Below are 144,179 nucleotides of genomic sequence, written 5' to 3' on the forward strand. Positions count from 1 at the left end.
TCAGGAGGTAGACCTTCCTTCAAAAACACATGAATTTTGGTGTGGTCCTTGTTTTTATGTTACTGATTTCTAGGCTAGCTTACACAGCTGTTTATAACAGTTCTGTTCATCAATGTTTTGTTTACTTATTGCATATAAGCTTTTTATATATGTGTTCCTAAAAGGATTTTAGTGAGGTGCTAAGTTAGAGACATGCTATATCTAGACTTCTACCTTCAGCTTATCTGACTTGCCAGTAGAGTTGAGAAACTTATCTAATATTTAATGGGTGCCAGGTTTAAAATGGAAGGCGGATTTGAGAAAAGGCTGAAAAAATATTTATAGTGCAGCCAAAGCAATTAGAGAAGCCAGCAGAGACTGTATTTCTCCTCTTATTCAGGAAGAATTTACTGCTTCTCCTTTGTCTATCACTTTCGAAGAACTATCGGAAGAATAATATACTAAAATAGTCACCTCTCAGTAAAAATGCAGGAGGCAAAGGAACTAAAATGGGTGGGGATTGGCCAAATAACTGTTATTGTCACAATTCTACTGTGCGCTTCTAAAAAATGCGTTTAAAGAACATGGCCTGTGAAAGAATTGGAATGGAGTGAATAATGGAAAAATATTCAGAAATATGCTATTCAGAACATTTAGTGTATTCATAAATTATTCACCCCCACAGAAGTGCAGGTGCCTCAGGATTTTTGTGTGTAATGTGACATCCTCAGCTGGCGTACGCTGGCACTGCTGCATTTGTTTTCATGGAGGGATGCCAGTTTACAAAAATCTGCCCCACGTTATTCCTTTGTTTTGTACTCTTCTTATTTTCCCAAACATTCAAATACATGTAACTCTACACAGGAAACTATGCTGAGACTGGAGATGAACCTTGGGGCTCTATGATAGTACAATCTCTTTAAGCTTTACTTTCACAGTTTCCACGATAACATCGGTTCTTTTTGGTATATGCTGATAGCATTGCTGCTCACAGCTACCTGCATGTTCTTTCTCTCACTCTCCTGTAGCTGTTCGGTGTGTGTATGTTAAATGCTCAAGTTCCATTACCCACCTATCTCCAGTTGTTATCAAGTTAATTTATGGATGAATGTATTTAGTTTTGTATGTATTTTCAAAACCAAGAGTAAACAGAATTGTTTTTCCTTATTTAAAATCCCATTATAGCAGCTGCACTATAAAGTGTATTTTTTCTACTGTTTAATATTTTATCTTGACCACAGTTTGCATATCAGCAAACTTGTAGCAGTATGTTGACTGTTATCTTCTGTGTACCAAAGCACAAGATAGTTTGGAATTATTAAATAACATTGCTTCTCCGTTATCCTTTGAGGGCTGATACTCTTTTATTCTAAGTAGATAAAAGATAAACATAAATTATAGCAAATCAAACTGCAGGATGATAAATATTGGTGGAAGCCTGGATAATAATATAACAAAAATAAGATGAAATCCACCCTTTCCCACTTGCATCCATCTTCTATATTTGTTTTTGCAGATCCAGCTATTGTAAAGGAAGACAATGGCTGTGGCAGTGCTTTTGCAAGGCCATTATACATTTCTGAATGACACAGTCATCATTACTCTGAGTCTTATTTGCTCAAGGTTTTATAAATATAGATTGGTGTATGGTTTACGTGGGAAAAGTATCAAATCTATGACACATATGTAACTCAAGTCAGCACTATTTCAAACCTTTTTTGAGATTCAGTAGCCTTTTCTTTATAAGATTTCCAGGATGGTTTCTGTGGCAAACAGTTGTGACCATGTGTTATCTATGTATTCCCCACGTTTTCATTAGCATGACTGACAGTTATAGTGTCTGTAATTCTTCAAGTGAAAAGAAGGCATTCCCAGGCACTACTGAAACTGAGATTTCATAGGATCAGAGAAGAAAAAAAATGATGGATTTGTATCTAGTATTATACCATGGCATAGATTTTTATCCAAGAACAAGTTTTCATTGACTTGTGATCATTACTCAAATGAACTACTCAGATGAAAACCATTTTTAATTTGGAAAATAGTGTATATCTATTTAATAGAATAGTAGGTACAGATACAAATAGGAAATAGTTTTAGATCTAAAGGCTGAAGTAGTTATAACAGATGGGAAGTCTTGAGGGAGTTAGGACTAGGATAGAAAAGTCCTTATGGCACAGAATCAGGGAAAAAATAGAATAAATTGAGCATAAGAAAAGGGTGTGATGAGGATCAGGAGGTATCAGAGGATGAAATTATAATTCAATCTGCTAATCTTTGCTACAGAACTTCATGACAATAATAATAAGGCATTGCTACAGCTTAATGTACCAAAGAGAGAGAGAGAGGTGTTGAAATTCTTTCAACTATTTTAATATAAAATTCTTGAAAATTCCTGTTGGCCAGCTGTCATGCCATTCATGACAATATGTATTTAAATATTATATTTCCTTATTTACACTCCCCCCCCCCCCCCCCCATCCCCTCTTTCTATGTTGATTTGGAGAGGCTGAATTAAAAGGACTCTTCAGTAACCAACAGTTTGTTTTCTGTTTACTGTCCATTGGTAAAACTGGCACTGGCACAAAACCTTCCACTCTGCTGCTACTATTCACTAGCGATAAACTCCATTTAAAATGGACAGATTATTTTCATAATTTTCAGTTAAAAAAAAAAAAAAGTTACATTACCTAAAGATGAGCTAAATATCGTAACTACTCAAAGTTTTCTATAGAGCATGAAGTCCTCGAAAAAATAAGTTGCCATGAATTACTTTGTTTACTGCCTTTTGTAGTTATTATTGTCATTCTGCTGTTCTCTAAAGGTGCCTTAACCCATTTTTGTTTACATAAAACTATTATTAGAGTTTGTACTAGGAAGTATATAATTTACATAATCATAAAATAAAGAATGCACATGAAGATGTGAAATAAAACAGTGCACATTTTTATCCATGAAATGTTATTGCCTGACCTGAAGTAAATTAAGACCAACTGCCACTTGAATAGCAATTATTTGTTGCTTTGAGATGATGATACTGATAACAAATGAGGATTTTTTTTGACATAACTATGTGTTAAAATAGTAATCTTTTGTTCAATTTAGCTTAAGTCTTTCGCTTTTACAGAACTATATCTGTCATTTAATTGTGGCAGAGATGAACAATAGATACTTATATTCATTTTGGCAGCTACAAACATGTAAACAGAGTGGCCAGCACATATTTTCATGTGCTACAGTCATAGGGAAAACTTTATGAAACATTTAGTTGTTCAACAGAGTAGCAATGCTTAGAGGTTGACCTTGAAGTCTTTGAAATGCGAATTGATCCACTGGAACAAGTACAAAGCCAGCTTTGGTGCTAAATGTAAATTGTTAAAAATGGTGCTGCATAACATCTGCCTTGTAGTATGCCTTAATCAGCACTGTGAAAAATGAAAGTTTAACGATCTACTATAGTGGCTTCGAAGTGAAGGATAAACAAAGGATGAAAGAGTTTCCTTGCACGGTTTGTAACTGATGGCATGAAAAATGTCAAGAACCATCTGCCTCAAACTTATCCAAACTGTCATCAAGTATTCTAATCCAGTCAAAGGAGATACAACTAGAACAACCTATGTAACTTGCTGAAGGCTTATCAAAAGAGTTGTAAATAATAAGAAGAAAACATGCGCGCACACACACACACACACAAACCCCATCAACTGCATAACCACAGATTTCTGCCAGCTTGCCTGTGGCTTTGAAATTCAATCCCATTTCTCTAGTCTGACAAACTGTACTAAATGGTAAAATGGATTTTTATTGCTTTCAGCCATTTTCATTCCAGCTGCTATCACAAGGTAAGTACTCAGTTTTCTAATATGAGAATTATATTTCTTCTATTTCGCTTTTCTCTTTTGTGAGTGTATATTGACTGCAATATGCACAAAAATCCATTTTTGCAGAGCTAGGGTGTAAGTGGGGATATTTACACATCTGAGCTTAAAAAGCTGTACTCCTTCTAACCTAGCACACAAAAGAACCCCAAACGTAGCAGCTATGTCACTGCAGAAAGCCACATTCTAGTGAACAGACATCTTCCCCCCCCCCCCCCCCCCCCCCCCCGCCCGGCTTTCACAGAAGATAGGAAAACACATCTTTTTCCCCAAAAAAAGAAGCAAACACATTTAAAGGTGATGTTACACTAAGAAATAATCAAATGGCTGTATATTTTCTAGTTTGATTTTTATGAAGTTTTTCAACTTTCAGCAAATTAGGCCACTCTGTATTCTGGGCTTAGATTTAATTTTTTATTTTTTAATTATTTATTTTATTATTATTTTGTTTTGTTTTAAGAAATGTCCCTTAGTACCTAAGTAGTACAAATCTCATTGAAAGGCAGTGAAAATTTGGCTGTTAAGTCAATGACTAGACATACTGAAGTGCATACTCCTTGTGCTTTAATGATTCCAAGGGCTGGGAGAGAAATGCCAAGTCTACTCTTGCACATAAATTTCTGTACTCCCTTGGGGTCCCCTTGGTTTTAACTGGTTTCCAAAATGGGTGAGTTGGGGTCTTTTGGTTTGTAGTAGTGTTGTGAAATACGGGCCTAATCTAGGCTGAGGTATCTAGACTTTTGACTCCTTTGTCAAAAATGTCTCCTATGGCATTTGTTGAGATTTGTTGAGGTATTGGATAATGACTTAGGTAAGCAAAACGAAAATATAAAAATATAAGCAAGGAACACAGAAGGCAAATTGAAAGGATGATGAATTCCAAATTTACTTTGTAGTGCCACCTGTATTTAAGTACATTTTTTCTTTCTTCTTCTCCCAAATATGAAGCATAACTCCAGCTATCTTAGAGCTGGAAACTATGCTTTTGGGCATAGAAAGGGAGACGTAGTTTCATAAGGTTCCAGTTTAGCTTCTATATTGGCAGTCTATATTGATGTACTTAATTTTTACTTAAAATTCAGAACTCTTAGCATGCATAGAAACATACGTATATTCTGTTGTTTAAAGTTATATTTTTATTATTTGCTTCCAAGCTATGATATCCTCTAATAGCTGTGTAGCACTTATGGGGGAAAAAATATATTTCTATTAAATGTATCTGTAATTTTCATTGGCTCTTGAGTGAATTTATACAATTGATGTTGATACATTTGTCATGGAATATTCTAGTGTACAGGTGGAAACAGATGATACAGTATTACTTTTTTTTTTTTTGGTGACAAAATGGTATGCAATGCATTGGAAGATTATTTATCCATAGCAGTTATATGAAATGCAAATGTCATAACACAGATTACATTTCCATAAAACCAAAATAACACTTCAATGTATGTGATTTAGTTTTACTGTGCACATTTTTATTTAGCAGAACTGACACATTGCTTCATATTTGAATCATTTTTTTTGCCTTTCACATTGAACAAAAAGGTGAAGAACTATTTCAGGGTACAGTAACTATTTCAGTGCTGGCAGTCTCTCAACAGTCTTTCCCAGCTTAATAAAAATATTTTCTCACTGTTTTATTTCTAATGCTAAAAGAAAAAAAGGGGTACATAGGCCAAACAGTTAACCTTCTCCCTGCAGTTCTACTGTGAAAATCTTGCCTGTCAGAAACCTTATTTTGAGCTAATTCTTAGAGGAAAAAAAAAACTAGGGAGACAGAAAACAGAAGTGGTAAAGAGACTATGTTTTTGACATTATTCTATTATTTATTATCCACCCAAATCAATTAATTAAGATGATTAAGCACTTGAAGACAAACCGTTTCTTGTCCAGTTCCTGGGACTGGCCTGCTTAACTGGAACAATTCTCAGCCCATCTAAGTTTTGAGAATACAGGAAAGAAATGGGAAGAGCATGAGCATGTTTCATAGGTGGATAATCATCCAGTGGAGTACAAGTCTCTTCTCTGAATTATTTAGCCAGTTGATTACTGATTTAAAAGAAGGAAAACAAAACAAAACAAAAAAACTTAAATGGGACCATTCATCCTCCCCAAACCTCTGGTAGTTTACTTATTTGATTTTGCATTTTTTGTTCATTTATTATTATCATGTGCTCACATATGTGGATAATGAACTCATTTAGTTAGGATGTCAACAGGGTACAAAAAGACAGCCCTTTTCACCAAGAATTACAACAAACTAAGTGGAAGATGAGAGGCAGCAGTTAAACACAGAAGTCATTCCAGGAAAGACAAAATTCCTAGTTTGGTTAGCAGAGATCTCAGCATACTGCAGATCTCGTTGTACTGGCTGTAGGATGTCTTGGCCTGTAAGGCACCATGTACAGCTGTGGGGATCACTAATATGCCATTGCTATATTCTTGTCTAACTGTCAGATAAGAAACTAACATGAATTATTATTTAATTTCTCTCTACAATCAGTGCTGAGGTATAAATACCTCTGGGTTGTTATCATCTATCTTCAGACACCCCTGGAGGGAGATATATTTCCACTGATGAGAGGGGTGAGGAACTAGCTTTAGCCAGCTAAAATGTGAAGAAACAAGTTCCATCTTCTGTGTGCTGTCACAGAGCTGGCAGTCTTTTTTTTTTCTTTTTTTAAATTATTATTATTATTTCTACACCTGCATAACTTCATCCTGTTAGTATTCATATCCAGAACACTTGGCATGCACTGGCATTTAAAACTAAATTACTGTTAATAGTCTGTAACACATCAATAGTAGCATAAAGTGCTACTTTGTGGGTTAACAATGGCTGCTGTAAATGGAACTTGATTTTTCACTATATCTGACTATGGCATGAGAAAAGTGGATTCGAAATGGTCGTGATACAATAAAGTGTCTGTGGACTAGCTGAGACTGTAAATTAGCATTTCTTTGGTAAATGATTGTGTAGTAGCCTGTAAACCATGCTAATAGCTGTATCTTTATAATTCAATAAAGCATATACAGCACATGCAGGTGGTTCTTATTTTTGTATGGGCAGGATTGTTTTAGTATTGTACCTAGGTATGTATCCCATGAACTCCTGGCTTTCTCATCAACCAGATTACTTGTTTACTGTTACTTTTTAATTGCTTTCACTGATTGATCATATCTGTTATGTTTTGCTACAAACAGCATGTGATATAATTGATGTCTATTATCATTGTTATTATTTTGTACAACAAAAATCGCATGTTACTATTCACTTTTTCAAGGCGATTTCATTTCCATTAGTCAAGGATATGTCAGAGATGGCAAAACATGTGATTGCACTACAATAAACCACTAGATATGTATCTGTGTTTTTGTTGTGGGTTAAGCAGTCAAGAGTGACTGCAAAAACTAAAACTTTCCAAATAGTAATGTTAGATGACTAGACCATATGAAGAAGGTAATTTCAACAAGTTATAAATGTCAGGAGAAAAAACACCACCTCGGTGCTGTGTAGTTTGCTGAAAGGGATCTGCAAAGGTGTGCTGGTTGTGCAGTCATTTCCATTGAGATACATGTGAATTTTAATAAAAACAGACAAGCCTCTCAACTGGGGTTTGCAGGCAAACTACATAAAAGCATTGGATGGAAATCAGAAAAAGAGCTGGATACTTGTGCTTAGCATGCCTGGAAATATGTTAATGTACTCCTATGTAAATTGACTTAATGGAGAGAATGGAAAGTGTCCAGCTACAATAGCTAACTTGATAAATCTCAGCACACTGTTCAGCCTGGCTGACCTAAAAGAAGATAAATTCAGTGAATAACGAGGATGAACAACATTACATGGTTTTCCAGAGTAAGACTCCAGCAAACTGGTGCTTGGACTGTATGTGCCAGGCCACGCGCACACTACCATGAGACAAAATGGTGATTTTTTTAAAGATAGTTTTTGGGCCTGCTCTGATTCTATGTTATTCTCTGGTGTTTTCTAGTGGGTGGACTTGGAGGCTGCTGGCCTGGGAATGCCAGTGGGTGAGAGCGTGGCTACAGCACCGTGAAATGGAGCACCTGCCCCCAGTCCTCGCAGCGTGTGCAGGCCTGGGCCTGTGTGGGGGAACCTGTGGCCCTGTCCTCTCTGCTGAGGCAATCAAAGGTGGTGTCTGGGAGCACACCTGTCCCCTGGCACCTGCCAGGTGTCTGTCAGACCTCAGCCATTACTGGGCTGCCTCAGCCCTGCACTCCCCCACTGCTGGATGTGTGGCAGATGAAGCACTTCACTTCAGTCTGTGTCTTGAGGCGGTGCCCAGGCCTTCCTGCTGCACCAAGGGGTGAGTGTGAGGATGGAGGCGTGTCCTGTCTTGTCATGGAAGGAGTGGGGATGGTTTGCAAGAGGCACGTTTTGGGTGAGCAGTGGATGCAACCCATGAGTACAAGCCCCTCAGCTTTCCTGCCACCTAGGGCTTGCCCTGCTTAAAGATTTCAGGGCAGGATGTGTCCCAGAACCCAAGCTGGAGAGTGAGTTCTCTTCACCAGATGAGGCCTCCGTCATTGTGCCAGTGAGTCAGGGTGGCAAAACCAGGCTCTGAACACACAGCCAAATACACAGCCTGTGCCTTCAGTAGGCCGCTGTTCACGAGTAATATTTCTTCCTTTGCTTTTGTGTTTTCTGTATCAGTGCAAAGAAGTTGCAAGGGATGTAAAAAAGAGAATCTAAGAGCTGGAATTTGTGCCATATGCAAGGATGTTTTGTGTGCTTCCCTCTTCGGAGGACAAAGGTTTACAGGTTTAGACTAAAAGAGGATAGGTTTAGATTATATATAAGGAAGAAATTCTTCACAATGAGGGTGGTGATGCACTGAAACAGGTTGTCCAGAGAAGTTGAGGATGCCCCATCCCTGGAGATGTTTAAACCTTCCCTCAGCCAACCTGTTTATTTGGGGGAAGGTGGGAAGAAAGAGTGGATGGGGAAAGGTTCCTCTGAGAAGAGCAGGCACCTGAGGGAAGCAGGAGAGCTGGCTGTGACTGTGGCAGGTCACTTTAGCTACCTGTATTTAGTTTTCTGTCAGAAAAAAAAAAAGAAAAAAAAAAACCACAAAACTATAAATATTTACTTTGGCTTAGGTGAGCCATTGAACTAGCATGGAGGGAGGAGTCACTACAAACAAGAAATAAAGTTCATGAAACATAGGTTTCTAAGTAAATGTCTGCTGCTGTTCTTTGGTTTTATGTAAGATAGATTTCTGGTAGTAGTTGCAGAGGGCAGGGAAGAAAACCATGAATATTGATTACTCTTTTAGGAGAAGAGGGTCATTTGTTAAATGTAACCTAAAATTTCATTGTGGGGGAATAGGTTAATTTCAAGGAGCAATTTACCACATTTTGTATATTGAATGTATGTAAAAAGAAGAAAATGAGTGACCATCTTTCATTAAATCTTTGTTTGAGCCCTCAATACCAGTGCTTAATTGACAAGGACTCAGATAAAAACAAGCACTAAAAGGTTAAAAAGCATTTAATTTTGTCTTAGGCACTACTGCTTTAATGCAGCACTAAACTTTCAGCTTAGTGTGAGTTTGAAAACCTGGCTTATTTTACACAGGAGCAGAGAAAAAGTTATTGTTACTGTGAGGAATATCTATCATAGTCTAATATATATATTTTTTTGTTTCCCAACTAATTAGGGTTTGATGGTAATATTTAGTCATATCATAGAAGGAAATTAGAAATATGGTTCTATATTCATTGCTAGTGACTTTGCCGTTGACTCATCTTGCAGTGCACATTTTATCTTGGATAGGCTCATTGTCTCCACAGTGAGCGCTGAGGTGCTCATGGCAGCCGTATGTCTTTATGCTACAGGTAGAGTTAATTCACCACAAAGTTAGAACAGTGTGGACATCTGATCCTGGAAGTACGATCTATTGGTGTAAGGCTTTGGGAAAAAAATTGACTGACTGAGAAATCTTAAACAACTTCAGGAGTTTGAATCATTTGGCATTTGTGATCAAACACTAGGTGCCCTAAAACTGAGTTGATTACTGCCTAGAACCAGCTGAAGATCTGATCGCAGCTGCTTCAGATCTTCTTTGTTCCCTGCTCTCCTTCCCTCTTGCAGATGTGTGTTACATGGGCAGAATTTGTAATGATGTCTCTGTCAGTCAGGCAGTTTATGCTCATTGCTGCAGTCTTCCAGGTGATGGGACACATGGGCAGATAATTTTTTTATTTTTTGCCAGCTGATCAAAGGAGGAGTGATTTCCCTTTATACTGCAGTTTCCTGTAGAAGCTGTGGTGTGTTTTACCTGGCAGAGCCTCATCGAGACATTGCAAGTTTAGCGTCAGTGCAGTTATACTTGTTGAAGAGTTGGCTTATGTACAAGTGTCTGCTGTGTAAGTTACTCTAGTATTAGAGTACTTCGTCATGAGTGAATTTTTTGCTCTTCTAGCTCTTCAGTGTTTATGAAATAGACATGTGGAATAAAGATACAGGTATCTTTTAGCTACATTTGAGTTTCTCCATGTTGTAAGTCTCTATATAAAATATTGAAATTATCTATTAATTATGAGTTGTTTTAGGTATTAAAATCAATTTTAAAACTTTGAATTTCTTTTTAGTTTTCATTTTCTCTTTATACACAATGAGTTCTGCATTCTGATATTCTATGCTGATACCTAAAAATAACACTGACTACAAATGGAATAGTGTGTGGGCTTGTTGCATGTTTTGCTCAGGGTGTTGCACTTCTACATATAAAAGATATTTTTGGAATAGCTCATTGAAGGACAAAAATGATGTAATAGCTTAATTTATAAAGCGTAATAAAAACTAATTGAAGTCTTGATATTTCTGTCCTCTGGAGAATATGTGGATGGCTTTACCGTTTCCTGGGAAGTTTCTGGCAAATATGTTCTAGACTGTGATGATGTAGGCTGCATCTTGAGGATAAATTAGCAACTACTGTTATTTTCTTAGCCATATGACTGCTAATGTGATCTTTGGTTTAAAGTTTGTTTTTCATTTTTTCTTCAGACACAGGGATAGGGGAAGGGTGGTGATCGTTCTTGCTCATTTTTCCAAAAATAATGTTTCAAGGGGTTAGTTTTTATGGTCTTGAAGTTGTCAATACGATTTCTAACAGTTAAGGTGAGGGTAATATCCATTGTCATCTTCTGAAGCCTTTGATACAGGAAATAGGCAACTTTATCAAATTTATTTTAAATTGCAAAGCATATATTTAATGGTTCTGAAGACTTCTGTTTTAGAAGTTAGTAACAAACTAACATTTAACTTTCATATTCTCTGTCCTTACTTGCTTGGCATTTATTTGATGTGGACTGTTGGGATTTCACAAAATGCAATGACTATTTGTTCTCGTGTGTTTGTTGTTGCTATTTTCTTTTAAAAGACGTTTTTTGAGGGGGTAAAAAATAAAATCCCTGCCTTCAAATTTTGTGTGATACTTGAGACTTACTGACTAGCAACAGTCCCTGCTTAGTGGGACATAACACCTGGCCAGAAATAATTTGTGAGATAATACTGCTGATGAGCTCCTGGGTGCTGTGATGTATGACTTCCTTAGTTTTGTAGTTCACTTGATGGGCTCCGTACAGAGTTCTTCCTTTAGCAGAACTGCTTTCTCATTAAAAACTTTGTCAGCCCTGTTCTTTGTGCAAATAATGATGACATTTGGAAAAGAATCCTTAGTGACCCAAGATTATCCAAAACTTTGTAGCCGTGGGGACAGCAGTGATCCTGTGACTTGGGAGGGGAAAAAAAAAAAAAAAAGAGCCTGTACTACTTGTGGTGCTAGAGAACTTGTAGGCGAGTGTAAATGTGCAACATATATTGTACACAGCTGAACTCCTCTTCTTCTGTTCAGTTGGATAATGTATTTTTTAGCTTCTGTCTTTAGTAATTATTATTTTGAGGAGTGATATGCTTAATTTCTAAACTTCTGTACCATATTTCTGAATTCTTTTAGAGTTTAGTTTTCAGTTTCTTGCTGTTACATGGTTAAATGTCGACACTGTTGACTGGTGTGACAAAGACAATTAATGCTTCTAATCAGTAATACTGTATTTCTCAAACTTTCAGGTTTGTCTGTTTGTTCATGAGTTTAGATATATAATTGTTTAATTGCTTGACAATTTGGCAGAAATTCCAGCAGCAAAGCGTGAATCGAGTGTTTTTAGGATGTGTGACAAAGTTGGCATGTGATGAATCTGTCCTCTGGTATTTCATTATCAAGCTAACATAATGCTCTTTGTAGTTCAGAAGACACTTATGATAAGTATTTCTGTGGCACGTGGTATTTCAAACAAAACCTTTCAATGGTTCAGAACAATATTTTAGAAAATATTTTTTTTTTTTTGGGAAAATTTAAGAATACTTCAGCTGATTAGTTGCTGAGGACCTGATTCAACACAGGTAAAAGAAACCTTTTGTCAATGTAGATTATTTGATTCGGACCATAGCAAGGGAGGATGACAGGCTCTAAAGTGGCAGAAGTTTTAGTACACTGCATATCAAAATATGTCAAATAAGAATTGCTGTGTTGGGAATACTGGAATGCTAAGCAGTTTCCAGATGTATGCTAACTAGATTGTGAACAAGATGGCAGCATAATCTGTGTGTTTTTTTTGACAGGCAACAGAAGAGATACTTAACTTGTAATCTATAAAAGTACATAATTTGGACCTTAAAATAAAATAAGTGACCTCTTTGTTTTCATTTAGTGAAGTAGAGAAAGTAATTTCTTCAACATGTATTCGCTTATGTTGTCTTAATACAAGTTAACGTCTGGAATTTTTGTACCTACTGACGGCTAATGCAGAAAAGGCTTTTCTCACTCATGCAATGTTTGGCGTTGCTCTATTGCTCTGCTACTTTGCTATAATTTACTTAATTCACACTAGTCAGAAAATCAACCATAATGTATTATGGTTCATAAAACTCAAACCAAATCAGTCCAGAGTAGTCTACAATCTTCATCACAAACTATTTCTCATCTTCATACTTCTCTTCTTTGAATTGGTTGAAGAGAGGATTCTTCTCAGATGAGTTTATCCACTCAGCCTGCTAAAGAACCACTTAGTAAGGGGTGACAGGGGAACAGAATTCATTTGTAGAATCTTGAAAAGTCTATTTGTGTCTCTGAAGATGAATAAAAGCCTGGAGGAATTAAATTCTTAAATTCTTCTTTTCCATTTAGGGTTTTATTTTTAGTTTGAAAAGTATAGGAATGAAGTTCTTTTTTCTTCTGGGATAGATAGGAATATCAGGCTTCTGTCTGAGTCCTGCTGTCCTGGAGGAACATAAATCCTGACCACTTCTAAGGAAATAAGAATTTGTCCTAAACAAAGAAAATTTCTCATTTGTAAGCACAAACTTTAGTGTTTTTGTTTGTTTGTTTGTTTGTTTTTATTATGAGAGTGTGACAACTAGGTCACAAGCATGAATTGCCCTTTATTTATGACTTGTATTATGTTCTTGCACTAATGCAAATCAGATATTAATTACTTTGAAGCTAAAAACGATAGCACTTTGCATACAGTCTTTTCACATTAAGACTGATTACAAAAGTCACCTGAAAAAGTAAGACAAACTAAAGTTGCTATTTAAGCTATTTTAATTGGTACTAGCTATCTCTAGGAAAAGAGTAAGAAGAAAGGGCCTGGGATGAGCAGAATACTCAGGCTCAGTTCACATACAGGTAAGAATCCGTTCTCAGAAAACTTGAGGGAAAAGAAGACATGCCAAAACAGCTGGGGTTGTTAAAGGACAAATTACTTCTCCCTGGCCTCTACTTTCATGCTACTCCACAACCTGGAGTGCTATGATGTTCTACGACAAAGAAACAGTTGCATTTTCTTGCACTGTTAAATATCTTAGTACTGCAATCCAATGGATGGCAAACCAAGGGGCATCACTGTAGTGGCTTTTTTGGTTCTGTAGATATGCGTATCTTATGAGAGTAGCAATTAACAGTCTAGAGATACAGGAAGAAATAAACTTTGGTTTTCAGGTTTTTATATTGTTTTCTTTCTTTCCACTCACCTAAATTTACAAAATATTGAAGTGCTTTCTTTCACAGGGAACTAGACAGACGGGGTTATTAAGCACATTTGGGGGTGGATGTCATTTGATCGTGCTTCTGAAAATGTCACGTTTCAATGTGAACACAAGTCTTTCTCTATAAAATTATGTTAGTCCCAATAATGCTTTTCTTTCTCTGATAGATTATGTTGATTTTCAATAAGCATAGGAAAAAAATCTTATCAGATTTTCTGTCTGCTTTGGGGAGCTTTGTATATGTAACGCTTAATCTGTTGGATCCTGGTATCTTGTTTCAAACTACTTTCTCTTTCTGAATTAGAAAGAAATGGTCTTACTAGTTTACAAGCATTACTTCGTCATGAGTCTGTGATCATAATGATTTCCCATGCAGAATTAAGTCTTTGAATTTTGAGAATTATATCGCTTGCAAAACCACATGTACTCTTATTAGTACCTGGTGGATTTTTCTCAGTCACCATTCCATTTTTTATTTTTGTTTGTTCTTATCCAAGCTGTAGCTATGCTTTATCCCTTGCTTTTTTTCCTTTCATTAAAGTCTTACAGGCATTGTCACTTCCAGGAGTCTGTGCTTGTCTTCTGTTGTCAATCCAGTCCTCTGAAGGAGCATGATGCATCTCAAAGTTGTTTAAAGTAGGCTTAGATGAACTGGTTCAAATAGATAGGGAAGACGAAAGGTATGGCTACAGCTGCTTTATTATTATTATTTTTTTTACTAGATTTTTAAATTCTCTCTTTTTTTGGGGGGGGGGGGGAGCATATTCTATTGTTCAACTTAGCATAAAAGCAAAAAAAAAAAAAATAGTGACAAGAAGGCTATGTATCATAGTAACAACTAGAAGCTGGTACTAGAAATATCTAACCAACTAGAATTTCTCTATTAATTCTCTAGGAATTGAGAATTGCTAACCAGAAATTATCTGCATGGAGCTGTAGCTACAGTTCTTTTATGGTTCACCCTTCATTGCTTTTAAAGGCACTCTAATTGCTGAGGTTCAAGAAGCCTATTATATAAAGAAACTGAACTTAATTTTAAGACATTGAAATGCATCTAAAGGAGATTAGAATTCTACTTGGTGTATTCCGTGATCTGTTTAACATATTGCTGGTTGGTAAAAATATGAGTAACTTGCCTATTTTTCACAAAGACTTTTTCCTTTGTCAAAAAAATTTGACTGTGGAAATGATGCTTTGAATAATGTGTGTGCTTCATACAATTCTCCCAAGGAAAACAGAGGGGAGGGAGCTTCAGAGATCTTAAAATATTTCTATATCAAACTACAAATTTTAAAGAGAAATCTCGTCAATTTATACTCCTTATTACTCTTCAGGTGAGTGAGTGAGAGTGGGTTTTAATTCTGTGAATAAAGCACCCAGGACTCCTGAGCTGTTTGTGTGCTTTGTAGTGTCAATATATCTAAACAGTATTTATAACAATAGAGTCTTATCGCTGGAAGAATGAGGACAAATGAATAGACGATACAAGGCCTTATTCCCATTTTGTGTGGTTTCTGAAGTCAGTGAGTATGTTTGGAAAGCTGTCCTTAAGTAATGTTTTTTAAGACTATGACTTAAAATCAAAAATCAGTTTGCACAATATTGAATTTTTACTTTTTAAGAATAGGTATAACAGTTTTTTCTTGCTTACGTCTAATAGACTCAAATAGAACCCTTGTGTTCCAACTGTTCAGAATTTTTAGGGTATTCATAATAGGTAGGATAATGTATATGTATAAACAAGTTAATAAGACTTGCAAAACATGATAACTTCAGGGAAACTTTAAAAAAAAAAAAGGCAAGTTTGTTTCAGAAAGTCTAGGGTTTTCTACTTATTTGTGCAGTCCTTGGAACATTCATCATGTTAGCTTATCAGATAGTGGATTTTCTTTCAGCCGAAATAGAAAAGTCTGGATGATGTGCCCTTGGCACAGTACTTTAAGCTAGCTTACACAATATCTATTGGCAAAGGTGAGATGTTCTGTTGTGGTTTTGTGAAGTCATTTTTGACTCAGAGCTTCTGAAGTTTCTATCAGCTGGAGTGCAATAGGTATCCTGGAATCTCAGTATCCATTTAGATAAGTGCCATGTCAATCTCCTGCTGTCTGTATTAACTGTTCTGCATTACATATATATCTGGTATGCTTGTCTTGGGGTAAGGAAGGTTGAAAGAGAAAGCAAAATTGGAATGCATCTTCATCTACTCAAGTGTTGTTCCCCATTTCTTTTTAACACTTTGGGCTGTGTGTTGAACTTGTCTACAAAGGCCTGTGTTGCTGCATAGCATGAAAAATGCATATGCTGCTTGTGTGTACTGTCACTTGTGTGACAGCAGTTTTCTAGGAGCTGCAGTGATGTTTGAGCAGATCTTCTACTGATTCTGGGAATATTCTGTGAATTTAATGGGGATCCAAGCTATTGGCACAACAGAGGTTTGGATTGTTTTGGTTGTTTTAAAAATAAAAATCTGTGGCATAAATTCTGTAACATCCCAACTAAAATGAACTATGTTGCTTTGTATTTTGATCTCCATTTGACCCAGTAGAATAAGATAGTCTTTGTTTTCCCTAGTGAATTGCTGCTGAGTGAACAATTTTATTTCTTCCAGAAAAACAGTTAGGTAACAAGTCAATAGCCGCACTAAATTCACCTAGTACCACTGTTTGTGAACTTTGCTTTGTTCCAGCATAAATGACTGGAAAATGAGGCTGACAGATACTTTAGTTGTGACCTTGTTACTCTCAAAAGTTATGTTGAGTTCTCTAAAGGTATGTGGATTTTGACAAGTCTTCCTCTCAACTTCCATGCCCAAATGATGCAGAGGTCATGCGAGGAATTGTAGAAGTCCATCAGAAAGCACTGCAAAATTCAAAATAACATCTATGGCTTGGCCTAGCAGTTTGCTTTTAAAAACAAAGTATTTGGAACTGAATACTGGAAAAGGGCCAGAATAGCCAAATAGGATGGTGTTATTCAAACTAAGGCATATGGTGCTCCTTGTGAAAATCCTGTGGGGTCTTAGGGGCAATAGTATAAAACAATTAGAGCAAGACAGGGCACTGAGAGGAAGGATGCTTTCTGCTTGAGAACCAGCCACTTCAGACAGTCTAGTTCTGAGTTCCCATTTCTATAATCAGTTTCTGTGGTATAGAGTGCAGATCCTGTGTACATGTGAGCTGGTAAGGGCTATTTTTAGAACTTAGTACTTATATTTCTTTATTATGGGGCAAATGTGCTCCTTGTTGTAAGATGCTCACAGTGTTAAAGGGTATGTGCGTATGTGAACCTGTCCTCATTTTGAATTCCTGCGGAGTTGAGAGGGCTTTAGTCTTCATTCTTAGGAAACTAGTAGTTCATTTTGTAGACTGGAAGTCAAAAAGGTGGGTGGGGGGGAAAAAACCACCAAAGATGACAAAAAAAAATTCCTGCAAAGGACTGTAGAAATAACAAACTACATTTGTCTGCTGAACCATGTTTGTATGGTGAATTAGGAAAATGCCTTGTGGGATTATTTGAAGACGTCTTAACATCTCCTGAAATGGGAGGGGGCTGCTTCTTTAGTGTCTCTGTAATGATGTCCTGTAGAGCTTACATCATCCCAAGAGCTACTCTTCTCCTTTCATTTAGGAGCTAGAGAAATATCTGCTTGTGGTGTGGTCTGTGTGTGTGTGATCTTTTCCACTAAGATGAGGACTTAGAGGAAAGGTTTTGTGAACTAATAGGACATTATAACACTTTAACACGGCATTCACAGATCTTGGAGTTGTTAATATTAAGTACGACACTTTCCTGATACATAGCTAAATGTCACTGGTCCCACTTCATGAATGGGGAAATTGGGTGAAGGTTAAGGACTTGTCAAATGCTATCCAGAAAGTTGGTATCCAAGCCATGTACTCCCGACTCTGCATTCAAGCTAGCAAACGTTGCTTTATTTCTCTAATATCTGATTAAAAATCTTAATAAAATGTGCTTAGTGGATAATGATCTGCTATTACCTGTTTTTTGTATGTTTTCATAATGCTTCCAGGTGACAGAAACTGTTCTTCTAATATTTTCAGATGACTAAAGACTACGAAGTCTTTTTTAATAACCTGTCCAAGCCTACTTTTTTTCTGGTGGCAGGTGAACGTAGAGGTCAGTGTATGTTTCTGAATCATTTTGTCTCATTCTGAGCATGTCATTGTTGCTTCTCTGTGCCCCTCACCTCCCTTCAGTTCTCACAGCTGCTGTTTTTTTTTTTTGTGTTGTTTTTTAACACCTAAGTGGAGACTCAATCTACAATGAGACATTGAGATTTCAGATGTTATACTGGCCAATATGTTCATAGTTAAAATGTCTTTGTAAAGAGTATTATTATTATTATTATTATTTTTTAATCACCGGTGAAAGTGGTTTCAGGCTTGTTATGAGGAGCTGTGGTAAAATCCAGTTAGATAGTTCGATTTATCATAGGCATATTCCCTATAGACATCTAAAATGATACAGTATCCTAGAACTTATTTTCTGTTTTGAAACAATTCTTAATACTTGTAGAGCATGCAGAATGAAAATAACAGAGTTAAACCTACCACACCTCTAACTTTACATCAGTGTGATTTTTTTTTTTTTTTAAATCATTGTATTTTTACAAGGAATTGTGGTCAGCTTACTTCTCTGAAAGATGTTCTAAATGATTTCTAGTGGGGCTTCTTTAAAACAGGCCAGATTAGATCAGAAGGATCATTTCTGTTGCTGTTAGCTAATTCTGTTACTAGCAGACTCCAGAAAAACTCTATTACACTGAAATATTGTAAAATAATTAAATATGAAATATCAATACTATGAATGTCAAATATAATTGTAGAACTTGAGGATGTTTGTGCACAGAAAATGTGGAAAGGCACATAATAATTTAAGTAATTCAGTTCAAATCATATGTCTAGGGTCCCAAGGTTAAGAGTTTATGAAGAGCTACCTCAAAAAAAAAATAAAAAAAATCTGCATTAGTTTCTTATTTGTGGACTGTAAGAAATAAGATTTCTTTCCTGGTATGCTTGTCACCATGCACTCTTTGGGGTGCTGATTCCTTTGTTCTGCTGTATATAGTCCAGTAGATCTGGACCAGTTCTACTGGTCCAGTAGATTTGACCTTATTTGTGGCCTTCCTTCTGACAAAAGTACCAATATATTAATTCAGGTGTTAGGTGACCACATGGATCAAGACGCATCATTCCCACATTCCTTTGAGAAACTGGAAGTCTTATTTTCCTCTTGCATGGAACAGTGTGACTCAGTCCAAAACCCATTTGAATCAGAGAGTTTAACCTGTATCATTTGAAATCGGGTCTCAAAAGCCAACCCGTCATCAGACCTGAAAACTTGAAGTCATCTTAATCATGTGCTTCTTACTTAATCATTCCTCCCTTGATAAAGAGAAGGGGCTTATGACACCTGGTGTGATAAATTTGTTCTGAACTTCTGTGAAAACTTTGTTTAGGTTGAAGCTGTATGTCAGAAATTAAGGTAGGCAAAAAGCACGTAGATTTCTTTCTGTGGAAAATGTCATTAATGCTTGTAACGTATTTGACTGTTGCAGTTATATCTGTTTATTAATTTCAATTTGATATCTAATTGCTGTAGTAATGGGGTGTTAAATCACAAGCATAAACAAGCATTACAACTGTGTGTTTGTGTTTTTTTTTTTTTTTTTTGGCGGGGGGGTGGAACTAGGGAAAGGAAAAAAAAAAAAACGCAGAGGTTCAGTGAATCGTGCTAAACTGAGTAAATGTATCTTTCCCTGGAGATCTTAAGGTTTAGTGTTTTGCTTGCATTGCTGCCGGAGAGTGTAGCTTTGGTAGAAACGCCTCCAGACGGAGCTTTGCACCATAGACAGGAAGAGGCCTTTACTTCTGGAGCAGCAATGAGCAAATGTTTGTGTGCATCTGTTTGTTACAAAGACTTAGATCTCTCTGATACCTGGTTCTCGGGTTGCTAGGACACATGAAAAGGCTCACCAATGATTTAATTTGTCCCCAGGAAAGAAAAGAAAGGTAGGAAAAGTGCAGATGCTTTAGAAGACAGACTAGTAGTGCCTCGATCCACTCCCAAGCTGTGCCTGTGCCCTGGGGCTAGCTCCAGGTGCAGGCCTAAGGAGAAAGTACCCAGATGACATGTATAGAAAATGGTCATTATGGGGATTTGTTAGAGAAACCTGGCTGGAGCCTCTGATCCAGATGCAGACAGAAAGCAACATCACAGTATGCTGAGGGAGCAGCGGTGCTCTGTAGAAGGTCTTGTCAAGAGGTGGTGAAAGGGCTGTTGCCTTTGCTTTTACATTGTTCATGTGGCAAGTAGCTGCTATGTTATCCTGGGCAAGTCAGGGAGTTAATATTCACTCAAATTAATCTGACAGATAGCAGGAAAGTAATCAGATGATGGAAACCAGCCTTAATATAAAGGAAATGGAGTATCATCGGCCAAATATCTTGTATTCCCTGCTGGATTAAACATGTGGAAAGTCAGAAACCTGTCTAGTTACCACATTGGAAGGAGTCCTTAGCTAAGAAAATCAAGACTAGAGTTACCTTCTGTGATAATGCTGAGGAAGTCAAATTTTCCTGCTAGATCTTGGAGTTGGAATTTCAGCACTGTTGGTGTAAAAGTCTCTTGGAAGGTGAAATGTTTTAGTAACATTAGCAGCCAACTCAAGATTTCAGCAACATAGTTTTTGGAAGTGGCTAAAAACCAATTAAATCAGAATGGATGTTTTATGGCTTCATGTTTGTTTTTCATACATATCAATATACATTCACTTTAGTATTGGATTCCAGATGACTTCACAGATTCCCTGTATCTAAGTGTTTACAGTTTGATATTGACATTCTCCCATTAGAAAGGAAATATGAGGGCTTTAAAAGAAATTAAACACATGCTTCTTGGGGAGCTAGTCAAGACTTCAGAAGTGCAGACATGAGATATAAACTGCTTCTGCCCTCGTAGAAAGCTGCCTCTGTGTCTCGGTTATGCAAAGTAGGAACTGCAGCTCATCCCTACTTCCTAGTGACAAAAGTAGAAAAATAACTACCAAGCAGTGAAAAGCAATATTTTGGCAATGGAAGCTTTGATGGGATCCCTTTGATGGGATGGCAATAACTGACACATCTCAGGAAAGGCTAACAAATGCTTATTTAGATGGGGCTGACAGGTTACTACTGGAATGTACCTTCCACTGTTTTAGAAAACTTGTCCTAGGCTTTACTCATTGTGCTTCTGTTACTGTTGGGTGCTGCTACTCTTAAAAAAAAATCTTTGTTGAATCTTTCTTCTCTACTAAAGATAGAAAAGGAAAACATCTACTGATTTGTCTTCCCTTCATTCTGTGACTGATGTTTTTCTTAAAGAAAGGCAAGATCTGTTGTCTCACAGCCTTTTAGTGCCCTTGTAAAATACTGATAGGAAATGAGACCTGGCCAATGCAGTCTGCAGGACTAAAACATCCGGTCTCTTCCTGTCTTGTGAGACTGATTCTGTTGAGTAGTTCCTAATTTGGGGGTTTTTGGCTTGCTGCAAGAAGGATACAGATTAATGGTTCCAGTCTTGCAGCTCTTGCCAACAGTTCAGGACTCTGTTCTGGTCTCAGACTTGTGATGTGATAAATATTTCTCTCTAGAAATAGAATATAGAGGCTTCTTATTAATTGTCCTAGCCCAAAGAATAGTTAGGGATAGTTTTAGGGGGGCTGTAATGTTAGAACTATGGCATTGCTGATTTATGAGGTGAAGGAAGGGAGAGAGATTACAAGATCTGGCGAGAACTAAGGTGGACAACTTCTTTTCTATTGGGATTTTTTTTTTTTTTAAAGTCAGTTAAATATCCAGGTGTCAGTACCATCCCATTGCATGAGTGGTCTCCTGAAAATCCCCATTTGGTGACTTCTGACCAAAGTGTTAGCATGGTGCTGTCACATCACATTTCTTTATGATTAGCAACTGTTGCATATATATATATATATATTGCATATATGCAGAAGTGTGCATAAAATAAAATATTAAAGTACTTAAATGCTTAAATCATAATCCCTTCTTCAGTAGAACACTTTTTTTTCCCCTGACCCTACTTGTTTTGCACTTCCCATGGGAAGTTCTGCATATCTTTTTTAGCTAGTAATCTACCTCATATGGAGTTAGAGCATATTGAAGATCTGATTCTGTGGAGTCTGGAGTGTTTCCATGTGGTTTAAATAAGGAATAAATTTGAGAAAATACAGTCTGCTTGTGGACATGCTGGAAGCAGAAAAAGAGGCTAATTTTGCTTAGTTAATTATTCACTGATAATCATTTACTCAGCTCTACAAATTGATGGAAACTTGTAATCATGTTGCTATGGCACCTGATGTCACTTACAAATGCTGAGTGAAGCAGCTCTGTTTAATTGGGGAGCTGGACACAACTACTGCACAAATGAAATCTGTCAAACTGAATTTTGTGTGGGAAATCTTACCAACACTGTTTGCAAGTTAAGCATCTAGTCATAAATAAATTCTTCCCTGTGAACCTGAGAAACAGTTGCAGTTTTCTGACTCAAGCCTGCATATTATTATCTTGTTAGAGTAAGCAGCATCTGAATAACAAATTCTGCTGTCTGAAACTGCTGAAGGCCTTTCTGAACTCTTCCTTCACTGTGAAACTATTGCTATTTTCTGTAAATCTGTCTTGCAAAACAGCCTTCCAGAGAAGACCACTCTAAAAAGCTTTTGATGTAAAGTCTTTCTAAATCTAATTTCCCGAGCAATTTAGAAAACAGTTGATGATCCTCCAAGCATTAAAATGCAAATATTATCAGGCCTACAACATCTAAATGTTTAATCCATGAGCTGCGACTAAAGCTTTAATTTCCAAAATGTAAGTGGACCTTCATTATTAATTCATTTGCTATATATTTGCGATGAATGAATATGGTACTATATTCATTTATGTATTTCCATATGCTTTTCTTTGTAATCTAAGCATGTATAATGCATCATTATTTTAACAGCACTGCCAGCAAATTATTCTGCATGTACTTCTTTTCTAAGTTCTTTAAACACTTTTTGTATATTGTGTGATTTCAATTGTTTCTGCTCCTTTCTTGGTAAATAGTTGAGGAGTAAGCACATTTTCAAGAGCTGTAGGGAGGCTAAGATGCCAGTTGCATTTTAACGATATGGTGCATTATCATTCTTACTGTAGCCAATTCTCTTTTAAATCATTGCAGTTTCTGCTTTAGCCTCCAGCTATAGAATTCTTTTCAAACCGACAGTGAACTTGGCAGATTGCCAAGAGAAAAATAAAGGTGTTTTGGTCCACCAAAGTATTTTGAGTGGTTCTTAGTGATACAGTTTTCTTCTCTACATCTGCAAAACATTTTTTTTCTGAAGTGAATTTTCATGTGAAAAGCCTCCTTAATAATCACCAGTATTGTTTGTTTCAATGCAGTTATTTAACTGCACCCCTGGGTGCTTACAAAATAAACAAGAGAGTCTTCTAAAGAGTTCTAAAAGTGGCAGGTGCTTAGTCTGTGCCCTATTCACTTAGTTTGCAATGACATTTTTGTGCTAATCTATAGACAAACAAGAGACAGGTGACACACAGCATCAAGTACAATGTGCTAAGTCGACAAACTTTGGTCTAGATAAGATGTTTGTGCTGCATATGCCCACAGTGGCAACATGGATTTATACTGCTTATATTGAAGTTCCCAGAGTTGAGGAGCACAATATTACATATTTAATGCCTATAAGTTGACTGAGAATAAAGTATTTTGGGGGCTAGAGATTTTAAAGTATCCCACACAAATAAAAATCTTTGGCAATTCCTGTAAGCATGCTTTTCATTGTTTAGCATTGTTGAAATATGAACATTAACTATACCAGATTGTTAAATGTAAATGAAATAGAAAAATTGTATCTCTGAGTCTGGCTATGAATACAGTTCATTCATTATAAAATACTATGTCCATGGCACTCCTAGGCGAACAGTATCATACGCTTTAAAGTGGTATAGATAGTACTAAATGCTATAATATAAAATATGGTCAGAAACTGAAGTGCTAACTGAATTTAGCAACAAATGGAAGTAGGATATTCATCATCCTTCTCCTGTTTTACAGTCTAATTCATCAGCATACAAACTGAGCAACTGGCTCAAAGCATTTTAATGAGTTTGTTTATAAGAAGGAGAGAGGAAGAGATTGGAGGACAGGGAAGATTGAGACAGGTGGATGGAAGATTGGCCACTTTTTTTTTTTTTTTAATAATATAGGTATTAACTATCTCTCCAAGGGGAAAAGGTTAGGAAGAGCAGTGTACATATGTGTAGAAATATCAGAGTGGCTATTTAAAAATGCCATTAATCCAGATGAATCACGTACTTTAGTTGCAGGAGAGACAGGCCTTTGTAGTTGTAGCAGAACAAGTATATTTACTTCCATTTATATCCTACTTGTCCTTGATATTAGAAGATACAGAATAACCTATTGCACTATCAGTGTCACTGCTTTTGCATGTGAGGCCATGTATCAAATTTGCTTTCCCCAACAAAGCAAGAGGAGAGCTGCAGTGTGCACACACAGCTGTGTAGCTTTTGTCGTGCCTCACATTCCTCCTTATCATTCTCAGTGGGAGGTGTAGCTGATGGCAGAAAGGAATGGGCAGGGGGTTGTTGCTGTGATAGAACAGAATGGCAGGGCTTTTTCCCACTGATTCATACAGGCCCAACAAATGGGGCTGCTTTGGGGAATCAGAAGCTGGTTCCGTGTAGCTATAACATAAATAGCTTGTGTAACTTGGTGCACAGTGTGAGCAAAACGTGCCACTGGACATATCTGTTTACATCAGAATATTGTACTTGTCCCAAGGACATTTGTGTAATCTCAACTGTCATTTGCACATCTTACCAACTAAAAATCCATCCAGTTTTGAGAAAAGTTCAAAGATTCACCAAAAAAGGAAAATAAGATAGGAACAAAAATAGTTTTATTAATTGAATCAATTGTTGTGGGGTGTGCTTCCCCTGGCCCCTGGGACTGAAATTTACCCTGGATTTCAGGATATGTAGCATAAAATTTTACTGTTTTTAACTAAAACCCAGCCCAGGCTCTGATGTGGTTGTTGATTGAATTGCTTATCAGCAGATACTTAATTGTCACCAACATGTTTTGAAGTACGTTGTTTTTCATTATGGAAGGGGATAACATAGATGTAAAGCCCTGCTTTCCTTATGAGCACCGATAAAATCACATTCCCTAAAGGAATGTGAGAGAGGCTGCTCTTGAAGATAAGTGATAATCTAGACAATAGAGAGCAGTAGATCTAATTTTCTGGACTTCGCCCAGCATTTGATAAGCTACCACTTGGGAAATGATTAGTTAACCTGTAGAAGATTGGGATTAGTAGAGGAAATAGATGGTGAGTAGGGAAGAGACAACAGCATGGAGCTTTTATGTAAGGAAGTCACTAGTGGAGTACGCCAAGGTGTCTGCTGGTTAAAAACTAATCTATTTAGTATTTTTGTTAGTGATTTTTGGGTGGGTGGGGGGAAATGACAGCATGATGATGATGCTTGTTGAGGCATAGCTGGAAAAGCATTATTAAGGCCAAAAGTGATCATAATTTTAAGCAGGTAGAATAAGATGACTTAAACCCTTATATGTAAGGTGCTCCTGTTGCACAGTAGTGGAGAAAGACCACATACATTAAGTGATGAAAAGGCGATTCCAAAATACAGAACTGATGCAATGAAATATTAGGTTGGACTGAGCAAAATGTTAATTGTACAAGGTATTATACTGGCTGTTGCACTTACTCACTGACCAGCCATTTGAGCAGGAAAGTGATAGGAGCAGCAGTGAAATCAAGAAAGGAGATATATACTTTATTAAGGCTTAAAGCTCACCCACATAGTGTAGCAGCATTGTACAGGCAGAGGTGCCCACGCTGGCTGTGAACTCAAGCACATTGACAGGGCAATTGGCTTTCTTAGGCCTAGTAGGAGTGCAGAGGAAAGAATGTTATTAAGTTCTTAGCTGAGAACCAAGTAGAAGCAAAGCAGATTAATGACAGAACCTGGGAGCTAGAGTATAAATCTCCTGCAAATCTAAGTCAGCTGTTTTAGATTTATTTCTCCACCCCCCCGCCTCCCGTTGTGTCTCCCCTTCTGTTTATGACAGGGAGGCTACTGATGTTACTTCTGTGCAAAAGCAATTAAAATAATTTTTGCAGTTCTGACAATTATGACTTTAGTGCCTGTTTGCTTTGCTTTACAAACAAATGATCTGCATTTTCTATGGTACTGACCATCCTTCCAAATATCCCATTGTATAAGTAATTTGTATAAATAATTAAAAGCTGGGATTCACAATGGTATCTGCAACAATGGGCTTGTTTTCTGCAACTTGATAGGAAAGATTTGATTTACATCTGCTCTGGGTATTTTATTCCCTATCTTATTAAAGCTTACAACTTAGATATACCATAGTTTTTTTATGGGGAACCTTGCCAAACATTTTCAGATGAAGAGAAATTTTCTCCAATTAAGAGATAGTATCAGTGGAATAGAGCGTTGTCACAGGATAATGGTCTCCTGCTGCTTTGTTAAATGCCAAGGTAAACCTGAGGCATTTATCAGAAATTAATGTCAAAGCAAAGTCGAGAGGTTTATCTTGAAAGGTGGAAACACTGAGCCTGTGAAAATGTTCTGTTAGAAACTAGTCTGTATCTCCCTGTGTGTGTTGTGTTTCCTCCACTCTCATTTATACTTGGAATTAAGCAAATATCCTGTCTGCCTCCCAAAACAGATATCAGCTTTTTCTTAGAGATACAGCAGCACGTTATACTAACTTTAAGCTGAAGATGAGTAGTTCTATCATTTTGCAAGTATAGATGAAATTTAACACTGCACCCCATTGCAATGAGCCTAACTAGGGCTTTAATTCTTTCTGGCTTCACACAGCCGTGATTCAAAATACTGAATCCAAAAGTCAACTGAAGGAAAAGGGAAGTTTGAACTTAAACATGAGGATCCCCCAAAGCAGATATGTAAATCTACTGGGCTTGCTCTGTTATCAGGATAGGGGCTGAGGGAAAAAGAAGGAATGAAAGAGAAGAGTATAGCGCCATAACCAGGAAGAATGCAACAAAATGTCTTATGGGACAGAAATAAGCTTTAGTGCTCTGCTCCCATATATGCTTCTCACAGACACTGAATCATGTTTGTCAGCTTGCTGCCTATGAAGAACCAACAATTTTGCTAGTGTCACACGGTGGCCTCTGCTTTTTAAGCCCTACATTAACAACGTCAAATCAACCTTAATAGGTACTCATTAGCGATTGTGTTAATATAGTCCAGAAATATGCATGAATTTTGATAATTGTCTTCAAATTTTCTTTGTCAGTAAAACCCAAAATAAAAATATCTGGAGTTCTTCCTCTCCCTCTTCTTTTTCTTCTTCTTTTTTTTTTTCTTTTTAGTAGTAGTTGCTCTCTCACCCCTTCCGTTCATTTACAGTAATGTATGAAAAAGGGCAATGTTGAGTTATTTTTCTTTGTCATTTAATGTTAACTCAATTATATTGTTTAAAAATAATGCAAAACCCTCATGAAATGAATGCTGCCAAATTTAGACATAGTCTAGAGATTAGTAGAAAGGTATTAATCTCATGATCAACAGAATTATTTCCTTGATATTTAAAAATAGAAACTCCTTTTAGCAAGGAGTAGGTTACTTTGTATTATTTGCAGACCATATATTACTTTACTAAGAATCTAAAGGTGAAAATCACTGTAGAGAGAGAAGTGAAGCAGAGTTGATTGCTTTCTATTGTCCTACTCTTGGAGACTAGAAAAATATACACATGCTGACAAGTCTAAGAAGAAATCAATTCAATCTTTAAAACTGCTTTTTCTTTGCCTGACTTATTCAGGGTAAATATTTTTCATCTGGGAATGTTCTGTGTCCCTTTAAAAATTAAGGTGACCCTAGGCCTCACCCTAAATCTGAATGGTCTCAAAACATGAGGCACAGCCCTTGTACTGCAGGTTTGTCCGGACTCCAAAACAAAAACAAAACCAAACCAACCAAACAAAAAATCACCTTGTCTGTATTGTCAGCATATTCTTCCTCATATTCGTTTTAGATAACTGTTCACCGTTTTGGGGCCCTGATAGTTATTATTCCAATTTACAAAGAACCTGAAAAGAAATCCAAGTGTATGGTGTGATTTTTTTTTTTTTCTTTTCTTATTTTCCCCTCCTTTCAGACTAGAGAGTCTCAGACTCTCTCAGTTTTCCCTGAGTTTCAGACTAGAGAGTCTCAGAAGACTAGATTGTAGGTTGTATGGCAGCATACCGTTTCATCAGTCATGCTGGATTATATCACGTTAGCTGTTTCTATAAATTCATTTTATTTTCTGAGGTTTACTGAAGTATGAGTCACGAATCTGTTCCATGAACATCTAGAAAGTTCCAGCAGCAGACCGTCCTATGTCACCAAAAAGGGTGGATCCTTTTCTTTTAAGACTGAGTGGGGTTGCGAGAAAAAGCAGTGATAAAATAAGTGGTCATAACAAATTAGCATATAATAGTAAATCCTTGTCAGAAAAGATGTACGTGATCCTGCAGCATTCCTAGATATGGCAGGTATCCCAGCCTAGCAGTCAGTTCAGCTCCCCAGTGTACTCCCCAACATCACCGATCTAATGGGTACAGGGTGAGATAGGAATGGGATTTGTGTGGTGTAGTAGCGTAGCGTGGTGCAGGAGCACAGGTAGTATCAGGTGACAGCCTAACGTGAACTAGCAGCCCTCCCTGGAAAGGAGGAGGAGAATATGTATCTGTGCAGTTATATTTATAAATAATCCATTCTTGATCCATTTTTCTCAAAAAACGATCTGCAGGAACAGAAGTGTGTTAGTAAAAGGTGCATTAGGGTTCATCAAAACACTCTTCTTTAACCTACTTTGCTCATAAATGCCCCTGACTTGTGTCAGAGAGTCAGTGAGGTGTCTCCAGAACTTCAGAATATTGTGCAAAAGAGAAACAGTTTGGCCAGGTGGAACCACATTATACGAGAACATGGAACAGTCTTCTGAGGCTTTTTTCTTTTCTTTTCCAGATTTCCCTTGTTTCTCACTGACAAAATGTTGCTGTTCTGGAAGATGCACTGGAGATTGGCTAACAAGTTAGATGCAACTGTTTTTTTTTAAGGTGAAATTAAAAACACTTAAGCATGGGAAATGGGAAAATGAGAAAGTGATTCGCCTCTTTCCCTGTTTTTAGTCCTAGAAACAGGGTGGAGTAAATGGTGGCAACTTAAATCTCTGTGGAAAGTTATGAAAAAAATATTGAGATGAAAAAAACAGCTTCTTGTCACTTTATTCCCCTTTTGGTGTGTACTCAAATTATATATTCAGATAGAAGCTTAACCAACCTATGAGCTGAGCCAAGGAAGTATTTTGCTGGGCAAAAGCCAGAAATATTAGCTGTTGCCAAATCAGTCTCAACAAGTAATAAACTGGATCTAGCTCTGTTTTTCAGTGTAGGATGCTTTTTGATAAAATTAATTCCAGTATCATTGAGAGGAATTACTAGGCAATGTGAAACCATAATCTTGTAAGCAAAAGCAGATGAAAACAATGCCATTCTTCAGTAATGGCTCTGCAGTATTTTACATTTTTGAAAATATTCTTTCAGGGTCTTGACAGAAATGGGATATATGCTTTGTGAAAATGACTCAATACAAACTTCTGGAAAGAGGTGGTAGTGGTGAAACAGGAGAAAACCAAGATCCACTGCAAATTTTTGTGAAGAAAGGAACAGGGCTGGATGGGAAGACACACTACCATTAATGGATGCACTTATACATGTTTATTTTTAGGGGCAGCTTTTGCAAGCTTTGAAAGGATGTTCCAAGGTTCACCTGCAATGTCCAGACAAAGCAACAGGCAGAGCAGCACCTCGCTGTAGGGTAGCTATCATCTGGCTTTATGTCACTGGCAGCTTGTGCTTCAAAACAGAAATCTAAGTGGGGAAAAGCAGGAATTGAAAACTAAGTCTTCTGTATCTCAGTGAAGGCTCCTTCAGGTTATAAAAATGAATCTAGAATTTCTGATGTTGAACATTATTTAGCCTTCTTAGGGCAAAGTGGAGTTGTTAGGATGAACAGGAAATTGTGTGGATGGGAAAAGCATTTCGTAGCTCTGGGATCTTTTTGCTAGCTTATCATAGCAACAGTGCACTGAAATAGATGCATTTCTGGAAAAGAATCACTGAAGCAGTATCAAGGATCTAGGGAATAATACTTTACCTCTGAGAATTGGTTCTAGTTGCAATACGGTTCATGTCTTCTACCTATGAGAGTTTTGCTATTGATTTCTTTTAGGCCATGTTCTGTGCTGTTAGGTCTAGAAGTTTGGTGGACTTGAGCTTGAACTTGTAATCAAATGAGTTTCAAGGTAAAATTTAGAATATACATATATATATATATAGACATAATAATTCTAGATTACTTGCCTAAATCAGGAACAACTGTGTAACCACTGTGTCTGAGCTGAAGTTGGTATGGACATAATAGTGTGATCAGTATGTCATTCACAAACTACTAGAAGTAAGAATAGTATGGCAGTAAAAATATACTATGAAGTAGTTACACTGTCAAATCTCCAATTATAAAGACGTATCAGAGGGAAGAGAGTTGTAACCCATTACACTACTGCACATCCCCAAGGGTGATATCACAGTGAGGCTGAATACTGACTACTTACAGCAATTTCTAGTGGCTTCAATGGTTCATGGCAAAGAGATGAATATCAGAAGCCCCAATAATAGACTTTTTTGCCTAGGTTTCTATTTATAATGAAATTCTGTTCAGATTAGTGGAAAGAAAGTACATTCAAAGAAGAAAGAGTAAAAAACTAAATAGAATTGCCACAGGATTTATTTTTTGCTTTAACCAGTAGATTATTATTGAAAATGTGTATTGATTTGCAATTTGCCCCAATACTTGAAACTGATAAAAGTGTAAACTACTGCTTTGATTTAATAGCTTTATTAGAGCTGAGGCTGGGTAGAGTTATGTGGGGTCACTTTTTGCCTGGGGTTGCCTATTGGTTTTCAGCAGAAGAAAAGAATAAGAATGAAGCACTGACAGATCCCATCTGGGCTGCCTGAGACAGCTGGTTTCAATACAGTCTGTCTAAAGCTAGAATTGTGTCTTCAGTTGCTTTTGTTGGCATATCACAATAGTTTAATGTTTTGAGATAACACCTACAGAATGGGCTGAGTCGATACTGTGTTAGTAGCAACATTTCTCATGAACTAGAGAAATATTAGGTATTTGTATGCCAGTTAAGCTGTGTGGAGTTAGGGTGCGTGTGTGTACAAATATAAGTACATAGCCTTACTAAGTGTTATGAATTCACAAATTAAGGCAAAACTAGGAGTAATTAGAAGGTTTCCTTTGGGCTCAGCTATGTTTTCCTAGTAGGAGGCTGAATGGGCAGTATATGGTCTTAATTTGGGCATTTAAGTGTCGTATATAGTAATGTTTATTTTAGCATGGTTTATAAACATACTGCATGGGTTGCATTTTTATTTAAATACTGGATTCTGGTATCATGTGTCAGAAGGGCAGCAGAAACATCTGAAAAAAGATATAGGGATCTGAGACTTTTTTGCTGTGGCTCTTTTCCTAGAAATCACATCTTTGCATTTAACTTGCCTTTTGGCGTTGTGTGAAGTGGTATTGATCATATCTAATGTTGTCCTTAGTCCTTCCCTAATTGTTATAGCTGTTCTTGAAGAATTTTAAATTTATCCTGCCTGAAAGCTGCAGTAAGTAGTGTGTCCAATGTATAGGGTGCAGAATGAAAATAAAATATAGCAAGCAACTGCAACTGCACAGGGGTTAGGACTCATTTTGGGAGAACTGAAATTGAAGTCTAATGTGGGGAGAAAATAGCAGACTGGGAAAATGTCCATATTCCCTAAGGAACTTCAGTGCAGCAATTGAGAAAAAAATACTATGAGATTTCTAATGTACATGCAAATGCACACATCAGTATTGGTCCCTGAATCCTCTTCAGCTGAAATCTTATTTTGCAAAAATTAAGTTGCCTTCTGCCAGGAAAAATTACTGTTTGTCATTTATTCCAAGAGACTGCCTTATCTTCTGTGATCAGTTCACTACATTTGCAATATGGAAACAACATATTCCCATTAATGCAGGCATTCACTTCCATCTCCATAAGACTCATGAAGCACACTACTCTAAATTTAGAAGTGCTTGCCTTTCCCTCCTGCCCCCCTTCTTCAATTTCTTTTTTAAATGATGTAGTTAGATAGCTAAGATTGATTCTATAACCAAACCCAGCCTGTAAGATGACATTCACTTTGTGAATAGATAGCTTATCCACCTCCTCCCCTAATGTTCAGATGTACAGCAGAGAACAGTAATTCTTTCAGTCTCTTCTTTGCTCCCCTCTGTTTTTTTTTTAAAGGTGGTTACCCTCAATGTTATACAGAGAGCACAAATTACTTGCAGGAGAGCACGTGTGTCTGCCTGGTTTTGCTTAAAATTAGCTTTTGCATCCTGCAGAGTGGAAATAAAATTACAACTGCATTGTAATGGTCACTTATGGGAAGACCCAAGTCTAGGGCTTGTAACAAATGCGGGATACTCCACACATTTGTTTTCCAGGAGATTGGACAATGCCAAAATTCCTCTGCCCCCTCCTCCTCCCCCCCCCATCTGTCTCATCAGAAGATTTTCCTTTTGTTCCTGACATGCTTATAGGCCATGAACTTGCACCCTTGTTCTTTAATTGCAACACATTTTGGGGAAATGGAGGTTGAAAGATGGTAATGTGTGTATATAGTGAACATGTAGGAATGCCATCGTCCTTTAGTAGGAACTCTGGAAACAATGGGAGATGTCCTAAAATCAGTATTGAAAGGAATGGTAGGACCAGGAAAGGTTAGAAAACTTCTGTCTGGAGAGAGATTTCACCGAAGAGTTAACTGAAGCTTGACTTGAACAACTTCTGCAATTGTGCCTTTATGCTGTATATATAATTATTATTATAATTTAAATAGTATTAAAATGAACCATTTGAGCTGATAGTAGGCAGTCTAAAAAGGAGACTTTCAGATAAAATGTGCGCCATACGTTCTCTTATATTTGTGACATAGTGTTTTGTTCTGGGCATTTTATGGTATGTTCCAGAGCCTGTTGGAGTGGAAAATGATGCCCCTTGTAACTAACTCCCATGTCTTTGTGTTAAATCACCCTTCCTTTCCCAGGTCTCCAAGCAACAGTATCTTAAAGATGAAATATTCATTTCTGAAACCTAATTTGATTTCAGAGTTGCCTGAGCTGCAGAGCTTATCAGTTCATAGAATCCACAAAATTCAATGAATTAACAACTCTTTTCCATAGATGGAAGGTTATTTTTAATTTTTTTCAGGATGTTGTTAAACTGTGTCTTTTGAATTTAACCTTGGTTTGGCTGGCTGATTTACTCATTTGTGATATAGGGACTAATAAGAAAAACTAGAAGCAATAATCTGCACATCAATAAATGCATGGCATTGTTGCTTTATAATGGCTATTAACAGCCCTGAACAGTACTGAGCCATAAATAAATGGAGGTTAAAGCATTTTAAAGCTATTCTTTAGTTCCTTTTTTTTTTTTTAATTCAGATTTTTAGAAAATATATATTGTTCAGAGCCTTAAGATTATCTAAGATTATTTATCTGCCTATAAAACAATAATAATGAATTTCCAGGAGCTCAGAAAGGTTGATCTTTGGAACTTCTATCACAAAATGAGCTAAGGTGAGTTTTCTGGAACATCTGAGGATGCTTCCTTTATTCATATGAACTTTCAGCCTGGCAGTTGGATGCCCATTCTTCGGATGTTTACACAGGTTTGCCAGTGAGAGTCTTTTGACAATTCTCAAATTAAGGTATGGACATCATTGTCTCATTTCCCGCCTCACACTAAATAAGCAATGGTTGGAGATGGACTACTTTGATACATCTTGGGGGTTCTTACCCAAAGCTAGGATTTATCCATTAGCATATGCAAGTGATAAATTAAGAACTGCAGTTGTACATTGCAACTATTGTGTCTTCCTGAAAACACAGAATAGAAGCTCCCTCTTGCACACCTGAGCTCATCCCTTGTTCTCCTGCTGGTCTGGCCCTGTGCTGCCTGTGCAGGCAATGTGTTGGAGCCTGTCTTGGAGTCACCACGGGTGGAACAGCAGTTGTCCTCCATGGATGTCTACTGATGTCTCATGAAGCAGATACAGTAAACTCTGCTACTGGTAGTCTTCTTGAGAAAAGATGAAAATGAGATGCTGGACACCAAGCAATGTGTACCATAGTCTTTCCATTGCTCTGCTCTATACAGCTTCCACTGAGGATATTTGGATTTCCACTAACTATCCAGCTAAAAATACTTTCTCCAAGGAGAGAATACCCTGGAGAATTGCTTTATTCTGTTATAGGCAAATTGCAGAGGACGTGTACATGGAACTTGTACATCTCTAATGTCAGCCCAAATATAAATAACTGCTGCTGATGAATTGATGGTCAGAATTGTTGGCTAAAACCTGAATCTTTTGCCAGGTGAAGAAAAATTACTTCTTAGCCACAGCTGAGTACTCTCATGTTCCAAAGAACTTGAATGTTTACTAAAAATTTCTACATTTCTGTACTTAAAAAAAAAAAAGTTTTATGCTTTTTTTTTTTTTTCCCCCCTAATGTAAAAACATCGTATACATGAGACTTTGTAGATATTTCAAAATATTTTCCCAGGAATGGTAGTGGGAGTTCTTAGAATGAATTTGCATTTCAGGGCAAATTTTCAGTGTTTACTATGGTTCTTAAATGTCAGTGACACAATCATGTTTTTCAGCAAGAGAAATTACAAGCCCTAATTCAAGCATGCCTCATCATTTAGTGGCTATGCTGCTTCCTGCAAACAACTAGGCAGAACAAACTGGCATGTGTAAGAAAGCAAGCAGAAAGTGCTATGAAGATGTTATTTTCTGCATGGTTTATATAAAACTATGATGGTGTCTACATTTTTTCTATTTATAATAAAAAGATGCTTGGGTTGTTGATGAATATTTTAAAAACCAGAAAATGAACACACTTTCCAAGACTGGTGATTTACAACTAAATCAACCTAAATATAAATCATATTGCAAAATAATAACCTATTTTTACAAGCTAAACTACTTTTCTTGACTCGCATGATTAAGAAAAGGCAGAAAATAGATGAGTAACAATTCTCTGTGAAGGGTAGAAAACTGCTTCTCCTTTGGGAAGTGGGGAGCTTCAGCACTTGGCAATGTAGTGTCAAATTATCATCCCCTTTATTTCATTATTTTGTTAATTTTGGAATTGTAGGTAGTTTTAACTTTCCTAACTTTCCTTTCTATTACTTGTGCTGTGATTTAACAAAGTTGCAGCCCTAAAACTTTAAGGTTAAACAGCTCTAAGAAAGTACGCTTAAAATCTAACAAAAATCTATCTGTAATAGACTTCCTCACTGTTGTGTAAGACATCTCTTTACGGTAGTCTTCTCTCTAAAGTAACAAAGAAATTTAACTGTGATAAAGTATGATCCCAAAAGAAAAGGTCATTCCTGGAGGGCATGAGTGATTTTGGATTATGTAAGGTACAGTTGTTGAAGAAGAATCCCAAGTTCTATTCTTTAATCCACACCAAAAAACCTGTCTTATCTTGGTTCTTTTTGAACTTTGTGCATTTCTTTCCAACACCAGGAAGGTAGTAGAGAAGACCTCAATGAAGAATGAACTTTCCATAGGTGTCTGTGTGAACTTTTCTGAAATCTAAAATTGATATATTTTTTTTCCCTAAAATCTCAAATGTTGGTGAGGTGGCTGGAGAGAAGGGTGCATGTGAGAGGGCGCAGAAGGAGAGCGGAGTGCTAGCATACATCTTCCTGTTCTGCGTGATCTACCCACTGCAGGATTTTTCTCTCAACTTGTTCAATTCTAATAAAATTGATTCTGAAATAAACATGTTTTTCAGTCTTTTCAGTCTTGGGGACCCTGCTACAAGGGAAAGGTCTAGGCTTGTCTGTTCCATCACTGTAGTGGTAGCAGGGTGGTGTGGACCTGCAGGTAGCTCTGTGCTGGAAGTTGGAACCTGCTGGAAGTGAGCAAATATCTTTCAGATACTTGCAATTTTCGTTTAAATTGCATGGGGAGGGGAAGCAGGAGACTTTGTCTGAATTAAGACAAGGTTCAGTTCCAGAGGGTGACTGTGGACCTGTTGTGGAGAGTAGTGATTGCTGTTCTTTCAGGAACGACAAAATCAATCTCAGTTGGTGCAGTTGCTGATCAGCATACAGATATTGATGGTGCTCAGAAGGAGAAAATACAACACAGTAAAAATAACCAGAGTGAGTTCATGACAAACACTAATAATAAAACTGAAATAATTCCTTGATTATTTTTCACAGCTACATGTGTGAATTATTCTGGTGTGTTGCAATCTTTTTGAATATGCTGTAAAAGAGACCTCTGGATCAGAAAAACTTTTAACTATTCAGTAATTTATATATTTCAGAAGATAGGTTGGCCAATGGGTGTTTCCCCTCCCTTGAAATCTTATAATTAGGGGAAGAAAATGGCTTGGAACAAATTGTTGTTTCCGGTACGCTCCTGCCCATCAACGAGGTGTGCTAGTCCAGTGCAGACAGAATTCTGGAGCTCTCCCACTGCTACAGCCTGTCTTCTAGCCAGGGGACAGCTCCAGAAGCAGCCCGGTCTAGGTCTGTATGCTCTCTGATAACAGGTAGTGAAGACTATAAGGAAGCTTAGACTGTGCATACTGTGCTTTATGGCAATAATACGCAGCACATAAAAAGTAAATGCCCTACAGAATCATTTTTGCTGATGAGTGAGACCTGACTAAAGCAGGAATCTAATAACAAATCATAGAGAAACCAAAAGTAATTAGCATGGTAGCCACTCCCTTTCTTATTGGCTCACCTTCAATTTATCAATGCATTTGCTGATCATATTTCTCGTTCCTAGCAAAGGTCTGTTTATATATATTTGGAAACATTTTCTCATTCACATTAATAATGAAAAGTAACATTTGATTCCCTGGGCACTTTTTCAGCTCAGGCTCTGAAACTGAACCTAATTACCAAGGCTGCATTACAAAGTGGAGCTTTTTCTGCTTAGGGAATGGTACAGACATTAATGAGAGCTGCTTTTTTTATTTTCTTTCAGTTTTTCTACACATTATGTTTAGACTGTTCAACATGCCACTCCTTGTCTTAAAGTAGCAGTCCAAAACAAATAGCAAAATGTCTTTGCCCTTCAGTTTTTTAGTTGACTTTTTTTTTTTCTAGAGAAAATAAAACGTTTTAATTTGACTTCACTGTCATATGGCTAGTTAGCAACCTGAGATTTCAGTGAAATGTCCTTTGTTGAAGATTTAGAAAAACAATCAGTGTGCAGCAAATATTGATATGACTCTTAATGGTAATTTAGCTGATTAATATCCTTTCATGCTGTTTTGCATGAAAGGATATTTTGCAGCATGAAACAGTGTTTTAATGAACGCCAACAAAAAAGAATGTACCAGGTGTGTTACCAAGAAACAATCTCTAGTGTAATTTAATTAATCAAAGCATTGCATGGAGCAATTATGAGCAACCTTGTGTAAGTGGCAGTGGTACATGATCTTTGATTTAAAATTGGTCTTAAAGAAAGACATCATGGCTTAATAACTATGATTTACCAGTCAGAGAAAAGACCTTTGTGTTTCTTCAGGAGGGTTTTTTTTTTTTTTTTAAAATAATTTAGGGAGAAAGGAAGAAAGGAATTACTAATGATTTTGAGTGCTGCTAATTGAATGGATTAAAAAATCAGTAGTCTATTGAGTGTGTTACAGAATCATATTTCTTCAGTGCTTTTAGAGTGTATTGTGTGTGTTATGAGAGTGGAGTATGCTTCTTAGAGCTTCAGTTTTGCATACTTTTTTTGGTGGGCTAAAGCTGCTCCTGCTGATGAGAGGACATTTCTGATCAGCCTCATGTAACAACTTACCACACATATGCAATGCTAAAGCCAAACTTAGCCTGAGCTGCTTTGTGGGAGCATTTTGGTGGAGGAGTATTCCCTTCAGTCACCTGACATAGAAACAAGAATGAAGCACTGGGGAAGAAGGAAGGGACTTGGTTTGGTGCTGTAATTGGGAAAGGTTGGGCAAGGCTTACCTGAAGAGACAGAAACAGATACACTGCTGGACTAATATTGCAAACAATGAGAGAATCAAATCTGGGCAACGTAGGTGTGCTTGGACTAGACCCCACCATGGTCTGGGTTGACTTGGAGAAGTTACTTCATATATTTGCATTTACATATATATATATTTCATAGAATGTATATAAGACTTATTAAAATTAACTGGTAGAGTAACTCTTTTTAATTTTTGTCAAAGTCTTTTTAGCTGTAAGGCTGCATTTATCACTGGCTTTTGTTTTAATGTTACATTGCTGCCTGCATCTTTTTTAAAGAGCCATGGCATTACAGGTTGTGCTCAAGGTTTTATATGTCCACAACATATAGTTAAACATTAGGTTTATGCATTGCTTTTGGACATCATGTTTCTCTTCGTATACTCTGTGCCCTGAGGAAAAATAACAGCAGAAAATGTTCTGGGCTATGTTTTATGTGGTTCTTTCTTAAGCCTCCTGAAAGAAATTGAGCTTGAAGTTTTGTCTGGAAGTCCACCTATTATACCTTGTTATTTTAGTATATAAAACTTGTGGTTTTTAACATCAATCATGTAGAAGCCCAGAGGAATAGAGTAGCAATAAAATATTTCCCATGGCTCTTAATTTCCTTCTTAAAGCAGGCCTTTATGCAAGTTGCAAATCAGACCACTGTAATACCTGTGGAGAAAGTGGAACTTCATCATGTGTTGAAATTTAATATTAAGAACAAGTTTAAATCCTCCCTTTTCTACCAGTGTCCTTAAAGAGGTTCTGAAACTTTGGATAAGATTTGCTTGCCTCCAAGAGCTGGATCTTTAATACAAAAGGATCAAAGAACTTGCAAATAGCATGAAAATGTTCTAAGTTCCTCAGTGAAGAGAAAGCTCAAAGATTGTTTCATTTGCCCTGGCACCTCCACAGTTCACAGCCTTTAGGAGAAAGAGTTTTTACTTCCTTCCATAGGTGGTCTTTAAACCTCCTACACCTAGAGGCAGCAGTTACTTATTCTGCTCTTTCTCTACTGACAGTAGATCGTCCCTCAGCATTTACATTGAGGTATAGCTATACCTTTCCCTTTTTAAAGATCATAGATTTCCATCCTTTACTTATAAGGTAGGAACATACATTTGCATACAACTTGGGGTTGAAGTGGACTATAACAGCTATAACTACAACATAAACTACCAGTATTTCAAGCATATAAAAGCATATTTCTGACTCAGATTGCAGGAGCATTGATTATAGATTAAGGCTTCCAGACTGTCAGTCACTACTGAATTTCCACATAGAAGTATTCAATACATACTTGCACACAGTATGTTGTTCTCACCCAGTCTTTCCCCCCATCCTGTTCCGTGCCCTGATAACATGTGATGGGGTGGTGTCTGTAGAACTTGTAAGACTGCAACTCTTTGCTATTGCTCTTCAGGGATTGCAGCAGTTGTGGAGGGGGGGGGGGGGGGGGTGTTGGTTAGTGAAAGAGGTAAAAGAGAGTGGGTAGAAACTTCAGACTTTTTGATTGGCTCTGGTAGTTGCTTTTGCTGGAACAGACTGCATCTGAGAATAGTAAATCAGATTGAGCAGTGAGAATTTGACCAGTGGAGGGTGCTCTCCTGATAACATCCATGGCTTGGGTGAGAGACTGGGTTTGGTCACGGTACTATGTAGCCAAGGAGACTGCCACTGATCTGTTTCCGCTGGGAGGAGAACAAGTAATGGCTTTCAAGTAGAGCTAGGTAGGTTTTGGTGTTAGGCACTACATGACAGAGCTGACTCAAGACATCTCACTTGTGAGGCATTATCACTGGATAAAATAATTGTGTATTAACACATGGCCCGATAAGTTTATGAAAAGTAAGAAAACTTTCCATACCCATACCTCAGGGTTAAACAACCATCTGTCAGGAAAACATGACTACTACAGCTGACACATTACAGTTCTTTATGGTTTTTAAAAACAGCCTATTGAGAAACCTAGGACTGCTACTGCTTATGTCATGAGCTATACTTTCTCTTCCTACCTGTCCCAAGCTTTTTTTGGTGATGTTTCTTTTAGAGGGGGAGCAATATTTCTCTGTGTATATGTAGAATATTAAAATGGAATAAAACCTCCTCTATTCAAAAGAGAAATAATTAAAATCACAGATTGCAAGCTATTGCTAAGACTAGAGGCAGATGTCAGGGATTGACTATGCTTTTACAATGCACTTTCATGTTTGAAGGAGTGCGCTATTTCATTTTCTAGCTATAGGACATCTCTCTCCAGGGCCAAAGTCAGAATTGCTGTTCACCTCCCAGTAAGTGCCTCTAGAATGAACCTAGAGAAGGTTTTGGATTAAGTGCTTAATCCAAAGTAAAACAAAACTGTAGGGGTTTTCTTCACGTAAAAACACATGATTTCTGTACAAGGAGAAGGGCCAAGTCCTTCCTGGAATTTGGGACAGGAGGAAATGCCCAAGTTATGAACAAACCCTTTCAAACTGTGGATACCCATCTAGCTCTGGATTACAGATCTGCTCCGGTGTTACCCCCCCCCCCCCCCAGCCTGGCGAAAGGCAGGGAGCACAGGGTTGCTTCCGGTTTCCTTTTGCAAAAAAAGAGTAGACAAAGAACATACTGGGTTACAGATATGCCCCATGATTTGGAAATAATTCAGGTATTCAAAAAATGCATAAGTTACTATAGCTCTTATCCTCTTAGAATTATTATGGTTACTGTAGCTGAGAATGCTGCAGTTATGCTTACTGTAATGGGAATATGTATTTTTTTCAAGAAGTAATAAACTATTTTACTTGCTTAAAACTTTTTTTTTTTTTCTAATAAGAAATTATCATTGAGGGTGGTGAGGCACTGGACTGGGTTTCCCAGAGAAGCTGTGGTTGTCCCATCCCCAAACAGGTTCAAGGGATGGATGGAGCTTTGGGCAGCCTGATTTAGTGGGAGGTGTCCTGCCCATGGCAGGGGCCTGGAACTAGGTGATCTTTAAGGTCTCTCCCAGCCCAAACTATTCTATGAATGAACATTTTGTTTCCAGCCATGAAAGGCCACTGTTGCATCACCAGCACAGCACTACTACTTTGCCCACCATGTTGATCAAGGGACCCTAACTTTCTCCAATAAGCACGTGAAAAATAAAAACCTGCAGGAGAACCTTTTATCTCCTTTCTTTTTGTTTGGTATATTGCAGAGGATCAAGGCTTTTTTTTGAATAGGGTTGTTTGTTGGTATGCCATATGAGTGAATTTGTTTCATCAAACATTCCTAAAAAATCTGAAAATGAAAAATCAATACTACTCAGAGGGCTGAGAAAATTGTTTAAAGCAATACCCATTCGGGATATTCACTTAGGGTGAGAATGTTTCAGAGAATGTGGGCCCAAAACAGCTCAAGGGCAAAAATCAGCATAGTGTTGTAGAAATAACTTTAGTGCATGTGCGCCTTACTGACCACTATCAAAACACGAAAAAATTGAACTACTAAACCTGACTATGCTCCTGGTCTCATGTCTTGAAGCTTCTGGAACACTTGCCATTTAATTAATTAATTTATTTATTAGTTTCCTGAAAGGCCAGACCTTGCTTCAGATACTTAAATTACAAAGAGCTAAAGATCACAAGCTCTTGGAGGTTCAAGGCAGAGCCAGGAATGGGATCAGGGTTTACTTCTGTGTGTGGTGGTGTGGTTTGGTTTGGTTTTGATCTTATTAGTGTTTAAAAATGCTTCCTTCCTAATTCCCTGTTATACGTCAAGAGGAGAGCCTGAAAGATGGGGGAGAAGCCAAAGGCTGCACTTAAGACACATGTGACAAGAGTCTGCAATGAACATTTTTTTTCTGTTAGATGGTTGTTGCACACGAGTATTGGGCCTGCCATTGCATTAGCCTACTGCAGTTTCACTTGTGTTCATCTGTAAAAATCAAAGCATACATAGGAGGTGGTGCTTATGTAATTAATGCATTTGTCCCTAAGTTTAAAAAAACAAGCATGTATTTTATATCCTTCTGTACTGGCCATCTCTTCAAGTGTATATAGCGTCATAATGATTCTATGAGTGTGCTGAAGTACAGTACATAAAACTTATTTTGTACTAAACATAGAAGCTGAAGAATTACACATATTTGGGATACAGTAGCACATTTCTCTATGGTTCTGAAGGCTTATGTTTGATAATTTGATAAGCATGTGAAACCTAATAAAGTCTAATTAACATTGTGTAATAAAAGGTACAGTAAATACTGTTTGTATATCTCACTGACAAACAGGACATTTTATGTCGTGATGTGTGAACAGTTAGCTACATGCATGCTAAATGTTGCTTTTAATTAAACAATAAAGACTGTAACAACCTTTATTGTATTGTTGTAAATTTTGATGTGGTACAACAATTTTATTCCTTAAGAATTAATTGCCTAGGAGTGTGTTTAAGTAATATTGATTATGCTGGTGCCTCATGTTGATCTGTGATACTTAACCCAGCATTTAAAATATCTTTTTTCCATTATACATTTGTGATGCAAGAATAAAAGCAAAGTACAAAACAAATAGGCACTTGAATTCTAATAGCAATAAGCAATAAATGTCAGGCATCTGGAAATTATGGTTGCAATTTCATCAGAGTACACTTTGTTCTTCTATTATGCCTGCATGAATTTTGCTACAGGCAAAATCTATTACAGATAACAGTTAAGAACCTTTCTAATCTACACAGATAGTCATGGAAAAATGCTAGAAAACTAAATGTTAGAAAATGTAATATTGCCAAGTAACACTGACACTCAGAAAATAACGTGACCATGTTTAGAGCTGCAGAGAATTTTTTAGATCATTTTGAAATAGAAATTTCTGAGGTATTTGGTCCTGTTGAAGGGCATATAACTAATAATATGCAGTATATAGTTTTGTGTTTGTGTACTGTGTATAGATAGATATTTATCTCTATACTATGGGCTGGTTATTTTGCTTGTTTAATGATTGCTACCTGAAATAGCAATTACCAAGTCAGATTACACATTAGAAGCCAGTACTTTTCCATTGCTGATGCTTGTATTTGAGTAGTGGCTGTTTCTGCTCCAGGTCATCTCTATTGCCTATGAAAATGTTATATACTTTTATCGTATATTATGATGGTTTACAACTGTTTAACTGTCTTTGTGAAGACTTATGATGTGTTGATCAATTAATTCTGTCAAGTTCTAAAAATAGATTATCTTACATAGCATTTCATGCTGAAATACCATGTTCTAGACAGCCTAAATTCATCCTGGGTCTCTCTCAACTCAAGATATTCCATGATTCTGTGACATAGCTTCTGTCCTGAGTCTAACGGTCTTTAGGGCAAGTCTTATCAAAATGTTTAGTAAAAATAGGGGTGGAAGAGTTTTAAGGAATATGTTTGGAACAAGAATTGTTTTCACCTTTTAAAGCATGACTCAATGTCAATGAAATTGGAGAAATCTGCATCTCTAAAATTTTAGTCCTATTCATTTTATTTAGAGGGAAGAAAGCTTCAAAATAGGAGGTGTAAAATCACCGTTTCACTAGTAAAGCAAAAAACTTATTTCAAAATGAAAATTGAGATGTTTCTTTCACTGGTGTTGTAGCATGTAGCATCTGAATACTTTATTTATTCATTTCCTTCTAGAAACCAAAATAAATCAAAATGAATTGATCAATATAAAATAGTTTATGACCGGAATCTGGTTCTGCTTTTGCATGTTTCAGGGATGGGAGAATCTTTGTAGCATTTTTTCCATATTTTTTGAGAAGAGTATTGTTCTCTTCTGCTGTGAGAGTGTTTTCTAGTTCTCTTTATCAATAACTAGAATGTATTCTCTTTTTTTTTTTTTTTTTTTTTTTTTTTTTTACATCTTTGTCTTTAACTGATATGTCTGAAGCCACTAAAGTGTGCTTTTTATATTTAGAAATTTTTTCTTTGAACAGGGACACAGAATTTGGCTTTGGGAAGGGGAAACAGCTGCAAGTGACATGATTGACTGGGGATAAATTGAAGTTCTCTTGTTGATTCCAGCAATGATCTGTAGATTTATTGAGTCATGAAGAAGAAGAATCTGTCCTAGTTGTCCATGTAACTTGACTAAAGCTGAGAATTTCTTCTCCCTTGAGTGGCTGGACTACGTATAGAAGCTAATGTACTTCTGTTCAGAGTGACACTAGTTTTCATTGAGATTTACATATAAACAGAGAACCATGTTCAGTCTTTGAAATCTATGGATTGTAGGTCTATAAATCCAGGAATTAAGCTGGCTATGGTAGAGTAAGATTCTTCTTGGTTTCTTTAGTATTTCTTTGCACCACTCTTGCTGATGGACATGTCGATACCATGATACACCTGATGAAGATGTCAGCTGCGCTTACAAAGATTTCAACAGGTCATGTCTGTCCTCCCAAATGGTGTGAGCTAAACGGAAACTAAACAATCCTGAAGGTGAAAATGCACCTTTATATAAAATGTAATCTCTTACAATACCTGTGATGTCTTCTCATGAGTGTTCTTGTTCTGAAATGTATGATCAATCCGACTGAAGATATAGAAAAACACTTTCATATTTAATATTAGATGAACAAAGCATGCTAATGCCTTTGATGCCACTAGGGTTGCAAACCCCAGGGCTAGAATTTGTCATGATTGTGTGTATCTATGAATTTTTAAAGAAAAGAGGATGGATTCTGACTTACATGTGTAAGGCGGTTTCATATTTCTTTTTTTTTTTTTTTGTTTTGAGATCACAATCAGACCTTAGTCTTTGGCAGTATTTTAAAAAGAAGATAGTATATACATTATTAGGAACAAACAGAACCCTTTTTAAAGGCATGTGCTGTATTAAGCACTAAGTTAATATTCAGTTTGCAGCTGGTTATACATAGTAACTTTTATATTCAGATCAAATACTTATTTGAATAGAATTTATTCAGAATGGCATGCAAAGATCATCTCTCTGTATACTTAGTGGAATGTCATTTTGAATGAAAATGGTTTATCTGAATAAATTTGCTCATAATTTTGCTGATTATGGGCAGAAGTCTTGTATTTTCATGTAAATTTGGGGTACTGTAAGCCTTCTATCTCTGTTGAAGTTTTATATTTGGATTATTTAAAAATGCTAGATACTATAGTAAAATTCCCGCTCTACTCTGCGTTGGTGCGGCCTCACCTCGAGTACTGTGTGCAGTTCTGAGCACCACAGTATAAAAAGGACATGAAACTGTTGGAGAGTGTCCAGAGGAGGGCGATGAAGATGGTGAGGGGCCTAGAGGGGAAGACATATGAGGAGCGGCTGAGGGCACTGGGCCTGTTCAGCCTGGAAAAGAGGAGGCTGAGGGGGGACCACATCGCAGTCTACAACTTCCTCACAAGGGGGAGTGGAGGGGCAAGTGACCTATTCTCCATTATCACCAGTGATAGGACCTGCGGGAACGGTGTTAAGCTGAGGCAGAGGAAGTTTAGGCTGGACATCAGGAAGAGGTTCTTCACCGAGAGGGTGGTTGCACACTGGAACAGGCTCCCCAGTGAAGTAGTCACTGCACCAAGCCTGTCTGAATTTAAGAAGAGATTGGACTGTGCACTTAGTCACATGGTCTAAACTTTTGGGTGGACCTGTGCGGTGCCAGGAGTTGGACTTGATGATCCTCATGGGTCCCTTCCAACTCAGGATATTCTATGATTCTATGAATCTATGAAAATGTACAAAACACTTAAGACAACATTTTTCATCAGACAGATTTTTCTCTCAATTCTCTGGTATGTGTCAAGAGCATTTTAAGTATTAGTAGTTTATTTATTTAAAAAAAAATAAAACCTTTAGTTCTAATAGTGTTCAGCATAGCCTTAGTTCAGTATTGCAAAATTTCCTACGGATCTATTCTTTGTATCATTATGACTTACTTGCCCTGTTCTGAACCCAGTGACCCTTATTAGTGTCCTGCAGTTTCCTTTAGATACTCGTAATTCCTTGATGTTTCCTCAGGTTTGCTCTTTAGCTGTGCTTGAGCAGGTTGCAGATATTCATTCCTCTTCTCCCACAAAATTCCTTCCAGCCCAGGGTACATTTCTTGCATTTTGTGCAGTGCAAGAATTATCCAAGAACCCACAATGTTCTCCTTGTGGTTTACTCACTGTTTTTCTTTCTTTCTCTGATATATTCTGAGGCTCAGGTGAATATATGCCCACACTATTTGCAGTCACTGAGACAATTTTTTTGTTGCTTCATGCCATACTGCTTTGGGTTTCCATTGATTCAGCCTTCTCCATCGCAAATATAAGTGTCACCTTCCTGAAGGTACTCTTCAAACCTGTTTCTTTAAAGTCCTTTGCTAAAATCTGTTTTCCCCTATCTGCCTGTGTCCCGATTCTTCCATTTTGCCAAAAAATATCAAACTTTTGTCTGCTTCTCCCATGTTGTTATTTCACACCGTCCATTCTTATCCTCCCTAAAATGAATCATGAGACTACAGCTACGTACTACTTAAGACCTCACCTGCCAAGTTGTTTGTGAGGAATTAACATTCTCATGTTGGCACCCTGTTATGTTAAAGGATGGATGAAATGGAAGTTGTGTCCGTCTGGATTACCTCTACCTTTCAGTCCTTCTGGCTTTCAGTCCTTTGGACATTGGTTCTTTTCTATGGTCCCAGAGAAAACAGGTCCCACGAACTGAGCCTGGCATCAGGACTGACTTGGTGAGGACTTCCCCTGGAACGCTCTGGATGTGAGAGGGTAATTGTAGCAAAGGCCTCATACTTTCTTATTGCTGATGTAAATTTCACATGTTGTATAAAGAAAATCAAAGCACTTATATGTCCTAACTTGTCTAAAATTGCCATTGTGCTAAGCTACTTCTGGCTCTCAGATTTTTGCCCCACAAGATCTTGGACTTAAGTTCTAGTACTAGTTTTGGAGGGGAATTGACAAGAAGTAGTGTGAAACTTACGGCTTGCGGCATGCAAACAAAAAGTATTGGGGGGGGGGGGGAGGGGCACAAAAATGTACTTTATTTTGTATCTTAAAAAAAGCAATATCTTTTGTCCTCTTTGGAAAACCCTTCATAAATGTTTTGATATTTCGAGGTTATTTAGATGAAACTTTCTGGCTAGGGGTTTAAAGTCTGGACTTAAACATTTTAATTTTCTTTGTTACATAAATCTTACCTGCAAAATGTGTCTGTTCTATGAAAAAAATCTGAAAATATAACATGAGCTGTGGATGTTTATGATTACCTTAAAACACTGATTTGAGCATAAGCATAAGTCCTTGGTTTTTATAGGGTACAGACCGTCTGGGATATGTGCTGTCTGGTATATTCACCTATGTCTTATATTGACTACATCAAGAGAAGTGCTGTAATCTAATGTGGTCTTGACATGAGTTGAAAATCTCACAGCCTGTATGATACAAGTGAGAAAGACCAGATGCAAGAAACATGCAGAGTGGGAATTCTATGAGTGCAGACATAACACGGGGCAACATAGACCCCGCTCCATTTTGAAACTTGCAGTGCTCATACAGTTGTGTTCTGGGCTTCCTAATGAAAAAGCACTATGCAAGACTAAGGAAATGTTATAAATCATTATTTAAGAAAGCTCTGCCACTCTGACAGCATAGATATCAAGCAAGAGCAGACTGTCCTCCATTCAAATCACTATGTAATGCAAACTTATTAACGAAGAGAAGTATCCTGTTTCTAGATCAGTTTTTATGCATCCTTTCTGATCAGACTTTTATTCCTGGTCATTTTGGAGGGGAAAAAAATCATGGACTAACTGGGACTAACATGGAGTGTCAACACATTGATTTTTTTCATTTGCAGCCATGGGAGGGAAAAAAAAGACGACTAAGATTCAGTATTCATTTACTACCTGATCTATCCTTTTTACTTAAGTTTTATGTGTAGCAACAAGAATTTGGTGTGTTTAGAAAGGTTTGCAATCTGTCCATGTACCACATGTAGAAAAACATCATTTTAGGTGGGGAATGTGCCAATGATATATTTTCTCTTTTTTTGCTATGGATTCCTGGCTCTCTGCAGTGGAAGCTGTGACCTACTTAACACAAAAGAGATTGCTTAATGGCTACTGATTGGTTGTCAGAGTTTTCTTTAAATATACATATCCATCATCAGCTGCTTTGTAATGATAAATATCTCCTGTTTTTCCCCATTTGTCTGTTTAATATCACAAAGTGATGTATCATACTATAAAATGTGAAGTGTTTGAGATAAGTTTGCTTTATCCTGATATTGAGTAGCTGACATAAAAGTATGTGACATACAAGGCATCAAATAATTAGGTATTAACTAATTTGTTATGTAATTGAGTTACAGAAAACATGTCTTTAACATAGTCTTCTATAGTTCTAGGAACAGCTGCTAAAAATGCCAGTGCACAAGAAGTGCTGCACAGAGATTCTGTGCAATAGTGTTCAGAGACATAACATGACCAAGGCAGTGCACAGATAACATGTCTGAGGGATAACTGATGTCTTGCTTTCATTGTGTCATCTTTATTCCTCTCCTGGTTATGTGCTTTGTTCATCAAATCTAATTGCAGAGCTTTGCATTAGTAGAAGAGGGAGCTATTTCTAATACACTTAAACTCTGAATAAATATAATCTGAAAATTTTATATTTTTGTCCATCATTATGTCAAATCATTATGAAACAGATGGTTATTTATGTGTGATATCCAGTCTTGTTATTATAAATTGCACATTTACAACTGGAGTTAGAAACATTGATCTGATACTTTTAAAAATGACTTTACAGAATTAATGTATTTTGGTTATGCACTGTTAAAGGAAACCTGGGGGGAAAAAAGAACCAAAATATGAAGCAATTATATGCAAAATAAATCCTTTAAAGCTGTTATTTATTTTTTCAAAAGAGGTCATTTTTGGAATCCAAAAAGAGTAAAAGTAGTCTGCTTTGGTTGAATAGAGCCAGGAGCAAAGCAAGGTCAACATAAGATATCTTGAAAGTATGATGTTAGCTAGCTGCTGTCCATGAATACTGAATAGATCATCTGCAAGTTTAGAATTAGGGTTCATTTTAAAGAAGTATCTAGCCCTTGAATAGATTTCCAAGAGTCCTTCTAAACTAATAAAATGTGGTGTTTGTTTAAAACCCTTCTGGCCTTCTTTAGCAGCCTCACTACAGTGACAAAGTCTGGACACATGCTCCTCCCAGCTCTGTCTGACTTGGGCTCTCATCACAATCTATCGGTCTTTATACACCACACTCAAAAATTTGCAGTTAGGATATTTGTGCTATCCTGTGAATGCACTAACTGCCTCCCCAGACTGCAGACTTGTGGACAGAGGCAAAAAAAATAGTTTTCTTGTGCTGACTGGGTTCTTGCATGGCCATCTAATCACTTGTATTTTCCCTGAATCATGCAGATGTGTTTGCTGGGGAAGAGATGGAAACAATACGGATTGTTTTACCCCTGTTACAAATAGACTCCTCTACACCCACACAAGCTGAGCCCAACTGGCTAATCATTTCTGTCTACATTTCACTTCATGGAATGTTTGCATTTTTAGTATGAATTAATTCCCAAATTCATTGCACTGAAAAGTCCTCTGTTTGAAAGGCAGCAAATGCCAATTATGAAGATATGCCTCCCTAGCCAATTAAAATGTGCAGGTGCAATAACTTTGCTATCAACAGCTTTGGTGTTTATCTAGGAAGTTTTATATCAAGAAATATTTTAAAATGGTATTGAGAAATGAGCCCATTAGAAAAATGTTCTGACTACTTGGTGCTGAAAAGGTAAATTAGGAATACTGGATGCAGTATTGACTGTGTCTGGGTTAGTATCAAGTAACCCTCGCTATTCCAGAGTCACTCTGGATGAGGAGCAGAAAAAGGGAAAAGGAGGAAAACAATATATATGTACAGTTAGTTAAAGAGGTTAAGAAGACTCAGATTACAAAAGAGAACTGTCCTCGCAGATAACTAGATTTGTGTAGTTATTGCACGGGGACGATTCTGCTTTAGTGGCCTGGCTATCCTTTTCAGTCGTTCTTTACCCCGAAGCCAGTGGGAATACAATGAAGCACTACGATGACAGTGACAATAAAGCAGGTAGTTTTATTTAGAAAATGGAACATAATAAACCATGCAAAGTATCTGGAGTGAAATATGTAGTGCTGCCTGCGTTCTGATAAACCTTTTCCTATGAACACACAGGGACTGCCTCTTTTAAAAGTGAGGCGACACCCAGAGTCCAGAGGGCTCCAGGAATCTGTATGGGTGAAGTTGACAGTATGTGTCATTAGTGATAATAACTGTTTAGGGTTATGTATCAGGTTGCTGCAGTGGTGCTACACAGCACTTGACAAATAACTGCTGCACAGTTTTGTCTGTTTCCAGCAGGAACTATGATGAGAGCTTTGGCATCTCTTCTATTTACCTTGCTCATTTCTTTTCATTCTTCGGGATTCAGGAAAATCTTTAGAGGCTTGTCTTACAGGTGCAGTTTCTCCAGAGTAAACCATGTTTCATCCTTGCACTAAATTGTGAGATAAGATGCGGTATCCTAAATGAAGGTCTTACATTACTCTTCAAACCCTGGGAAACCTAAAAACATAATCTTTTGAAAGTAGTTTCATGTGTGAATGCGTTTTGCCAAAACTCCTGTTTACTCATTCCTACAGAAACAAACAAACAAACAAACAAAATAATCAAGTGTGCTGGGAATAGTTTGTTGAGGTAAGAGGTCTAAAGGACTTCTTTCTCTTCTTCCTGGCAATGGTCTTGCAGATTCCTCTGAGACTATGGTCTGGTTCTGTGTTTTACCACAGATTGTGCTTTCCCTGACTCTGTGATCTCACTCTTAAAAGTTTTCACTCTGAAATTTTGGCTTATGCAACATCCAGCTGGAGTCATGCCCTGCTTTTTGACAGTGGTATGACTGTTTCTCGTGGGCCAGATGTATTTATTTTCATCTTTCTACTGTTCCTCCCAACAGTAACTTCATAGTCAGATGGATCACTGGCATCTTGCTATTGTCACCAGCAACCTTCATATTTCTAAAAAAAAAAAAAAAAAAAAAAAAAAAGCAGGTCACAAGGAAGAAACTAATCCACATTCCCTTTTCCTGATGTACTTACCTGTGCAGATCTAGTATTTACATGACATAACTCTGTCCTGAATGACCTTGGGAGTTATGTATGCCAGTATCTTATGAGGTGTAGATCCATGTGGGTGTTTACTGGTAACCTCAGGCAAGCCACACTGGGACCTGGCTAGCAGAATGCACCTACATGTGTGGTCACAGCATCTTAAAAACCCATACAAAAACTAAAAACACGCATGTAAGTTGACTTTAGGAAGATATCATGTAGCTGCTTAGCTACTGAAAAAGAGAAACAAGAATTAGGTTGTCTTCTTTTTTTCTATGCACATTAACTTGGTCAGGTTAAGCTTATAACTTTGGGCAACCCTTTGTTCTGGGTGCAGGGGGAAGATGTTTGGTCTAATAAAACTTTACTGCCCACTTCTGACTTGCTAGTTGGCCTATACAGCTGCACAAGACAACTGCTCCACATGATGGTGTGGGACTTCTTCACTGGGATGGAAAAGGTGACTTAACTTGCCCTTGTTAGTGTAATTTACACACTAACATTTGCTTGGGATACACCAGGAACACAAACTAGCCCTCTTCCTTATTGCATAAAGGTGTCTATAAAACCGAAGCTGAAAGGCAGCTCTCAAAATGTTCTTCCAGGGGAGGGAAGGGGGGAATATTGCAATCAATGCAATATGTAAATGACATATAAGGGAGGGGAAAACTGCACAGCCCATTGTGTTAAATTCATACCTTTACCTCAGTTGGCACTTAGTGAATATTGGAATAACTGCAGCATTATAGCTAATAATTTAATGTTACCAATTGTAGTGGTATTTGTAGTATCTCCAGTTGCTTTCGCTGAACTATTACTAAAAAAATCAGTGGACAGCAAAGTGATTGGTTAATGGCAGACGTGGAGAATAATTGACAGCCCAGCCAAAACATCTGGGGATGAAATACATTTTTGTCAAAGAGCTAAAACCCTTGTGTTGAGAAAATGCATTTTTTCACTCTGATCCACTCTGTCAACAAAATACTTTTCATCAGAAACATCAAAGCCATTCCATCTGCAAATTTCATTTTTTTGAATCCCTTAATCTATTCTGTTGACAAAAATTTCTGTCAACTGCCTCAAACCATTGTATTAACAAATTTCACTTTGTCAATCATGATTTATTCTTTTGGCAAATGCATTCTATAATACTCTGCTTCATTCTGTAGAGAGAATACATAAGTCAGTCTTCATCTTAATTTTTTAGGAAGTGAAAGGTGAAAGTAAAAGTAGTGTCACAGCTGCTAATCTACTGAATCTGTCCATTGGCTTTTTTTTTTTTTTTTTAATATATCCAGTTGAATTAAACTTACTGCTGAATAATGCAAAAGTTGAAGTAAGGAAATAAAATCACATTTTTCACTTAGTATTTACTTTTTGATATCTGTCTATTAATCATAGCTTTCAGGGTCACAGCACAAAGCTGATCTCTGATGAGCTTTAACTGGTTTATAGGTGTTGGTGTACTGGGGCTTATTGTAACTGCTTATAATGAACTACTGAAACTGAACAAAATATTGCATCTACCTGTAATGTATTCCATGCTGATTTGTAATTAATCTATATAGTATAAAATTAATTACTAGCAAATTCATTCCTTAAAGAATGTGGCTGCTTAAAAGCAGAATCACATGACAATAGGAAAAGGATAAGGAAGAGCTTTGAGTTTACAGTGTCAATAATCTACATACATATGTTATTGGTTTTATAACTGCTGCTTCTTGTACAAATGGAAAAATAAAAAGAGTCACTATAGTTTATGATTCAAGTATAAGACAAGATAATGAATGGTCAGTGAATTATATACTCTGAATCTTTGGTTTATTTTGGATATACCTTTGCCTTTTCTGATTTTGATCATACTGATGTATTTCTTTTTCAGACATTCCTTTCATTTCCACATCAGATGTAATAAAAATATCATAGATTATAAGCAAAGTTATAGACAGCCTAACTACTATTTTTTTTTTTTATGTGGTGTATAATTCCATATGGTGAACTAGATTGAAATATAACATTGTACTATTAGTATCTTGTTGAATGTCTCTGCATGTGGTGCCAGGGAAACCCTCCAGAAATTTCAGTGGCATTTCCTTCCAATAGAATAGGAATAACCAGGTGTCATAGCAGTCCTGTAAGTTCTTGCTGTAATGGTTAATTTTTCTGAGTTACAAGAAGAATTAAGCAGTAACCTTGAGTCAGTGGCAGTGTACCATAACAGGCTTGAGTTTTAGTTTCAGCGTAGCCTCTCCTGGCTTGAAGAGAACAGTATGCTATTTCCTCACACCTGGCCAATTCCTTTCATCCAAAAAATCTGGATTGTGCCCCTGTGTTACTTGGTGTGCTAATATATGCCAAGAATTGGTTAGCACTTGGCATGTGCCTGAAAAATATGTGCACTGTGAATATGTGACTAAGGAGATATATATATATATATATTTATATATAAAATTTTTACCAGCGATAGTTAGAGCAGTGGAAATTCAAACTGTAAGAGAAAGAAATCACTGCAAGAAATGCCAGAATAGTACCAGCCATTTCTGCTTGTCTTCTCCTTTTATATGTAGGGAGAAATGCTATAGCTCTGATTTCTCCAGCAGGTTGGGCTTGAAAAATCAGGCCCACCTAAAGAAGGGACAACCACAGAACTACAAAATTATGAACAGGAAATTACTACAAAAGTTAAAATAGAATGGAGATCACAGAATAAAAGAATGGTTTGGGTTGGAAGGGACCTTAAGGATCACACCCTGCCATGGACAGGGATACCTCCCTCCAGACCAGGTTACTCAAAGCCCCATCCAACCTGTCTTTGAACACTTTCAGGGATGGGGCATCCACTGTTTCCCTGGGCAATAGTCTAGATAACCTAGGCTGGGATAAGCTATTACACTTGCATCCAGGTGTTACTTGAACAACAGTGCCTGTAAAGTGTTTTGTTACTGGTGGCCACAATGCCTCTACCTGTGCTTTTTGAGTTTTTCCATGTAAGTCCATGGAGATACTATTATTTAGCTGTGGATTTTAGTAAGGCACAGATTGATTCTCTTCTCTGCCAGCCCAACATTCAAAAAACATGAACTGATTTCAAGCTGCCTTTTGGACAAATATTAGGGAATTTCTGGCGTCCTGCAATATTTCAGGGGTCCTGCAGCAAAGTTTTCTAGAATGGTTCGTGAATGATGGATGCAGACTGGTACTGTCCATGATATCTGAAGCAGACTTCTTGTGATAAGATCAATCACTGCAGGATGCATATGCTAGCTGACCAGCTCAAAATCTAATATGCCCTGAAAATAGGCATTACATTGATATCTATCATTTAATTTGCACAAATGTAATTTTAAAAAAGCTTAAAAATGGATCAGTCTCCATGTTCTTTGAAATCAAATATTACTATAGGGGGACTTTTTCTAGTCTCAACTCTGCCTGGTTTTTTTTCGTCATGAGTAGCTTGTCTTCAGTATTATTTCTGCTGACTCAGATATTCTTTACAATCATGCATTTTCAGAGGGACTTTAAGTCTTGTTGTAATGTTTTTGTTGTTGCTTTTTCTTCTCTTGCTGTGCTTTCTTCATTCTGGGTCTTCTTTTCGTAGCTTTAATTTCACACTTTAATGTCAATTTCATCTCTGAAGCTTTTGCCCTTTATCTTCAGAGGGCCTACAGTGCAGTATAAAGCTTTGTATAAAGGCTGCAGTATGCAATTGAGTTGACGGGTTATCATTTCTTAGCATCTTCCATTAGAAAGTTAGGAATTTTACATGGAATTCTATTGAAAATAATGTATAATTGATGAAAATTTGTTTCTTCATCCACTGTCATGCCAAATACTGAGAATAATGAATTGTATGTGGTATCCCAAATCCCTAGAATAATATGGAATAGCCAGTCAAAGGAGTATTTAGCTCAACATTATTTCTACCACTTTAAAAAAGATGTTCCTAAATTCTACAAGAATAAGATTTGATAAGGTTGACTTCCAAAAATGTTTGTACTTCTTGGAAACAATAGTTAAAAATGAGAAAGCAATAAAAAGGTAAAATATGTATGTATCATCATAGCGTGAATTTAGGTCCATTATAGGTAATTTTTTTATCCTTTTTTTTTTCATATTGATATTGCTGAAGTTAATTCTTTTTTCAGTCCTCAGTACTTTTTTGAGAATCGTGTAGTAGACTCCATCATATTGTTCTACCATGCCAGTACTGCCCTTTGAATGGGAACGGCACTCCCACAAACAGTTTTCCAAATCTTCTGAGAATTTGTATGTTGCCTTCTGTCTCGGCCACTACTTCTGAGCCAGTTCTGATCATTTGTACATTTGCTTCTTTCACAACTTTTGTGCTGATCTGGTCATTAAGCTATTGTACTCCTTGTGACCTATTTTTACTTTAAAGCATGTTGTAAGGTACCAACTGAGAGATGGGGACCAGAGATTATTGACATTTTTCTAATCTACTTGTTAATTGTGAGCTATGAGGCCACAGCTGTCTGTTGCCATCCTCCTGGCCCATTTCTGTCCCCCTTATTTTAGAACCTTGCTTCTTTCAGCCTTAATACCTTGAAAGTGTAGGTAAACATGTATGTCACTGTTCTCACTATAAATGGACATCAGTTCTGCCACAACAATGGCATCCATCATTGTTTTGTTTAATAGTCAGTACATCTTTGTAGAAAAGAGAATTATTTCTATCTGTCTAATGGGTCAGAGAAACCCAGTAAAGCAAGGTTATAAAAAATATTATTATTTGAATAATAATGTAAAAATAAGGGAATATTTCTCTTATATAGCCACTTATTTGTGTAGGCCTGATTAAAATAGAAAGTGGTTCTGCTTTAGACTTTGATCCTTAGGGCAACTATATATCTGATAATATAGCTTTAAGACAAATATATTTTTGAGCAATGTATAAACAATACATGTATCCTTGACTTGTTTAGCACTAAAGGATTTTTTTTCTCTTCTTTTTGTTCTTTAACTTAGAAAACCTGTATTGATCACAGCTGCACTAATAACAGAGGAAGTCATTCAGAAAAACAAGTGGCCAACAGGGGAAAGTTGTGGTTCCCTAAACAGAAGACTTCATTCTGGAAAAACAGCCTTTACTCCAAGGAATGCAGTCATCTTACCTCATTGGAGTTGTTATAGAAAAGCTCATCCTCATCACCAGGTTTGTGTGCATATAGGGAAGGGAAGCAGGAGCAATTAGGGCTGTTCAGCTCACTGTATAGACACTAGCCCAACTTTAAGCATGCATGTAACCTCAGAAGTCAAGGGAACTACAGAGCAATGTTTACTTTTTCTATGCTGCAGGGCCAAGTTAATAAAGAGGAACAAAAAGAATAAATCTGTTCTATGGATTTTTCCAGTGGTTGTTCAATGGAGACTAGATATACTGGGAGCCGATTACAATTTAATGTGTTACTACAAAGAAAGGACAATGTTGTGTAGAAAAGATTTTTTCACAGAAAGTAAAAGAGCACAGTCTGACATTTTACTGCTTTGTCCAAAGGTCAACAATATTTTACTGTTTTGCTTAACAGAGGCAAATGATTTCTTGCACTGACGTCAAATAAGAGGCAAATATGAAGAGGGTGCAGGAGAGAGGCTATGCTGTGGCAAACCTTACTACTTTACCGAGGTCCGAGCCTCTCACTGAGGCTGGTGGAATTCACTCAGTGCTCCTATGTGTCTTGAAGGTAGAATGTGCTCCAGGAGTGTTTTCCCGTGATTCCTTTCCTGTCACTTTGGAGACATAATTTGAAGATAATTTTTATTACTGGTTTCTCCCATTCTCATGCTTTTAAACCAATAACATTGGTGGATGGAACTGGTATTCCTCCATTTCAGTTTACTTAGGTAGGAAGAATGAAATAAATACTGCAGCTTCTTAATGATATAGAAGCGTGCACTGTAGAAAAGATTTGGTGCAGAGCTGAAAATATCTGAGAAAAGAGCCGTGCATTCTCTGATGCAGCTGTATCAGCTGGGGTGCAATTATAAAATCTTACTCTTTGCCAAAAGACGCATTTTCAGCGGAACACAAATTTTGATCATGGCATAGAGGGACACAAAGGAGAGGATTAGGCACTGGAGACCTGAATTCTATTTCCAGCTTTTCTGTTTTCCTTGGGAAAGTACCTGCTCTGACTTTGTTTCCTTATCTGTAGAATAGAGATACTTGTTCTTCCTTGTGAAGCACTGGAATATCTACAGATTAAAAAGGGCTGTGTGCCTGGATAATACATTGTTACAGAAATCACTAATCATACAACTTAAATCATAATGCAGTTTTTATTATATTTATTTTCTTTTATATTTCTTTTGGTTTCTTTATATGTACTTCTTTTACCAAAAAAATAAAAATAAAAAATAAAAAAGGAAAGAAACAGAACTGTAGACAGGGTGAACTTCAATGTTATAGAACATATAGAAACATGTCACTTTCCTTTGTTCTGATTCAGTTTGGTCACCTTACAGTTGCAGAAGAAGGGCCTGAATCTTTTTTTCTTACTGTACTTTGTAAATGATGTTTTTTTCTGAGGCTCTTTGCTTTTTGCTACAGCACTAACAGTAGGATAAAGGAGTATTAGAATATGTTTGTAACATTTCTGTCCTGTGGATGTCCGATTTCACATAAGCATTCAGAAATCTTCTGAGAGCATAACTCTATCTACAACAATTCTAGTGATTCCCTTAAATCTATCTGCTGTTTAGCTAGATAGAAAATACAGCATGCAATACCTGTGAATACGTGCATCATTTTGTCCTTCGTGCTATAGTGGCAGTGTCAAGTGCTGATGAAATCATAGTTGATAATAGTTGATGATATAGGATGAGTGGGTGGTGAGTTAAAGCATTTTTAAATCCATCTGTTCCAGAATTCTCTCAAGGGGACCTGACTCCTGTCTTATCACTTATGTAAAATCAAGATCTTTTCTACTGAAGGTGAGTCAGTTATGCTGTGTAGAAGAGGTGAAGGTAAGAAAAAATGATTGGTTATTCTACTCTTGTTTGATCGTGGCACATGATGTTGTGGGAGACAGTGGAGTTATAATTGTTTCTGATCTGGTTTTAGATGGATATTTGTCAACCAATTAAGAACAAATACTTGATGTTCTGTACTAACTTAAGAAATTGTATAATCCTTTCTGAAACATCTACTTCTCTTCCTCCTTGATAATATCACCTTCTAATGTGAGTAAAAGCAGTATTTACTTCCATTCTTTAGTTCTGTTGATTTGTTTGTCAACAATCCAGCAATATGTTGCATTTTCTACATATGTATACCCTAATAGATGTGTCTCTAACCAAGCTGAATGTAACTAGTTGACATAAGTAATTTTTTCTTCATTATAGCAAATACTAAACTCTGAAATCAGGTAGCTATGCATGGAGTGCTGCCAGACTTTCATTACTGGATACATTGTTTTCTCATCTTTTATGCACATTTGTATAGTCTATTTGGTTGAGTTGTGGAGTTGAACTGAGGAACTTGGTCTGTTTCCTTTCATTGTGATGAAGGGATGAAACAACATTAGTGGAAATGAGCTGAATATTTGAAAATCATTCTATATCTGTCTGTATTAACTAATCTGTCTTAGTTTGCATTGCCCCATTACCTTTTGCACTGTAACTTTTATTCTTGTTTTGGTGCTTGAATTCTATCTATTTGTATTTGATCAACAGCAGGTTACAATGTGGCTTTCTGCTTGTTGTAACGGTCTGTACTCTGTCTCCCCAAATACACAGCACATGGACACACATACTCATAAGTAGAAAACATCATCATTCATCCTTCTCCTTAGCATGCATATTGTTTAATTATACCCAGTTAGTCAGAGATGGCATTCTGGGGATTCTCAGTTGGGTTTGGGATGAAAACTGATGTCTGTACCATTGGAGCCAATTGAATAAGTAAGGGCAGTATTAGGACTTAAACTGTCTCAAATTGTATCTTTCTGACCAAAAGAGCAGGATCTGCTGGTTGATATCAATGTGAAATGTGGTGTAAACTGATTTAGTTAAACAACACTTATGTCTCTACATTTGTTATATTGGGCACTCTACTAGCGAGGTTAGCAACTTGCTGTCTGTATTCCAGGCAATCATGGAGGATTCATACAAAAAAAAATAAAAATGAATGAATATAACTGAGGAAATAATGTTTTGCATTCTACAAGTCAGAAATACTGTGTTTCCTGTTACTTTATTTGCATAGTTATGAAACCTGTATACCTTTATTTCTCAACATTGTTAATATCTAGCACTCCAGAACTATTAAGACTATTTTCCTGTGAATGAATAATGGTTTAGTAAGACCTCTCCTTCGTCTACAGTGGTCTTCACATCTAAAGGAAGGAACAGTTTCTTTTGAAATCACAACTGAATCAAAATTTGTTTTTATAGTGCAAGAACTATGAAAGGCATAAATTCCATTCTCTGCCTTGCTAATACTACCAGTCTGTCCCAGATTGCTTAAGACATAGAATGAGTAACAGGCATTTTGGGGACCACAAAGTTATATTAGTCACTGCATCATAACAACTTCTTTATTGTGTGCAGATTTTTTTGATACACTGAGTATCTTTTGCCTTGGTCTTTATGCATGTTTCCAAATTCTGCTGCTTTTCTTCCTCTCTCCTCAGCTATCTGTTTTTTATGCTTGCTTTCTATTGCACATGTTTAGAGCAGATTTGAGCATTTCAGTGAGGCTGACTGTTTCACTTCTGTGAACTTATTTCTGTTCTATTATATCAGTGTCCTGGTTTTGCTGAGGAAAGCAGCATGGCAGGTCCAGCGGCTGCCAGTGACAGAGACCATGCCAGACCAAACCAAGAACATCTGTTTTTATTTGTCCTAGGTTTGAAATGGGTTTGGTGTTAATATTTGTTGTCTTTCCCAATATTTTTTCTTTCCTAACCAAGAAAATCTTTACTAGATAATACATATATGAGGCTTGAGTGCAACACCTCTCTGTAGACAATCAGATTTTCCTGAATCTGTAGAAAGGATTACATTGAGTTGGGCCAAGCTCACTACTGAAATAGGTGATTGCAGTTTTTTTTCAGCAGATGTAATACTCTACCTAAACTAAACTAAGGAGGTGACCAGATCTAAACTAACTTGGACAAAGCAGTACCTTCCCTTTATTCCTCTCATCTATTTGGTGGTTGTGAAATTCTGTGTTTCTGCAACATCTGTCAACAAGTAAATGTGCTGGAATTCCAGTGTGATTTAGACCTTTGTGCTGTATGTACTCAAAGCGAAATAGAAAGGTACCTCAAACTTTACAGATTCTTCTGGCTTTCAGCATGAAGTTTATGCGCTCCTTTTATATATTTAAACAGATGCTGATGACCTTTCTACTGGTGTATTCATGTTGGTTTAAATGAATCCATAATTAAGTGTCTGATTTTACTATTCAGTGTCTTAAATTCCTTTCACAAATGCTTCTATAAAATACATATTGACTTCCAACAAATACTGACCTTCCTGTGCTTGATTCATCAACCATTTAAAAGTGTCTTCTAAAGTTGGGCAGGGAACATGTCCATTGACATAGGGACATAATGTGTAGACAGCTGAAGTCAACGATAGTCTTTCCATTGAGTTTGAGAAGAACTAGATCAGGATCCCAAGAATCTGGGGGAGTGAGGATATCCCACAGAAGGGAATCAAGAAGTGATGAGATAATAGTGGCATTGCTAAACAGCAATTTTTATTTTAATTATTATTAATTTTTTTTTTTTTTTTAGCTTATGCCACCTCTAACCTGTTATTAGCAAAGAGAATGAGGCACTTTTGTATTGAGTAGGGATGCTCATAAATGAGTTCCATTGAGGTTCCAGCGTAGCTGGAGAAGTTGCACGTGGGCATGCTTTAAAAATAACAGACTTCAAATGCTTTCTTAAAATAAACAGAAACAAGCAAACAACCCTCTCACACACATACGCCTTTTTCCCCTCTCACAACAGATTTTGTAAGCCCATTCTCTCCTAGGAGTTAGGTGGCTGTCCGCTTATACTTTTACTTTTAAAGTTAAAGCTAAACAAAATCTTTTTGGTAGTTTACATTTAGATATGTATGTAATTAAGAAGTTTGCTAGCAATACAAGACAACAGAATAAAGCAAACTTGCATCATAAATGGAGCACGCTACTGTAAGTGGATATTACCATATATGATTATAGTTGTACATATAGCAATAATGAAATAATAAATATATTTAATAGTAGGATTTCAGAAAAATCTGCAGTAGGTCAATGAAGCAAAAATGCCCCCACACTCATTCATTTTTGTGGGTTAGAGATGAGGAAAAGTAAACACTTCTAAAAATCCCTGTGTCTATCTAAAGGATGCATACATCTGATTGGTGTCCTCTGCAGGAAGTAGAACTTAGGCTTTTCATGATAATTAGGTGCTCCAATATTCTAGAAAGATTTATTCACTTCTGAATTCCATCATGCTCTCAGGTTGTCAATATTCCCTTGCAATGATGTATAAAAATGTGTACAAAGTATACTTTCTTTAACCAGACACGTAGTTACCTCGTAATTTAATTACATGAGACTCTACTGGGAATTAATCTATTTCAGACTCTTCTGATTTTTAGGATTTTCTAAATGGTATTTTAACTCTAAGAAGCTACATAAAAGTGCTGTTTTCCATGTGTGTTTTTTTTTTTTTAATTTATTTTAATTATGTGAAAGTAGCAGAACTTCACGTAAAATATTTTAATCCGCTTTATGATCATTGTCCTCTTGCAATTGTATGTACAGGCAATACACGGATGAAACTGTAAATGATTATCAGCTTTTAATGCATCTGTTAAGATATGTCAAAAATACAATTTTCTTATCTCTGATTTCACTTTGAGCAGACTAGATATTGAAGTTTCATTCCTATGAACTTTTCCTGCTTCGGCTAACTGAAGAACAGTAAATCCTTTTCAGAAGTGTTAATTGTATGTCATCACTTTCCGTTTATACGTTTGATCCTAGCATCTCAGATACAATCCAAAATAAACATTTATGAGACTGGATGGAAGTACAGTTCACCATAAATCTGGCAAAACTAATCCTCCCACTTTCTTCAAGATCCATCATGATTTATTTTTGTTCCATGGTTCATTCCAATTTCATATGGATCTTGAAATATGTATAGCTCTTCACACTCTCTGTTCCTTAGAGGATTCTTGTTGAAGATGTTCATAAAATAAGCATAGTATAAGACCCATTAATGTAAATGGAAACAGACTTACTCAGTTCATTAGTTGCAGTAGGCCCTGGATCAAGGCAACAAATCTGATTCTGTGGTTAGGCACCACATAATGGTGGTCAGTGGGATGTTCAGAGTATACAGCAACATAAAACAATACAGCTGTGTGTGCATAGAGTAACATCCTCCAGTTCACTTTTTGTACTTCCAAAGAAGTCACACTGTTTCCAAGAAACACAATACAGTTGACTGTATTTGTACGAAATGACACACAGATCTAGTCCTCCTCCTTCTTTACACTTTATCATGCTTTCCTAAGAATGCAGTGGCAATAAAAGTACCTCTTAAAATTTACCTCCATATCTACTTATAGCAATAGCTTCCTATATGGCTCCCTGGTCATGGAAGGAGATGGGAATTCTCTACCCATTTAGGATCCAAAGGAAACAGAGCAGATACATATGCAAAATATTCCTGTCTGGCCAATTACTTTATTACTTGTTATTCTTTAGTAAAACATGAGTTCACACTTCCCACCCTCTGCTCCCTGCATTTTGAAAGGCCTGATTCAAGTTCATAAAGTGTATTTTTAAGCTGCCATATTTTAAAATCATTTAGTTGTCTATTTCAGTAAAGCACTGCATTTCCATTGAATTTGATTTGTGAGATCACTTCTTCCTGACTGTTGCTAGGACAACAAAAGCAGTTTTTGTACTCCAGTACATCGAAGCTAGTACACACTGTATCCATTAGCCTTCAGAAATACTGCTAAAATAATCAATATCAAATGTACTGAATATGTTAGGTTTTGAAATTGCAGTTACAGTGAAAAACAATTTTATTCTCTGTGTACTTTAGGATCTGTATGGCTCAGTATTGATTTTTATTTCAACTATCACGTTCTGGTATCTAGCTTGGCCATTATATTGGTATTCCCTCTGGAAATCTAGCATTTTTGTATAAGAAGAGTCATGCTAAATGAAAATGACTAATGACTAAGGAGAATGGTTACTTTTTCTTATCTGATTTTAGAAATTTGAGGGACTTTGGTGAAGGCTTTCTTCTGCATCTATTTAAACCTCCTCTGAGTTGTCTGTGCTTTGGATGAAATCATTCTAGTACTGCAAAAATGGCTAGAAGTGAATCTGAAAAGGTCCAAGAGCTTTCAATGATGTGCCTTGCAAGCACAGATTTTGCTGGTCTCACTGGGAGTTTGAGGTCACCCGGCATCCAGCTGGATAGAAGAAAATCAGAGGGTTTCATCTGTGAGCTTGAACTAGTTTAGGTACAGCAAGTAATTAAGAAAGTTCTTTAAAACATACTGGCAGTATCTATACCCTGTTGCTTCAAAAACTCTTTAAATTCGGGTGCTGCTTATGCTGCAGACAGCCCAGCAGTAATATTGTTTTTGTAGGGTTGTTGTATTACAACCATAATGTTGTCATGGTTGAGCTAACAACAACTAGACTGAAAAGCAGGTGGTAGTTTTATGTCCCTTAATTGTATCTCATTTTTAGAATTTAAAAGAATTTGACAGTCACATAGCAGAGAATTCTAATCCATGTGAAAATTATGTAAATATATACCATTGTTACTTTGGACGATAAATAAACATGCTACTTTTGCATAGTTTAGGCACAGAATTCTACTGTACCATAGACAAGGTTATTATCCTACCGCTCTCATGCTCAGATATAATATAGAGATTATTGGCCCTGATGCAGAGAAAACTTTAAACACATGCTTAACACTATACCATATGCTTAGCACTGAGAGGAATGTGCAAAAAGTATAAAATCAAGTATCTCCTCGTTGCTAGAGGCCCAACCAACTCCAAGAGAGTTTCCAGCCCCAAAGTTTTCCATTTGAATGACAGATCATTATCGATTCATCTATGAAAAGATACATAGTTAGAGGAATCAAAATACGGTCAAATTTTTCATTGTAGATACTTAAATTCACGTGCTTCTCAGCATCAATAAATTGAATAGCATGTTACAGTACTTTTTTGAAAGCCTTCCACATATTAGATGAACACTTAATGATGATATGTTAATTTTTGACTTGTGTATTATTTGATAATGCCACAATATACAATTGTAGATGTCAAAACATATTTACTAAATGATTTGTGAGGGGAAGGGTAGTTTTTGTAGAAAGAGATTTCTTACTGTACAGACGATTCTCTCATTTCAGTCTCAGTGTGGGTATCCTAATCGGATAGCTATTTCTACTGAGGATTGCCTGGGGAAGGTTCATTCCTGTTAGCTGATACTCAGAAAGTTCACCTAAGGAAATATTTCCATTGATTTTCTTTAGCCTGGTTGCATAATTAGTTCTATTGCCCTTTATTTATTTATTTATTTATTTATTTATTTATTTATTTATTATTTTTTTTATTTTTTTGAACCAGAAGGCAAGTAACCAAGAAGTTCTACAAGTTGGGTTTTCTGTCAGGTGCTGAAAAATGCTGATTACCCAAAAGTTTCACTAAACACACTGGGAATTGTGTGTATCAGGATCAAGCCATGAAATTATTATGCAAAGCAGTTCAATTGAAAGTGTTGGCTTAGCTTCTCAAAGAAACCTAAATGCTATTAAAATTCAGGGGGACCTGGGCATCTATCTGCTTTTCATTCGGTTGAAAATCTCAGCCAATATTCTCTAAATAAATTAGAATTTTACTTGTTTCTGACCAAAATAATAATTTTTCCATTTCTTGATGGTTATATAATAGTAATTTCTCTGCTTTTATGTCCTAGTGGGCCCAGGCCAACAATAGATTCTTTGATGCAGCTGTCTTGAATTGCATTTTCTATGTTTTTGGCAGTGGTTTCGGCTCTTTGCAGGAACAGTGTAGAGAACCTATTTTAACTTTTTATTCATGTGATCTACAGTATTTTTGCAGAGAAGAAACATCTTTTTGTTTCCAGATATTTTGGCTTTTGTTTTGCTCCTTAATTTCCTAGTAAGCCTGAAGCAGGCAAGGAAACATAATTTCTTCCAATTGTTTTGCTGGTGTTCTATCATCACCTACCAGAAGAGGTACTTAGAACATTCTGTTCTCTTGTTTAATTAAAAACAAACAGAGAAAAAAGTCCCCAGCCTCTCAGTTTCATAGAGGCACATAATGACTCATAAGAAACCTTGTGGAAAACAACTAGGTAGCTTTCATATCCAATGGGATTTTATGTTTCTGGAGGCTTCAGGTCTTGAGTGTGTGTGTGTGAAAAGGGTTTAAAAATAGACTCCTATGTTTGCTTCACCATTGAGGAAACTTAGATATTTTTCATGATGCATTTGCACGGGTTGAAATAAAGACTCTGTATGAGTAAATGAAATTTTGTATTACAGTGCTGGTTAATTTAAATATAAATCTAAACATGTATTGTTCTGTCTTTTGTGTTGAATGGAATTTATTCCCCTACACTTCTGTGATTTACTGTTATTGTGATTCTTATTGAACCTTTTGAGCTATTCTCTTGAGTTCTGAAACCAGGTGAAATTCATGAACCCTTTTTCTTTGCATAGTTACTATTTTGCTACGTTTTACTTGTACAATCAGTTCACTGTTTTCTCTGTTGTTCTGGTAAAAGAAAGACATGTAAGTATCTTCTCAGTATAAAAGCCAGATTGACACAAGGGAGAAGAAATTAGATTCTGCCATTAATATATTTTTCACATATTCTCCCTGTTTTCCATCTTACTTGCTCTAATGCATTTTGTTTGTTACCTCATTTCAGTTTATTTTTCTCGCTTTCTTTTTTTTTTTTTTTTTGTTTTGTTTTGTTTTTCACGAAACATGAATCTATGGTTTGAGCAGGTTTGAAATTGCACATCTATAGTGCATTGTATGGGAATGCAGGAACACTGCAAAACACAGGAATTGTTTGTACAGCTTCTAAATACATAAACCACTGACAGTGGTTTCTGGTGACAGCAAGAGAAACTCAGACACAAACAGTGGTCCTCGTTCATTTCATTCCTGTGGTCTCAATGGTGTGATGAAGTGAAACAGTTCCAAATACTTTGGGAGCTATGAGATCAGGCATTAAAAATGCAGTATTGTCCTAAATTAAACTTCTGTGCTGTTTTTAAAGACACTACAGAAGAGCTGGGTGTAATGTTTGATTCTGCATTGTATTGGATGCAGAGAGTTAAGTCTTCAACTGGCATAAAAAAAGCTTGCTCTTGAGCTTTTTGACCAGTCTCAGGAAAGGAATAAAAAATCAGAGATTATTATTAACATTCCTATTATGAAGGAGATGGTGTAAAACAGTATGGCTATTATACTGCATTATAGCATATTGGAAACTGCCTTATCTAGCCCCGTAAAGATCTAATTATAAATCTTTATAAAAATTAAGATCTAATCTAAAATTATGGATCTTGAGAAAGAAAGGATGGCTTTCTGGCTAAGTATAACATTATTTAGCATTACATATATGAGCTGGGTTTTGTTTGTGTGTGTGTTTGTTTATTCCCCAAAGGGTTTGGCCAGGTCTTTAAGGCTTGGGTTAAAAAAAAAATGGAAAAAGAAAAAAAAGGCCAGGAACTGGAATACGGAATCTGCTTATTTCCTGGGAGTTTGATAATGTCTTTTTATGTTTGAATTAGGAATTTTCACAGCTACTAAAGAGGGTTATAAGAAGACTGAGGTGAGACAGGAACCCCAATGTTTTCAGTTCCCATCATGTTCTCTGTGTATGTGTGAGTGGTGGAGGACACCAGCTTCCTGCACTTACTTTCAGTTGCCAGATAACTGGTCAGGTTGTAAAGTTTGCAGTCAGGAATCTTGGCTTTATTCATAACTGTGTCTTTCTGTGGAGGCTTTATCAAACTATTTTCTGCTTCTTTTTGACCATATGTAAAATGGAGACGAGTATTCTGAAATTTACTAGTGACATTCTTTATGATATCTAACTCTTATTAGGCCCAGTATCTGTTTGAACTCTTGAATTCAGTTCCATCCTCCTAGTTTGAGTTGATATGAGTTCTTTACCAACAGGATATCTGAGAATTAGCTTATTTCTGGTCAGCCATTTACATGCTAAGACTTTGGTCCTAAGATCACAATCAGTCTACTATCCCCAATAACAATAAAATTAAACTGCAACAGTTTGTGAAGAGTTAAGCAACCACAACACCATGAGGCTTATAATTCAGCCAGAAAGGCTGAGACAAAGGAAAAAAACAACAACAATAACAACAACAACAAAAAAAGCCCTCTTGATAACACATTATAACTATAGGACTTACTGTGCTTTTGTGGAGATCTATGGCCTTGAAAGCCTGAGTTACAAAATGGCTGAAATGTAAGGAAAGGTATGTGCTTAGTAACTGTACACTCTAAAATATTTACAATAGTCCATGGTAGCTATACCTTGATTTTTAGAGTCAAAACATCTCTTCTTGCTCTGCATTATGGAGCATAAAAAGATTTGTAACAATGACTTGTGTTATTTGGGCATTTCTTAAGAAATCATTTGAGCTGGTCTTCCATTGATAGAGTCAAATCTGGCATGAAATTAAATCCAATTCAGGAACCTCATGAATAGCAAGAGAAGGTCTAGCCACGAAAGTCCTGGCAATTACTTTGTGGTCTTTACAGGATGGGTGTCCTGAAAACCAAAGTGACAAATCTGTCTGTGTTTGAGTGGTCATCTATGCCTCAGTAAGCAGACTTTAAAGACAGGTTCTTAAAGCCAGAGGCACTCAGATACACTCCATTAGAAAACCATTCCATTTCCCTTCATGGTCTGAAGATTTAGTATCTTAGGGGCTTTTGCTCCCCAGTCAATAGTGGTGTTTGATAAGGGGGGAGGGGAGGGGAAGGACTTGGTTTCATAGTGCAAAGATTCCATATGTAATTTATTTAACTGTCAAGTACCTTTTCTTGTGAGTAATGTGCAAGCTCTCAGATATGGGAACTGAAGATGTAGAAAAGTCTCATGGTGAATGTTGCAAGAGATGCACAGGAGGTATTGGCGGGGTCCCCAAAATATGTTTCCTTTAAATATCTGTGAGCATTGGATTATCTATATTTAATTTGTTTGCTGCTTTTCATTTTTTATTATGGATTTCTGAAATGCAAGAACAAAAAACCCATGCCCAGATCTGGAGGAAAACGTAGCGTTTCTTTGTTTTCTTCCTTAGCATTCTTTATAATCACATCTCTTTCCAGAAAAGTGTGTGTATAATTGTAAGCTTGAAGGCTGCTTCTTAGGACTATCCTCTTTGGTAATTCATGAATATAAATGCTTCTAATACTTGAGATAAATGTATCACTTAAAATGTAAATATCTCAAAAAGAGCCTTGTATTCTGGATGCTTGCTGGTGAACTTTGACTTTTGGTCTTGCATTCTGCTTTGTGAATAATAATAATCTCCAGGTGCTTTGCCTGGCCATTGCCCAGATTTAGTCTATGGAACCATGTTTCTGTCTTGATGCAAACTGCATTATAAACATGCTTTGCTTCTGCTGACAGCAAAGAAACCACTCTGGGATAAACACTGGTATTAGCTCAAAATGTCTCTAAAGAATTGCAAGTATTTCATCAAAAGATTTATCTTTTGGTTTCTGTGGTTGTTTAAGGCTGTGCAATGACCCATAGGCAGAAACTGTGTGATGGATAGTCCATCAGTATTTCATATCACCCCAGCAGCCACCCTCTAGAAAAAGAGGCCGGAATTAAAAGGTTAATATCTGTTAAAACCTGACATTTTTGTAGTCTCAAGGTTCCAGTTCCTGAGGGAGAAGGCAAAATTTAATTTTCAGGATATATTTCAGAGCTGTGACTAGAAAAGCATATTTTGTTTACTTTGTTTGCTTTCTGAAAAATCTTGGTCTAGGAGAGAGTCAGTGTAACTCTAAAGCAACTGAGTTTTATTGAAGTCGGAACTGTTTTAGCTTTGCAACTGACAGTCTGTCCCTTCCATTCTTACCAAGTTAACCATTAGCAGGAAGGGGCTGGTAGACAATTTCAAGGGAGATGGAAACAAAGTTCACATTTGCTTTTCAGTCAATGTCTGTATTAATATGTTAAGTTGGTAATTGCTGTTGGCCATGTAGTAACACCTGCGTATGGCCTAGTGTAAACACAAAATTAAGTTGCCTGAGAGAAACTGAAACCAGAAGTGACCCACAACCAGGCACTAACTCCAGTTTTGCATTTGAAGTTCTTGCGAGGATCTGAGCCGTCACAGTTCCCAACCAAATAAACAGGGTCCTTCTGCAGTAGAGAAGAACAAGTTCCCTGCTGGCTAAATTCTCTTGAAGCAATAGAATAGTAACCAATAGAATAATTTGTTCTATTTTAATATTATATCTAGTATTGCAGACCCCTTTTTCATTTGATGTGGTAGGAAGGACAAGTTAATTCCTTCAGCTGACTTGCATATGAGTCTACTATTTCTTCTCACAGTTAATTCCCTGGCAGCTTTTGTTCAGTCTAATCCAATTCATTTTTTCACTTCATTGATATTTTATATTTAAAATTGCATTTTAAAATATGGACATGAATCTTGATCCTATTTGTAAATCAAAAACCATTAAAGACATATAATTATAGAAGTATCAAGATTGGAATCACTGTATGTGTATGTCAGTAATGTTTCATTAGTGACCAGAGGATTGTCAAATAATATTTTTCACTATTAACTGGAGAATCCTAACAGGTTTACATTTTCTGGGTTCCTTATCATGGGCATCAGATGGAATGATGCCCATATTAATATGTTTTATTATTATATTTTATAAAGGTGGATATTTTTTTTGAATTCCTAAATATACATTTTGAGGTTACAATATTGGCAAATTTATTGCAATACTACTCCATTTTTTTCTGACATGTAAAGCATAAAAATTTAATCATGCTTTACTAATTAAATATCAGTGTTGCAAATAGTTATGAGATTGCTATTTAAAAGTATAAACAATAATGAACTATGGTTAGTTTTATGAAAATATACCTAATGGGTGAAAGAAAAGAAGGAAAAATACAGATTACTGATGTTAAATCGAAGGATTTACCACCATTGGGCTGGATTTGGTTTTGCAGATCTTTCTCAAAATTTTTTTATTATTATTATTATTTTACTTCTTGAGTAGCCCCACTGATTTCAATCAAGATCACTCAGAAGTTAAGTATGACAGTGTGAAAGAGGGTACCAGAATCTTTCTCAGTGGGAGGTGGCAGCTACTCTTGAAGGAAGTAGTTAGAATCATAGAATCATAGAATATCCCGAGTTGGAAGGGACCCATAAGGATCATCAAGTCCAACTCCTGGCACCGCACAGGTCTGCCCAAATGTTTAGACCATGTGACTAAGTGCACAGTCCAGTCTCTTCTTAAATTCAGACAGGCTTGGTGCAGTGACTACTTCACTGGGGAGCCTGTTCAGGTGTGCAACCACCCTCTCGGTGAAGAACCCCTTCCTGATGTCTAGCCTAAACTTCCTCTGCCTCAGCTTGACACAGTTCCCACGGGTCCTGTCACTGGTGATAATGGAGAATAGGTCACCTGCCTCTCCACTCCCCCTTGTGAGGAAGTTGTAGACTGCAATGAGGTCCCCCCTCAGCCTCCTCTTCTCCAGGCTGAACAGGCCAAGTGACCTCAGCTGCTCCTCATATATCTTACCTTCTAGGCCCTTCAACATCTTTGTCGCCCCCCTCTGGACACTCTCTAACAGTTTCATGTCCTTTTTATACTGTGGTGCCCGGAACTGCACACAGTACTCGAGGTGAGGCCGCACCAGCGCAGAGCAGAGTGGGACAATCACTTCCCTCGACCGACTAGCAATGCCGTGCTTGATGCATCCCAGGATACGGTTGGCCCTCCTGGCTGCCAGGGCACACTGCTGGCTCATATTCAACTTGCTGTCAACCACAACCCCCAGATCCCTCTCTGCGGAGCTGCTCCCCAGTGTCTCGTCGCCCAGTCTGTACATATAGCCAGGGTTGCCCCGTCCCAGGTGCAGGACCCGGCACTTGCTTTTGTTAAACTTCATGTGGCTGGTGATCGCCCAGCTCTCCAATCTGTCCAGATCTCTCTGCAAGGCCTTTCCACCCTCATCCGAGTCCACAACTCCTCCAAGTTTGGTGTCGTTGGCAAATTTGCTCAAAACACCTTCTAGTCCTACATCCAAATCATTTATAAAAACATTGAAGAGGACTTGCCCTGAAATGGAGCCTTGAGGGACCCCACTAGTGACCATCCGCCAGCCAGATGTGGCCCCATTTACCACAACCCTTTGAGCCCTGCCTGTCAGCCAATTGCTCACCCATTGTATGATGTTTTTGTTTAGCTGTATGCTAGACATTTTGTCCAGTAGGATCCTATGGGAAACCGTGTCAAAAGCTTTGCTGAAGTCCAAAAAGATCCCATCAGCTGGTTTCCCTTGATCGACTAGATGGGTGATCTTATCATAAAAAGAAATCAAATTTGTTAGGCAGGACCTACCCCTCATGAACCCATGTTGGCTGGGACCAATGACTGCATTGTCTCCCAGGTGTGCTTCAATAACTTCAAGGATCATCCTCTCCATAATTTTACCAGGCATTGACGTGAGACTGACAGGCCTGTAATTGCTAGGGTCTTCTTTCTTACCCTTCTTGAAAATTAGCACAACATATGCCAGCTTCCAGTCTACTGGGACCTCACCAGATTCCCAAGATCGTTGAAAAATAATTGAGAGAGGTCCCGCGATGACGTCAGCCAGCTCTTTAAAAACCCTGGGATGAATCCCATCCAGACCCATGGACTTGTATGGATCCAGGTGGAGCAGCAATTCCCGCACATGTTCAGGGTCGGTTGGGAGTTTGTCATTCCCACCGTCATGGTCCTCCAGCTCAGGGTACCCTGGGTCCCGAAGCCCATCATCAGCGTTGAAGACAGAGGCAAAGAAGGCATTAAACGTCTCTGCTTTGCCTTTGTCATTGTCTGTGAGGAGACCCTCCCCATCTAGTAGCGGACCTATGTTTTCTTTGGTTCTCCTTTTTCCGTTCACATATCTAAAAAACCCTTTTTTATTGTCTCCCACAGACATGGCCAGCTTCAACTCTAGTTGGGCTTTGGCCACACGAATTTTCTCCCTACAAACACGAACAGCATCCCTGTATTCCTTCCTCGTCGCCCGACCCTCCTTCCAGCAGCCGTACACTTTCTTTTTTTGCCTAAGCTCCAGTAGAAGTTCCCTGGTCAGCCAGGCAGGCCTTCTACCCCGCCTGCCTGACTTCCGATATTTTGGAATCGCCTGATCTTGTGCTTTTAGGAGGCAGTGCTTAAAGATGGACCAGCACTGATGGACACCAATGCCTTCAAAAGCCGTTTCCCAGGGGACCTTGCTGACTAGTTCCCTGAGCAGCCTGAAGTCTGCTTTCCCCATATCCAGGGCTGAAGTTTTGGTGACAGTTTTCCTTCTGTCACCATAAATTCTAAACTCAACCACTTCATGGTCACTATGACCGAGACGGCCGCCAATTGCCACATCTCCCAAAAGACCCCCTCTATTCTCCAGCAACAGATCTAGGAGGGCACCTTTCCTAGTTGGTTCTCTTAGCACCTGCACCAAGAAGTTATCATCTAGGTGCTTTATGAACCTCCTGGACTTGCTCTTGTCAGCCGTGTGGTGATCCCAGTTGACGTCTGGCAAGTTGAAATCTCCCATTAGGACGAGGGGAGTCGATCTCGAGGCATCTCTTAGTTCTGCAAAGAATAATTCATCAGCGTTGTTGTCCTGGCCAGGTGGTCTGTAATAGACTCCCCCAACGACATCCCCTTTATTTGTTCGTCCCTTAATCCTTACCCAGAGGCTCTCAACTTTGCCATCGCCAACCTGAAGTTCCACACAGTCCAGCCCATGCTTCACATACATAGCCACCCCGCCACCTCGCCTACCCTGCCTGTCCCTCTTGAAGAGCCTGTAACCATCTATTGCAACACACCAGCCACAGGAATCATAGGAACAGGAATCATCCCACCAGGGATGATTCCATAGTTCTATGTTTCAGGGACAAAATTAGAAAGGCCAAAGCTCAGCTGGAGCTCAATCTGGCTACTGCCGTTAAAGATAAGAAAAAAAGTTTTTACAAATACATCAACACAAAAAGGAGGACTACGGAGAATCTCCATCCTTTACTGGATGTGGGGGGAAACTTAGTTAGAAAAGATGAGGAAAAGGCTGAGGTGCTCAATGCCTTCTTTGCCTCAGTCTTTAGCAGCAAGACTGGTTGCTCTTTGGATACCTGGTACCCTGAGCTGGTGGAAGGGGATGGGGAGCAGGATGTGGCCCTCGCTATCCATGAGGAAATGGTTGGCGACCTGCTACAGCACTTGGATGTACGCAAGTCGATGGGGCCGGATGGGATCCACCCGAGGATACTGAGCGAACTGGCGGAGGAGCTGGCCAAGCCGCTTTCCATCATTTATCGGCAGTCCTGGCTATCAGGGGAGGTCCCAGTCAACTGGCGGCTAGCAAATGTGACGCCCATCTACAAGAAGGGTTGGAGGGTAGGCCCGGGGAACTATAGGCCTGTTAGTTTGACCTCAGTGCCAGGGAAGCTCATGGAGCAGATTATCTTGAGTGTCATCACGCGGCACTTGCAGGGCAACCAGGCGATCAGTCCCAGTCAGCATGGGTTTATGAAAGGTAGGTCCTGCTTGATGAACCTGATCTCCTTCTATGACCAAGTGACGCGCTTGGTGGATGAGGGGAAGGCTGTGGATGTGATCTACTTTGACTTCAGTAAGGCTTTTGACACCGTTTCCCACAACATTCTCCTCAAGAAACTGGCTGCTCATGGCTTGGACTGGCGTACGCTTTGTTGGGTTAAAAACTGGCTGGATAGCCGGGCCCAAAGAGTTGTGGTGAATGGAGCCAAATCCAGTTGGAGGCCGGTTACTAGTGGAGTCCCCCAGGGCTCAGTGCTGGGGCCAGTCCTCTTTAATATCTTTATCGATGACCTGGATGAGGGGATCGAGTGCACCCTCAGTAAGTTTGCAGATGACACCAAGTTAGGTGCGTGTGTCGATCTGCTCGAGGGAAGGAAGGCTCTGCAGGAGGATCTGGATAGGCTGGACCGATGGGCTGAGGGCAACTGTATGAAGTTCAACAAGGCCAAGTGCCGGGTCCTGCATCTGGGGCGTAACAACCCCAGGCAGCACTACAGGCTGGGAGATGAGTGGTTAGAAAGCTGCCTGGCAGAGAAGGACCTGGGAGTACTGGTTGATAGGCAGCTGAATATGAGCCAGCAGTGTGCTCAGGTGGCCAAGAAGGCCAACAGCATCCTGGCCTGTATAAGAAGCAGTGTGGCCAGCAGGTCTAGGGAAGTGATTGTCCCCCTGTACTCGGCTCTGGTGAGGCCGCACCTCGAGTACTGTGTTCAGTTTTGGGCCCCTCACTACAAGAAGGACATGGAGGTGCTTGAGAGAGTCCAGAGAAGGGCAACGAAGCTGGTGAGGGGTCTGGAGAACAAGTCTTACGAGGAGCGGCTGAGGGAGCTGGGGTTGTTTAGCCTGGAGAAGAGGAGGCTCAGGGGAGACCTCATCGCTCTCTACAGGTACCTTAAAGGAGGCTGTAGAGAGGTGGGGGTTGGTCTATTCTCCCACGTGCCTGGTGACAGGACGAGGGGGAATGGGCTAAAGTTGCGCCAGGGGAGGTTTAGGTTGGATGTTAGGAAGAACTTCTTTACTGAAAGGGTTGTTAGGCATTGGAATGGACTGCCCAGGGAAGTGGTTGAGTCACCATCCCTGGAGGTCTTTAAAAGACGTTTAGATGTAGCCCTTAGTGATATGGTTTAGTGGAGGACTTGTTAGTGTTAGGACAGAGGTTGGACTAGATGATCTTGGAGGTCTCTTCCAACCTAGACGATTCTGTGATTCTGTGATTCTGTGTTTTATGAGAGTTCTATGTTTTATGAGAGTTACTACGTATTACTCTCCTTCTCCCTATTAATACTCTCTTTTTCCCCAACGGAAAGGTCGCTGCCTCTCATTTTGATTTGATCCCAGAGTGGCTGGGAGGATGGGCAGTCATATGTTATAGCCAGGAAATGTAACATTTCTAGGGTGCTTTTCGAGTGTATCAAAACAAAATACAGAATCACATCCATCACACAAGCTGCAGGTGTCATCATGAAACACCAGCATTATCATCACAGTACAACTGATAGCGGCTAAAGCACACCTTAAAATCATAACTGCTTTTCATCTCAGCTGGGTTCTTACTCTCTTAAAATGTATTTTTCTCTTAGAATACTTCTTTGTCAGAGGGAAAATAAATGGAGAAAGAAAATTGAAAGAATTTGGCAAAAATATTGGAACTAAACAGTTACTGAATCTTGACCGTAAGGTGTCATAGTTTTTCAGCATGAGGCTTTCTGGAGGCACAAGGGTTCAGAGCCTAGTGCTGGTCTCTCCAAAGCAGACAGGTCCCCATGTATGTAAAGCTTTGTGTTAAGCCTGCTCTGTAGAGGCTGTGTCCAAGCTGACAAAATGGAAAATTCACAGTAGACTGTCTCAGTCCTTTTAGTTTGGGATATTTTTTGGATGAGCAATTTGTTGCTCTACTGTTCTCAATAGTGGAAGTAGGGTGCAGGGAAGGAGGCAACATATCTTAAAGGTTTGGTGCCACCTTTGTCCTTCCTTTCCTAGAACAAATAATTACAGAAACAAAAAGTAGTTCCAAAGATGTTTACAAGCATTTTCTTTTCCCATCACTCCAGCCTCAAACATGCCTCACCTTGCTACAGTAAATTTCTATTCAAAATGAGCCCCTCACAAATGGCTTCAGATTTTTCAGCATCTAAATTTCTACAGTCACAATGAAGTTCAGATTTTTATTTCTTTAAGACCATTTCCATAATCCCCTTCTGTCTACTCTGTAAAATAAGAACATAATCTTTCAGCTGAGAGTCAGGAACCCGAATGAAAAGAAGATCCAACAGTCCATAACAATTGGTCTGAAACCCATGGATCTTACAGTAAAACCACCCAGGGGAAAGGTTAAGGGCTGCCTGTTTGTCACCTGATAATGATTTTAAAAGGGCAATATATCCTCTCTCTCTTCTTTGGCCAAGAAAAGCAGAGGAAAAGATGAAGGGATGGGAATAGATAAGACTCTTTCTGGAGGGGATTGATTTGTACCAGTGTTACTGAGTTTTCTATGTCACTTATGATTTATTTGCTAAGAGAAGAGCATGAAGAGGATTGGGACAGGACTTGGGCTGCTTTCTGGGCAGATCAGAGAGCCACAGCATGTACCTACTTCACCCAGACTTCACTAAAATCTAGGTAGAACCAATATGGTTATGGATAACACCAGAGTGTAAACCACATTGGAGGTGATATAGCAGTAATAATAAGATGGTCCCAAGAAAATACCATAAAGAAAGAAAATCTTTGGAAGTCTTAAGATTAAAGAGGCTGCTGAGGGTTGAAGGTTGTCCCTACGAGAGAAAAGAGAGATGCAAATTTCACTTCATAATACTCTCTGAACTTAAATGCAGCCACAGAGCCCCGTGAGGTCCAGTGGGAATAATTTGATTCTTTGCACTTTGCATATTTTTCTTTCTTTTTTTTTTTTTTTTAATACCATTCTGAGACATTGCAGAACTGACTCATGTCTCTGTACAACCGTGTGACACTGATTTGCTTCCTTAATGAATTACATGGGATTTCTAGCTGATTTGTTCCTGTACTACTATTGTCCCTAGGTTTCATTTTGAAATTTTGCAGTGGAAAGCCACAAACCACAGCTTGATTACAACTGGGGTTAGTGCTAGAGATGTGTCATGCGTATTTTAATTAGGAGCAAACACAAATTAAATTCCAGGATAAAATACTGTCATATTTTAACATAGGTCTTTAGGGGGTCAATACTTTCATGCTTTGGCATGGATGAGTGTTGTTAATGTTAACACTGATTAAAGCACTGAAAGTAATACTTTTCAGATTATAGTATATTGTAGTCATAGAATGATTTGGGTTGGAAGGGACCTTAGAGATCATCTAGTTCCAACCCCGCTGCCATAGGGGGTTGCTGTATGTCATAGTTTTTCTTCTGGCACTTCGTTGCTGGCTGGAGAATGTGGTGAGATAATTATCTTATTGGCCATTATGGAGAAATACTGAATTCTACCATAGGGATATCTATCTGTATATACAGAGCACTATATATCTGCTTATCAGTACAGAGAATGAAGTAACAGGGATAATTGTGTGTGCACCCATATATATATGTGAAAAGAGAGAGAGGTTGATTGATTCTTGCATGCAAAAACAGTTATTGACAGAAAGTGTTGCTCTTTCACCAGCTGACCTACATGACAGAAGCCAATGCCTAAGGGTGTAAAACGAAAGAGCATGAAGTTGAAAATGAAGATGTCTAATTGTGGAGATGTGCAGCAGAGAATATTGTGCCAAGTAAAAGCTGAGAGTTATATTAAGAAGTCTGCTGGTCTTGAGACAAAATCTGACAGCTTACAAAAATAGTGTGATATTTCCTTGAAACGATTATGGTATGAGAATATTTGTTTTAACATGTGGCAAGCCTGGATATCATTTTAAATCTTTGAAAGAACTTTTTCATTCAAATCTGTGTTTGACTTAGGTTAAACTAAGCTATTGATTTTAATGTTGTTTTTAGCTTGAAATTTGTCCTTTTTTTGGGGGGGTGGGGTTGGGGGGAGGGGCTAATCCAGTTAAGAGACTGTTTGCCCAAATGTTTGCTCACTTTTTTTCAACTATATCAAATCTAAGATATTGTCTCTCCCTATGTCTTTTGTTTGGTTCTCTTAAAATACCATTTCTGTCAGAGAAAAAGAAACTACAGCAAGATGTATATGATGATAGGTTCCAGGCAAGAGAAAACTTTCTGGTCCTTCCTCGAGCATGCTTTATCTTTCCTATTCTTAGCCCAAAATCAACTCCCATGACAGAGAGGTGCTGTTGCATATGTACTCCAGTGATCTCTTTGCATCCATTGGCGTAACACCTGAGCTCCAATATGATTCCTGTGATGTGGCCAGGTGAAAGGGGTAGAAAGAGTGACCTTGTTCTAAAAACAGACCAAGCCTTGCCTGGGCATGGGAACAAATGGTAGCACTGCTTGAAGGGCAGAGATCTTTAAAACACACTATATATGAAGATGGCTAGGGGATAAAGTGATGATTCCTCCTGGTAATTCCATGCTAGGTTATTACAGGGTGAAGTCTGTGTATTTAGCACTTATTTAGAGAGTTTAGAGAATTGGTAGATAACTACATACCTTCAGTGTCATAGAACCTCCAAAGCAATTATCACAAATCACAGCTGTCTCAATTATCTCCTGAGATCATGTGTTATCGCATGGACATATGGGAGAGAAATATTATTTTTTTTTTCAGAGTTGCTATTAAATGTAAGCAGTATTTAATAAAGGACATTCATTTGACTTGAGGAAATTCATCTGCAGGTGATGTGAAAGAGTATGCTCTCAGGTATTGCTTGCAACATGGCAATTACAGATGCTGAGGAGGCAGTTTATTGAAACTAGTGGGAAAGGGGGTCACAGCATTAATCTCATGAAAAATCTTCCAGGGAAGAACTGGTGAGTAAGTATGCAGTCATATTTGAATACTTTACTTAGGGGAAAAAAAAAAAACCACACATATTTAAGACTTTCAGGGTGCTACAATGGAACAGGAACTGGGAGTAATCCTTTGAGCCAGCACAACCTGCCATGTTGACCCCAGTGAAGGAGCAGGCCAGGCCAGAGGGGCAGCCCCTAGCACAGGCATCAGACACCTTCATAAGGATGGGATGAAGCCAGGCAGGGATGCCTGCTCATGAATGGGGGCTCAGGATCAGGCCTGGTGAAGGTAAGCAGGGTCAGACAGCCCCAGGTGAGGCTCATGAGGGGCAGGTAAACTACAAAAATATTGCACGTGTTGTGCTTGCAATGATTTGTAAATGTTTTTAGCCTTTATAAAGCTTACTCAAGGAGCTTAATAATATCCTATCAAACCTATATGGTGTGCTTCTTTCTTTTGCTTCAACTTTTTCTTGCTAGTATTCTGTGTGTTTGGTAATGTCTTATTTATGCTACTGATAAATATATTTCATCTACTGCTCTTCTATTTTCTTTTTGTTACTCAAATTTTAATTGCTTACCATCTCTCTTCTGTTCACACATAAGAGGGGTAAATGAAGGTTCATTATAATTCTGTAAGTTTATGGAGGTGAGAGACAGCACAGTATAAAGGGTGCTCGTGGTTTTAGACATTGTCTCAGTGATCAGTACTGAAACAGGTTATGTAGAGGCAGAAATTGCTGTGCATTTAAACCAAACACACTTGGCTAGGCTTACTGATATCCAGTAAAAGTCTAGAAAGAGATCTGCATTAGAATTATTGCTTAAATGTTCACAACGATACAAAATAAAAAATGACAATATCAGGGCAAACATCAGTTGTCAGAGACATTTTTCAAATAGAGATAAAAGGGTCAGGAGGAATTCAGGTTTCAGGGATATGCTTAGTTTAATATCAATATATTCTCAGAGATTTTTTGTTAATAGCTCTTTGTGTGAAAGAATTTGAAGGCAAATTTCCATTTCTTTAGGCAGGATTTGTTGTTAAATGCTCATATCAAATATTTTGATCCATTAAGAGTAACACTTTATCACAGACACACATGCAGAAGACTTTGAACCAACCACTGTACAGTGGTTGTGAAAACTGTTGCTTCCTGGGAAGAAAGGAGAGAAAAATCATATTCCAAAGTCTATCTGTTACCCTGAGTAATTCATCTATTTATTATCAGACTGCTAGAGACAGTGTTCTATTAAAGCCAGTGTCTTATCGTAGTATTTACAACAGCCCTTTGCTCCGAGATTCTTTCATGGTAGATCATAGTATCCTCCTTAAGTAGAAATAATGATAGGAGATAAGATCCCTTTTGTTTAGCAGTTGTTACATTCAATAGCTGTGGTACAGGGTGGTAGTGTTTAGTAATCAAATGAAGTGTAGCAGTATGCCTTTATTCTGCTCCCATAGAGATATTTATAACCTTTCTGCAAACAGCTGGACTATGGATGAGAGCAAAGACTAACCTTAGCATCACAATCCAAAGAATTAAACTCTAAGACAGCATAATATTTTTTTTTACAAGGAGTGATTAATATCTTCTGCCTCCACCACTTGCTATTCAGATCAAGTCTTTTCTGTTTCTATTGTTCATTCCACAGTGAGTACAAATACTGATTCACGTGCCTCAAGCACATCTTGATATCTTCCTGAGCTTTCACTTTCCTTGAGAGCATAGCAATTTATAATTAGGCTTGATTTATGTATGGTAATGTGTCACATGTATCAGACAACCAAGAGAGCTTCAGTAAAATCAGATACAAAATAAGTAAGCCATAAACCTTACCTGTTGATGGTTGTTTTGTTTGTTTTTTGTTGTCGGTTTAGTTTTTGTATTCCACTTAATGTGATGTTCTTCTCTCATGCTGATTTGTAGATTGCTATTAGACTTTTAGTCTTTTCTTGCTTAGATCAAGATTCTTGCCCAACATGTAGATTCCTTCAGGCTATAATTGCCAGTGGGAAATTTCTTGCAGGTGTGTGATTATTCAACTTATCTGAAGCACTCTATAAAACTCAATGTCTGTTGCAAATTAAAAGTGGGGAATTTACATTTGTTCCAAACACTAGAATAAAAATCTGATTCTCTTTATGAAATCACATAGAAGAATTTATTGGGAGTGGCTACTTTTGAGATTCTAGAAGACGGTAGTTAAATTTTGGAAATGAAATGAAAAATGTAGACCATTAATGTTATCCACTGAGAGTAGGATTTTTTTTTTGATAGTCTGAAAATATCTTTGTGTTAATACATTTAATTTATTTCTTTCAAAGGTGGCCTGTGCGTGAATTTGCTCCATAAAAGAGCAGCAGATCAGAATTAGTTAGAGATCAACTGATAAAATATTTTGATGAGAAATGAAAAGTATCTGGAAAATTTTTCATTTGCAAAAGTCATGTCACACTGGAAATCACTGAAACGTATATGTGGCAGGGAAAAATAGCTAAAATCACAATAGTATAGGTATCCAGTTAGGGTCACTGTCACCAAAACTTGCAGTTGCAAGGGAATTGCTTTCTAGATAGATGATTTAATTTAATTTGTTGTTATTATTATTTTTTTTTTAATGAAACAAGCATCAGAACTGGTAATGCTGGAAATAACAGTGGTTAAAGTTGCTGTTGTACATGAGGTTCAGGAAATACAACTACCTGAATTGAATCCAATACAGTTAATGGAGCTACTAGATAGCACATGAGAGCATGACAAACTCCATGATTAAAGCAAGTCACATAAAAACATCTAAAAAAAAGGGAGGAAAACTACTGAAAAGCTACCGATTTCTGAAAACTTGTCCATGAAAGAGAGTTGAGGATAAATAGTAATTCCCTGTCATCTTCTAATAACAAATCTTTTCGTATAGTTGCTACTGAAGTTTATTTTACAAATGTGTACATGACTCACCCAAATTACTGCCTTACTACAGTAGATAGTGTATTAGGATTTTACTGTGTCAAAGTCTTCTACTTGAGAACCAGCCTGACTTTAAAAATGTCTTTACAAGAGTAAATTTCTTATGCAATCTTCATACTATGCTTTCTCTTTCTCCTTCTTCAATGTATGTCTATATTCCCCACAACTATTTTTTATTATTATTATTATTTGGGCCATTTAGATATATTTATGTTGTTCTCACTTCTCAGTAAAGCTCTACCTTTATGTCAGCCAGATGAAGATAAGCCAGAGTATAGGCTGTGGTATAACACAGTTAGCTGATTCCATTGATTAGTACAGGCTCATGTTTCATGTTTGTCTCATTTCTTATGTATCTTGAGAGACTATTAAGTGGCTTATGTATGAACCCACCAAAACGAGCATGTTTTGAGGGTCTCGCCAAACACATATTTATAAGTCCTATTTATTGTAGGATGGCTGGTATTGCTGTAGAACTGATGAGCACAGTTGTTCACAGACTAACTATCAAATGAGTTGGTGTTTGTGAAATTTCACTGAATGACTGCATTAAGTGGCTTACCTTAAAATTTATGGGGTGACAGCACTGATTTTAATTCTATATTCAATTAACAAATTATAACGTAGCTGCAGGTGGTGTTTTCTTTTATTACTGAGACTATTTAAATTTTGGAATTAAATTATTCTTTAGGTAACTTGGTACACTTAATTTATACATAACTACTAAACATCCCTAAATAATCCTGAATCCATAATCCAAAGTATATTACAGTAGGGGATTGTTAGCCTTCAACTGCTGTCTTGATTACATAGTATTTTGACAAATAGATGTTATTAGGGAGATATTAGCATGTAAGGTGTTTTTTATAAACTTTATTTGTGGGTAAATATTCTTTTCTTACTTTGCTTCTAAAAAAAACCACCACCAACAACAACAAAAATGCAAACTTAAAGATTTGAATTATTTTTTCCCTTATGTTCCCATTATCTGTTTTTGTACAAAAGTGGGTTGTGTTTATGCAAGATTTGAAGCAAATCTCCACATGGTGGTAATACATTCTTCTTTGATCAGATAAATTCTTTTTAGGCTTTATCACAACATTTCCATAGTGAAGTCAGGTTCTCTTGCAAATTAAAATAGTATGAAAAGGATTTGACAGTTATAGAAGTGAATGCTATCTACACTTAGTAACTAGGACACACAAACCTTTTGCTGTCCAGATAATGTTACAGTATCACTTCATTACAAAATGTCACATCAAAAATAGCATTTTAGTTTTTTTGCATGCTTATTAGTCTCTTTATAGGGTAGAAATCTTTGTATTTTTCCAACTTTCTTCATAATGAGAGATTTGGCATAAAGAACACATTGTATTTGTTCTGTGGTCTGATTCTATTATCAAGCACTTGCTATGTTCCAGATAATTTTAACAAATGTGCTAGTGTGTAGCAGTTAGAGCTATGGCTGCACAAATCCTTCAATCCATTTGCTGAGGTCCCACCGATAATATAAGATCTATGTGTGGAACGAAAGCTGTGTTGCAATTTACACCTGCTGTTAGGGTCTCTGCTAATTCACAGTTTCCTAAGATGAATCAGAAAGAGAAGTGCACTTTTAGTGGCTCTCTCCTTGCTTTGCTACAGAGATTATGTTTGTGCAAGTTTATTATCCATTTTAGAATCTTAATAAGCTACATCTTAATTTTATTCTTCAATTTTTATGACATTCTCAATAAAGTTATTACTTTAGTCTAAACTCTCAAAATATATTTAAGACTACTTGAAATCTATGAACTTGATTTCATAATGAATGTTTATTTTTTCTTAGTGGTTTTATATAGTCTGCTTAGACACTCATGTTCTATGCTAAAGTTAAAAACAGATTCCTGAAATTCAGCCTATGGGTTTACTGTCAAGTATCTCCATATCCAGAGGTTTCTGAAAGTTGTAGTAGTCAAATGCATGTTTTAACAGAGGGGGCTAGAAACTGAAAGAGATTGTTTACATGAACTTTGAAATAAATTGTATAGCTAATGGGGAAAAGAAGATGCTCTCTAGATTGGGAAAGAAAGGAGAAGGTGTACTTAGGTATTTACATTCATGGGCACGATTGCAACCACTTGTGTCTATAAATGCAGATTAATCTTTGTAGGCATAGCTGTGGAAGCAGTAGAAGGTAGAAGAGGACAGCCATTCACGTGGAACTGCAGAGCCATGCTCTGACTTTGGGGCAATGAAGCTGACACTGATCATAGTGAGAAGAATGAAATGGGGCCCTTTCTCTCCTAGTAGCTGCCTAATCTTGTCTTTTCTTTCCAGTTTCATTGCGTGATACTTTGACCCATCATTTCTGGCTCAGTGAGGTGTTCCAGTTTGGTGGCCACTCAGTGGCCCCACCTGTGATGTGGAAATGACAGAGTTGCTATTGCTTATAAATAGATATAATTCTAAATCCATAATCCTCATCCTACCTGCTAGTGTGATCAGACCCAAGCTGTGAAACGCCACCTATGTCATTTTTACTTTTAGGCAGCGTTACCACATTCTGGGGTCTAGGGTTTGACACCATGATCTGTTGCCGCTGACGTATTTGTGCTTGTCTACCTATAATTAGGTGACATTTCAAGGAGTCTTGTTTAGCTTTCAGTGATGGTGGCTTTTTTTGAGACACACTGATCCACTGTCAGAGACTGTAAACTAAAAGGATGCAAAAGGTTGTTTTATTGATCTTCTTACGGTGTTTCCTAAATTGTGTGTATATGCCCTAATTTTGCTATTCTTTTAACTTCCAATGTTTCAAAAAGCAAGGTTAGAATATTTGATTACACTGGATGACTGGGGCATGTCCATTCGGGGAAAGTGACCTCTGAGTTACTTCACCTGGAATGTGTACTTAGCTCAATTTGTGTTTTTTGTTTGTTTGTTTTTGTTTTCTTCAAAAGTCACAGTGGAAAGATGAGATTTCAACAAATTCCAGAACGGGCTAGGCTTCCTATTACAAAACGTTGTTTGTAAATACAGAGGGGCTCTCTTTGCCCTGGTGTTAGCATAACCAAACTTAGACCTTGGCTTGAAATCAGGGTTCTCTGTGCTCACGATACTTTGAGAGGTGCACTGTGCCTGACCACATTTGCCAGAATGCAGTAGTAGTTGAAAGGATAGTTCTACCTTAAAACATTATCAGACCTGGAATCCATTTTTTTTCTTTTTCTTGAGCCTTTTCACTTAATGCCAGTCTTCTAACAAAAGCTATGTTCTCAAATCTATTGTAAAGAATAATGTCAAACCAAAGTAATTATTGTTCATACATTTCCATATTCCATACTGTATGATCTTTTTTCATATTCATATGATGTTTCTGTTTTCATTGGACCAGGTACAATGAATTTAATACTTTTTTATTACATTCAATTTCTAATAACTAGAAAGAATTCCATTCTTCTGCTCTCTACAGTACATGCTTTAGCATACTGCTCACCATTTTTTAGTTTGCAGAAGAAATGCAGAGTGAATAGTTACTGTTCAAATGAACAGGAAATAAAAAGTCCTTTTTCAAATTTGATATATGACATGGTGTCATGAATGAGGAGAGTCTGAAGAGGTGAATGGCATCCTGGGTCATCTTACAGCTGCAAGTAAGTCATCTGTAAGACTTTATCACAATGGCTTACAATGGAAAGCCTGAGATATAGTGGCCTGTATTAATTGGAAAGGGGTCTGTAGCAAATATAGGCTTTTGGAGGATAGTTACTGCATTTTGGATTCTAAAATATGAGGGTAAATGAGATTCTGTCTTGAATTGTGGTCATTCCTAAACTTGTTCTGAGGAATTTTGCATGTCTACATAATCCCTATACATTTATTATAGTGCTCAGCATAGTGGCTGCAAACACTTGTATAAGTTGTAATGACCTGAAAACCATCTCACATTAGTGAAGCTCACTGATTTCAAAGCAGTGAAAAACATGTTTTTGCACAATAGAGCATGAGTCCAAATATGGATAGTGTCCCTAAATCCCTTGTTATGTATGAGTCCTGGTAATAAGCAGGAAAACAATTGTGTTAGGATTAACATAGATGTAAGAGATCATGAATTAGAAGATATTACCTGCAGAGAAGATGAGTATTTGTGTTTTTAATGCCTTTTACCAATGTATCAAGTTATTTCAAGTACCTATTCAAGAAGTCAGCTGGGAAAGATGTTAGCCTAAAGGATCTTTCTTATTTCAGAGGAAAGTACACTTTTTTTTTTTTTTTTTTAAAGTGATCTCTGTTGATGGGTGGCTTGGCCTCCATGGGAAACAGGCATGCAGTTACAAGTGATGGAGTGCAAAAACCAGTTGATTTGAACATCTAACTGATTTGTAAATTGTTAATTATTAACATTTAAGAAATGTATCATTTCCTTATAGACCCTAGAGCTGATGCAGCAAATAACTGGTTTAGACGGGTATCTCTTGGAATATTATTGTAAGCATGTTAGATTAGTCTTCTCTTACCTGTGTGTTGTGATCTTAAAAGTGGTCTTGAGGAAAATTTCTCAACTATATTGAAGTTTTGAAGTTCCTTTTTCAAAGTCATCATTCTTTGAATGTTTCTGCTTCCTAGCAGCCACCTCTTATACAACATGAAGGTGTTGTGTGGACATAGACAGAGACACCATCTATAGCCCCAAAGTACTTACACAGCTAATGGGCAAATCATTGCTATGCGCCCCCCCCCCCCCCCCCCAGCTACATTGTTCAAATCTCAAAGCTTTTTCTTATAATGAAGATTCTTTTTAAATTCTCAGATACACCTTGTAGATCTATCATAATTTCAAATTTGTTTTGAGAGAGCTTTTAGTAGCAGTAGTTTAAAAGAAAAAAATGATATTGGAGATGGCAGGGGTTGTTGCACTTTTGCAGAGACTTTTCTTTTTTGCCAGTGTATCTTTTTTGAAGCAAAACCATGCCTCAAACATCTAGTCCAGGGGAAATAATATTATATTGAAACAGTAATTGCACAGCCTTGGATGAAATCTGGCTCAGTTAAAGTCGATGGAAAAGCTCTCACAGATGTCACTGAGACCTAAATTCCACTCACTGGTTTCATTGCCATTGGAAAATCCATGCTGAAGCACACCACAGCTCTCCTGCATGCTGACTAGCTTCTCTAGCAGCAGTAGAAGAGCTTCAAAATCAGAATGCATGGGCTTCATCTATATTCCTAGAGTTGATTTCCCAGTGAGTTGGGTCAGAATTGTAAATATGTTCCTAATTTATAAGCGAAAATCCAAAGAAAGGATTTTCAATTAATTGCTCATGAATTTATGCTGCTTTATTTACAGAATTTTATATAGCTCAGGTGGCCTAAGAAACTGCCTAGTCAGCAGTTATGCCTATTATGATATTCTTTTTAGATAGAGTTCTTTCAAAAAATATATATTTTTTAACTTTGAATACCTAAATTGTGTTGAAATCAACCCACGTCCAATATTTCTTATTAGATCTGTTAAGCAAATTTGAGTTTTGTCATTGACTTAAACACGATATATCTCCTAGAAGCAGTAATGACCTGACACAGGCTTTCATGAATGTCCTGTTTAATGAGGTTTTGTGTACAGTACTATGTCTTAAACGCTAACTTTACCCAAAAGATGACTATTCATGACCAGATACGAAACACAAAACTGTTCAGAGCTCTTCAGATCAGTTACAGGTAATTCCTTCTTCCATCTGTGTTTGACAAATGATGTTAGCTGGTGTGGACTGAAATAATTAGTAATAATTGCATAATTTGGAGACAGAAAAAAATCCACAAAATACCACCTTTGAATTTAACAGTGCAATTTCAGATTATTGAAAAATGGCATCTTTTCATCTTCATTTGTAAATATAATTTACACAGTGATGAAGTAAGATCATTGTGCTCTTCAAGTTGCTGTAGTCTCATTGACATCAAAAGGCAAATTTAGACAAGATGCAAATACAGCTTGTAAACTTTAAAAGTCTGAAATAAGTTATTGCCAGACCAAATCATTTCAAAAGTGAAAAAAGGACTGCTCAAAGTAATGTCAACCATCTGGAAGAACAACTGTGTAGAAAGAAAAAACTGTCCAAATTATCAACTTTTCCAAAGCTTGTAACTAAAACATGAACCAGTTATTTTGGCAGTAGTTCAAACAACAAAGCTGTGAAATGAACTGATAACCAGTCAAGGCCACACACACCACGACAATGGAATACAGTAAGATACTGCTACTGGTGATGAATGGAAAAAAGAGTTGTAGGCAGATGGTCAAGACATCTTGCTGTTTGGAACGGCTGTGAGTTCAGGTAGGATGGATTAAAAGTACTGGTAAGGAGCCTGGAAGTTACCAGGTTGTAGCTATGCTTAAGTGCTTGGCTGTGTGACATAAAGGGAATAATGTATCCTTGGAGCAGATCATTGAAGGGGATGTCACTAAACATAATTTTAATCATACCAGGCATTTAAATGCAGGTCCAGGTAAATACAGAAATATTTAAAATGTAGATGGATTAATGGCTGTTGCACTGTCATACAACACAGCTTGATTTTAATGCTCGTTCTCTTCCCTTTCCCCTTATGTGGGGACAGAGGTGAAGAAAGTTTTGCTTTCATTTCCTTGTACATTTGGAGTCCACAGGACTTCATGTTCTTACAAGGTGCAGGTATCTGGGCATTGCTCTATACCCTCTTTCCCAGCTTTTGCACTTCATCCTGTTACTAAAGGAGACAACTTTAAAGCATATCTTAACTTTTGTGTCAGCATGTGTTTGTGGAATTGCTATTCATATTTATATGCTCCATTTTGAAAGAAACATGGCAACAGCGTGTGCTTTAATAGTTTGCATTTTTCTAGTAGAACTTCTTATACCATGGCCTAGAGAAAATCATTTCTGCCTGCAATCCTATAGTGATTTTGTTGAAATGTAGACATAAGACATTGCATTGCTTCTGGTATACTCATTGTATGACAATACTTCTGTTAATTGAAAAAAAAAAATAAATACTTGTCTTAGCGGTGTGGTGTCTTTCACAGCATATTAGCAATGTTTCTTCTTCAAGAGATATTTCTGAAACTGGAAGAAACTCAACATTGACAGAAAAATGCAATGAGTCAGTCATGACAGTTACTCATAAATGATGTGACCTGCATCTAAAGTAAAATTCTGTATAAATTTTTCTCCAAAATAATAACTCTAAAAGTGACATTTGCCCTTTAGATATATAGATATAAATAAAGGGTAAATTAATCATAGTGAATGAGTCATTTCAAAGATTACAAGCTTCCATGGTATTGTTATTATGAAAGTTTTGTTCCCTGAAGATGCTCTACACCTGATAAGGTTTTAGAAATTTAATTGGAAAACTTTAATAAAGAATTAAAATTATCATGTGCCCTTTTGCTGAAATACAAATGAACTAAGAGATTCTTTGTAAAAGAAGCTAAGGTGAATAGCATGTTAGTGTTCCTTTGAATACCATATCAAGTTCTTGCTATTGTTAATAAAATTATGGTTGGTTTGCTGGGCGAAATGATTTTTAAATAAATAGCTTCTGTGCAGATATTACAAAGATTTCAGTATCACTATTTCACAGTGTTGAGATAATGGGGAAGAAGATACACTTAAAGGTCATTGCTTATGCTGTAGTTATATGTCTTACAATGCCTGAATGATGTTTTTAAAGGGTAACTGAATACTTATAACTCACAGGATTGATATACTTTCAGATGCTGACAAACATACATCTATCTAGATAATGGAAATGATTCTTTTTTTTATATGTGTTTGTTCATATAAATACAACATATAGTGCATTCAGCTGTGACTCATGAATAAATCTTGAAGACGCATAAGGAATCAGAGCATTCAAATCTGATTTTCAGCTGAACGGAAAAAAAAATTTGAATTTAATTTCTTTAGTCCATTGGGAAGAGGTGATTTCATTTAACCCCTTCTCTGTTAAAAACACTTGTCAAGCTAGAAGTCTAAAGAATTTTGGTAGAGATTTTTGAAGGCACCCAAGAGAATTAGCATTTAACTTGCACTGAAATAAGGCAATAAAGCCTATTGAATTGCTAACAGAGCTATGCACCGAACTCCTTTGGCCTTAAAAGTACAGAACAGTTGTGTTCAACATCCTTTACTCATCTTTTTTTCATTTATTTATTCCTTTTTTATTGAAAAATGTTGAGAGATTTGTATCCATATTATAAGTCAACACCATGACATTTTCATAACTTACTTTAAAATTTAATTTATTTTTACCTACCTCTTCTGATCACCATTCCTGTTTGTTTCTCCTTGATAAGTTGTCTCCCTTTATTGGAGAAGAACTTAGGTTGTTTCGAATGTGTGATTTATTTTTATTTTTATTTAGCAAATTCTTATGATCTACAATGTTCTTCTATGTCTCAAAGAAACAGTGTGCCAAAGAAGGTTTTAACCTGTTTACAGCTCTGTGTGTGGTAGGTCTGCAAGAGGTTGTATCTTTTCCTATAGTGTGATGTATATTTAAAAGATCCATTAAAACTGTGTAAAATTTTCTTCTTTTCTGAGACCAGGAACAGTTCATCATTTTCCCCAGAATCCATATGTCAGCTTTCTCTTTCAGAGGACAGACCATAATCTTCCAAAATTAACACTTCACAACAAGTTCATAACTTCAAACATAAACTTTCATTTTTTGGTCATTTTCCTACGGTCTTATTCATTCCTTTTATCACGTTATGATATTTTAAAATTTCTTTGTAATACAAAGAGTACTTCTATTGTTTCCAATACAAGTGTTTTTTACTCTTCCCTGGATATGGAAACTGAATTCTTGTGCTGTTGTGAAATAACAGCAAGTTGATATGACTTCAGACTAGTAAACTTATAGATTTACAGATTCAGGCCAAACTCTGCATCTTTTTATATCTTAAGTCAACATAGGTGATGGTATAGCATTAGCAATCTATGTTGTCTGTCTGTTCTTTTCTTGCAGTGAAAATTGCTGACAAGTAAAATACTTCAAAACAACAAATCATTTAAAATACATATTAAACAACATTTTTGGAGAACATATATTTAATTTCTATGAAATGTTAACGGTAAGCATTTTCATTCATGTCATTAAGAAACTAACCACAAAGTGCCTCATGAAGGAATGGGATGAAAAAAGAGGCTATTAATAACATCTGTAATCTGTAGCCTCAGAAAAAATAAAAGATATTTCATGAATGTGTCTTGTTCAAAACCTGTTCCTTCTAAATCCTGTTCCGTCTTAGAGGTTTTGCCCTGGATTCATAGAACTAAGAGGACTAAGTGAACTGTGTGCTTGAGATTTAGGCTGTAGCTCATGTGTGTGTTTGTTCATTCCAGGAGAGCCAGAAATTAAGGACTGGACTCAAGCTTTAAGTACTTATGCATGGATGGAAGTTGAATTAAGGTACTTTGGGAGTTTGAGAGTGAATCTATGTGAAAGTATAGTTTTGCAAGTGATTAATTGGGACAAACAGATTAAAAATTAAAGGAAAGAAGGAAATATTTACAGGGTGAAATTTCACTAACTCAACACTGGGAAGGCACTAATACCTTCACTTTCCAACCCTGACGTTTAGCCAGCATGCAGTGTTCGAGCTAACAGTCACCTCCAAAAAATCAGCAGTTTGTAACAGGTATCATCAGGGTTCTGCAAACTTCTGTTTCCACACAACCTACAATGTACAAGGCAAAATGTTGAAATGAAGAGATTTCATAAAAATTCTCTTAAGCTTCAACAGTTCCGGACATCTGCCAGTAGCCTCTAATCATTTTAACCCTCTCTAGGCTTTGCAGTCTTTCAAAACAAGGGGAAAAAAAATCCTACAACACTAGTGGATTGTACCAATTGTGGTTAATAATAATAATTCTCTCATGACCCGAAAAGTAAAATCAGGCATATTCAGATTCATAAACAGACCTACACCTTCCCCAAGTACATTAATTTTGGGGTGCAAGAGAATGAGCTTAGACATTTCTCTCAGATTTTTCATCTCCCATTTCTTTCTCCTATTCTTTATCACTGCTGAAATACTGAGTTTTGAAAGATTTAATAGCTACACTTAGTCAATAAAATGTATATTTTTAGTTTACATTACATCTTTATACTTATCCTTCTGAGGTGCACAGTACTGATATATGTTGAAAGCTTCTGCCTTTATATAGGCTGATTGCTGACTTGGATATCATAAGTTCTACTCTAATAATATTTCTAATTCTGCTAAGTATTTATCTTAATTGTTTTTTAACCTATAGGATACAAAGATACATCTTTTTTTTCTAGCCTTATTTGGAATCTTAAGGTGTTCACGAAGGACAGTATATGAATCATTATCACTTATGTCAGTATGTACTTTCACTAGTCTGAGACAGGGAATAGCAAATTTTATTTTTCTTGTCATTGATCGGATTTATCAGAGTAGTTGAAAGGTGTTTAACTATGCCTGCCTAATAACAATATGACGGCTTTATTTTGAAAGGGTGTAACCATTTTATTCTCATGCTAGAATGCCTGTCTGGATGACCTTTGTCCTCTGTTAGTTTACAAAAGTTATGATTGAAGTGTGCAGTGAAATTTATTTCTCAGTAAGACTTTGTTAAGGTGTAGGAAAGGGGTGAGGGGACGACTTTATTGACTTGTAATGGGAGAATTTATTAACATATTTTCTAATGGAGGAAATCAAAAGAAACCAGCAAATGTGATCCTCTAAGTTTCCAAACTGAAAATAGTTACTAATTTTCATTAAAGTACTGCTTTCAAGCATTTAGTATGCTTAGCTGCTAAACATTACAGCAAAATCATCAAAGGGATATGTGTGAACAATATATGTATAAATTACAGTAGTGTACATCTACTACAGTGCCATTTATATGCCCAGATATGGCTCAGAAGTCTGTGCATACTCCTTTACAATGAATACATGTTCAGGCAATAAAGATTAAAAACTAATTATATGCACATTGTCAGTACTAATATTTGTACTTAATTTGATTTACAGTACACCAAATAATAAACCTGACTAAAATTATAAAAAGTTATATGAACAGCCATTAATATGTTCTTTTTATAGTGCCTTATTCATTTTTTAAAAGCATACTAAATGAGTTTTAATGTTTGTAAAGCAGATGAAAGTCATGTAAAGCTAAGATAAAAACCAGTGAATATGATTATTTAGCAGCAATACAGATTGCCTGTACAGTGTTCTGTTTGAGTCCATTGTGATATTATGTATTTCAAGAGATGAAAAGAAATCTAGCTACAATTAATTACTATGAATTGAAAGCACCAATTAGGAAGTATCCAGTCCCTGGTAATGGGAAACAGTGATAGAAAAGGAGTGGAAAGAGGCTTGAATATTATTTATCCTTTGATTGCTGTCTCTTCATCCTGGGTGTGGAGGAATATATGCTGTAAGGTGTTGCAGGTAGTCTGCAGTTTGGTGTCTGCAGTTTGACTGATGGCTTGAGGTCAGCATGGTGCTGAGGGAACCTACTTGGAGTGGAGTCTATACACAGCCCCACGTAACATCGTGCTTCCATCAGGATAGATGTGCTTGGGCTGAGACAGTGCTGTCATGGCTAGTCTTCTGACAGCACTGGTAGTAAGATGTCCAGTTCAGGTACTCTTGTTTTTTGTGACGTACACTATTTTGCCTATCTTCTTCAAAATGTGGCAATTGCACTGCTAAAATCAATGGATGTTGGGCAAGCCACCAAGTAGAAAGGGAGGGTGACAGTTTGGAGGAAGGGGAGCATGACGTCCCAAACCAAATGAATTATTACATGTGAAAAGCCAAATGGGCATTATCCTCATCTCATGGGAATGCAGAACAGCAGCTGTCTGCACCCCTCCTACCTGAGATGCAACAGGGAGGGAATCATCCCTGTGAACCAACGTTTTCCTCTATCAAAAGAACAGTATCTCACAATGCTGCCCACTCCCTAGGAATTTAAAGTCCCTGCAGAAGAGATGCTGACAGAAGCAGAGCTCCCAGTACAATAGTAAATTTGCTAGAGGGTGGAATGCTCAACAAAGAGAATGAGAAAACAAATTTATCATTTCATATCCATTAGTGGCTATCTATGGTGCTATACACACATTAATAATAAAAAACGTTACTTTTATAAAATAAGGCATCTATGCATTTCTGAAATGTATTCTTTCTGTTATCAGTATGCAAACTTTATGATAGACCATCATGTAATTTCCTGAGTATGCTGTTCCTTAGCTGGAGCACATATAATACATCTGCCATTAACAGGAAATAAATATGTGCCATTTTGACATTAAGTTTCACGTCTCAACGTGATATCAGATCTTTTAATTTTTTAACCAATACCTTCAGTAAACCAGAATGCCTAAGGACTTGGATGATCAGATAATGTTAGAAGCACATGGAACGAAAATGCTTTTCCTTTCAGTGTCTTACCACCATCTGCTACATTCTTTAGAGTGGTATTATTTTTACAGACTATTAATAGGAGCTACATGGCAGCTTGAGCTGTTTCTAAATAATTAACACAAAAAGTCATATTCTTGGCCATATATTTGATACTTTTTTTTTTTTTTTAACCTCCTCAGACTGAAACTGTTCTATCTTTATTTTTTTCTGATCTTTCCTTATCTATATGGTGGTACTTCAAGCTGCTTTGTTGAACATTGTTTTTTGTTTGTTGTTTAAAAAACAACATAAACAATAAACAAATAAAAAACCCTCACTGTATTGTAATATAATATATATTTTAAATTATGATGATTTATCCTGTTTCCTATTCAGATTGTGGTTGTGTATGATTACTGTACACCCATGTTTTTGTTTGGATTTTGTTATGAATCCCTAACAGTGTTCACTCAAAATTTCAACTTTACATACATATACAGATTTTGTAATGCCTTGCAAAAAACATTGTTCTTCAGTACCTTGAATAAGAATTCCACATTTTTAATGTACGTATACCATTCTGTATATGGTATCATATATGTATGTAAAAGTCTGTGGTACTCTTATTCAAGGTACTGAACAATGTCTTTTTATTCTTAATGTTTTGTGCCCTTGTCCTGAATTATTTAGATGCTTAGTCATGTGGTGTGGGGTTGGTTTGTTTTATTGCAGAGGAGTCAGTTTCCCTTGAGACAGATTAAAATAAATGATTTTTATTTACTTTTTAGAACCATGTATCTGTGTCAATTGAAAAGTATATGCCCCAAACTCTAAACACTTATCTATTTTCCTAAGTTTCCAATTCTTCAAAAATTTATTTTATTCAGCTAGACAATAGTCTTATGGCTCTTAAACACTTTATAAATGTTTATACAGTGTCCTGACATAAAATACGGGTAGATTTAAAGGTGCACTATCATGACCTTTGTAAAATAAGTCCTAAACTTGTATGTCTTTTTTAGACGTTAGTATGCACACAATCCAAGTACTATCATGCATATTTGAAGTGATTCTGATTACTGTTAAGGTTTAATAATTTTGTCATTTTTTTTACTAACTGTCTAGTAAATACAATATTGTTACTATTATTAAAATATATCTATATATGCATTCAAAATTCACAACAGTATCAAAACAGACATATGATAACCAATAAAAACCACATCATCTTCTTACAGGAGTATTATTTTTAATCTGCTTTTTGTATTACAGTCAGTGCTCCCATTGACGTCAATTATTACATTCCATAGTAATGATCTGAGTCCTCCATTACTCATAACAACAACAACAAAAATAATAAAAAAATCAGTGTCCAAGCTGTTGAAACAATTATCCCACTACAGAAGCTTCCTATGTTTCCAGAGAATCTTTTAAGAGATGGTTGTTAGGAAAGCAAACAAAGACAGTTTCACAGGCTCGTGGAAAGCCATAGAACTGGCAGGGATATTAACAGCTCAGCATGATTCATTCGTCCTTCTCGAGTGCTCCAAATCCATCACTCCACATGACAGAATTCACATTTCTATTGGATTTCTATTTCTTGGAGTAAAGCTGCATTTCCATTTTTAATAGATTTCCAGCTTCCAGAATAATACTTAAATTTTTTGTTATTGCCAATCTCCTAGCAATTCTGCATAGACAATGTAAAGCTTATTAGTTTATTTTTGTAAAAGGCTGTATATGCACATGAATGCAGGTTGCTGAGCAAAGGGAAAGAGGTCTAATTATCCAGACAGTTAATTACTAGGACAACACCAATCTTTTGTTTTGAGCAATAACATTTACATAATACAGCAGTTCCAATTTTCAGTCTGAAAGGAGTAGTGTAGGCTCAATCTATTAAGTGGTGGAGCTGGAGGAGCTCATCCTAAACTCATCTTCATCAAGGTGGATAGGTATTATGTGAATGTGGAGTAAACTCTGATTCAATAGAAGCAGTTCTGGTTATTATTGGAATGTATTTTACAAGGCAGATGGAGTACTATTGCCAAACTTGTCAAAAGCAGTCAATACTAATAAATACGCAGTTTTGCCACTGTAATTCAATTTTCTGTTTTTTTAACAAATGTTTGGAAAGAGTCAGTCTTTAAATCCATGGCCTGCACATTTAAGACTGCAAAAAAACTTAAACATGTTCTAGTCTGGTAGAACTCAAACATAAAGGTTAATACATACCTATACCACCCAAGAAGAACTTGCCTCAGCAAATTATTGACTGTATTTGGCTTTTGTGTGTCTGGAAGGGGACAAAGGAAAGAAACATATTCACTCCTCCAAAATGAGGTGTCTTGCCTTGGGTCCATAATCAGTGAAGAGTGGGGGCTACAAGGCTAGAGCAAACGTGCCACTATGAGGAAGAAGTGAATGAGAACTGCAGTAACAGATGGCTACAAATTGTGTTTTTGATTTACTTCTGTCAGTACACACCATTAAAAGAGCATGGAAAACTAATCAAGATTAGTTACCTAGATTACCAGTCCTTAGAGTGAACTAATTTATGTAATTTTTTGAAGCAATCGGTTGTTATAACCACCCAATTGCCTAGGCAATTGAGTTTGGTGGAAGAGCAATAGCTCCTCCAGTTGTCTGCCCCCCTTACTCCACGCTGGTCATGACAGGATTATAGAGAAGGCACCCTTCCTTTCTCTTTGTCTGGTACTTGAGAAGTCCACAATGGCTTTATTTTCTCTATCCAGCCAAGGATGGGAAGGACTTTGCATTTAGGAACATGACTATTAACTTGGTGTGGTACCCATGCTCCTGAGGAATGTATTACCTTTTGTTTTCAATTTCAAAGAAAGTATTACCCTTTTCTTTCTTTCTCCTGCTGTATCTGGCCAAGTGCTGGTATCCCTTACAGGTTCACTTGGTGAAGTTTGTATTCTTCAGCCCCTGTTTTTTGTGTTTTTGGCTTTCTCCATGTTAACAAAAGCCTGAACCTGACAATTATGATTCTGATCTCAGATTCCATGGCCTCCAAAAGAGGTTGTTTCAGGTATTCTGGTTTGCGTCTTTCTGTAGTAGAAGTTATATTACAATTCCACTGAAGTATGATTTCTATTCACGTGTTGCTTCTCAAAAAGTTGGTAGTCTTTATGCAAATTCTAGCGGGCATACCCTGCAGCTGAAGCTGCTCATGCTAAACAGGCTGTTGTCCCTGTTTTACAAGACACTCCTGACTTTAAGCAGGTTTGATTCCATATATTGCTAACCTCATTTACATCTCAATAGGATCACACCCCATGTGTTTGCACATTTCTTTTGTTGAGGCTTGTCATCTGAATACTACCTTTTATCCCACCTCTAGCTTTTACATAGGAATACTTGTTGTCATCTTGTGATCTAGCGGGCATTAATATTCTGCAAGGCACTATGGGGGCTGTGCTTCACTGAGCACGTTTTCACCTGAAAGCAGTTTTTTAATATAAACATTTGCTTAATACTCTGTACATTTAGAGTATTTTATCCACATCAGTACTTTACTGCAAGTAATTTAAATTCAGTGGGGACTGATTATGCATAAGGAATCAACCTTTTTCACTGTAGTTTTAATAATATACATGTAGATTTTAAAGCACATGCCTGATTGGAAGAACACTTTGTGGACAAATCCACATCTAAGCATTTCATCTGTTTCTACATGGACACTGGATCATATATTTAAAAGAGACTCTTCTGGACAGCATTGTGTTGTCCATCTTTAAAAAGTTTAATTATGAGGCTTCCTTTGCATAATCATTCTTTTTATTATAATAGTGAGCTATTAAAATAAGCAATGTTTCACAAAGGAACTATTTTAGCTCATTGCAGCTGGAATAAACAAGTAGTTTGGAAAGAGATGCATAACCCTTACATAGCCTTTGAATTGTTTCGTTCTGATGGCAGCCTTTTCTTTCATAACATACTATCCCTTACTGGTTTTGAATTGATGCTGTGTGCAAGGGAGTTGTTGTGAAAGGTTTACTCGTTTGGGTTGCATTTGTCTCATGCATCTTATAGATGGCTACACTAAACTGTCTATTTTTTTCCTCTATCCCACTAGATCAGATGCAGATAGTAAGATAGAATGACCTAATCTCTGAAGACATCTTTCAGTTCCTGGTGACTGTAGATATATCCTAGATAGATCAACTGGATACCTTAGTGTTCGTAGGGCTAAAATTAACTGAGGTGAATCCTGTCCCTTGAACAATGTTATGGAGTAATTCATTCACAGACCAGTACTTGTCCTAACTTGTGAGGCCTTGGGCTGCTGTCTTAAAGGCAGACTATGATCTGGGATTCATAAATAAACAGCCTGATCTTCAGGCATGGTGAGACCTCCAGAACCTCTTAATTTCAAGTCACGCTTTTGGTTCTCAGGGCTTTTGAATATGTGATAGAAGAAATAGAGGTTTTGGTGCCTAAATTTAAGCATTTGAAGTTTGAAACTTGAGATTCTCTTTGTCTTAGTTTCCACGCATGTGAAGTAGAGTTAATAAATAATTAAATACTTTAGACAGAGGTGTATTATTAATGTTCATTTATAATTAATGTTCACACAGTTTTTGAAGATTGAAAGTGACACACAACTGTTAAATATTACAACCATGGTAGCTCTTCTAATGAAAAGAGGTTATTTGAACAATAGCTCTCCTATTTGCAGAGTATCCTTATCCTTGGTTTAATTTGATAAATTAGTGGTTGATTTCATAACATTTTGAATAAGTTATTTATTTATTTATTTTTCTTTTTTGAAATAGACTCATGTCTTATATCATAGAATCATAGAATCATAGAATATCTCGAGTTGGAAGGGACCCATAAGGATCATCAAGTCCAACTCCTAGCACCGCACAGGTCTGCCCAAAAGTTTAGAACATGTGACTAAGTGCATAGTCCAATCTCTTCTTAAATTCAGACAGGCTTGGTGCAGTGACTACATCACTGGGGAGCCTGTTCCAGTGTATGACTACCCTCTCGGTGAAGAACCCCTTCCTGATGTCCAGCCTAAACTTCCCCTGCCTCAGCTTCACACCGTTCCCACGGGTCCTGTCACTGGTGATAACAGAGAATAGGTCACCTGCCTCTCCACTCCCCCTTGTGAGGAAGTTGTAGACTGCAATGAGGTCCCCCCTCAGCCTCCTCTTCTCCAGGCTGAACAGGCCAAGTGACCTCAGCTGCTCCTCATATATCTTACCTTCTAGGCCCTTCAACATCTTTGTCGCCCCCCTCTGGACACTCTCTAACAGTTTCATGTCCTTTTTCTACTGTGGTGCTCAGAACTGCACACAGTACTCGAGGTGAGGCTGCACCAGCGCAGAGTAGAGTGGAACAATCACTTCCCTTGACCGACTAGCAATGCCGTGCTTGATGCACCCCAGGATACGGTTGGCCCTCCTGGCTGCCAGGGCACACTGCTGGCTCATATTCAACTTGCTGTCAACCACAACCCCCAGATCCCTCTCTGCGGGGCTGCTCTCCAGCGTCTCGTCGCCCAGTCTGTACGTATAGCCAGGGTTGCCCCGTCCCAGGTGCAGGACCCGGCACTTGCTTTTGTTAAACTTCATGTGGTTGGTGATCGCCCAGCTCTCCAATCTGTCCAGATCTCTCTGCAAGGCCTTTCCACCCTCATCCGAGTCCACAACTCCTCCAAGTTTGGTGTCATCGGCAAATTTGCTCAAAACACCTTCTAGTCCTACATCCAAATCATTTATAAAAACATTGAAGAGGACTTGCCCTAAAATGGAGCCTTGAGGGACCCCACTAGTGACCATCCGCCAGCCAGATGTGGCCCCATTTACCACAACCCTTTGAGCCCTGCCTGTCAGCCAATTGCTCACCCATTGTGTGATGTTTTTGTTTAGCTGTATGCTAGACATTTTGTCCAGTAGGATCCTATGGGAAACCGTGTCAAAAGCTTTGCTGAAGTCCAAAAAGATCCCATCAGCTGGTTTCCCTTGATCGACTAGATGGGTGATCTTATCATAAAAAGAAATCAAATTTGTTAGGCAGGACCTACCCCTCATCAACCCATGTTGGCTGGGACCAATGACTGCATTGTCTCCCAGGTGTGCTTCAATAACTTCAAGGATCATCCTCTCCATAATTTTACCAGGCACTGACGTGAGACTGACAGGCCTGTAATTGCTAGGGTCTTCTTTCTTACCTTTCTTGAAAATTAGCACAACATATGCCAGCTTCCAGTCCAATGGGACCTCACCAGATTCCCAAGATCGTTGAAAAATAATTGAGAGAGGTCCCGCGATGACGTCAGCCAGCTCTTTAAAAACCCTGGGATGAATCCCATCCAGACCCATGGACTTGTATGGATCCAGGTGGAGCAGCAATTCCCGCACACGTTCAGGGTCGGTTGGGAGTTTGTCATTCCCACCGTCATGGTCCTCCAGCTCAGGGTACCCTGGGTCCCGAAGCCCATCATCAGTGTTGAAGGCAGAGGCGAAGAAGGCATTAAACGTCTCTGCTTTGCTTATGTCATTGTCTGTGAGGAGACCCTCCCCATCTAGTAGCGGACCTATGTTTTCTTTGGTTCTCCTTTTTCCGTTCACATATCTAAAAAAACCCTTTTTTATTGTCTCCCACAGACATGGCCAGCTTCAACTCTAGTTGGGCTTTGGCCACACGAATTTTCTCCCTACAAACACGAACAGCATCCCTGTATTCCTTCCTCGTCGCCCGACCCTCCTTCCAGCAGCCGTACACTTTCTTTTTTTTGCCTAAGCTCCAGTAGAAGTTCCCTGGTCAGCCAGGCAGGCCTTCTGCCCCACCTGCCTGACTTCCGATATTTTGGAATCGCCTGATCTTGTGCTTTTAGGAGGCAGTGCTTAAAGATTGACCAGCACTGATGGACACCAATGCCTTCAAAAGCAGTTTCCCAGGGGACCTTGCTGACTGGTTCCCTGAGCAGCCTGAAGTCTGCTTTCCCCATATCCAGGGCTGAAGTTTTGGTGACAGTTTTCCTTCTGTCACCATAAATTCTAAACTCAACCACTTTCATGGTCACTATGACCGAGACGGCCGCCAATTGCCACATCTCCCACAAGACCCTCTCTGTTCTCCAGCAACACATCTAGGAGGGCACCTTTCCTAGTTGGCTCTCTCAGCACCTGCACCAAGAAGTTATCATCTAGGTGCTTTATGAACCTCCTGGACTTGCTCTTGTCAGCCGTGTGGTGATCCCAGTTGACGTCTGGCAAGTTGAAATCCCCCATTAGGACGAGGGGAGTCGATCTCGAGGCATCTCTTAGTTCTGCAAAGAATAATTCATCAGCGTTGTTGTCCTGGCCAGGTGGTCTGTAATAGACTCCCACAACGACATCCCCTTTATTTGTTCGTCCCTTAATCCTTACCCAGAGGCTCTCAACTTTGCCATCGCCAACTTGAAGTTCCACACAGTCCAGCCCATTCTTCACATACATAGCCACCCCGCCACCTCGCCTACTCTGCCTGTCCCTCTTGAAGAGCTTGTAACCATCTATTGCAACACACCAGCCACAGGACTCATCCCACCAGGTTTCGCTTATGCCGATGATGTCGTAGGTGTGGGAGTGGGCCAAGACTTCTAGGTCATCCATTTTATTCCTCATACTGCATGCCTTTGTGTAGAAGCACTTCAAATGCGCCTCCCTACATGCAGCACCTCGTGTATCTGACTGAAGGGCCTCACTAGGACACAGTCCCTCTGATTCTAGCACACCATCCCTTAGCTTGTCACTGGCATGCCTGGTTCTATCCCCTTCCCCTTCAACTCTAGTTTAAAGCCCTATCTATAAGCCCAGCCAACTCCTGAGCAAAAATCCTCACCCCTCTCTGAGAGAGGCACATCCCATCTGGTGCCAGCAGGCTCGGGGTCGCATAGACCTTCCTGTGATCGAAAAACCCAAAATTCTGCCGGTTGCACCAGTCCCGAAGCCACGTGTTAATGTGACGAGTCTGCTTGTCAGCTTCGATCCCTCCTATCAGAAGGACAGAGGCAAACACAACCTGTGACCCTGATGCTTTAAGTAGTCGCCCCAAAGCCCTAAAGTCCCTTTATGATCACTCTCGGACTTCTCGTTGCTACCTCGTCATTACCAGCCTGAAAGACCAGTAGCGGGTAGTAGTCGGTGGGCCGTACCAGGCGCTTGACTTTCCTAGCGAAGTCTCTCACCCGAGCCCCAGGGAGGCAACAGACTTCCCTGGGTAGGGTCCGGTCGGCATATTGGGCCCTCTGTCCCTTTCAAAAGGGAGTCCCACATGACAATAACCCTTCTTTCTTTTTTGAGAGCTGATGTAGCAATGTGGGGGGTAGGGGACCTTGTCTTAGGCATCCTCACCAACCGGGACGGGCTTTCGCCTGCTTCGTTGTTCTGGTTGTCATGTTCTAGAGCTTTGTACCTGTTATATAAGGGTAGATGGGAAGGTGAGGGTTGCCTACCCCCCCGAACAGGAACCTGCCTCCATTCCCCCCCTTGGCTTAGGTCCCCTCCTGCTGCCTGGCGGGATGAGGGAACTTTTGTCTTCTGCATAGCAGGAGACACCTGTGCTGTGGCAGGCTCGTGAGTCTGTCTCAGAGAGGGCAGAGTACACCTCCACCAGTCAATTTCCCTCTCTGACTCCCTGATGCTTCTGAGCCTGCTCACCTCCTCCCGAAGCTCCGCTACCTGGCTGAGCAGCTCTTCAACCTGGGCACACCTCCCACAGGCATACCCCTTGCTGCTGCTGTCGGATACGGACAGAAGACTCGGGCACACCCTGCAGCCCAAGACCTGGACAGCTGTGTGTTTCCCCGAGCCCTCTGTCTGAGTAGCCACATCGGTGACAGTGGCTGGAGAGGCCACAAGAGATGCGGAGGCCATGGTTTTCTGCCTGGTTGATACCATGGCCAGGTTCCTCGCAGGCAGGTTACAGGTACCAAAGGGAAAGACCGCTGCAAAAGACCGGCGAGGGGCCCTCCCTGCTTGCCCTGCCTGCGCGAACTGCCGCGCAAACTGCCACGCCACGCCCTGTTTGCCCGCCCTGGTCGCCGCGCTCCTGGTCGCTCGCGCTCCCTAGGGGCTGCTTTTGAACGGCCGGGGCGGGGGCGCTGCTGGCTCCGCCTACGCCTCGTCAGCCTCCCTCGCGAGGGCTGCCGGGTCCTGGCGGCTCCCTCAAGTGGCCTCGATGCCGGAAAAAAAGCCCTGCCTGTCCCGATCCCCCGCTCCGCTGCAGAACGCGTCTGCCCTGGAGTCGATCGCCTCGGCATCTATATATATATCTATATATGAGACATAAAACTTGTAAGATGTGGGTACAAATTTGAGGTACATATCTGGTACTGAAAGCCTTATGATAAAATATGGCACTGTGTGAAAAATCACAGAGCCATTGCAAAAAATACATGTTTGCAATTCACATTTGCTACCACTGTATCTTTTCCTCTAGATTTGAAGCTTAATCTCCAAGCAACTTCCAAAAATGCTCAGCCTAGTAGTTCCTTCTCATTCTCAGGGCACTGGAAATTCTTTCTGCAGTTAGATGTATAGGAAAGTCAATGATCACTTTAGTGACGAGGACAGTGTAAAAGAGATGGCACCCCAAACTTTTCACATTTTCTGTTACAGTAGACATAGCAGACCAATAACGGGCCTCTGCAGAGCTAATAAAACAGGTGTTCAGCTTACAAAGAATTTGATTTTTTTTTCCTCTTCAAATTTTACTAGTATTCCATATAAAATATTATTAGGCAACTGTCATATCTAAGACATTGCTGAAGTTGGTAAAACATGTTAATGTTTCTCCATCTACTTTATAACTACTTTATAATTGTAGTAGGAGAAAATTCCACTTCTAGATAGACCTATTTTCTAGTACTGTCAATAGGAAATTGTGAAGTTATTAGAATATTTAGGTGGGAATGAAGGAACCTTTGAAAACTTCTAACTATTTATTAGATTTTGGACTGTGTTCTGCTCTGTTTTTAAGCCCAGTTCAACCCAAGTGAATGGCATGGATATGAGTAATGATTCAATGTCTCAAAAAGGGAAGCTTTATAATGATTTATTCAATTCCAGGCTTTGGAAATTTCAGGTTAAATTAGTAATAGAGGTATATTACATGCTAATATCCCAAAGAGTTCAAAATATAGCGTCCCAATAATGCTTGAATGAGTGTCGCTTTATTCTGTCACTGTTTAGTGGTCACTAACTACCTTATTTTACTGTTTATCATGTTTTTTTTTTTTTAATTTCAACTTAAATGACTTAAAAACAAATCAATGTACTCAGCTTTAAAGAGCAGTCTAAACATATTATCCATTGAAGAAGATTAGTTTTAAACTTTGTCCTAATGTTAGTCCAAGCAGTTGTAGGTACTAATCATTCTTTCCCATTCTCCACATCCCTCTTCCCCTTTTTGTAAAGGAAACAAGTTAGTTGATAGTTCTTGATAATTCCAGATAACTGAATTATATATTTTGATCTGGTAATAGTCAGTTGCTTTAAAAATACATTACTGGTTTGCTTTTGGCATTCTTTTTTCTTGACATATTGTTATCCTGTCACATGTAATTGCCTTATTGTCTTATCTAGATAGAACTGTTCAACTGTACTGCATAATAGAGAAGATGCATTTTCTGTCCAAATAAGCACTGAAGATGCACTTCTGCACACAGCTACCAAAGAAACTGTGATAACGATGCAGGTAGATAGTTTCTCTTGCACCATTAACAGTTCTAGATGAGATTCTGAAATAAGAGACTTAAGCCAAGAAAGCTGTTTTAGTTTTACATTTAGTTCTGAAAAGGAAGCAAATTCCAGGTTCTATATGTAAGAGCTTTAAGTCAAAAAGGACTGGACTTTCTGCAGATTCATTTGCATGTATCTTCCTCTTTCTGAGATCAAGACACTTCCTTTTCTGAACAAGAAGGCAAAGCAATGAAAATTTACTCTCATGGGTTTAATCCAGAATCATACTAGAAATATGGGGATTTCACTCAGCTTTTGAGAATTACCAGGTTCAGATATGCTTTTTGTGCAGCAAGAGATATTTCTTGTTTGCTGTCTAAGGCAGTTCTAATGGAGAGCACTGACTAGACTTAAAGGTGTAGTCAGAGTCGTTTTGCAAGTAGTGGTAAATAACAGCAAGAATGTGAAACTTTGCCCATCTCTGAAAAACTATCAGATGTTTTGAGAAACTTCTATTTTATACTCTTCGCTAGCACTAGTGCTGCATCCATTAGCTGTTTTTGTCCTATATGACATTGTTGGCTGAGAGTGAATTTAATATTTGTCTTTATTGCACTGGGGACAAGTTGCATACTGTTCCAAAGTGTGAGAAAACATCAGAAAAGTTGTAAATAAGAGAAACTTCTTTGACTATAGCAGCAGAAGAGTATAAGTGTGTAAATGAAATGATACTCATTTTGTTTGCCTATAGCATGTTCCAGATATGAATAGAGAGTTTTAACATAAAGCTTTCTTTAATTAGCACTGCACATATTTCCTGTTGTCTGTAGCTTCTGGATTTGCTGGAGATCAAGTACTGCCAGGCTGTTTGGACAATTAGTGTAGATAGTTCTGCTCCCTTAGGTGTATTTTTTTAGTCGTATCTTGCAGTCCACAGTATGTTTGATGGATCTACACATATTACACTATTGATTAAAAAATCTAAAGCAACTCACTGATGTGCAGGAGAATGCAATTTATTGAGACTTATGGTCTTTTATCATTAACTATTTGTTTTGGTAATTAATTTGCATAGTTTTCTTCAATATGTCCATGACAATTGCAAAACTAATTACTACATTTCACCAAGAATAAATGTAGGGTCTGTTTCTTATAAAGTACTGTGCCTAATTTCAAGGCAGGAATTCAGTTCAATACAATTTAGTTATCTTCTGAGAATGATGTTTTTTAAGAGATGTTGAATGCCCATAGTAGTATATATCAGGTCTAACTATTACTTAATGCAGACATGATGTAACTTGATGACCTAAATGAGTACTTTGTGATGTAGTACAAATGTGTAACATTGCTGAAAAGTAGCAACTAAGGGTCACTTGATGGACTAACCTTTCTATTTGGTATGAAGACGTTTTCTTGTAAAGAAAATATTTAGCTCTTTCCTGCTCATCCTGAGAGACAAATATTTTTCAAAAAGAAATGCAACTAAGTTTCTGTCTTAAGGCTTGCATCCACTTATTATGACAAGAAACAAATTCCCTTCTCAATATGAATCTAGAATGATATTTCTGAAGATACGAACTAATGACCACAAAAGGGTTATTCTAAGGTTGTCTGTGACCTGGTGGTGAGAAGCAAAACCTGACCATCAGATGTTAGGTAACATGTAGATGCATACCTGTATTTCATGTATATCATTGCCCCATATGGGTAGGGAATGCAAGGATAGTATAGTAGAAGATAGATGTATAGTGCTGAATAGCTCATTGTTCATGCGTATGCATGAATGAATGATCTTGACCCCCAAACAGAGTTATTTTTGCAAACTTATTGGTTGTTCACAGACACTTGTGACCTGGTTCCTAAGAACTGAGCCCATGAGCATCGTGCACTTATGGACTACCAGGACTTCAGAGAAAACAGTATTATCATTCTAACCGTAAAAATTGCTTCTTTCTTTCCTTTTCTGCAGGAAAGTGACAGTGTTATAATTCAGTTTCAGCTTTGCTTGCAATGTAAGCTTCTCACAAGCAGCTGTGTGAGTTGTGCTTGTTTTTAAAAGTGTTTTGGGTATTTATTGTTTTAGATTCAATGTAAACAAAATGTTGCCTTTTTTTAGTAAGTGGTTAATGGGTTTGAGTTTGTTTGGAGAAATAGGGTCTAAATTTCTTTCAAACCCCCTATATACAACAAAAATGAGAATTCTGATACCTACAACAATATTTTAAAAGAAAAGAAAATGGAAAGATAAAATATTCATACATATAACCATGAACAAGTTCCAGTGTAATGAGTGAAAATATTGCAATTTATTCTCAAAAACTTGCGTAGAGTTTTATGAAAATGATATAGAACTTTTGACCAAACAAAGGGCTGCTTTTCTTGCATTAGCTTGGAAAAAGAAAAAAGGTTTTGAATTTTAACTGATCTGAACCACAGCAAGCTAGTGACTCAGAGGAAGATTGAAAATAGAAAAAATATTTATTCTGCTTTTAGTAGAGACATGAACTTGGTAAAAGGATACTACTCGATATCAACTGGAGGAAAACCTAGGTACAATTTTACTGGAGGAATTTGGAGAACTGGCTGCATGAGTATAATGTATTCTAAAAACAATAGCTCAGTGACGGTTTGTGGGGATTAAATTTGCCATCAACTCCTTGCTAGAAATGGATCGATATCCAATTCTTAAACCACAATGTTTGCTTATGAAGCTGGTAAAGGAAGCAGGGTTTCTCCACCTTGACTGTTCCAGCACTGTCAACAGGGTCCCTGGAGCTGCAGCAGAAAAAGTCCTCCAACAGGGAAATCAAATGAGGGGCTATTTAGGTACAAAAGATTTCCTTATGGGGGTGACCAGTGCTCCTGCTGTATTTCAGAGTAAAACGGATCGGGTACTGCAGGAGGTAAATGGTGTTGCCTGCTATTCGGATGATATACAAGCACTTGGAGGAATTGAGAGGAACATTTACACAACATGGAGAAAGTTCTAAAGATACAGTTAAAGTTAAGGACAAAATTCTGTCACTTTTCAAAACAAGACTGCTTTCTTGTGGCACTGTGTAACCCAGCAAAAGAGCAGACAAACACCATTGAACATGAAGTAATAACCCAGAGTGGCTGAGCTTAAGTTACTCATTTGCTATAGAAATTTCCTCTACATGTATCAATGTGAGTCAGACTGGCACCTGCCCTGTACCTGAAAAGTAGACAATCAGACTGTACAGAAAAAGAAAGACTGATATTTTTGAGAAAGCACTCCTGGCATTGCTTCATCCCCAGGTTGTTGAGGCATTGAGTTTGGCCTTACCCATAGGGAGCAGCACACACTGCTTTGGTTGGGGCTGAGGCTCTCACTTCACAGTTTGATGATGGGAGTGAGTTCCTGTAGTCCTTGTATTTGTAGTTGTACAGGGGATTGAGAGAAACTAAACCTGAAAAATGAGGCTTTGTGTAGAATTTCGGTTTTTCTAAAATTCAGCTGAGAGTACTGGCTTTAAAGGAAGGCCTAACTACATAGGAAGGAGGAACAAACAGGATAGAGGTAAAGCCTGGTTCTTTATTGATTATCTGAAATTAGTCACCAGGCGTCATCAAAAGCATACTATGGTAAATATATTATGGTGATTTGTACAGTATAGAAGAAAACATGCAAAGGAAACTTCTGTCTATAAAATCTTTTTTATGGACGTCTTCTTTATTTCAGCTATTGAAATTACCATGTGGCAAATTCCATTTTTTGCCTAAAAATAATGCTATATATATATTGAAAAGCAACTAAAGGATTCAGTTTCAAGAAACTGGAGTTAATAATGAACTGTGTTATCAGATAATGGAACCAGCACTAAGGATTTATTTATTTTTTAAATGTGAGGGAGGGTATGGGCTGCTTTTCCATGGTTATGTACAAACTAAAACATAGAGGTTTGACTGATTGTGAGATGGAAGCTGTGTAGGAAACTAACCCAACAACAAAATAACAGAACTAAGTGTGTGAATGGATAATGCTTATTCTCAGTGGCTAGAAGAGAGGACCCCTGTACTGAAAATATAACTGATGTGATTTAGAGCATATCTGTCTCTTACCTCATGCCCAGGCTGTTCATTGCAAGCAACAGATTTGACAATTCATGGTTGTATTATTTTCATTTGCAAAATGCAAATAAATCCAATGTTGTTTGACATCAGATGACATAAGAACAGCTGTGTGGTGTCAGACCTAAGGCTGGTGTGGCCCAGTTTCCCTGATGTTATGGGCACCATGGAAAGAGTGCAAGAACTGGAGAAGCCCAACTCTTCAACAGAGTCCTTCTCCATGGTTTGATATTGAGGAATTCCTGAGAGGTGATGCTTCTCCCTCCAATCCCCTCCCTTCCCCCCACCCCATGCATTAGACCTGAATGGATTTTACTTCCTTAAATTTGTCCAACTGCTCCTTGAGCCTCGGTAGACTTCCAGTCTCTATGGCATCCCATGACTCCCTGGAACTTTGACATCATCCTTAAAGTGTTGTTTGAAACAGGGGATTGATTAGAGAAGGCTGTATTTTGTCTTAACTTTCCTATTCTAGGATGCTAGTGGTGACATTTTCAGCTCTCTTTTTAGAGTACAAATATTTGTAGTTTCAGAAATAACGTTTCTAATGCCTGAAATATCATTTTTCTTTGCAAATGTCAATTTCTCTGTAAACTGCAGTTTAATTGGAAATATTTTCACAAAGTTGCATTCCCACTGACCCAAAGTTTGTGATTGCTGCAAAATTTGATAAACTAGATAATCTATGCTTCACACCTTGCAGTGATATACCTGGCAGTTTATAGCAGTTATAATAGTGGTATAAGTGGGTATGAAATATTATTTGATTTGAATAGTGATTTGTGCCCATCTTGAACTGGTAAAAATGACTAAGTGAAATAAGGCTCAGAGCAACAGAGAACTAGGCTGTGATTAAAATGTTCAGTAGTTTTACTGTCGTGAGTGACCTTTCCAACTCCTGTTGTTCCATTTCAGTGCTTCAAGGCGTCTTTTCTATTCATCTTGTCGTGCTTTGTGCAGCTTTTCCTAAACTTTTGACTATCTGCCAAATGGCTTCTTATCCATTGCAAGAGATGAGAATATTTCACCCTTCCATTGAAATTCTTGCAGTACAGAATCTAGTTTGACTTTCAAAGTCTTTAAAAGGATGAAGAAAAAGTTTAACTGAAAGGTTTACTAGAATCTAAATGCATTCTCCGGCTTTTACATTCTTTACACGTGAAGTTTGTAAATCAGTATGTGATGCAGTATGATTATTCTATCAATTTTATCGTTTACTTGTTTGCACTTTCAGAAGATTGAGTCCAATAGATTTTAATTTGGGAATTTTCCCATACAATCATGACCATCTCTGTTCTTCCACAGTCATATAAGCTACCATTTCCAGCTAAAGGGATGTGTTTAATGTTCTACAAGTATATATGGAATATGTGATTTCTATCAGTTTAAACAACTTCTCTGAAACCTCCACTCTTCACTGAAACTACTAACTATTCACTATTTTTCCACTATTCTTTGAGGTTCTGACATGTTTTCACTCTATCTGAGGCCAGTGATACAGAATGTACATGGGGCCCTTCTGAATGTGTTTTAGGACTCTGGTGCAATATGATATCCAGAGCTAATCACTGATTCGTCTTATATCAAAATGCTAATGTCTATGCAAAGCTGTAATTCAGCAAAATTATTTTTAAGAACTCATTTCTCCCTTTTGTCCTCTCTGTCTGTAAATTGTAGGTATGGCATTTGTGTTCTGTAGACAATTCCATTACTTCCTCGTATTCATTTCCATTTCTTGAATTACCCTGGTATCTTTTCAAAGGCTGGGAAAAACTGTTCAGATCCATAATTACATGCAGTTGGATTTTCATCATTCAAGAAATGTCTCCCTCCCCCCACCTCCCTTCTCTCTCTCTCTGCTTCACTGGTGGGGGCTCTTGTATCCCCCCTTCTTTGTATTCCTTCTAGACAGTTACAGAATGATTCTAGGAGGGATGAAGAAATCTGACATTTTTGATTCTTCCTACTGTTTTGTTGGTTTTATATGTTATATAAGTTATATGCATATATATACCAGTTTTTCTTTAGGAGACTTCATTTACATATGTTCAAAGTCTTGTGGGACTGAAATCTAGGTAAAATTGCAAAGATAAGGCTGAAATTTAATAATGTTGTCAATCTTCCTTCTAAGCTCAGGACTTCTGCTGCCATCATTTTAGTCTGACTTCATCTTCCCCTTCTAGGTTTATTTTTGAAATAGTTGATCTATTTCTGTTAGATTAATAAGAGTGAGCTGAAATATTTTAATATGCCAGGAAGATCAAACTTAAACATTCCTTCAAAAATCTGAAGCTTGTAAAAAACCTGGCATCGTCTGTTTAATGTATTGATAACAACAACAAAAAACGTTCTTCAAAGTTGCATGGGGAATATATACAAATGGTCTTGACAAAGTTTTAAGTACTTTTTTTCCATTGTCTTTTTTCTTTTTCTGCTTTGCCTAAGTGGCCAGTGTTTCGTTTACTTTGAAGGATGTTTTACCTGCTAAAAATCTTGCGTAAATCGGTATTTTCTTTTATTAGTATGATTATTAATTGTTGACAGAAACTAGAAGTGTCATCCATCTTTCAATGCAGACCATGAAGCGAGTGACCTGAGTTATCTTGGATCCTGCAGGGGCTGGCATGTTTGGGTTGCAGTGTCTGGTCCCAATTCTTGAACATGACCTTATCAATGTAGTTTTTGGAAAAGGATTCTCATAAGATCATTTAGTTCTCCTGTAATGTTATCTTTTTAAAAATAAATCCTTCCTAAAAATATAGATATTCTTATTTCTTTTAAATTAAAAACTTTCATGTAGTCACCCTTTCTACCTCTTAATAACATCTTCTCATCACATAATAACTCATTAGTCTTTTCAAAAATTGTATTCAAATCTGTCTGAAGTATTTAAAGTAACCAATAAAAGGATTTAAAAAAATTTTTTTTGGACTAGACCTTCAGTGCACTATTCCTCTAAGTAAAAATACATTAAATTTATTTAATGTTTTTCCGTCGTCCAAGAGATACATTTCACAAATATCACATGCTTAAGTGCTCTTCTGACTCAGTGCATAAACCTGTGACCTTACAGAACAGAAAGACTGTAGGGGGAAAAGAGCCAGAGAGTCTGAAATAAGCTTTTCTAAAGTCCTTGAAATATTTTGGGAACTCCACAGGTCTATCAGTATTGAGCTCCACCATTTTTAAGTATTTTCTGGACTTAATGAGGAAAAGCTTCTGTGAATTTATTCACTAATGCTTTAACTCTGCTTGAGTTAGAGGGTGCAAGGTATGTTTATGTAGGCTATGTGCTCGGGCTTTTAGTAACACCAAGTGCAGAAGTTTATCAATCTGACTGAAAGGAGCAGCAAGCAGTTGTCGTTGGCTCAAAACATCAGATGAGTGTTAGCTCTCAGTTGACTCAGCCACTACAGCAGCACTTGGTATCAACATGCCAGTCACTCTTTCCCTGTACAACCTCATTTTCCAGAGAAAATGGAAGTTTGATGCACTAGCAAAATTGCAGGCCTGATGGCAAGTGCAAATAGGAAAGAAAATTTCTGAATCTTTGAGTGCACCTAACCATCAGGTAATAAGGCACCGAAGTCTGCCTTTTTGCCCACTGTTATTTGTGGATAGAAAACTGCTCACAAAAGTAGAGGTTAGGTTGTAACCCTTAGAAAATTTGTCTCTGTGTAGCCCCTGCTATCTTTAGTTAATATCTTTAACCTAAAATTTGGCAAGTGGGTTTTATTTTGTTATTTAGTTTTTGATAACCTTTCTTATCTATTTAAGCCCTTATTATGTTTAGGAGGATAATATCCAAATTGGGTAAAACGGAACCAACCTTACAGTAATTAAAATGCAGATTTTGCTCTTCTGGAGTATAATAGCTCTGAAGCATACCAAGGTCTGCTGAGGGAATCTGTTTTGTTTGTGTATCCTAATAGAACATAATGACTGCTTTCAAGCCATTATAGTCCATCATGTTAGTGACTCCATATGCTGGTTATCCTTATCAATGGTATTTTCTCTGAGAAAATGTACCATGGTTATGCAGTTGTGTGTATGCGTGTATATCACTTTTAACTAAAAAAAACTGCTTCACTTTCCAAATAGCAATCACCTCTCTACACCTTTGAACTTGCCAGTATGAAAAAAGAAGGGCGTCCTTTGTTTTAATTTTCACTAAAAATTCCAGCTTAATGGAAACAAAGCCTTTTACTTGTTTGTGAAATGGATCTGCCAGATTACAGGTAATGTTGAAGTGAGCTTCCCAATAGTTTCCTGCCAGCAGCTTAACTGTTAGTTGTACAATACCCTTTTGCAGCCGGACCTATGCATCCAGCCCACAGGAGGCCAGCTGTGCTCTGTACTGTGCTTTAAACTATACCAGTAGCCAACTGTTAGCTGTATAGCACCTATGGGGCTTGAAAACAGAGAAGTTCAACTGGGTGCCTTTATAGCACTCTTGGTTTATTGTGTCCTAAAGGAGCACAACGGCTGCCTTCCTAAGCTAAGCCCTTTACTCTCTGACTTCTTTACGCTTGATTTTGACTAGTGATACAAAGGCCTGTAGGATGGAGACAGGTAAAAGAGGGAAAGTGTAAAGAACCAGGAATGTGAGTAAGTGTCAAAGTGGGGTTTTAAAAGTAAAACAAAGGTCTTGGGTTATTTTGTTTGCATTTTGTTTTCTGCTCTCTAGAATTTCATTAAAAAAAATAATCAATCAATAGGTTTCAGGTAAGTGTGACTCATATTACTTTGTACTGAGGCTGAGTGGGAGAGAAGACCATACCTGAATTATAAATAGCTGATTCAAGTAGCATTGCCTCCCTGTGAGTCTGATGCAGTGTACACGCAGCAGTGAAACACTCTGCTGCAGGACTGCAACAGGAGATGGGGGTGTGCAGCTGGGCAAAAGCCCTGTGCTGACAGCAAGAGACCTTGGGCGCTGTGTGTGCACTCACAATGATGGAAGCAACCTGGGCTGCATTTTCAGCTGCTTCTAGGTTTCAGTCTTATATGAATGATATCTATCATTATACCATGGGGAAATTATCCCCATAGAACTGCTTTATGCTGCCGTGTTTAGGACCCTGTCTGTTGTGAATACCAGCCCTAGACTGTCCATGTGCAGCTGTAATATGGATCAGACATAAGCTGTATGTTACAGACTTAAACATAACATGAGAAGAATATTTTATCTGGTTGTGTGTAAGACCATTCCTGCTCCATGTTAACACCAACTAGTGGCATCCAAGTTCTTGTCGAGGGGAAGAAATGTCAGAGCGATTTTTTTCTAGAGTCACCAACATATCAGACCTAAACAGTGCCAACTAAAACAGTAAGGCCATGTCTGGATTCTGGGGCAGGAAAGGTTAGCTCTGCTCCCCCATCTGTCCAGACTAAATAAAAGCTCTCCCCTTCTGTCTCACCTGCCTGTTACATTTTCATTGGAAGTGCTGAAGAAGTAGGGCTTATCTCATCCCAGGGTGGAGTCAGGGCATCACCCTAGCCTTGGGTCGCATCCCAGGTCCCCATGGTGTGATGTTCTAAATAGCTGAAATGTGAGAACATCTTTATTGCTGGTGAAATAAATGGGCAGTAGGTTGGGGTGTTCCTTGGCCTGGGAATCTGCCTGCCAAATTCAGTCTTAAGACTGATTTTAAAGCTGAGTCACAATGTCTTGGAAATAGTCTGGGGTTATGATGAAAATGCTGACAGATCCTTTAACATCAGCTGTGGGAGTAGGGCTGCTGTAATATACAGATCCTTTAAATTAGAGATATAAACTATATTTAAGTAGAACCAATATATATGTCTAGATATTCTATCGCTATTATGCCCTTTCTGTCCTGTTAATTTTGCTTTACAGTGTGACAGTGATGAACTGATGTCTACCATTTCCAACTGCCAGGTAGACTGTGTACACATTTATTAAGATTAATTAAAAAGTAACAAATTGTAAAGTAATAACATTAACAACTAGTGGAAAAAGTGTAGACATTTTGACAGTCTCTTTGAATTTCATTAAAAGATGGTAGTGACAAAAACCCAAGAGACTATTTCTACTTTACTAAAGAAATAGGTCACAGATTCAATTACAGTCACTGAAGCATGGACTCAATCTATCATGGCAAATTAAGTACATTTTAGCAACCTACTTTCCTTTAAAAATTTTATAGACACTTTCACTGGAAGAAGAAAGACTATAGAAAAAGAAATTGCAAACTGAAGGCTTTTATTTTCTATTGCCACAGAGTGCTTGGCTTGTTTACCATAGGTGTAAAACAGAAAAAATCATTATGGAATGCCAAGATATGTAATCATCATTTCTCTTCCCATTTTTTGTCTTTAATTAATGATATATCATTTGGTCTTTGACTAGGAAGCGTGGCTCAGATTGAATCCACAGTACATCAGTTAGAGGCTTTGTTCTCTCATTGAAATCAAAGGACCCATTTACTTAGAAAAATTCACTGCACAACCTTTATGCAATTTTGCTACAGATCCATAGTGCTGGGCTGAAAATATGTTGTACTACCAGTTCCAAATAAATAAATAAATGAAGACACATACAGCCTGTGGATATGGTTTAGCTGAGTGCAAATATTGGAATGATGAAACACTCTTTTGCCCATAGCAGAATTGATTTCATGTTGACAACTGGAATTTATAAAGATCCTCTTTCAACAGAGTAGCAGTGGCCATATTTGCTGCATTACCACAGCTGCAACAAAATAGGAGCAAACATAAGAACTGATAAGAGAGATGTAATCTGTTTCCACTTTAAATATAACCCCCAGATTTACTGTAGTGCCCCTAGGAGATTTGTGCACTTTCATATATTAGGGTATTCAGTGACCTTTAGATAGCAGAGGCATATTAGGATTTATTTATTAATATATAACATTTGAACATGCAAAGGACTCTACGTCTATCATGCAAATGAAACTGGAGTGATGTTGGTTAAAAGTAACACAATGCTTTTGGAGGTAATGTTGATTAAACGTGTGAGCTTCTCAAAGTACACTGGGGAAAAGATGCTGTCCGTTTCCTGATACGCCTGTTTCCAACGATGCTTTTTACTGTTCAATATTTTTTGCTGGTTAAATATTCAGGGTCAGATTCACCAGTGCACTACTTCACTGTAATGCCAGAAAAGCAAACAGCACAGTAAGAGTAGCACAAAGCCATACCTGTGAATCAGGCTTTCATTATACTGAATTGCACAAAAGTACAATCCACAAGTCTCGTACCTATTAATAAGCACAGTCAAGCCACAATCATAAGCTCAGGAAAGATTTTCCAATAACAAACCAAACTACACCAGCACAAATTGTGGAAGGTTGAAAAACACCCACCATTCCTATTAGTCATCACATTCTGCTGTATTGCAGGTACCTCAACAATCATGGGAATATTAGATGACAAGAAGCATACCAGCTTTGCCCTGTCAACCTTAATATATTTATTTTCTTGTCAAAATTGACTCCACTTGATTCCTATATTAAGGGCACAACGTTTAAGTAACTCCTGTCCTAGGTTTTCATGTACACTTGCTACAATCCCCTATCCAAGAAAGGGAAGAGATTATGATGTTAACTGAAGCAATGATAAATGCTTTGCAAAAGATCCAAGCCCACACAGAATTGTCCTCTTTTTGGTTATGTTTTAGACTTGCTACTCAACCCGCCTAGGAAGCTTTTTTTTTTTGCTTTTTTTTTTTTAGCTAGTAAGCTTAATGTTTGCCTTTTAGCAGCACTAGAAGAAAAAAAAAAAGTAATATTTATGAGATTTAATAAAATTGATAGAACACATACCTTTGAAAATAGTGGAAAATAATAAAATAAGAGTTATGAAAGGCAGGGTTAGAAATGAGAATGCCACCACAATTTGGGAAGAGTCTGGGAGGAAAGAAGGAATACTGTTGGAGAAGAGGAGAAAAGAGCTACTGACTAAACAGAGGTGCAACACGGCTGTCCTCTTGTGAGCTGGAGTGCAGAAGACTGAGCTATATCTCAGAGAGTGAGGGCGAATGGGACATGGGAGGGAGTGGAGTTTAGTCAGCGAGGAGGAAGAGAAAATGAGAGAAGGAAGACCACAAAAGAAAGACGATTTAAATACCAGAGAGCTGTGTAACGAGTGTGTTCATTTTGATATATTTCACTAACCACGCTAATAAAAGCTATAGGTAACATACTATACTATGGGATTCCCTCCAACTTTAATATATAGTGTACATTTCAGTGGCAGAGCTTTAGTAATTCTAAGTACAAACAAGAAGTCACGAGCAGGACCTGTTTCTCCTCATCATTTTACCAGCGTAAATCAGGAAAACAGTGATTCTAGTGAAGCTCAAAAAAGTTCTATGAGTATCAGCTGCCTGAAAGAAAACCAGCATTGATGTTCAAGACAGGTTTCTAACATGTTCCCACTGGATGTGCAGCAGAGCTGGCTGAGCACAGCTGCCTTCCTAATTCTTGATAAGTGGAGCTTCTTAAGGTGCTGCTTCTCCATGAAGAGCATTTTATATGATTGGAATGTATTCCTTTCTCATTAGCACACACGTAAGGGTGTTGATATGATTAAGACGGAAAAAGTGTTTCCCAGATGCTGGTGTTAGTAAGAAATGTTTGTCGACAAGAGAGCTTCAACCCAGTTATGTTTGAAGATGTGAGGGAATCAGATGAAGATAGAGAAGACGTAATATTTACCCCTTTTTCTCTTTGTGCAGTTCTGCAGGTTTTATCAGAATGTTTTGGCTTAAACTAGGAACTACTGGAGGGCAACATCGCTGGGATGGAGCCCGCTGAGCTCTGACCTCAGAATTAGATCTTGGTTGGGGATATTTTTCTCATGATATTGCTGAAAAGTCCAGGTTTTCAAGGTCTAGCTCTTTAACTGTCAAACAGGTGAACTACGAAGGAGCCAGCTTTATTTGAAACTCCAATAAAAGTCTTTTTTTTTTAGTCTATCTACATTTATTATTGTTAAAAGGTATCTAGAACTGGGAATAGGGGAGTTATTATGCTTTTGTTTTAAGTGGGAAAAATGAATAGATTTATCCATAGATTATGCAGAGCACCTCTAAAAATACTCAATTCTAAACTGTCTTCTCTTCCTGTTTTGCATCTCATTTAAATATCTACCTTTCATTGGAATGCAGAAGCATCCGAATGTAGTGCTTGAAGTTTTTCCTGTTCAAATATAATAAATTGTTAGTTTTAATACATAATTGTAAAGAATATGTAAGGTTTAGGAAAACAGCTTGACAAGAACCAAAGCTGTAGGCTTGATTCACAGCAAGTAAGACACACACAGTTTTAGTCACATTTAATCTTAAGACTATTTACATTCTTGTACTTTGTCTGAATCATAAGAACTGAAAGAGGTCTGTCTTTGTCACCACATCCCAGCTGAGATCCAAGCTTATTTTATATAAATATCTTCACTGCCACCTCTGAGGAATTATTGAAAATGTTAGGAAGAGAGAGAAAAGTGCTGGCCTTCAGAAAACCAACAATAAGTGCTGGGACCCATGATAGCAAAAATGTTTTTATAATATCTCATATATCAGAAAAATCTATGGGCACTGCTTTTTATTCTAATGTCTCCATCTGGGTTGCAATTTCACATTGGTACACTGGGTTAAATTGCTAACATCTAAAATACCATCTGGTTAGAGGCTCACTGAAGTTGAAACCCATATCAAGAGTACTTTGTTGGATGTATGTTCACAGTTGGAACAACTGAAGGAGAGAAATACATTTGATGTTAAACAAATCATTAGGAGAACATCCGTAAGTTACTTGCGTGTAACAGTGACTGGTGCACTGAGAGGCCTGATTAATGTGTGCATAACAAGAAAATGCTGTCTAGTGATGGGAAAATCCATTTTGTTTTATACCAGGTTTGGGAAGTTGCATATGGAGTAATGAGGAGGGGAGACCTTACAACAGTCAAAGTTCCTTTAAATCCCAGGTTGTAACAACTGACAACCTGGATGTATGGAAAGAAGTACTCTCTGAATGGCAACTCATCTGGAGTGTGCTCTCAGTGTGTTGCAAGTAATGGCTATCATTTCATCTGAATTCCATGCCTGATATGTCAGCACTTTAAGGGCCTTCTGCATAAGGAATCATGCTGTAGGCTTATGGTGAAACAGGAGCTCATGAAAAAGGGCCACTTGGCATGTATATATTGCACTAATTGTTAACTATCTAATGTTTACAATGTTCTTTGCAGAAATCAGATAGATGCCCTTCCCCAAAAGTTCAATCTTTTTTCGTTATTCATTTTTCTTACTCTGTGTATTATTTGGGATTTTAGCAGTGGGTGGGCAAATTCTGCTCAGTGAATGGTAGTAGGATAGCAGTGACTGCTTCTCCAAAGGAAAGCCTGGGGCACCAACTTAAGTAAGCATGCGGCTTACCCTAGGGAACAGAAATGCTTTAGCCCTGGTACAACTGCATATCCAGCGCTGCTATTAGGACAGGGAGTAAACACCTTTCACTCTTAAGTAAATTGGAGAGGCTCTTCCAAATATGACTAGTCAGTTCCTGACTTCTTTTTAATGTTAGGCTTGGGAAGTGTTATTCCAAAGAGAAAACAAGGTCTAATGGATTACAAAAATGTATGTGTGTATAAAATACATATGTTTAAAGGTGAGCCAATATCCTAAGTAAATACATACATATTCTTAATCAATGAAACCATAAATAAAGTTTTCATGTCACACTGGAATAATTGACTGGTTTCTCACTTCTGGAACTCAGAGGATGAATTAGGTTCCAATAACATCAGTTTGCTGTCTCAGCTAATTTAGCTCTCTGAGCCTTAAATAACTACATGATTTAGCATAAATTTATTTATTTTACGATTTATAAAGTGCACTCATCACTAGAATTCTTGGCATGTATACAAAGATAACAACAAAATAAAAACATATTGACTAGTTTCTACTAAGTGAACTCCTTCAACATGCCCTCAATAAATGTATATAAATCACCACCAATATCTCCAAGCAAAGGCATCAATAAATATATAAACCTAGGACGTCATCCTGAAAGTCAGTGAACTAGGGAGTCTGTCTTATCACCATGGAGCAATTTCCAGAGTTAAGAATGCCCAAACAAAAGCTCTCTGACTCAGAATTTAAATGTATCAGGTGATATATTTAAATCAGCCATTAGTGTTATTTGTGGTGGACTTGATGACCATGTTGATATACAGAGAGTGTCTCACTAGAACAACTCTGCCCCAATGCTGCGGTAATGTGCAGCTCAGTCTACGTAGCACCTGCAAACAAAATGCTTTGCAGAAGTTGCTACATGAGGAGACATGCTCTGCACTGGCTGATGCTTCTGAACTTGGGGGAATTTCTGAGTGAAATGAAGACAGTGATCATCTGGGGCTTCCATGGGGAAGTCAATACAACAGCTAGTTGAGTTTACCTCCAAAAGAGTCAGAGAACTTTCTCCTTTTACCGTGTATGTGGTTGTTTCCTGACAGGAGGTAATGCTGAGCCAAATGCTGGGTAATTTGCAGTAAGTGAAATTCGGAAGTGGCTTGAGAGTTTTTGTAACAATTTATTACTCAGCTTTCCTCTTAACGGAAGAGTTGGGGATAATTTTCAGTGAAATGGATTTCCAGTGCTAGGAAGGCAGTTATTGGCAGGTGATGACTTTGCTTGCACCAGGGTCCCTGGCAGAGCTCAAATCAGTGCAATGGAGTGCTGACAGCCGGCAGGTGGTTAAAGCACTTTCCCCAAAGGACCCTTCTTCAGTGGGCTGGGCTAGACACCGAGACCTAAATCCTGAAGGGCACTGGGATTACCAACTCCTTATCTGATGCCTCTGTGGCATTGATGCATCTTCTCTATCCGATGCATCTTCTCTATGTTTTCTTTGTGCCTTCCATCTCTATCCATTTCATACTGCTGTACTGAAGATTTTTAGAAACTCCACTTTGACAAAAAGCTCTAGGACCTGTCTTGAGAGGTGCAAGGAGAGGGGAGAGGGCCCCCCAGTGGGCAAGGAGGTGAGCGTGCAGCTCCCTCTGCTTGGACCTGCTCTCCTGCACCTCCCTTCATCTCCTGCCTCCCAGAATGGGTTATCAAATAAAAGTTGAGGCGTGCCAAGCTGTCCCCTGCACTGTTCATGATGTCAAAGTAAGAAATGATTGTAGAATTGTTAGACACAATTGTTATCCACAGGCTATCCACAAACGGAGGAGAAACTGTTGCAGAAGTTCATTTTTCTAACAGTGACTTTGCAATGATATTTGCTAGTGATTTTATTTAGTAATGGAAGCTGGGAACAATACTGAAGCATGGCATAATTGTGAATCATCAGCACAGAAACATCCAGGCAGTGCCATCCCTCCTTGGCAGTCCTTGGCTCTGGTTGCATGCTCCAGGCCTTTACTGAATTCTTTGAAGAGGAAGAACTGAATGAAGTTTAACTAGAAAAAGTCTGTTACATTTGGTTCTTTTGGACTACCTGCTGCCAAGGAAGTGACTAATCCACCTTAATTCCAATTAGTTTAATTCACAAAGCATATGGAAAATTCATGGCAGCATAAAAATTGTCCAGGAGATAGGGAAAAGAGGCAGTCTAAATTTCCCAACCTGTTTACCTGTTAGGATTTCACAGATGCTACTAAAGGAAAGGAATAATGTGTAATTTGTGCTATAACCTAGGAATTTAAACCTCTCCAAGGACCAATTACAGAGATTTGGGCACTTAGACTCCTAGCAGCCAGAGAAGCTCTGCCAGAGAAGCTCCTTTCAAAAGTCCTTGTGTACATCTCTAATTCTTTTCCATAGGCTAATTGATACAGTTTCTTTGCCTCACTCATGCACTCAATGGACTCCTCTAATGATAACCCCAAGATTAGCACTGTATCATGCTTGAGAAATATCCCTAAAGCCTTGGGATTACATTTTCTCTGTTAAATCTACTGATTTGATAACTCTTCAAAGCCCTTTACTAATATACTTCACTACGTCTGCAAAAATAGCTACCGGGTTTCTGCTGAGGTCAGTTCTATTTATGGTCTATTTAATGGCTTTATTTTTTTTTTTTTTGTATGACTTAGTGCATATAGGTCTTATCAACACTTGTGCACATTGCAACCAAAATACAGCTGATTGAGAACAGATGAGTATACAATTCACTTTTATGACAGACTGACTTCTGCAAAAGCTAAATCTAAGTATTCCTTAGGTAACTGCCCACTTGGAGAACAATTCACAACAGAGTAACATACCTAAGTATGCAGGCTGTATTCATCTCCAAAAAAAAAATATGATTTCCCTGGAAGTGAGATTCTTAATAGCTTAAAGTAGCTGGACAATTAGTATAGAGGGTAAGTCCTAAAGTCTTGCCTTTCTCTACAGTTTAGTTTCATCTAATATAAAAGGAAATATAAATCCTTATTGGATTTCTTCTGCATTTGAAGAGTTAAGGTTGATAAATAGTTACTTTTATTTCTACCAAGACTCTCAAGATAGGTCTACTTACTTGATCCCAGGATGATGTTTGTGTGTACGGGAGAGAAAGATAATTAGGCTTTGAGTTCTGTACAACATAATCCGTGGCAAGTATGAATGACATGAAAGGCAGCAGAAATTGCCTGGGAGGAGGCTGTTTTTGTTTGTTTTGAAAAAAAAAAAAAAAAAGAGGTTGAAAAGATTCTTTCTGCGGCTGATGCAATCTGGCTGTGTTTGCTCTGAGCTAGAGACACTTGTGCATCACAGTGAAGGCAATGGAAGGGGTGGGAAGAGGCGAGAGTCAAGGGGTAAATTCCACTTGCTGTAATACCTGCTTTTGATCTAAGCTTTAATTGGATGTGATTTAGAAAACTGCTGGCATCACAGGGGATATTAATACTCTCCTCTTATTCTCTACGCTGCCTGTCCCTGAGGGAGCTGTTATATTTGTTTGTGTTCAGACTTCTCATGCCCCTTACTTTTTCGTGAAAAAGCATTGGATGGCAGGAGAGAAAATGTTGAAAATGCTTCATTTTCCTTCCCAGGTGGCACGGTAACTCCTAGGGGTGTTTGTCACACACTTGTTTCACGCGGAGCTCACGCAGTACTCGTCCACATGCACCAAATGGTTTCAACATGTTCTTAAGGAAGACTGTGCTTCCTCCCTTTCTTTTCCTCACATTACCCAGTATTGGGCAACAAGTGTCTTATTTCTCCTTCTTGTTGAGTCACCTGTCAGTCACCCTCGAATATGCCACCATCCTTCTCAGTTGCTAAATGTGGATATTGCTTGTGACTGAACAGTGTACTGCTTCTACTGAAAACGCAGTCCCCATGGTCAGAATCTTCCTCACCATTTATCAGTCCAGCAGATAATATCTTGCTGTGTTAAGGAAGTTCAGAGACAGTTCTGTTACATCAGTTTATACGTTTGAATCAGATTTTATCAGTACAGAAACAAATTTAGTTACTAAATCAATGAGATCTTCTGGCAGCTCAAATCTTACTACTCCATCTTGTGGAAGAAGCCAAAAACAACACAAGCGGTACTAATTCAGCAAGTGCCGTGCTGTGTACGGTGTTACCTAATAACCTGGAAATACAAAGATACCAAGACTTCATAGATTTTTATTTTTGTGGATCATGTTGGTTAGTCTTTTTTATTCAGAAGCTTTCTAAAAAGTTGATTAAAAAAAAAATCAACATTTGTGTGACATGAACATTGATTTTGGTGTTTCATTAAATTTATGTTGAGTTGTGTTTTTAATAGAAACTAATAGGAAGATCTTTTGGGGGCGATTTTTAAAAATTTATTATTATTATTATTTTCAGTTGAGAAGATAATGTGAGTGGCAAAAGACTGAGCTCTTGTGTAAAAGACAGGTCATTAAATATTGCTCTCAGGCTATAAAATGTGTTATTGTATAGCTCATGACATACTGTTTCCATTTTCCTTCTGTAAGGGCTTTGTGTCTTCAACAGGCATGGACTTGAGGTATCATCTGTTCAACGGGCTGACATGGTTTTGTTTAACTTCTGATCTTTTTGTAATTCCATGAGAATTTTGTTCACAACAGGGACCTCTACTGAGGGCAGCTCTATGGAGCTGGAGCAGTTCTGTGCAGCAAATCTCCTAGGATGAGGCCGGGTGTTAATGGTATCACACAGAGTTTAAAAAATATCAGAATAATCCATCTCATACCTCCTCTGCTCATGGAGAAAAAAAAAAAAAGAGAGAGAGAGAAAAAAAGGAAAAATAAGCACAAATTACTTGAAATATTTAAGTGTCTTCAAAGAAGTGGAATATGTGTTGGATGCATATCACACCAAAACCGTAATGGTTCTGCTAAAATCGGTGTGCTGATCCCTACACCTGGGCCAGCCCTGTTTGAAAGACAAAATGAAATACCCTGTGACACAGCATAGTTAAAAAGATTGGAAAATCTTTTGTTTTAGTTGTGCAATTTTCATAGAAGACATCTTCCAGACCAAGTTGTGTGTAACATTAGCACAACACTGACACCTGGTGTTTAAATCAGGTTTAGCCCTGGGCTAGTTTAGGTTAACAAGCTACTGGTATTTAGGGCTGTCAGGTGTTGGGGTAGAGGCCAGAGTACAGAGGTACCTGTGGAGGCAGATTAATGCCTAAATGGCCTCGTGTCTTCATGACCTGCGTCTTCTGTCACTGGGAAGGGAACTCCTGATATTTTGGAAATCTGGCCTGCAAAAGATGCACTACCTGATAAAGGGTAGTGAAAAGCTTCTGGTGAGATCTGAAAATGCCCACAATGATTCCAATGGGAACTTTGGTTTGGGGGAGTGAGAAAGTTATTTCTGAAAGCAAAGTCCTCAAGCAAGTAATTATCCTTTCAAATTTGCTTTAAAATCTAGATAAGGTATTTTTCCTATAAATGATTCAGCTAAGCAGTATTTCTTCTTTTACCAATTAATCAGTTTTGCAGTAGTGTTTATTTAACCCTTTATAATACTCTTAATAAAGAGTTTGATACACAGAGTGATGGTTTCCATCAAACCTTTGCATCTTAGTTAACCTCTGCCAGGTATTTGCAGAAGTTTTTCCTATTTATATTTGCTACATATTTGTATGTGTATGTTTGTGTGATTGCTTATCAGTACGTAGCATGTAGTGCTAACATTTGTTTTGGGGAATCCAAAACCTTTTCCACTTTGTTGTGACTATATCAGGTGCTTGGAATGACTTTTGGGTTTGTTTCTTCCTGTCACCCCTGAAAAAAAAGATAGAGTGGAACATAGAGGAAGAGGTGCTTTGTGATCAGGCTTGCTCAGATAGCTTCTCCCTGGCTAGCTACTAGGGAGACTAATCAGTTTTGTACTTTAAGTATCTAATTAGCTCTCAGGTGCAGATGAACTTTTCATCCTTAACTCTGTCATTTAGAAGAGCCTGTTAGAAGGAGCTGATGCTGTTTCCCTCTGCCTTGGCTTCTGTGTGACTACAGAAAAGGTGTATGGCCATTTCTGAAAGGGGGGGAGGGGGGGGGTCACTCCAAGACTGAGGTTCAGTAGGAATCTGTTTGCTCAGTGATGAAACAGAACTAGATTTAGGAAATAGCTGAAGAGCTGCTGTTTATTTCTTGATTTATCCTAAAGTTTGTCCTGAAGCTTGACCTCAGATAGCTTAAAGAAGTGACTAGCCACTCTTGGCTTCTCTGTCCTGTGTATGGTTAATGTTTCTGTAGTTGGCATTGAATCATAATGCGAACCTTGACAGAAGAGAGGTTCCTCTGTGTGTGTGGAGTGAATGGCAAAGATGCTGGCAATGTGCACTGGTGAGTAGCACATCTTTAAAGATGGTAGTTGTGTAATTTTTAATTTATTTATTTTCTGCTCTGTAAAGTGCCACATCCAGAGAAATGTCCATGGTTTCATAGGACCATCCAGCTCATGGGAAGAAGAAAATGTGGGGGTCATTAATCTGTCAAAGGCTCCTAAAAAGTCAAGATTTTAATTTGAACTTCCAGTTTTATGTCTTCAGCTACAGGCTTTTTTTCTAATAGGGTAGGTCTTGTGGGCTCACTTCCTCTACTCCTTGCCATGGTGTGCATGATTAGATGTTATACAAAAAGCTCGAAAGCAAGAGAAACAACAGTACTAAAGGAAATTAAACCTCCATAAAATAGCACTGTCTTCATGACTCACCTTCATACAACACAGCTATTGTGATGCTTTTGGAAATTAGTAATGAATGTGTGAGGGGAAAAAAAAGGAAACAATACATCCCTCTGAAGGGTGTGATGAGGCAAATGTGTGTATGGGCAGTTGTAATATACTCCTGTTTATTTCTCTGAATCTTTAGTTGTTTAGTGATGACAGTCAGAAGTCACATGTCCTTAATTCTCTTTTTACATTCACAATAGCAACAGAGAATATTTTCTAATGTAAACAGACTTCTTTTCCTTGATTCCCTGAGCATTTGCTTTGAGCTTTGTTGGTTTTGTTTGCTTGTATGTTTTTTTTTGTTTGTTTTGTTTTTTACTTTTGTGCTGGAAGATCACCTAGAAATTATGATGTTATTAATTTCAGATTAAATTTCTGAGATCAAAAAAGGGTAGGAGTGGTGGTACTTATCAGGAGAACAGGTAGTATCACAGTAGTATAGTTCTCAAACAAGAATTCTTATTTACTTTATTCCAGAGCAGTCCTAATCCTTGCAAGACAAAGCTTTTCAAGGTTCCTCAGTGTACATCTCTGTGGAAAAACGTCCCAGTTCCTGATCTGGCAGGAACTGGAGGAAAAAAATAAAAATGGGGGGAGAATGCCCCTACCCCTATAGGTTTATTTTACCAAAATAAACCCTGAACTCTAAACTAGGTGTAGAAAGGGAGACTTGCAGAAGCCTTTCAATAAACCTGTACAACAATGGTACACAAAACTATGTCATCTTTAATTTGGTTCAAATATGGAGTATTTTTCAGCTCTCCTTTGACCAGTGGAGAGGCTCAAGTCATATAACGAGACTTAAGAAAAGACTTTAAGACTTCACACCTCAAACCAAGCAAAATGCTTCACGTATGGGTGCCAAGTAAAATAACCCTGGGAGGGTTTTCACCTGTGTCCCAGCCTGCAGGGATTTACATACATACTGCTAATATCCAAGTTAGCAGAGAGGCTCATGCTGCAGAACTTCTTTTAGGAGATCTTTCCTTCCAGCTCAGAAAGATTCTGAATTTAATCCACTGATGTATCAGCATCTAAATTCCCCTGGTGAAGCAGAACATTTTCATCATTTCATATGTAAATGGCATTGTGGTAGGAGGAAGGATTGTTGTTTTATTTGCTTTTGTTTTAATCTACCAGAATCCTCTCCCTTGATTGCAACAAAATGTTCTGAGATCTGAGCTGAAGACATTATGATAGGTAATTTTAAAAATGAAGAGAATCCATTTTTATAGTAGGAACATGAATTGCCACTTGAAGCAATGGACCACAATTTCAGTGTTGCACATGCATTATGAAATGCATCAGTTTCTTTGTTTCTCATGAATGTGACAAGAAAAGGTGATAACAATAGGATTTTGTTTCTGTATAATTCAAAGGCAACAAGTACCACCTCTCTTCTCCCATCTGTGTACTCTAGAACTGAAAATTAGATGTTCTGGAACCAGAAATGATGTCAAAGGTAATGAGAGCTCTGCAGGCAAACACAAGAGTTTATGTTAAAGGATGAGTCAGTAATCTGCATAGGAATAACGGGAGGAGGGAGCTGAGATATTGTTGACTCCATTATCTATTTGAAAAGCAGCTTCCAGTCTACTTTCAATGTTTGAAAAGGAACTTTTTTTTTCCTTTTTTTTTTTTCTTAGCACATACAAATAAATTCCCAAATTCTGCAGATTCTTTTGCTTACACCAGATGACTATACAGATAGTTGTGGTGGTGGTTTTTTAAGTTAATGGAGGAATTTAAAAACATGCAACAGAAGAGGGTCTTTGCTTAGTACAAATAAGGACTACCAATGTCATAAAACGAGAAGCCAGAACTAGAGACAGGTATTAATTATTAACATTTCTTGTATTAATATAGAAAGTTGCAATGGCACAATGATGAAAATTGAAGGAGGTGGGGAGGCTTATGGGTCTCTGGTTCTGATGGAGGACGTCCCAACTTTCAGCTTTTATAAGAATCTAAAAAAAATTATATATACTGGGATTGAAAAACTCCTCACATTGGAATCTAGGCTTGGAATGAGTAACCATCATAAAAGCATTGATTCTTTATTGTCACTGCTTTTTCTTTTTAATTATAATTTGTTATTCTATTAGTATAATGCACCATGGGAAATGATATCACAGGTTGTGTGTGTATGTGTGTGCACCCCTTGGGAAGACCGACTTCCAGATTTTGTCTGCCGAGTGGGCTCTGAGCGCCTGGGAGGTGAGACAGGAGTTAGCACAGGCGGGAGATGGACCTGGCCTCAGCCAGCAGTGATGGGATCGTGAAAAGACCAGCTGTAGCTACAGCTACAATTTGGCTTTCTGTGGGATTAGCAGGAGGGCACTATTATTCTGTAAAGCTGAAGAAAGGAGGAGATTGCTATAGTCTTTGGTTTCTCATTTATGGATTAGAAATTAGGAGAAAAGGCAGGTCCGTTTAGAATAGCTCTTTGCTGTTAGACTGACAGCTTTCTTTAGGCAGACCTTGTCCTCCTCACTCCTCTTATTCTGTTAAAACACTTTTGCAGTGATTCTTAGGCTTCTGCTCACTCTTGTATTCTCAATACTGTGGGCTAATACTGCTGCAGGAAGGGAACAGTGGTTGCCTAAAGAACAGGAGACTTTGCAAGCATTTTGGCTACATTCTTCCCCATCCTCTTTCTGTTTAGGAATCCAAAAGCCATGGAGCTAGTGTTTAATTCTACGTAGGCAAGATACTGTTGATCAGTTTAGGGCTCAACTGGAAGAACACTTGAGCTTTGAGAAAATGAATATTTGTTCAATATTTTAAATGAATTAGTTTGCTGAACATCAGCTTTTTATAAATATTCTAGGAAATTAATTTATTGTCAGAAACATTTGGGTAAACAGGAAGCTTTAAGCAGCTATTAAAACATGTCTATGGAAAGGTAGATTTCAAATTTACAGTCTTACTTATGTTAGAAATATAACTCTAGGATTTATGTTCATCCAGCTGGGAAAACAGTATGCTTAATCCAAACAGCTAAATATTGAGCACTCATAATTCATGGGCCAAAATTAAATAAGTGTATTTTTTTGCAGATATTGCTCATCTCATTCATGCTCATTGCATCTCACTGTGTGGCAGGAAAGCAAAGGGATTATGAGGCACTAAGATGCATGTATGTCAGCTTTGTATATATATGTATTGTATAATTTATATGCAGAAATGCAGAATATGTGCATTGCAGTGTGTTTAGAATGCATATGGATATATTCAACAGTAAGAGCTGTCCTGTATCCTCTCACCATACTGAGAATAACTGAAGATTTTTGTTAATATTGTCCAACTATATTTAATGGATTTTGATGTTGTTGAGGCTGGGGATTGAACAGAACCAGTGAACCAGCTGAACTGATTCCTGTGCTGTATACAGCCTAGTTTCAGATATCTCACTTGATACCATATCTCTTCCTCCCTTTAAGGTAAAGGGCCTATTTCACTTTCAAATACTTCTCAGTTTACTATTTACATGCCCTTCCCTTATTTTTTACCCTAGGAGTACTCCAAGCAGTAGTTCATTCATTTTCACATAATCCTGTTCTATTCCTTGTTATCCCTCCACTTGTCATTTATTCGATGTATCTATTGTGCTGCTCATGCTCTGGCAACTATTGCGGTCATCCTGCAAAGATGGAATAGGTGTATGCCAATCTATGGCTCCGCAGAGCAGCTTAAATCACTTCGTAGGTCTTGCAGCTACAACTAGTCATGATGCCACTAAGACCTGTGGTCACTGTAAGATTTTTGTTGGTGCTTACAACAAAAAAATGATAAACTATGAAAAATAACAGTATCAGGGACATAAAAATTAGGTGGTACCAAGCAGTTTCATTTTGAATTTGCAGTTTTCTACAGTGATGATGTTGAAAACTATGCTGGTTTTCCTTTAGTCTCTTTCAGAATTCACATGCATCTCTGGAAGCACTATTCACAAGTATTTTGAAACTCATTTTATTAAACTACCCTGCAACTAGTTTCTTCAGTAACCGACATCCCCCATTGTTCTTCTGGATTTTTCTTGTAGAAATACTAAATTCTATTCCACTGAATGTAAATTATTTCCAGCTGCAGTTGCTTTATTTTTTGTCTGTTGAATTTTTAGTTTCTCTATAGTTTACTCAAGTCAGTGACTATTGCATGTTGATCTACTTCCTTACTTCACGGTTTTTAATATTTTATAATACACAATGGAGTCTTTTTTTGGTTAAGTACATAAGGTACCTTTCCATAAAGTAGAAGATCAATAAAAAGGAATCTGCAGACTATTTTCAGCTTATATTTCACAAATAAAACATTGATGCTCCCTTTTAAGTTGGCCATCACTCATCCAGCAGGTTTCACAGACAGTAACAGTTCGTTAGTAATTTCGGGAGGGGAAGATGTATGATGTTGTAAATATTTAAAATCAAATTTGAAAAAAAGGACAAAGATGAATGTGATCAGAGTAACACAATGCTGAAGGCAACATTTTCAAAGCAACTCAGTAGATATTGTTTTCCCTTGTAGGTGGCAGTATTGAAAAGGAAGTTAAACTGGCTCCAGTGAGGGGAACCAAACTCCCTGTGCCTGAGCCTTGCACAAAATTGGAATATGAAGAACAAAATAGCTGCAGCCAGATCTAGACAGGCTGAGTGAAGCTGTGCTAGAGATTACTATTTGCATATTTTAGCCAAAGGTGGATTTTCTTAATTTAAAATAGCTGGTGCTGATACATCACTTCAATGTGCCCGTTAATGTTACAGGAACTGTCTGCATCAGGATGTGTAGCAGTTGTCAGTTTTATTTTTGCTTCATATTCTACGTTTCACTTTCATGAATATTTCCCCAAACCATCGTTTCTGTTCTCTGACAGAGAAAGTATTTAGTATCCTTAACCATAGGCTTCTGTAATTCATGGCACAGAGGATCTCATTTCCTCCAGGCTTGTTAGGTGTTTATTCCATGCTCTGACCTAATTGCAAAGAAACTGCCCCATGGATGACCTGGGCCGTTATACAGCTTACTGAACACATTGCTGAACTTTGGGCAGTGCAACAGAGACTGAGGGTTTCAAAAGTCAACCAAATGGCTGACAGGGCTGTGGATTTGCTTTTCTCTTGGTAGGGTAGTTGCAGACAGTGAGAACGAACATCAAAGAGTAAATAGCAAATTCATGGCTTTTAGCTACCCAGTCACTTTTAATCACTTCCCAGCATTCAGTTGTTGCTCTTCATTTATTGCCAGGAAATGCCATACCTAGAGGTCTTTAGTGCACTTACGAATTGATGTTAAATTAATAAATGAAGAAGCGGAAACTTTAAGACAATATATCAACTTGGAAAGTGTTTTTAGTCGCTTAATTTTAAAATGGATTGTAGGTTGCAATGGTATCTGAAACTTGTTTAGTGACTTTGCAGTGATACACTGCAAAAGTTGGCATGGCAATAATTTATTTAAATGTTTTCCTTATGCACTGTGCCAAGCTAATAGCAAAAATATTCAGATCATTAGTGATGTGTTCTGACTTCAGAAATAGGAATATTCTAAGAAATATGAAGTAGTAGGTAACACTGAAATCTAAAGAAAATGAATCATGAAACTATAGTATATCACTTTTAATAATCTTATCAGTCATGTGATAGCAGACCATACATATTTTTCTAAATACAAAAATTAAAATAACTTGTATACACCATGTCCTCTACGATATTGTTCTTCAAAGAAGCCAATGTGGAGTTTTCATTTCATTTCTTTCTTTCTTTTTTTTTTTTTTTTGGGGGGGGGGGTGGGGGGGAGTTGCTTTCTATTTTAGCAGTGGTAGTTAGGACAAACAAGGCTCACTTCATGCTTTTCATCTGCTATAGCAATAGAGCCATGGGCTAATTCTGGTTGGAAGGGACCTCAGGAGGTCTCTTGCCCAACCTCCTGCTCAGAGTAGGGTCAGCTGCAGCCTTAGACCTCAGGGCTTTGTCTAGTTGGGTCTTGAAAACCTCTGAGGGTGGAAAGGGCAGAGCCTGTCAGGACAACTCCTGCTTGGCTCGGCTCACTTCCCTCACCTCCTGGCTGGCTCTCGGCTGTCTTTGCTGACTTGTGCCCAGCCTGGGGGCTCATGTAAGCCTGGGGGCCTCTTCAGCAGAGCTGCACCCCAGGCCTCAGCCTGAACCACTCTTTAATAGTGTTCTGGAATTTACCATGTCAGAAGTGTTCAAGTGCTAAATAGGTATTTGCCAAGAACCACTTTGAATAGGTTAATATTTCATCTTCTATTTTTACAAAAATAGAATTCAAATTGTAAAAATGCCACTTTTTTTTTAATCTGACTTCATAATAGTCAGAATATAATCTAATCAAAATATTTTTAGACTGACTCATCACTTATGGTTGCATTTAAAAATAAATGAAGAAATCCAAATAAGGTGTGTTCATCACTACTTTTTTGCTTTATTATTTATCATATATTTTTAATACGTGACATCTGATGTATTACTTAATCAAGAGAAAAAGAATTATACCTTGCACATAATCAGTTATTTTTGCCATATCAAAAAAAAATTAGACTAACAAATGAGGAAAATAAATAAGATGAACTTTAAAAATGAAAATGCTTAGCCTTTGGAATTTTAGTTGACAGCTTTTGAAAATTAAATTATAAGTCAAGTACTGATAGGTTTGATATCTTCTTTGCAGCTTTGCAGATGATGTATTGCAGCTTTAATGGAATATCATTTATCATCTGATAATAACAAATGTAGTATTTCTGAGCTTGTCATCTCTTCTGTGATGACAAATAGTCCAACTTGTAGCAGTGATAATGGGATTTTATAATGATCTCTCCAAACTGTCTCTGCTGTAGTGCATGCTATTTCACTTTAAATCTCAAAATACCTATTATATGTAGATTGCAAAAGTCACCCTTTTGAGACCTGTTTGTGGATATCGGCATCTGTGCTACAAAAGTTCCATTTACCTCAGTGGTTTTAAGGCTTGGTCCATTGCATTTCGTTGGTTCTATTGTAGCAGTTGTCTAGATTTACTAAGCACTCGGTTTCTGTTTCTAAGCACTGTTTTCTTTCTAAGCAGCATTTTCACAGTTTTTGTTGTAACAAGACCTTTATACCAACAGAACTTGCTATGTTGTCACCAGCCTGTGAGAGGAAACACTGCAGCTCTGTTATTCTGAAAAAGATGGCTAGTTAGCTTTTGAGATCCTATCAAATTAATTTTATTCATATTGATTAATACCTTTAAAGGAAAGTCTTTTCTACTTTAGTTGTATTGCTTATATCTTCAAATGTAAGCAATTTTTGTTAGTCATGTTGACTTCTGGAGTACAGACAACTTGGCGTGTCTGTCTGGAACACAGGAGTTTTTGAAAGCATCTTGGTCTTCTCAAGAACTTATAGACAGTTGAAATTTATTTGAGCTCAGGCAGGTGGAGCATTTGAAGTGTTCTTCTACAGGATGACTTTAAAAGGTGAAATGGTGAAGGAAATTTGTTGTTGTATAAAATGCAGTAAAAAAATCTACTACTTTCTTCCTACCTCCTCTAGACAAGCCTACATGAAGACGCTAAAATAATTTAAAGTACTTTAATATTCATGTATCTTTGATGCAAGTAATTTTAACAGAGTTCAACCGTATTGTCCAGGTGTCTTTGCCATTATATACATAAAATGTTATGACATTTTTGAATGTTTCTAATCATAAATAGAAAAATGATTCTTCTGATCTGAAGACACAAAAAGCTCAATCCGAATTCCTCAGCTTTAGTTCTGTTTACTCTCATCTTTCATGGACATTTTTTTCATATAAAACGTGCTTCAAATAAACATGCATGGGAAATTTAGAAATGGATTTGAACTTGATGGAAAAAATGAAAAACTTCCTTTCTCCAGTCTAGCTAAAATAAGGCAGCTGCTTCCAAGATTACATTCATTCTCTGGCAATGTATTCAGCAGAACTAGTGTTCACCAAAAGCACACGTGCTCCCTTACAGCTTCTTTTACTTTTTGTGTGGTTGTGTCCCGTTACAGCAGGTCACTGAAACCTGTTGTGGGAACAGGAGGGACCTGTTGAAGAGCTCTGCTGGACCCTGGTTGGAGCCCTGACCCCAATGGCCTTCTCAGAACACTGGTTAGCAGGGCCAAACGAGAACCTTAACCACATTTTTTGCTTAAGAAAGGGCTAGAGTGATAAATTCAATGTTGTGTAGACAGGTGAAAAATTACTTTGGAGACCTCCAGAGCATCACATGCTCTCTGTGCACTCCAGCTGCTGGCTAGAGCCCTGTTGAGGACTTGAAGTTCAGGACCTCTCTGCATGGCAGCTACTGTAATGTCAGTGGTTGTAATGCTGTTATTGAAGCCTAAAAAAAAAAAAACATTGCTTCGTGTGCAGCAGCTTGGATTTTGCATCCATACACTGCTCACGATTACTGTGAAATAATGTGCATTTTATGCAAGCCTAACTTAAATCCAAAACTAGCCTACAGCCACATCAGACGATAGCCATGTTGCACTGTGTAATCTACAGTGTTTTACTGTCCACGTTTCCAGATAACATTAAATCTCAAATAAGATTCATTCCAATTACTCCTTTTTGTTATTACTTTCATTTATGAATGCTTGTTGAAGTTTCTAGTGGAATGCTGTGTAACTAGGAATTCCCCACAAATCTGCAGAAACATGATCAGTTACTCTTTCAATTCTCATATTACACTGAATCAGGAGATTTAAGTGCCTTTAATCAAGATTTTTGTCAAGTCTCTTAAACCCCTTTCTTGTGAAAATGAAGACCAAGTCATTCAATATTCTGTTTTAAGGGACTACACATATGGATAATATATGTAATATCAAATATTTGATACTTTCAGTGAACACAACTCATGACCATAAATTTCATCCAAGTTTAGATGCAAACAGAAACAATTTAAAATTACAAACCAAGCTACAAAATAAAATATATATCTGCTTATGAACAATTCATGAAGAGAGGAAATGTAACAAACAGTTTGAATATCCTACCTAGACTTAATATTGGTAAAATAAAGGAATGCTTAAAAATAAAGGAGAGAATTAAGCAAACAAATACTCCTCCACTCTTTCCTCCGAGTATACCAGAACTTACCACATTGGATTTTCCCTTTGGTATCTAAATAGCAGCATAAAATCTGAAGACTAGAAGAATTGACTTGAAGATAACAGATTAAATAAATAACTAAAAGCTGAAAGTGTAGAGCGTGCCAAAGCAGTGATAAGAGAGTACTGAGACTACGATAACCATCTACAAGTATAGGAAAAGTGTTAACACCAAGGCAGGAGAGGAATTACTTAGTAAGCGAGGGTATAGCTAGAAGTTACAGGAAGATATTAAAAAAGGTAAAGTTTTGGTTGATTATCAGCAAGAAGCTTCTGACAGTGTTATATATCAGTTGTGGGAAAGTGGCTGAAGTGATCTCCCTTGGGATACTGTAAGCTAGAGAGGACAGTCTGCAAAATGATTCAGAAATAATCCTGCACTAGTAGTCAGGTACTGGGCCAGAAACTGATGCAGGTTTTTTGCCATTTTCAATTTTTCAGACTGTTTTCTTTCTAACTGTCATTATTGTTCATTTAAAAATAAATACATAAAAAATAAAATAAATCACATGACTTTGTACCAAGGTAAACACTCGTGTAAGAGCAGATATATCGACCAGTGAGAAATCCTGCAAATGAATACCAATGCCCCGAGTTTCCTACCATGTTACAGCCTTGAAACAAATGACTGATGTCCAGTGCTAATCATTCGCCTTCTGTCAGTTCAATTGCACATTCCTCTTTTAATGTGATCTAACCCCTGCAGCAACCAAGATAGTGTACATCACTGCTGCAGTCAGACTTCCATTCATCACTGGAGAACGAAGGCCCCAACTCCTACTCCTCACCTACCTCTGTACTCCACTCTTGCAGATACTTCAGCAAACCTAAAAGGGTAAGATAGAAATTGATAAAAGCAATTTAAAGTTTTTGGGTTGTGTTGTTGTTGTTTAATTCTTGAGATTTTTCTTCAAGTGTATCTCATGGAAATATGTCATCTTTGGCACTGAGTCTTTGAGAGGTTTCTGTCTTAAATGAACATTGACTGGAGTATTACAGCACAGATTCTCAGCTAGTATAAATATACTTTTAAGTCTGTTGACTTCAGTGGCAGTCTGATGTATGCCAGCTAGGAACCTGTCTCAAAAACCTCTGAAAAGGGTCTTCATTTGACCATCCAAATGGGTGACAATCTGTAAACATGCAAATATGGATTGTGTAGAAACATGCCTACAGGAATGAAGGCAAGGAAGCAAACAAAAGCAAACCCAAACTACTAAATGAGCGCACAGTCATTCCATACCAAATCCTTCATGTATACAGTCACTACTGCATCCTTATTTAGCAGAGTATTCTGAAAATAGTTGACAAAATCCATTGACCTTAAAATCTAGTCCTGAGTCCTGCTTTCAAGTAAATTCAGCTGAGCACTGCAGGAGAATGGATCTGAAATCTTAATTATTTTCCATATGTTTTTCTAGCAACATCAGAAAAGCATAGGTAGGAAGTAGTTGCTGAACTTTTAGATGTACCTTCATGCACTCAACACCTCTATCATGTGCTATTTATTTTCTGTTCTTTTTTTGGTTTGTTTGTTTTTTAAATTCTGTGATGGCTTCAGTTGTTAGGACCTCCACAGTGGATAGTTTTTGAAAAGCTGTAAGCTATATTTTCTTACAATATTCTGTTCGTAATAATAGTTGGGGTTAAAGAAAAAATACCCTACAACTTTTGAAGTTTCTAGGCTGAAGTTGATTTAAGAGCAAATTATGTTTTTACACTTGTGAGGGTAAATATTTCTACAACTTAATATTCGTGACCACCAAATCATGATGTTCTAGGCTGTAGATTTGTTTTTTCCCTGCTAAAGTGAGCTCTTCCGAATACAGGCTCCAACCAAGGCAGACTTCACTTTTCTCCAGTAATTTTGTGAGATCTTTTCAAGAGCTTAACTGTCTGTTAAGAAACTATTGGATAACTTAATAAAAATGAAATGGCAGATTTGTGTATGTGACAGGCCCTATGAAGGATTATGTCTTAAACTGCAATTTTCAATTTGACAAGCTCTATTAAGCAAAAAATTGAATGTCATGTGTAATGGACATATGATTACATTTTACTATTAAAATTATCTTTGTGAGAGAAAATGAAATTTCTTATAACTGAAACGTATACAAAATTAAATACCAACTGGCTTGATTAAAGTAAGTATATGCGATAGCCTTTTCTTACTTTATCGAAAAGGTGAATTTCTGTGCGTACAGATGCTTAAAGCTGGAGAATAATGACATGAGTCATTAATAAATTATAAGATGACTTAAAACACAGTCACACTTCTACTGTGCTAATGCTCATTTTATCAGGTTTTTGATGAAAGCATTTCAATATACTTTTGCTCATAGTTTATAATAAATACAACTTTCCCCCTTCTCCCAGATCTGAATTTCTCAGTTAAGCTCTTTCCCCACAAAACAGTGTTTATCTGGAGTGGAATCAGAAGGAATTAATAATATCAGTTAATCCAAACAGGAAACAAATTATAATGCATGATCGCATATGCGGTTTAGAAATCAAATACACAAGATGTGTTTGTCTGCTGACAGTTCACAAGCCATCCATAGGGAGAAAGTAATTTTCCCCATATGTGGGGCAACGTTTATTAGAGAATAATTCATTAAAGCATTAAAACTCACATGTGCTAGATGTCTACTGAGTACCTGGTGCCGGAGTCTGAGCTTAGATTCTGTGTAATAGTTGGTATGACACGCAAAGGATGTGCAATAAAGCCATTTGTATGTCTGCCTACACTGTTAACTTGCAGAAGGCATAAATCTAGAGGGAATATATCTTTCTGTAGCATGTCACCATCTGGTAGGACATCAGAGACATTTCCCTATGCAAGGTCTGCACAGCTGGTTTGCTGCTCCAGGGCTGGAGGCAAGGCGTGTGGGGCTGGGGCTGAGGAGGCAGAAACGTGTTAAAATCTTCCTGTGCTTGCAGGTTTGTGCTTCCTTCTCTAACAAATGTCCCAGTGCAGCTGAAACAGAGAGAGAGATGGCATATTTCTACAAACTTGGATGTTCAGGTCCTGATTTGTGTTCCAAAATCTTCTCTTCCCTGTTACCTCTCAGAGCTAATTCCTGAATGGGGTTTCAGTAGCACTGTGGGATGTGCTGGATGGCTGAGAGACATTTAAGTCATTTCTGATGTCTTCTTAACTGCACGTCAAAACTGGATGAGAATTTCCCTTGTTCATGTGTAGATTTCTTCATTTATTTGTGGATTATGGGTCTTAGCATATGAAAGTGCTGTACTTCGAATTAACATGAGATAGTGTGATCGGATAACAAACAATGATTCTTGCAGTTGTTGGTTTTTTTTTTGAGGGGGTATTTTATTTTTTTTTTCTTTTTAAGGTAATTTTACAATAGTGTCTAGAATAGAGTGGCAAATTGAAGGAATCCTTTTGTGGGACATAAGGGGAGAACTTTACTCTTCGTTAAAAATTTAATAACGAATAGAGAATGAACTGTGGCTTTATTTCACCTATTCATATTGAATATATGTGACCTGAAATAAGGTCACGAGGTCTAAAGGTCCTGCTTGTGTATATTCAAGAGCAGAACTTTCCAGGCAGATGATGCTGGTACTACATAAAACATACAATACTTTTATTATTTGCATGAATCATACCTACGACTCTTTGATACCTCTGGGCTATATATTCCTAGCAGAACTGTGCATTCAAAGGATTCATAAAGTACATTTGAGCAAACAAGCTACCTACTGTTCCTGTTCATCATGTCCCTTATCTTAATAAATAATGAAGGTGCCATGGGCTGACAATGAAATATTTTGAAAATAGTTTTAATGTATAGCTGGCAGAGGACCTGTTGGACATTGATAAATTGCACAAACGGAGAGGATCAGAAATCTGTAAAATATTAATGGTCTGCTTCTGCAGGCAGTAAAGGAGAATATACCTGTGTCTTATGTAAGGCTTTGTGCTGCCTGTGTAAGGCCAAAGGGAATGTTTCCTATCGACCCGTAGGGTTTGTGCATTGCAAGCAGAGCTCATTGTCGTTGATATAGCTTAAAACACTGGTGAAGTGGATGGTCCAAGGGACATGGAGCACAGCTCTTGTAGCATGTGGTCATGATACAGAGCAGCCCCTGGGGTGAAGAGGTGTGGAAGTGGCTCTTGGCTTGTAAGGAGAGGGGAGAATTTATAAGGAATCTTCTCTGCCCTGGTGCACAGCATCCCTGTGATGCCCTGGGCTCTCTGATTGCTCTCTGCTAGTGGCCCTTGGATTGCTAAACCTGGAGGGACTGGTGTACAGGGAGATGTGTGGGGCACCCTGTCCCCAGAGAAAGCAGAGTCTCGTCATGGTAATGCCACGAAGAAAGTGAGGAAGGAAGGCTCACAGCCCTTCTTTCTCCTCTCTGAGGCCAGGGGCTCTGTCATTTTCCTTTACCCTAACACTCAGCAAGTTTTTACTGGGTTTAAGAGGGAAGACAGCTTCTCTCACACCCTTGTATCTACTTGGCTCAGTAGCTAACTACAGTGATTTTACCCCCAGGGACACTTTTTATAAAGCTATTAACTAGTGATACTGTAAAAATATTAGACATCCAGTTACATACCACCAAGAAGCTATCTTCTGTGCAGGGGTTTGGCAACCTTACTGCTCTTTTAAAAACACTAGTTTGGAGAGGAACTCTTCCTCAAACTGGCAGATGGTTTGATTTCAGATATTTTATAATACCTCAAATATAACTGTCTGCAGTGAAGTTCTGCTTGAATTCAGCAAATTCAGGATTTTTTGTGATGTCTGTGTTTCTGCAAAAAATTGAATTCCTTAAATAGATTTGAAAATTATTGAGTAGAACATGTTTTGACTGGCGAATGGGTAATGAAGCAATGAATTACAGCAGCAAAATAGCAGCATGATTTCAGCTCACTTGTGAGACAGATTTTACTTTGATTCTGGATAATTCTGAAGCTCGAATCAAAACTACAGCCGTTAGTTTCAGTAAGAAAGGTGAGCACAAGTGTAAAATAGGAGAAGCATGAACTGCTGAAGAGTTTATTTGTTGCTGTAGCAGCACACCCAAATCACTGCCTTACCAGGGCTGCATGTGCAAGGGAGAGACAACCGGCGGCATGGCTCTGCCCGGCTGTGTGCCTCCCCTGCCCGAGAGCCACCCGTCACAAAGTGCCTGCTCTGAGCAAGCAGATGGAAAGTGCTACCTGGCTCTCTGCTTTATGTAGTTCACTGAACTCAAGGCTTCAGAAAGGTTTTGCGTTTTGGGTTCTGTCACAACATGGTGTTGCATTTAGGAGTAGGCTGCGAGTAACTGAGAGTTGGAATGCAACCATGATTTCTGTTTTTTCAAACGTTTTCTATATCCTGAGTTCTCTTCAAATTGTTTACTGCACTGAAACATCTCATTACATAGTCTAAATTTTAATGAGAAACACAAAGATGTGTAATCCATAATGTGATCTGTAGATACTTTTATACAATATTACTGTCCATTGACTTAAATATGGAATTATTTCACTATGGAGCATAATTACCTGTGCAGGCAAATTCTTATTTAATTTCACTGAAAATTATATAAAGATTTTTCATACATCGTGCACTAACCTTGCAGCTGGATTAACATGATGGACTATCAAGACTTCTTTAGGGACATAATGCACTGTTGGGTCAATAGTCCATGAACAAAGAAGGATTTACACAACAATCTATAATGGCTCTTTAGGAGCTGTTATGGTCTATCAGGATAAAAATCAGGTGGATAATACGTATAAAGTGCATCCTAGCCTGTGTAAGGCAAACATTTCCTTAAATTCAAGCCCTGGAAAGGTGAAATTAGATTGTTTTAGCATTTGGAACATGACTTTAGCTGTGAGAAGATTTTCCTGTACTTGCTTAATTGCATGCTATGCAACGAAAATAGCATACAGAAATGTCATACACTAGAAAATGTATCTAGTGTAGCATGAATTTTATCACACAGCTTCCCCAAATCAGTGTGTGTGAATGTAGATGTTATGTTAGAGTGAATGAAATAAACTGAATTATCACAAAATTGTGCTCCAGTTCAAGAAAGGGTAACTGATTTTCCAAGTGCTCAGCTGGATTTCAGCATAGGGGTGAGCCTCGTATAGGCTGCAGGAGTTTCCCAGGTCTTTAACTGAGATTCTGAAATCCATTAAAACAACACAGCACTTCTGAAGAAAATCTTTTCAAGACATCAAAACCGCCTTTTAAAACTTCTTTGCAAAGGTTGTTTTCTGCCCTCGTCTCTGCCTTGGTGGTGGCCAGTGGGGTTAAGGGCAGGGAGCACTGGCCCAGCAACCCCACAGGGCTGGGCGTACCCGGGGGGGCAGCGCCATGGCCCTGCTGTGCCTCAGTGCTGGAAGTGGCCACCTGTGCCTTCACTGCTGCTCTCTGGCCTTGTCTGGGTGCAGGGGTCCCTAGAAAGCAGTTTGTATCCCGTGGGACAGTAGCATTGGCCGGAAAAAAAACACCTTTTTCAACTTTTCTCTATGGAATTTTATTATCTCATGTTATATGTTAGAAGAAAACTGTTTATTGGCAGGTTTGTTCTTTCTTCCCAAGCTCTTAGTGTGGAATGACGCTGCAATATTTGTATTTCAGCTACAGGAAGGGAAAGGGAAGATTTTAATTTAAGGACTTTCCTGTTTTAAGAATAGCATCACCTTCTTGCTTTTGAATATAACTTGATGGCAACCAGGCTAAAATATAACTCCTAATGTCCATGTTAACTTAAAATATTAGCGACCCAGTGCCAGCTTGTAGCTTGCAATGAAGAGATGCACAGTGTATCATCTCCCTGTGGTTCATAAAGCGATAAAAACCCGGCAGGTTTTGCAGCAGAGGGCAGCAGAGCCGCGAGCATCCCCGCTGCGCTAGGGGTGTTGACACGGGACCTGGCAATCGGGTAATTTTTGATATTGTCCTGACACATAAACACCTAGAGTCAGGTTTTCAAAGGTTATTTGCACACTAAAAGAGGAATTAACAAAATGAACTTACATGCCAAAAGTAATTTTGAATATTCTAAAAAGGCTGTAGTCCTATGAAAAGATTGTTTTGAGACAGAAAAAAGCACTTGCTGGCAGCACGTGTGAATAGAAATTAAAATATGTTCAAAACAAACGAGATGAAATGATTTCCAGGAAAGTGCAGACGTCAAAATACAACATTACACAATTGCAAGAAACTCCAGCATAACTCCACACAAAAGACTGTACTTCAGGCCACATTACCTCAGCTGCAAAAAGAAACATAACAAAACACATTTTTACTTTAAATATATGCGTGCAGCGTAATACCTAAAATACTGATGTTAATACAACGAGCAACTGTGGTGCATAATGCATTGTTGGGTTTGTTATTGTGCAATTTACTTTTAAGTCATTACTCTACCTTGTACATAAAAAGTCAGCAAATTATCAGAGTTTATTCCATTGACTTTCTCACACCTTGAGAAATAGCCCATTTGTATTATCACAGTTTGATATATTTCCCATTTACTGAGCTTCTTTGGCAAGCTGGCATTTTAATTTAATTATACTTTTTTGCTAATGGTCTTTATTTTTCAGTGTCTCTGTGGTAAAATGCCTTTAAGGTCTGGGATTTTTTCTTTTTTTTTCTTTTTTCTTTTTTTCCTATTGTCATGCTCTAGTGTAAATTTATAAACTGACAAAATTCAGTGTAAAATTCAAAGAGGTGAAATTAAGGAATCTGTTAAGAAATCCTGCATTTAAACTATTAAGCATTTCTTCACTTTGAGAATGTGATTTCTGAATATATTTAGTATCATACACCCTTAATTAGGACCTGCAATACAAAGACAGCCTGTATAACACAGACATCTAGGAGGATTCATTCAGTTGCTTGTGTTTTAAAATGTTATGGGATGTCAGACCACTGAACACTTCACCTTATTTTTTATTTTGGATAAAAACCTTATTGTTTAATGTATACCCTTCAAGTAAATTAAAACTGCTGTTAAGGATAAAATATGTATAGTTATAGTATAAATGTACCTGTAAGTGCTTGGTAGCAATGTAAAATTCCGTTTCAATACATGAATGCACCAGTTTTCACTCTGTAGCCCTTTTTTCAAACTCCGTTAGCTCCTTACCTCCAGAAAGGTGGTGCATACACATCCTGCTAATCCTTTTAGCATCCTCATGTTTGCACCATCACCTTCCTAATAACCTGCAGGAACTGCTGGATCTCTTTTCCTGGAACATTAACAGAAGTTTGTGGTGTGATTGCTGACTGTTTGCTTTGGCACCTCCTAGGAGCCGGAGAGAAGAGGGGCAGGAATTTTTCAGTGGCGGGGACATTGCACGCTGGGGTGTGAATTAGGAGATCAAAACACAGCTAAACAAATGGGAACCATGCTGTAGGGACTATGGAAGACCAGGAATGAGCATAGCACACCTCACCTCACCGCAACTACAGCTCGACTAAAGCACTAAAAACATTCCAGAGAGGCGAAGGCTGCGCTACGGAGAAAATGTACTGAAAATAGGAGGATTCTTACATAGCACCCTATGTA

The 144,179-nt window shown here is 37.8% G+C and overlaps 1 long non-coding RNA gene across 1 annotated transcript; it reads left to right on the forward strand.

The window, feature by feature from the left end:
* Window positions 1-9,738: 9,738 nt before the first annotated feature.
* On the forward strand, window positions 9,739-78,169 carry LOC136791800 (uncharacterized). The gene is made up of 4 exons (XR_010834593.1): window positions 9,739-10,352; window positions 56,340-56,526; window positions 58,238-58,304; window positions 77,888-78,169. It is a non-coding gene; the product is annotated as an uncharacterized lncRNA (long non-coding RNA).
* The last annotated feature ends 66,010 nt before the right edge of the window (window positions 78,170-144,179 follow it).

Source organism: Anser cygnoides, chromosome 12 (genome assembly GCF_040182565.1).
Source record: "Anser cygnoides isolate HZ-2024a breed goose chromosome 12, Taihu_goose_T2T_genome, whole genome shotgun sequence".
Lineage (NCBI taxonomy): Eukaryota > Metazoa > Chordata > Aves > Anseriformes > Anatidae > Anser > Anser cygnoides.